At 31.5% G+C, this 128,613-nt stretch overlaps 13 protein-coding genes, 2 non-coding genes and 1 pseudogene across 21 annotated transcripts in view; 8 read left to right on the top strand and 8 right to left on the bottom strand.

The window, feature by feature from the left end:
- Nucleotides 1–3,932: 3,932 nt before the first annotated feature.
- On the bottom strand, nt 3,933–4,586 carry LOC140955105 (uncharacterized). Its single transcript, XM_073406771.1, has one exon. The coding sequence runs from the start codon at nt 4,584–4,586 to the stop codon at nt 3,933–3,935; it is 654 nt and encodes a 217-aa protein (XP_073262872.1).
- A 3,937-nt stretch (nt 4,587–8,523) lies between these two features.
- LOC118028016 (probable serine/threonine-protein kinase PBL9) lies at nt 8,524–12,004 on the bottom strand. 4 transcript variants are annotated; one of them, XM_035031522.2, is made up of 6 exons: nt 11,383–12,004; nt 10,444–10,772; nt 10,037–10,172; nt 9,800–9,942; nt 9,557–9,680; nt 8,524–9,416 (listed from the first exon to the last, which is right to left on the bottom strand). In XM_035031522.2, exons 1-6 carry the CDS (start codon nt 11,432–11,434, stop codon nt 8,980–8,982), a joined length of 1,221 nt encoding a protein of 406 aa, XP_034887413.1. In that variant the 5' UTR covers nt 11,435–12,004; the 3' UTR covers nt 8,524–8,979. The 4 variants fall into 4 exon arrangements, with proteins under 4 accessions (XP_034887413.1, XP_073263327.1, XP_073263326.1 ...); XM_073407226.1 differs by having other exon boundaries at nt 10,444–10,769; XM_073407225.1 differs by having other exon boundaries at nt 10,444–11,180; nt 11,383–12,003.
- An 8,598-nt stretch (nt 12,005–20,602) lies between these two features.
- LOC118028065 (small nucleolar RNA snoR64a) lies at nt 20,603–20,684 on the top strand (annotated as a pseudogene).
- Nucleotides 20,685–20,907: 223 nt separating this feature from the next.
- Nucleotides 20,908–20,997, top strand: LOC118028066 (small nucleolar RNA snoR20a). Its single transcript, XR_004683947.1, has one exon. It is a non-coding gene; the product is annotated as a small nucleolar RNA snoR20a (small nucleolar RNA).
- Nucleotides 20,998–21,855: 858 nt separating this feature from the next.
- LOC118028064 (small nucleolar RNA R38) lies at nt 21,856–21,940 on the top strand. The gene has a single exon (XR_004683946.1). It is a non-coding gene; the product is annotated as a small nucleolar RNA R38 (small nucleolar RNA).
- Nucleotides 21,941–28,806: 6,866 nt separating this feature from the next.
- Nucleotides 28,807–32,741, bottom strand: LOC118028015 (triosephosphate isomerase, cytosolic). The gene is made up of 9 exons (XM_035031516.2): nt 32,543–32,741; nt 32,334–32,409; nt 31,537–31,660; nt 30,994–31,078; nt 30,729–30,861; nt 30,391–30,485; nt 29,965–30,043; nt 29,348–29,430; nt 28,807–29,239 (listed from the first exon to the last, which is right to left on the bottom strand). Exons 1-9 carry the CDS (start codon nt 32,579–32,581, stop codon nt 29,186–29,188), a joined length of 768 nt encoding a protein of 255 aa, XP_034887407.1. The 5' UTR covers nt 32,582–32,741; the 3' UTR covers nt 28,807–29,185.
- A 10,169-nt stretch (nt 32,742–42,910) lies between these two features.
- Nucleotides 42,911–44,461, top strand: LOC118028013 (prefoldin subunit 2). The gene is made up of 3 exons (XM_035031515.2): nt 42,911–43,104; nt 43,207–43,258; nt 43,781–44,461. Exon 3 carries the CDS (start codon nt 43,787–43,789, stop codon nt 44,222–44,224), a length of 438 nt encoding a protein of 145 aa, XP_034887406.1. The 5' UTR covers nt 42,911–43,104; nt 43,207–43,258; nt 43,781–43,786; the 3' UTR covers nt 44,225–44,461.
- On the bottom strand, nt 44,461–47,504 carry LOC118028012 (methyl-CpG-binding domain-containing protein 5). Its single transcript, XM_035031514.2, has 3 exons — nt 47,101–47,504; nt 45,321–45,443; nt 44,461–45,223 (listed from the first exon to the last, which is right to left on the bottom strand). Exons 1-3 carry the CDS (start codon nt 47,386–47,388, stop codon nt 44,990–44,992), a joined length of 645 nt encoding a protein of 214 aa, XP_034887405.1. The 5' UTR covers nt 47,389–47,504; the 3' UTR covers nt 44,461–44,989.
- A 13,554-nt stretch (nt 47,505–61,058) lies between these two features.
- On the top strand, nt 61,059–63,758 carry LOC118028011 (glucan endo-1,3-beta-glucosidase). Its single transcript, XM_035031513.2, has 3 exons — nt 61,059–62,205; nt 63,087–63,387; nt 63,500–63,758. The coding sequence occupies exons 1-3, from the start codon at nt 61,168–61,170 to the stop codon at nt 63,643–63,645; spliced, it is 1,485 nt and encodes a 494-aa protein (XP_034887404.1). The 5' UTR covers nt 61,059–61,167; the 3' UTR covers nt 63,646–63,758.
- A 2,509-nt stretch (nt 63,759–66,267) lies between these two features.
- LOC118028010 (outer envelope pore protein 16, chloroplastic) lies at nt 66,268–68,753 on the top strand. The gene is made up of 6 exons (XM_035031512.2): nt 66,268–66,516; nt 66,611–66,662; nt 66,870–66,901; nt 67,478–67,511; nt 67,653–67,720; nt 68,321–68,753. Exons 1-6 carry the CDS (start codon nt 66,403–66,405, stop codon nt 68,459–68,461), a joined length of 441 nt encoding a protein of 146 aa, XP_034887403.1. The 5' UTR covers nt 66,268–66,402; the 3' UTR covers nt 68,462–68,753.
- Nucleotides 68,754–70,573: 1,820 nt separating this feature from the next.
- Nucleotides 70,574–72,288, bottom strand: LOC118028009 (metallothionein-like protein type 2). The gene is made up of 3 exons (XM_035031511.2): nt 72,128–72,288; nt 71,910–71,990; nt 70,574–70,955 (listed from the first exon to the last, which is right to left on the bottom strand). Exons 1-3 carry the CDS (start codon nt 72,190–72,192, stop codon nt 70,865–70,867), a joined length of 237 nt encoding a protein of 78 aa, XP_034887402.1. The 5' UTR covers nt 72,193–72,288; the 3' UTR covers nt 70,574–70,864.
- A 2,903-nt stretch (nt 72,289–75,191) lies between these two features.
- LOC118028007 (probable GTP-binding protein OBGM, mitochondrial) lies at nt 75,192–78,509 on the bottom strand. 3 transcript variants are annotated; one of them, XM_035031508.2, is made up of 6 exons: nt 78,403–78,509; nt 77,462–77,661; nt 77,224–77,332; nt 76,839–76,921; nt 76,685–76,747; nt 75,192–76,569 (listed from the first exon to the last, which is right to left on the bottom strand). In XM_035031508.2, exons 2-6 carry the CDS (start codon nt 77,594–77,596, stop codon nt 75,511–75,513), a joined length of 1,449 nt encoding a protein of 482 aa, XP_034887399.1. In that variant the 5' UTR covers nt 77,597–77,661; nt 78,403–78,509; the 3' UTR covers nt 75,192–75,510. The 3 variants fall into 3 exon arrangements, with proteins under 3 accessions (XP_034887399.1, XP_034887400.1, XP_073265258.1); XM_035031509.2 differs by having other exon boundaries at nt 77,462–77,689; nt 78,403–78,500; XM_073409157.1 differs by lacking the exon at nt 78,403–78,509 and having other exon boundaries at nt 77,462–78,384.
- Nucleotides 78,510–83,513: 5,004 nt separating this feature from the next.
- On the bottom strand, nt 83,514–88,596 carry LOC118028006 (protein TRM32). Its single transcript, XM_035031507.2, has 5 exons — nt 88,248–88,596; nt 87,461–87,661; nt 86,666–86,751; nt 84,769–86,512; nt 83,514–84,423 (listed from the first exon to the last, which is right to left on the bottom strand). The coding sequence occupies exons 1-5, from the start codon at nt 88,270–88,272 to the stop codon at nt 83,798–83,800; spliced, it is 2,682 nt and encodes an 893-aa protein (XP_034887398.1). The 5' UTR covers nt 88,273–88,596; the 3' UTR covers nt 83,514–83,797.
- Nucleotides 88,597–105,965: 17,369 nt separating this feature from the next.
- LOC118028005 (probable protein phosphatase 2C 23) lies at nt 105,966–109,306 on the top strand. The gene is made up of 4 exons (XM_035031506.2): nt 105,966–107,838; nt 107,963–108,076; nt 108,544–108,808; nt 108,908–109,306. Exons 1-4 carry the CDS (start codon nt 106,141–106,143, stop codon nt 109,021–109,023), a joined length of 2,193 nt encoding a protein of 730 aa, XP_034887397.1. The 5' UTR covers nt 105,966–106,140; the 3' UTR covers nt 109,024–109,306.
- Nucleotides 109,307–123,699: 14,393 nt separating this feature from the next.
- On the top strand, nt 123,700–125,532 carry LOC118028004 (epsin-3). Of its 2 annotated transcripts, XM_035031505.2 has the most exons (5): nt 123,700–123,845; nt 123,974–124,133; nt 124,291–124,413; nt 124,508–124,669; nt 124,791–125,532. In XM_035031505.2, exons 2-5 carry the CDS (start codon nt 123,991–123,993, stop codon nt 125,356–125,358), a joined length of 996 nt encoding a protein of 331 aa, XP_034887396.1. In that variant the 5' UTR covers nt 123,700–123,845; nt 123,974–123,990; the 3' UTR covers nt 125,359–125,532. The 2 variants fall into 2 exon arrangements, with proteins under 2 accessions (XP_034887396.1, XP_073268872.1); XM_073412771.1 differs by lacking the exon at nt 123,700–123,845 and having other exon boundaries at nt 123,853–124,133.
- Nucleotides 125,533–125,710: 178 nt separating this feature from the next.
- Nucleotides 125,711–128,613, bottom strand: part of LOC118028003 (U-box domain-containing protein 33) — a 5,097-nt gene continuing 2,194 nt past the window's right edge. Inside the window, exons 5-7 of the mRNA XM_035031504.2 lie at nt 127,439–127,990; nt 126,416–127,126; nt 125,711–126,112 (exon numbers count right to left, since the gene is read on the bottom strand). Of these exons, the coding sequence (XP_034887395.1) occupies nt 125,930–126,112; nt 126,416–127,126; nt 127,439–127,990 (1,446 nt within the window). The 3' untranslated portion in view covers nt 125,711–125,929. The remainder of the gene's footprint in view (nt 126,113–126,415; nt 127,127–127,438; nt 127,991–128,613) is intronic.

Below are 128,613 nucleotides of genomic sequence, written 5' to 3'. Positions count from 1 at the left end.
GACCTCCACGCTGATCGAAGAAAGGCACCACTGGAGTGGTAGATGTTTGGTTTCTAAGATTTATAGTAAATGATGAAGGCGAAAATGATAAATTTATAGTGATATTTGAGAGTTTTTAAGATTTTGTTATATTAATTTAGAGTTGTTTAAGTATCTATTATCTTATTATCTGAAGATTTAATTTTTTTTCAACTTTGAATAATTTTTTTAAAAGATAGGTTGTTATTAAAAGTCATTCAATTGTTTGAAAAATCTTTTAAATCTCTATTTAGATAACCAGGATTGTTATGCCTAGAGTGTCAAGTATGTTTTGGTGTTTGCTGAAAAATAATATAAGAGAATGGAAGAATGTTTTGTGTGATTTATTAACGTAATTGAAGACCATATATATAGCCTTTTACAGAGATTGAAAACAAAAGCTAAAAATAGAAATCAAAACAGAATAACATAATCCTAAACAATAGGAATTATTCAAGGCTAGAAATCAGCTAAGTCCTAAAGACTTGTTCAACTGGAAACAAACTCTGACATCCTCTCTTAAACTATGTGCTAGTAAAAGCACTTAGTTTACGCTTGGAAATGTGCAGACCCCCATCAGACTTCTTAATTTTATGAACACATCCAGTTTCAAAGGCTTGGTCATTATGTCTGCTATTTGCTTTTGTGTATTACAGTGAACCATCTTAACAACACCATCTTTAGTGAGCTCACGGAGGAAATGAAATCTAATGTCTATATGTTTGCTTCGACTATATAGAACATGATTCTTTGACAGCTCAATAGTTAAACTATTGTCACAGTAAACAGTTGTGCCATCACTTTGAAGTAGACTGAAGCTTCCCATAATTCTTCTCATCCAAACCACTTGACAAGCATATGCAGCAGCAGCAACAAATTCAGCTTCAGTGGTGGACAATGTAACTATTGGTTGCTTCTTGGATGACCAAGATACTGTACTTAAATTGAACATGAATACATAACCTGAAGTACTTTTTCTGTCATTCAAATCCCCGGCATAATCACTGTCGATGTAAGCAATTAATTTGTCTTTTCCTCTCTTACTATAAAATATTCCAAACTCACAAGTTCCCTTCAAATATCTCAACACTCTCTTGGTTGCCTCAAAATGAAGTTCTGTAGGGTGATCCATATATCTACTCAGTAGACTTACTACAAACATAATATCAGGTTAAGTGGTAGTCAAATACATTAAACTCCCCACAATTTGCTTGTAGTGGCTGCGATCTAATTTTACTCTAGTTGTATCTTGCATAAGTTTATAACCAGGTACAATTGGATTAAGCACAGGATTGCACTTATCCATACCAAACCTTTGTAACACCTCATGCGCATACTTTCTTTGATGAATGAAAATGCCCTCCTGTTCTTGCAAAACTTCTATACCCAAAAAATACCTCATTCTTCCTAGATCAGTCATATCACACTTATGTATCATGGATTTCTTAAAATCAGTAAACATGCGTTCATCATTGCCAGTGAAGATTAAATCATCTACGTAGAGACAAACAATTAAAATTTTACCTCCTTCATGCGTTTTGATGAACAGACTATGCTCATATGGACACTTCTCAAAACCTTCCTTCGTGAAATAAGACTCGATATGATTGTACCATGCTCGGGGAGCCTGTTTCAAACTATACAATGCCTTTTTCAATTTGTATACTTTGTGCTCATTACCTTTCTTCTCATAGCCTGGAGGTTGCTCAACAAAAACATCTTCTAAAAGATCTCCATGCAAAAATGCTGACTTAACATCAAGTTGAAAAATCATCCACTGCTTTTAAGCTGCTAAAGATATTACTAAATGAACTATATCCATACGTGCTACCGATGCAAACACTTTTGTATAATCAATTCCATGCTCTTGGGTGTAGCCTTTTGCAATTAACCGGGCTTTGTATTTATCTATCCCACCATTCTCGTTGAACTTTGTCTTATACACCCATTTTACCCCAACCTTTTTGGCATCAGTAGGCAAACATGTTAACTCCCAAATGTCATTGTGTTCAATTGCATCTATTTCTGCATCCATGGTCATTCTCCACTTTGCATCTTTCACAGCTTCATAAAAGAACACATGATCATCGGCAACAGCAAAAATAACCATAAAAGAATCTTCCTCAAATAAGTCTTCCCCATTGACATAGTCCCTCATCCACAAAGGTCTTCTATGTTCCCTTTCGGGTCTGCTACGTGTATTCCCACTGCTGCTTGCTTGGACTGTTGGACTTGAAATTTATTGACTTGCAGAAAATGTATTGCTACGTGTATTTGAGAAATTTATGTGATCAATATTGCTCTCTTCTGGATAATTTCTCTGATCAGTGTTCTCTTTTGGATCAGCATGGTGATCAAACCTGACTTCTGGATTAACATGTTGATCACTGTGTCCATTGTCTACCATGGGTCTGCTACAAAGTCATTATTACTGTCTGCCGCTGTGGTCTGCTGCAAGGTCATTGTTTGCATCATCTGCCCTATCATCAGCTGCAAAAAGTTCTTCATGCTGATCATTGTTTTCCCATTCCAAAGCAATAGTATCAGCAGCAGCTGAACTCTCACTCCAATCCCAACTATTTTTTTCATCAAATACCACATCTCTGCTCACTATAATTTTATGTCAGATGGGATCATATAGGCGATATGCCTTTGATTCTTTGCTAGTGCCAAGTAGTACATATTTTACACTTTTATCATCCAGTTTGCTTCTCTTGCAGTCAGGGACATGAGCATGTGCTGTACAACCAAAAACTCTAAAATGATGAACTGACGATTTAATGCCACTCCAGGCTTCTTCTGGGGTCTTGTTTTTAACTGCAAATGTTGGACTCCTGTTCAAAACATGAACAGTCCAATTTACAACTTCTGGCCAAAATCTCTTTGGTATCTTCTTTGCTGACAGCATGCTGCGAACCATGTTCATGATGGTTTCAATTTTTCCTTTCTGAGACATCGTTCTGCTGAGAAGAGTAGTCAACTGTAAGTTGACGATGTATGCCATGCTCATCATAAAAATCTGTAAATTCTTGTGAGATGAATTTACCTCCATGATCAGTACGAAGACTGTGAATGCATAAACCAATCTCCTTTCCAATGTGATTCTTAAACAGTTTGAAAACAGTAAAGGCTTCAGATTTTGCAACAAGAAAATAGGCCCAAACTTTACGACTATAATCATCAATAAATGTGATTATATATCTCTTGTTGCTATTTGAAATAGGAGTAATAGGACCACAAGTGTCAGAATGTATAAGCTGAAGAACCTGAGTAGCTCTCCATGTAGATTCTTTAGGAAAAGATTTTCTCTGTTGTTTTCCTGTCAAATAGTCTCCACACACCTTTGTTGATGCATTTAAATTTGGCAGTTCGATCACCTCTATGATCAAACCTTTTTCATAATGATATATCTTACATGTTTCCTGTTGAATAAGAATAGCAAGACCTTTCTGAACTAATTGCCCCATGCTTAATAAACTGTTTTGCAAGCCTGGGACGTAGAAAACATTTGTAATGATTTGTACAAAACCATTCACGAACATTCTGATATTTCCTTTTCCAGTAACAAGCATTTTAGAATTATCTCCCAGCTTTACTGTTTCTCTAAAAGTGTCATCAAAATCAGAAAATAGCTTCTTCTTACCACACATGTGGTTGCTGCATCCTGAGTCAAGAAACCATAACTCCTTCATGCTTGTTGCTTTCTCATTTACATACGTCATTAATAGCATTTCTTATCCTCCTTCTGCATAGTTTGCCACCCCTTCACTCTCCTTCCTTGGACACTCATATGCAAAGTGTCCTAGTTTGTGACACTAATAACACTTAATAGTGGATTTGTCAAGATAACGTCTTCCACCTCCTCCTCTGCCTCTGCTTGATCCTCGAGTTCCTCCTCGCCAACCTGATGATTCTCATGTTGTTACCTTCAATGTATGCTCCTCCATGATATGAGCATTCATATGTTGTTCATGAACCACCAAACTACTTTGCAATTCATCTATGGAAATGACATCAAGGTCTTTTGATTCTTCGATAGAACAAACTACGTAATCAAATTTGGACATCATGGAACGCAAGATTTTTTCAATGATTGTTAAATCAGTCAAATTCTTCACACCATTTGACCTTATCTTGTTAACAATAGTCATAGTACGAGCAAAATAAGCAGTTACAGACTTACCTGTCTTTATATTTAACATCTCAAACTCTTTTTGAAGAGCTTGTCTTTGTGCACGTTGCACCCGTGTTATACCTTGATACTTCGTTTTCAAGGAATCCCAAATGCTCTTGGCAGAATCTTTATTCAAAATTGTCTCTAAAATTGATCGATCAATACTTTGGAAGAGATAATTCTTCGCATTAAGATCCTTCAGCTTTGCATCTTCAATTGCCTTCAACTGAGCTGGAGTAGGTTGGACACCTTCAATCACTGTTGGAATCCCATCCTCAATTAGACTCCAGTATTCTTTTGAATGAAGAAAGTTCTCCATAAGCATACACCAATGATCATAGTGTCCGTCCAATCTTGGAATTGAAGGCTGCACAAAACCTCTTTTTGTTGACATCTCTGATGTTATAACCAAGCTCTGATACCAAAATGTCAAGTATGTTTTGGTGTTTGCTGAGAAATAATATAAGAGAATGGAAGAATGTTTTGTGTGATTTATTAACGCAATTGAAGACCATATATATAGCCTTTTACAGAGATTGAAAACAGAAGCTAAAAATAGAAATCAAAACAGAATAACAGAATCCTATACAATAGGAATTATTCAAGGCTAGAAATCAGCTAAGTCCTAAAGACTTGTTCAACTGGAAACAAACTCTAACATAGAGTGCTAACTTTTTATTTTGTAACTTACATAGTTTTTCTGTCTAACAAATAATCCCTCTAAAATAAGAGGAGAAACTTTATATTTATAAGGAATTCTAAAAATCTTATAAATGACAAGATATTTATTTGTCCCTTAAATACTATACATATATTGTTTAAGGATAATTTTAGAAATTTAATCAATCAAGTCCTTTCTTGATTATTTTAAGACTAGAATCATAATCCCTGACTTAAATACATTCTAGTACTTAATTTCTAAAATTATTTTTAATCAAGTCACACTTGATTAATTATCTTAATTTAATTTATGACTAATAATTCTTAATGTGTGTAACCCATTAGATTCCTAATATGTTGGCCTAAATATAAATTATAATTTTAAATAAATAGAATTAAATAAATCAAACAATTTAATTTATTATCAATTCAATAATTGTTTAAATTATATTTGAAGATCAAATGCATAGCGTCATGTCTAGCCCTTAAATATTAAGAAAGTCATAAGTGGTTTGACTTAACTTTTCAATAACCAGTTTTTCAGTGTAATTACTATCCCATTCATCAATAATGTTCTGATTTAGACATTTTAGTATGGATTGTATCTATCATGTCAAATTATATTTTTTTCACAACATTATAGTTATTGATCCTTTAAATAAGATTTGAAATTTTTTTCCAAATCTCATTCCACCTTACACAAAAATTTAACAATCAATAGCATCTAAGAACATATGGAATATTTTTTTCTAATTCACCTAGTATGTAAATCCTCTATTGATCACTTAAATATATTTATATAATTTATGTTATATCCAATGTTTCTCGTTTGTTACCTTTACCAAGATAACGTGTGATAGGATCAAAATATAACACTTTATATATAAGATAATTTAGTGATTTTAAATGTAAAGATCACTTACACAACCGTCACGTAAGCCTTTTCATAGACATAAGTTATATCTTCATATGGAACTCTCATGCGAGTCAGTTCAGTGTATATGTTTTATGACAAGCACCAACATATTAGTTCTCAGTACCTATTATACCTCAGCTTATGAGAATAATCGTTTTTTTTCATAAAGAAAAATACATAACATGTATCAATCTCTACGACTAATAAATATCCAATATTAAAAGAGCATTGACCAAGAATATTTATGAACAATACTTTAATACAATAGGAATCTCATAATTATAACATCTTTATAATATCTTTTATGAAGTATTTTTATTTCATGAACTTTAATTTTACTCTAAATTTATTTATTAATCGGTAAATTCATGAACTAAATATAAATAAATATTAAAAATAAATAATATTTTAATTTAATAAAATTAAATATATTCTACATTCACTTAGGTTAATTTAAAATCTCGAATCAATAAGTTGAAGTATAGGCGCTCCGTCCCTCCTTTATTTGGTGCGCTTCGTTAGGGGTCAAAAACAAGTGTCCCGTGATAACATGAACAGAGTTAACACCACAAGTCCACAGCCTTAACCTTAGTGCTGCTGCTGCTGCTGCACTGTCTGAGATGGACTTTTTGCTCAGGTCGAAACTCAAAAGCTTCATGGACTTTTTGCTATATGGCGGCGATCCTCGCTTTTCAGTCTTCAACCCAACTTTCCCAGTGGAGTCTAAGGTGCGGTTGACATCATTATCCTCAACTTTACACCCTCTCCTTCTTCGACGCTTCCCTGGCCACTTCTATAATGCTTTCCTTTTTTTGCTGAATACTTCCTTCTTTCTTTTTCCGTCCAAAAAATAAGTAAACTCTTGCGCCGGCAGTTCGCTATTCTCTGTTTGCAGCTGTTTTCTTTCTCTTTTTTCTTCGATTGGATTGATTACATGATTCAGGATACTTTGATGTTGATGATAACCAAAATGTTCTATATGTTGATGATAATTACGTAAAAATACTTTGATGTTTTGTTTATGCTGTGCTGCCAAATTAGGTTATTTTTTATAGTAGAATTCCGCAATCCATTTTCTTATGGATGCAATGAATTTGTTTAATAAACTAGTCATATGCCCTTTGTTGCGAGGATGATACAGTTTTATTTAGTCTTATATAATCATTTATTTAGTAATTTGACTATATGAATTCTTCTTAAAACACTATAGAGCTTATTTTATTTTCAATTTAAATATTAAATTCAATTTTGAATTATTTTTTTATTTTTAAATAAATCCTATTTTATTGTATTATTTTTAAATTTTATTAAAAAAATATCTGTTGAAGAATAATAAGGAATCAAATAATTCATAAGTAGACTCCTGTTCTATCATAAAATTATTTTCTTTCAGTTTTTGCTTTTGTTTTAATGATCACATAAATTCATGATTATTTAATTTTTATTAGATACGTTTTTATAAATATTTTTTAAAAGGAGAACTTACACCCCTAGCGCATTTAGGAAAGCATCAATTAGAAAGTTTTTTCTATAATCCGAAATAATAAATTCTAAACCAAAACTTAATTAATACATGATTGTCACGTGTTAATGTTACCAGTTTAAATCACTACAAAACAATTGTAAATTTGAGAGTTTTATAGTTTTTTCTGAAATTTTTAAATCAGACCCATAAAACCACCTCCAAGCAATTAGAAAATTATAACTATCAAGCACTTGAGGTCTTGACCCAACGATTGAAGGGACTTGTTTCCTTTCTCTGTATCCTAAGTTCAAACCTCACCGTGCACATCTGTCATCCTCGCGGTGCTTTACATGCTCACTGGGTTTGCAGGATGTTTTGTGAGCTGTGGGATTAGTCGTGGTACGCGCAAACTGGCCCGGACACCCGCGTAAATAAAAAAAAAATTATAGCTATCAACCACCATCAACAAGTCTAATCACCATGTTATAATTCAATTACAACCACCATAGCTTATTTATTAATATTAATTAACCCAAGATAAATTATTAAGCTCATATAGCCCGAGTCATAAGATTAAAATAACCAAATAAATTAAATAAATTATAAAACTCAATTTACAATAAATTCATTATTCATTGTTAAATAATAAAAATTTTAAAAAAATCAATCTAAAAGAAATATAAAACCATCCAAGTCTATCCAAATTAACTTGCAAAACTCGTAATTCTAAAGTTATGAGACTATAATAATTTTATCTAAAATAAATCAAAACAAGTGACAAAATCAATTCTTAACCAATTCAAATTTAAAAATATTAACCAATTCAAATTTAAAAATATTAAAAGATAAAAATAAAAATAAAATATCAATCAAAAAAGAAAAACAACTCAAATTAACAAGATTATCTCACTAAATCTATAACATAAATCATGAGATTAAATAACCACGTAAAAACAAACTTCAATAAATCATAAAACTTAATTTTTAATGAATTAAATATTAAAAAAAAAACTAGATAAAAAAACCATATAGGTTTAAAAAAAAAAATCATTACAATGAATGACGTGATGTTTTTGAGAGATGGTGCACAACAAAAGCAGTACCTTTTAATTGGTAACTATCTATATTATGAGTATGATATAATTATGATTTCACACTTGCATGAAGCGAAAAGAAGACGAGCAACGGTTTCCCTTCCATGTCAAGGCATTATAGAAGTCGCGAGAAATATAAAGGCGCATTCACAGCTTTTGTGATGGCATATAATAGCACGTAAATGAAGCCCAAACATGAAACATATAGCTCAGCTTCTCTTTCTGGAAAACAGAAACAAAGGACCTACCGCAACAGACTAATGCATCTGAAGGTGTTATTCACAGATCCATATGAAAAGGAAAAAAAGAATATAACATTAAATACAACAAATACAACAAGACAGGCTGGGAGATAAGGACAAGGGAGCTAACTTTAAATGGTCGGTCCCAAAGCTCTTGCATCTCTGATTCTCAGCTCGGGAGCTGTTTCCAAGCGTTACAATCAAAAAGACAACATTGAGAGCACTCCTGTTACAGGCAGACCTGGAAATTTGTCAGGGGTACTTTGAATACCTTAGCCAAAACAATATACTGTACAGTCACTGGACAAATATACTTGAAGTGATGCCAGAGTCCCGCGTGAGTTGCAAAACTGCCAGCATTGTATCAAGTTCGAAAAGATGCAACTGTAGTCAAGTTCCATTATTCTATTTCAAGCATATAGTGGGGATGTGGAGGGCCGAGGATATGCAGCAGTATTCCTTCCACTAATAGTGTCATCTGCACTTCGTCTGCGAATTCGGGGAGCATTGCTTGCATGGCCATTTGCACTACCAGTTTCTTTGGAATCCTGAAGCTGCTCCATTGCTGTCACAACCTCATCCATAGTTGGTCGAAATTTGGTTTCTATGGATAGGCAACGCAGCGCAAGAGTAGAGGCCTTAAAGGCAACATCCATTGAATACTGGCCTTCAAGGCGATTATCTAGGATGCGAAAGATCTTACGTTTGTTAGCTAGATAGGGTTTAGCCCATTCAACGAGATTGTGCTCTCCAGATGGGCGATTATTGTCGATTGCTCTCCTGCCAGATAACATTTCTAGCAAAACAACTCCGAAGCTATAGACATCACTTTTGGCAGTTAGATGACCTGATCAGCAAAGAAGAATGGTCATCACAATTTGTGAGTAAAAAACACAGTTCAACAGTCTAAATCTAATAGGTAGACAGAATGGTGGACAGGAAACTCATAATTAAGCTCTGGGAAAATGCATCTGAACTGATTAATACCGGTAGCTAGATATTCTGGAGCGGCATAACCATAGGTTCCTATAACCCTGGTAGATACATGACTCTTATCACCAGTCGGACCATCCTTGGCCAACCCGAAATCAGAAAGTTTTGCATTGTATTTCTGCAATAATAACGCAAAAGAAATTCTTAGAAGCACTGTTAGAAAGTGAAAAGACTATTGAAACCATCAAACAAAACCATATCATAAAGCATGAAATCTGCTTCATCCATCACACATACCGAATCAAGTAGAATGTTAGAAGTCTTGAAGTCCCTATATATTACTTGTGTTTCAGCACAATGAAGAAATGCAAGACCCTTTGCAGCACCAAGAGCAACCTTCATGCGGAGGTTCCAAGAAAGTGGTTGGAAATAAGAACCTCCTGGTAAGCAACAGTATAAACAGTTTAATTTCAAATTATAAGCAACATCCATTTTGGCTCAACAATTTCAAGAGATGGAACAAGAATAGCTCACTTCGAAATAAATGATTTTCCAAACTGCCTCGAGGCATAAATTCATATACCAATAGTCGGTGTTCATCCTCTAAGCAATAGCCAATCAGCTTCACAAGGTGAGGATGATAGAACTGCCCCAGATAATTTACTTCTGCCTACAGTAGAAGCACAGGATAATTGAGCATATAAATCTCAAGCTAGAGTAAACTTGGATTAAATATGTTATGGTGAACAAGACCAAAAAGGGAAACAAGGTCAACAATTGGAAATGATTTGCTGAAATTTGAAGGTACCAGCACACTGGTTTTTATTGATGTCCATCTCTACTTTTGCTAAATTTTAATAGGTTCGTTAGAAAAACAAATCATCACTCCTGAAAAATTCTCTGCTTATACAGAAGTGGAAAGGAGGAGAAAACGAACTCACCAGCCACTCCTTGTGACCTTGGAAACCGTCTTGGTTAAGCCTTTTCACAGCAATAACAATTCCAGTTCCAGGCTTGGCAGCAGAAAATGACTGCTCATCAATCCATCCCTTAAAAACTGAACCAAAACCACCTTCTCCTACGACACTATCAGGACGGAAATTCCTGGTGGCCATTTTGAGATCAGAAAAACTGAAGCTCTTCAGATTGGTGGACTGCAAGATCTCACCCTCACTCCGAGGAGTTGGAGGCACTGAAACAGACAAGAACTTGCTACCCGTACTGCTCAGATCATTCCCATCTGTGCTAACATACTTTGAACTCAACCCTGCTACTAAAGAAAACATATACCCTCTACATAAATTGATTGCCACCAGCACATTACTAAGGAATTTCCAACACCATTTTTGGCTTTTAAATTTCGTAAAACAATTAAGTGACATTACTTAATTAAGATAATGCCATGATTGAGCCGATCATTTTGCCTGTGCTAAAGGAAACCTGGAAAGGCTTTAAGATTCCTTTTCCTTTTCTATTCCCGGTATTTGCCAGCAACCAAAACAGACCACGGTGACAAAATGGGAACATAAAACTGATTTAATTTCACAGAATTAAATTTCTCAGCAAACTATACCCGCCCAAATAGTAATAACATAGTTATTAAAAAATATATATATCATTAACTTCCAAGCGAAGCATACTACATTTGGATTCAAAATCCAACTTCCTCTTAGCTCACCTTACAGAAGATAAACAACTATATCAGAGTCTAATCAGGTAATGGATAGAAAACCGGCGAGAACCCAATCAGGTAAAAGGCAAGCAATTGGCACAAAAAAATTCAGGGAAATCAACTTAAAAAAAAAGTGATAACCACAGAAGCAAAATACATAAATGAACAAGGGGTTCAATAAAAACCCAATAAAAAATAGAGAGAGTACCTGTGTTGCATGAGCTCTCAGCTTTAATCTGGGCACTCAGGCAAATCCCCATCAAAATTGAATCAAGAACCAACCTAGCTACCCTTTTGAAACTTCTCTTCCTTCTAAAGATCAATCAAATCAAAGACTCGAGCTTGAAAAGCTTAAAAGGAACCATATTTGAACAGTAAAACAAAAGGGATAGATCTATGTGTGAAAACAAAACAAAACAAAACCAGAAAAAATACTCCTTTCTGCAACAAAAGGTTCTTATTTTGGCAACCAAAAAGACAAAAAGTCTAATTTTTAAAAACAACCAATAAATAAAGACACCACCAATCCAGAAAGTAACTTTAGTTTAGAAATAAAAAGAATGAAACGCTAACCCATGAACCAGAAAATCAAGAACTAAGTAACCCACTTCTAATTATCTTATCCCAACAAAGAATCAACCGGTTATTTTAGTGGAGGAAGAAGGAGAGGGTGGGTTGACCAGGTATGAGCTAAGCTCCGGAGTGCTTGATTAGTCGGAAGCAACAGGAAGACAGATATGAATTGAAGAATAGCATTAATGGCGGGCTGGTCCCGCTTTTGAGCACAACGTTTTTATACTATTGTTTTGCGACCTGTCCTCTCTCGCTCTGTCTATATGTAGGAGGTAGAAGTAGAGTAGAGTAGAGTTGAGAGTGAAGTCAGACAAGGTAGATGAAAAAGATAGTTGATGCGACAGATTTGGAAGGAAAATATTTTTCCTTGATTTTTTATTTTTTATTTCAATTTAAAATTTAAAAATATATTTAATAATTTTATTTTTTAATTTATTTAGAATTTTTAATTTTTATTGTTTTTTCTAGATTACCGAAGATGATTTTGGATTTATTCTAAGAGTTGTGAATCTCTTACTAAAGGGAAATTAATTGAAAATAAATATTAAATAATAAAATTATGAATTAGATTTTTATATGATTTGTTTTATTAAAAAATTCATGATGTTGTACTAGTTGTTTTTTTTATGTAATTTCAATTTCTACTAATTGGTATCAAGTCTAATAATTCTTAGTTATTAATTTTTATATGTTGTTAAATAATCTTAGATTAAAATGGTGGTTGTATAACAAAACATATTTATGTAGAAGAACATAAGATGTATTCTCCATTTGAAAAGGAGAAAATACAATATAAAGATAAATTACAAAATTATCTCGTTAGTTGGAGGTGAAAATTGCATAGATAAATTAAAAAATTATCTTATCAATTAACAAAGATAAAAAAAAGAAAACTAGAGGAACATAAGGATAGTAGTCACAAATTCATAGTCATGTTTTTTAATTCATTTAAAAGGCTCGAGCATAACAAATAATTTCATGATCTATGTAGGTATAGTAGAGATTTTGGTGATCCATTTATGATGAGATAAATATGGATTAATATTCTCTATTAATTTATTTTTTTATTTTGATAATGATTATGTTGATAATGATGTAATATATAATAACTATAATGGCAGCCACAATGCCATTAATGGTCTTCTCGTTGATAATTTAAAGGTTAAATGTAAATAAAACATGAAAAATACTAAATAAAAAAAAATTGATTCAAACCATGTTTAATTATTTTGATTACAACTTTATTATCATCATAAAGGTAAGTGCATCCAAGGGTTACATGGATGTAACACATATTGATGAATCAAGTCTAAGGTTTGCAATTTATTACTCTATAAGTCAACACAAATAAAATAATTTGTTACTAGTTGTTCCTTATACAAATTTTAAGATGAATAGGGTGGAGTTAATGTCTAAAAATGTTATACATTGAATTAAAGAAAGAAAAGGAGTTTGAAAGGCTTGATTAAACATCCATAAAAGATCGAGATAAAAGTAATTTAAATTGGAGGATGAGTTTTTTTCAACCTGAAAAGATTAATGCAGAGGTTTTTAAGAAAAATTATTTTTATCTTTTCCTATTTATTTTAGGAAATTAAATAATATGCTTTATAATTTTATTTTTTCTATTTTGTTTAGGGTTTTTATTGCTTTATATATATTTTTTCAAGTTTTCTAATTTATTTAGGTTGATTTTTTGAATTTTATTTAAAGAAATGTGAATCTCTTAAAAAATATATATATATTACTTGAAAAGAAATGTTCCATAATAAGATTGCATATTAGAATTTATGTCTTATCTTCTTCTTTTTAAGTTTTTTGTATTTCTATACTTGCTATATTTTTATTATGGTTCCAATTTACATCCAATAAGCCTGAGTATAAGGAATGAAAAATTAAGATAAAGTGAGCTTTTAGTTAAGTATGTAAATTGTATGTTCATGTATGTGATGGAAAATTATCGTTATTGAATTTTAGGTAGAGATTTTGATGTGTGAATATGTTTAAAAACCAAATGGACTTATGAGTTTGGTTTGAGGAAATGAAATGAGATAGAAGAAATGAAAACAAATTTGAAGGAAGGAACATATAAATTTTGACAATTTTAGGCCAACCATAATTTTTATATGAATTGGCTAAGTGGATTTACTTGTTATATGAGTGTTGGAATAACTATGCTTTGAAATGGCAGTTAGAAAAAATTATAAATTGACTAAAAAGGTTTGTGGTAAGGTTAAAGAGTTTTCAAATAGACTTTGATGCTTATTCAATATATTTTGTCCAAGGTGTTGTAGGTTAATATGTGTAATAAATAAACGTTTAAAGTTAGATGCGTAATGGAAAAATTATGTAAGTTATTCAAAAAGAATTGACATGTGAATTGGTAGTCTGTTTTTTATAAAGCCAAGTATAGGCCATTAAAGAATTAAACTGGATTATCAATGCTTGTGCTAGGAAGAAGAAAATATAACCAATGTTGGTATATCTTAGAGAAGTTGAAGAAATGGAATGGATAAATAATTTTTTGTATGAAGGGGTGGGTGGATGACTTATATAAGAAGAAATGAAATGTTATGATTGTGAAAAGAAACTAAAGTAGAATGTGAAAAATAATTGGGTGGTTAAAAATTTATAAGAATAATTATAATTATGAGATGTTAAGAATGAATGAAGTTTATGGACATAAATGTTTGGTTCGAGACAAAAAAATAACATATTGATTGAGGTATCTTTTTTTTTTTTTATGACCCTGGGTGTCCGGGCCAGTTTACGCGCACCACGGGGGTGACAGACTGGTACTCTTAAGGATCGAACCCAGGACATTCACAAAGACAAGCTTTGCAGTTGACCAATGGGCTAGACCCTCAAGTGTATAATTGATTAAGGTATCTTCTTTTCACAAGAGATACACCTAGAGTTGGATCCCTCGACCGTAATAGCTTCTTTGACAAGAGGATTAAATAGTATTGACACCTCGTTCTCTTTAAATGTTAGTATATTTTTTTAATATTATTTTCTTCAATGTTGTATTATTGTTATTTAGGAATTGAAATGAAAATTGTGGTATTATGTTTCTAAATGGAAATAATATATGACTTAATTGAAACAAAACTATATATATCAATTGTAAAAGAGATATTTTTATATGAATAGAGTAGATTTTTTTTTTTGTTTATATTCATTGATTGTGTTGAACAAGCATAAAAAGATGTTCCACAACTTAGTTAACATTTGTTAATGATTACTAAGAATTTATGATCAATATTAGTTTACCATGTTAACAAAACTCGAGATATGTTTTGATATTTAGTTGACCATATTGATGGCAACTATAAAGATGGTTTTTGATACTTGGTGGGTCACGTAGATGGTGAATGAAGAGAAGAATATGATACTTAATTATTTGTATTGACAATGACTAAGAAAAAATTGATGTAAATATATTAGTTTGGTCATGTTGATAGTGATTTATTTTATAAGTATGGACAAACAAATTATTGATGTTGTGGTGAAAAACTTTGAATCATTATTAATATTAAGTGTGATTGTTTTTGTACGGAAAATGCATTTATGGAGTATCAAATTATTAATTAATAATACTATTAAATGTTATATTCTTTTGCAGATGCAATCCCATTTAGTGAGATCACACTAACTTAGTTTGTTTTTTTATTATATTTGGTTTTGGTATATAAGCTTATGTAATTTCATTTTGAGATATGTTTAATTATGAAACTTTACTTAAATATTAGGTAAATAAAATTGTTTGTCATTTATTATGTCGAGAATATAGTATGCTAATGGAAGAAAAACTAGATTTAATATAATTGATTGTGAATGAACTACAAGAGAATCTAATGGACTAATAAATGAACTAATGATATGCTTGAGGTCTCTATATAAAAGTTATGAGAATGTGTTTTATGCAGGATATAGTGGGATAAAATTTTAGATGGGCCTCATATGGAGGAGACTTTGCTAAGTTTTTGTTTAAAATAAAAAGATTATCAAATGTAAATAATGAATGGATAAGTCGAATTAAAAAGTGTTTGTGATATTTAGTGGATATGATTTATGAAAAGAAAAAAAATGATCTCATTTTCATGAATGTATTGTAAAACATTAGCTAATTTTTCTATTAAAATCAAAGTGTTACACCGTCTCTCGTCGTTGTTTTTTTCAAAAAGAGGTTGTCCATTATTAAAAAAAAAAAACCCAACCCAAGTCCATCGGCTTCTCTTAGGCCCATGCATCTAAACCTTGTTGTGACAGACCCTTTAGGTTTTTTTTTTTTATTGGCCATCCATTTGGGGTTTTTTGCTTCTTTTTTTTATTTTTTTTCTTTTAATTTCATCATTTAATATGTGATTTTTATTTTTTTTAGGTTTTTTAGCCTTTTATTTTATTTTTTTCTAATTCCATCATTTGATATGAAGTTTTTATTTAATTTTATCATTCGTAATGGGTTGATGGTAGATCGGTTTTTATATTTTTTTTATCATATTATTAAAAAAAATTGGCCCTATTTTTTTATTTTTTTTCAATTTCATCCTTTAATATGAAGTTTTTTATTTCTTTTGGGTTTTATTACCCTCTTTTTAAAATATATACTTTTTTTAATTTTATTATTTAATATGAGATTTGTATTTAATTTTATCTTTTGGTATTGGGTTGATAATAAATTATTTTTTGTATTGTTTATCATATAATAAAATAAAATAAAATAAAAATTTAGGTCCAGTGAAATTTATAATTCGAGTCGCAAATTTGACGGATAAACTTAATTCGTTTCTTTTTTTTCTTTTTTCATTTGATATTTGTTCTTTAGACTTGTTCAACCAGCAAGGTAATATTAAGGCAACTATCATTCATAATTTAATTTAAAATTTAAACTAAGAAAAAACAGGGTGAAGAATTTTCAAGTTTAAACTGTTATTTCAAATTTAGTTAAAAAAATTTCTAAAATTTTGACATTGTTATTATTATTTTTGTACATCTCAACCTGCAATGATAACATTAGCAATAAAGTAGTCTACTGTCTAAACCAGAAAGGGAATCAATGAAGTGCGTCATTTCATAAATATATATGGTGATCATGTGACCAGTGATGGCATTGAAGTTGGATCAAGACAGCAGTTATTATCATTCTCAGTCTATTATTAAAATAATCAATTCAAAATTATAATATAAGTTAATTAAAAAAATAAAAAACTTTTAATTTTATTTTTTTAGAAAACTAAATTAATTTAGATTAATTTACCTAATTTATGATCTGATTTATTTTCGGGTTTAATAACTACATATACCTAGTCAAGCATTTTATGCATCGTGTAACCCAAAATTTCACTTTTGCAAGCACAGATTAGTGACGTATGTGTTTGTTTCAGGGCTTACGTATATTAAATTAAATATTATACGGCCAATGACATTCCCTTAACCTTACTTATTCTGTGCTGTAACCTGCATTATCACAAAATTAAAAATAAAATTAAAGAAGGAATCGAGTCAAACTCACTCGTGGACAACTGGAAGCCTCCCATGAAACAGTTTTATAACCAATACAACCTTTAAACATGTTAATAAATAAAATATTAATTAATACAGCAAAATTGTGTACAAAGCTTAGAGTGCTGTGTGATTTCCAAACTTTTTTTTTACTTTTCAGACGACAAAATTGATATATATATATATATATATATATATATATAGTTTTTATAATCTAAATTGATTTTTATTTACATTGAGACTGAATCCTGGCATAATTTTTTCAAATTCTGCCAAACAACCTTAAAAACTCTATCTCTTTTAACTTTTTTTACACCCATAATAGCTTATCCTTAAATTTTACTCTTTTAACATTCCTTCAAATTTTTTCATCTCAGATCAAACATAACCGGAAGAGGTTTGAATCTTTCCCTCTGAGATTGTGAGCAAGGCTCTGGTTTTATACAACAGGTTAATCTCTTGATTTTGATAATTTGATTAATTTTTTTTTTAGCCAAAATATTGGTGGCTAGTGCATGATTCCTGCAAAATATTTATTTGAATGAATTTAAAAACTCTTCAATGTTTAAATAAATATCATTAAAAAAAAATATAATTATATTTTAGAGAAAGAATTACAAGAATAGATGTTCAATAAGAATAAAAAATTGAACTTGCCTTTGAAGGATTTTCGTGTTTCACTTTTATAAATATGGCTTGTCTCTTTTTAAAGGGAATAGGTCAAAGTGCCAGTAAAATATCTCTAACTTATAAAAGTAAAATATCTTTGATCTATCAGGGAATAAAATATCTCTGTCTCATGGTCTAATTATAGAGCTCAAGATTTTCAGAGTCAAAAGGAGCATGGACTCAATGCTTAACTGAGCTTAAAGATGGTAAATCTAATAGCTCATTGAACTCATATATATTGACTCAATGTTTAATTAAGCTCCAAGATATTAAGTTATTATCCTTTCTTTAATTATTTTTTTTTTTTTAAAAAAGAGAATCTAGATAAAAACAAGATACGATGATGCATCCTAATGTGGGAAAACTATAAATTATTTTTAACAATGCCTGTAATAAGATTTTTAAAATAACACTTTCATTTTCTTCAATATTATCCATTAGTTTTTCCATCTATATTTTATTACATCAGTAACTCAATGTGATTGAAATAAGAACAAACTATTAAAAATCAATAAATTATTTTATTATTGAAAACAATGAAAATTGTACTAACAAATACCCACGAGCTATCTCACACAGCTATGAAAGTATTCTCCAAGCATCTCTAAAAGCACACGAGAAGTATTAAATACATGTCTAGGAGTATCGACTTCAAGTATTCATACTTAATAACTATTTGGAGATCGGAAGTGTGTAATAAAACTTAAAAAATGGAGCTTGTTATCTCCGAAGAGATCCTAGCTAATTATTTTGAAAATAGTTATACTTATGTGTTTTTAAAAAATTAATTTTTTTATTAAAAATTAATTTTTATATATATTTTGAATTGTTTTAATACACTGATTTTAAAAATAATTTTTAAAAAAATAAAAAAAATATTATTTGATATAAAAATATTTTAAAAAGTAACCATAACCATATTTTTAAACAGATTAATATGTGAAGTCTTTGTTTAATATAAAATCAATGGAATCACCTTTAAGCAAAAAAAAAGAAGAAAAAAAGATCTTTTTTTATTTGCAAGTTTTTCTTTGGACCGTGATTATAATAATGTGGTGTTAGTGCCACTTGTACAGTATAGTATTGCAGTGGTTTTTTTTGTGTTTTTTTATGTAGTAATATTAATAACAAAAAATATTATTTCAATTATAAAACAATTTTAAAAAAATATCCTGCATCTAGTTACCAAACTCATACTGAAAATAAATCTTCCCTCGTTAGACATCTCTACTAAATACGAATATGCATACAGAAAATTCCATGTGGTATCAGGTCCTGACTTTTGAAGTTATTAATATTAATGATTAATTGAAACTTACCTTATTATTAATTTCATATTTTTTTATGAAATTGATTTTTTTTTAATTTCTTCATCTGATATTAAATTATTATTCCTTAAACTTTATGATTTTTTCTATTTTTTTTTATGTAAGGTTATCATGGGTGAGTGTTAACTTGAGTTTTTTCAACGTTCTTTTATTTTTTTTGCTAAGTTTTTTGTTTAAAAATCTATTTTTTTTATCCTGATCTCACATCATAGGTAGTGAGTTAGTCAAGTTAACTCAAGTTTTTTTTATAGACATTACTTTTTAAAAAATTGATTTTGTTTTAGTTTCATTTTTTAATATAAGATTATTAGACCTTGAATTTTTTGATTTTGATTTTATTTTTATACTGCGAATTATCTTAGATGGTGTTTGGCAATGCTTATGCGGTTGCGGTTGGTTAAAAAGCAATAAAACACCCGTTTGGTTAATCACAAACCACAGTTTAATTTGACGTGGGTCCCATTAAAAATCACGTTTCAATTGAAAAAAGTAAAAAGCAGAATGAATTTGCTTTTCATGCGTCTGTACTCTCTCTCATCACCGACAATTTACATTTGCTTTTGCAATTACTTCCCAACTTCTCTCTGTCGTCCCTCATTAATTTGCTTGTCCCTCATCAATTTGCAAACCATTTTCCAACGGTTACAAACCCACATCACAGATCAATGAAAAACCTCCAAAACTTTCCCCAAACTTCGGTTCCTTACCTTCAGTTCCTTACCTCTCTCTCACCACCAAACTTTCCCCTGTAAACAACCTCCAAAACGGTTGCAGATCTGACGAGCTAAACCCAAATTTCCTTCCCCAAACTATTTCTCCTCTCTCTTCTCCTGCTAACCCCGTTTCTATTTTGCCCCAAAACCAACGCCAGAACACTTCTTCCCCTCTGTCCATCAAACACAAACCGTCACTCGATTGTCCCTCCATTGTTACAATTGTAGAAAAAAAACCAAGAGATACCAGTTAATGTGCGTTCCCCTTGTCAATTTTTGTTTAACGTGTGTCTCAAAATCTAACGGGTTTCTATTGTTTTTGATTTTGCAGAACACAGCTGCTACACCGTTTTGGGTTTGCAAAAGACAGAGACTGAGGTAAGTTCCTCCCTCATCTCCATCTTCATTTTCGATTTTTTTAGATGAAGTATTTCATGTTTGTGCTGCTGCATGCTTGATTCCAAATTTTTTTTTTTGTAAACCTTTATAAACGGCACAGTAATGGCTTTCTGAAAAACTCAGCCCTAAATCGCCGTTCACCTTCTCCAAAAACCCCCTCTAATCTTCCCCTCTTCTGATTTTTGCATTGCTTTAACAATTCCTTGAATTTTTTTTTTGAATCTGGAGAGGCAAATGATGAATCTTTTGAATTGTTGAATGCTCAGACTCTTATTTGGGTTTGGGTTCTTATGATTAGATTCTTGAATAGGAAGATCTGATGCTCTCGGCTTTTGTCTTCAAGTCTCGGCTTCAATGGGTTTTTTTTAATTACTGGCAGCCAATGATGACAATACTATCTTCATGGTTTTTTTTTTCAATCTGGAGAGGCAAATGATGACAATACTATCTTCATGAATCTTTTGAATTGTTGAATGCTCTGCCTCTTATTTGGGTTTCGGTTCTTATGATTTGCTTTCATGGGTTTTTTTTATTATTGTGCTGGCAGCCAATGATGACAATACTATTATTCCCTTGAAAGCATGTCTATGGATCTGCCTAACTGTTGAAATGCATGAAAGTAGGACGGTCTGAGGCTTGAATGGTTTTTAGTTTTTTTTTTTTTGTTTTTCAAGATTTTGTTTTCTATAGCATGATGAGAAAACATAAAAAATAACAGTGTTATTTTGTTTTTCAAGATTTTGCTTTCAGCTGTTTTTTGTATTTCCTATGCTGCTGTAGGTTTGTTTTTTTTTAATTTGTTTGTTGGATGGATGATCGTTGCATTGTAGATGAAAACAGCTGCATTCATGGGTTTAGTGTGTGCATGATGCATATATAAAGATAGGTGTAGATGTAATGGATTTTGTGATTCTGGTCTTTTATAAACTGAGATGAGAATGGCTAAGTTCCTGCAGTATCTGGTCTTCGTACTGTCGGGAGTTAGCAATGCTTTGCTTGTTTACTAGAGCTCTAACTGATGTCTATGAAATCTCAAAGAATAAAATTCAGTAAATGATAAAAGCTATTAGTTTCCAGTTCTGTTACTAGTCTAAAGGAACTGCAAAGTGTTTTTGCTGGAATTACTTGATGCTCATAGTTTCTTGTTTGGTATTTGTAGCTTCAATTTATCCGGCATGTCTCAGGCAACTACAGTTTGAAAAAGAAGCGTTCATTGAAAAAGATTGCTGGGTCAGAATCATAAAAAATGTAAGGATCTGCGCCTGACCATATCTTTGATTTCTTTAGATATTATCATTGTGTCAAGTATTTTGTTTCAGTTTACTTACTAGCTCTCAGTCACAGATAAACATGCTTGTTTGCCAACATAGACAAGTTTGTCATTTCTTAAGCCATGTTGAACTAGTTGGTCTCTCCATTTTACCTTTGCAATTTTGCATAAACAAACACATGTTTTTGTCTTCAAAGGCTAAAAAATGGCTCTGAAGTCTACTGTTTTGTGCATGATGAGAAACATAAAAAATAACAGTTATCCATGGCTGATGCATTAGTGCTGATTATTGTTGAATCTGAAATTGTAGAGTTCTTTACAAGCTTTTTTTATAATTTGTTGTAATCCCATGAGTGGTCTGATTAACTGGGAAAAAAAGTAATTCTATGTGTGTTTGCTTGATTCCTTTACGTTAGCCAGCAGATGAGTTTTTAGCATACTTTCTTTTTCGCAAAACTTCCCATGTAATGCTGAACTTTAGATTTACAGATCTCAATTGTTTTGAATTTTAGCAAAATTTAATTGCTTCTATATACTGCTTTGTCTGTTGTTCTTTGTTTATGTACTTTAGCAAATATATTCTGTTCTATTTTTTTTCCCTCTGTTTTTGTCAAAATAACAGCATGATGGCAATGAAGTGTTGCTTTGATAATTCAAATTTTTTATCATGGCTGAAATTGAGTTTTCTGAGCAGTTTAAAATTAATGTTGCAATTAACATTTCATTACAAATGAACGTGAACATTCCCATTCAAAATACATGTATGTGCTGAACATTTACTGTTATATTATTGTTATAGTCCACGGTTTATGTATGTGCCACTATTTATTTGATATCATTTATTGATTTCAAATTTTTTTTAAATGTGTTAAAAGATATCATGGAAAGGTCTTGAATCTTTTGATAAGGCTGCTTGGACAAAAGACATGTTGCATATATTTTTGTGAATATGCATTAAGGCAATTGATATGGGAATGAGACCTAATACTCATTTCGATAAAACGGGGTGGAAATTTCTTATAACATCATTCAAAGAACAAACTGGGCATTCATTCACTAAAACACAATTGAAAAACAAAATGGGATGGATGCAAAAAGGATTGGAGGATATGGAATAAGCTTGTTTCAGAAAACCGGTGTTGGCTGGAATAGTGAAATAGGCACAATTGCAGCTAGCGATGAGTGGTGGAAACAAAAAATTCAGGTACATTCCTTGTCATCCTAACAATTTCTTTTATTATTGTCAAATTCCATCCCTAAAATTTTACTAGTAATTGATCCTTCATTACTTGATTTAATTTATACGCAGGAAATTAGAGGAGCCAAAAAATTCAGACATGTCGTATTGAGCCATCTTTGAAAGAATAAATTTGACTGAATGTATTCCAACATTGTCGCAACTGGAGCGTTTGCATGGGCTCCTTCATCAGGTGTACCTGTCGGCAGTGGTGTTGATCCTGGTACAAGCAATGCTGACATTGTTGATGATGGTTTGGAAGAGGGCAGCGATGATTCGGAGGAAGATGTCAATCCAGATTTCCAGACTGACATGGCTCGAATGGTTGGAGAGATAAATATGTCAACCAGCAGCAATACAAAAAGCAGCGGCAAAAGAAAAGGACGAGATCATGCCGATGTGCGATGTAGAAAGAAGAAAACATCTGGAATTGGTGTTCAGCTGATGACAAGGTGCAATCATCTTCTTGAGAGTATGTCGACTAAGAGTGATTCGACGTCGATTAATTTGGATCGCGAAGGCTGTAGCATCCCCGAGGTGATAGCTGAGCTGCACTAAATTCCTGGAGTTTCAATTGAAGATGACTTCCACGACTTCGCTACGGAGTTTCTCATTTCAAGAAGGAAAAGAGAAATGTGGGCCAGTATGGGCGATAAGCAACAGAAGTTGAGATGGTTGCAGCGAAATGTATGCACGAACTAAACGTGCTTAGCTGACATGGTATGATTTAAGTAGCTTAAATGTTAATCAATTAAAGTATGTTCAAGTGCTTACGATATTTATACATGTTTATTTTTTTTGTTGTAGAGTTATTGGGATGACGGTTTTTAAAAGAGTAGTTTTCCATTTGCCGAAGTTTGTTCGAGGCATTGTATTATTCCACATTTGATTTTAAGGCATATGAGCATATGCGTTTGCGGGTAATTTATGTACTTTTATATTTATTAAACTGCTTTGCGGGAGTAAACAAACTTGTATGAGAAATTGGTGGTGGTTGTAATGTTGTATTTTATTTACGAATTACAATGTTCAATGGTTAATGTTAAATGGTTGACCCTTTAATGGAATTGGTTGTTAATTTACATGAAATGGTTGTTCAAAATTACCTTAACTGTTTTGTTAACTGTATATTTTTATTTGCTGCCGTGAGGTCTGCTAGGAATAATACTACATGCTGCTGTGTTTCTTTCCTTAGCTGTAATTTTTTCAATTGGTTAGCTACTGTGAGATTGACATGCTGCTGGTCATTCCATCCTTGGCTGTATTTTTTTTTCCATTAGGTAGCTAGCTAGATGCTCATGTATGTCATGTGTGGATTAGGAATACATCTAACTCTGGAAACATTAGGCATGCATGTAGAAACCAGGCGATAAACTTTGTATGAGATGGAGAGAGGGTCGAGATAAGAAGATGACATTCGCTGCATTGTTTATCCAGGTGAATATAGAAGGAGCAGAACTGTTTTAATTATTTTTGCATGATGTCTGGTTTTCATCTTTTAAATTTTGGCAAGATCCTTCTCCAAGTGTCTTGTATATAATCCCTGATTTGTGCAAGTGCTGAATTTTTAACTTGGTGTTAAATATTACCAATCAAGGGCCTCATGTTTCATACAAGTTTAGTGAAAATGATGATGTGCTTGCTTATCTAGTAAGCAATTGCATTTAAGATTCAGTTTATGCATCCCTGGGGAAGTCACTGATAAAATCTTAAATGTTTGTTGGTTAAAATATTTTCTTAACACGTAGGTTTGAACTCATATGGCTGGGAAACAACACAGATGGAATGGCCTTGATTACTTATTTTTGAAGTGCGACTTTTGATCTAGATATTTCTATTCGAGCACCTTTTTGTTGTGCTTTACATACATTATCAGCTTCTGTTGCAGCTGTTTACTTAACCTTGGCATATTCTATAACTAAGAGTTTGATTGGTCAAATGAAAAGTTGCTTACATTGATTAATCACCATTCAGAACAAGTTTTGTGTAATTAGAATCATTGGATGCATACTGTTTTTTTGTCACAGCCTGAAATTCAATTGGTTTCATCTGTATGTCAAAACTCCAAAACATCATTTACCCAGATTGATTTTTCAAGCTATGTGGTGAAATCACAGTACTGTAACGATATCATGCCTCAATTGAAGTTTGTTATGACTAGCTCCAGTGCAAGTTGAAATTCAACTCTCTGTTTTTGTTGCCTTAACTATTCTGTGTTTTCGTATTGATGCCTTGCTTTGATGTTGTTTCTTACTTTTCTTTGTTGCTTGTCATCCTACTGCTTCAGAAACTTGGAACTCTGTTTTTTTTTGGAAATGACATGCTGCTGTGTTTCTTTCATTTACTGGAATTTAGCTACTTGTGAGGTCTGAAAAAGTAAGCTCTTTTGCAGTCACTGTTTGTGTTTTTTCATTGTTGCCGTGAGGTGATGGGACAAATGTTGATGCTGTTTCTTACTTTTCTTTGTTGCTGGTCATCCTACTGCTTCAGAAACTTGGAACTCTGTTTTTATTGGAAATGACATGCTGCTGTGTTTCTTTCATTTACTGGAATTTAGCTACTTGTGAGGTCTGAAAAAGCAAGCTCTTTTGCAGTCACTGTTTGTGTTTTTTTCATTGTTGCTGTGAGGTGATGGGACAAATGTTGATGTTGTTTCATACTTTTCTTGGTTGCTGGTCGTCCTACTGCTTCAGAAACGTGGAACTCAGTTTTTATTGGAAATGAATGGCAGGATGGTGTACATATATGAGATGTGAACTCTGTTTTTGGCAGGATGGTGTACATATATGAGCTGTGAACTTTGTTTTTTGCAGGATGGTGTACATATATGAGCTGTAAAAGTAACATTATATGCTACTTTTACAGCACATGCATACATGTGAATGAATGTACTTGTGTTGAAAGATGAAAAATTGTAAAATAGACGTAAAGAGCATTGAAATTTTCTATATAAAGAGGAATGTTTGCATTATATTTTTCAATGAAATAGCTTTCTTCATAACAAGCTTCAAAAAACCTCTCAATTGCACCAAATACAAGCAAGTAGAATACTTCTTTTTTGTTGGCTTTACAGGTATGGAAAAAACTTATGTTGAAACTAACTTTTTGATAGTTTTTTTATTGAATGATATTTAATTATTTAAAGTTTTTTTTATTAACAACATATAATTTTTTTTTCTTTTTTACATGTAAATGAAGTTATGGCTGATCCACGATTTAATGACATATTGAATGAAGATTTCGATTGTAATTATGATACTATAATGAACCGCATTGTAGATCAAATTAATTATCCTTGTGAAGGTAGTGGTGCCTCAGTTGATGGTGCTGGAGATGACAGTAATGGAAACGATTCCGACGATAGTAGTGGCAGTGGCAGTGACAGTGATGGTGACGATGCATTTATTATAGGGAGGCATCTTGATAGGAAAAAATTAATTATTTGCGTAGCTGGAGCTATAAATTATTATTATAATAATTATATGTTTAAAGAACCATGTATAGTTTCATATAACACAGGGATGCGTTGGTTGACGGATGTTTTAAAAGGGCATTGGAAACGAAGTGTTAACATGTTCAGGATGGACGCAACCACTTTTTTGAGTTTGTGCACCGACTTGGAAACGTGCTATGGCTTAAAACCGTCAAGAAGAATGAGCGTTATTGAAAAGGTAGCAATATTTCTATTTACAATAGCAGTTGGGGCGTCAAATAGACAAGTGCAGGAAAGATTCCAACATTCAGGTGAAACTGTTAGTCGATGTTTTAAAGAAGTGCTTAAATCATTACGTTTGTTTGCTGTGGAAATCATAAAACCAGTAGATCCACAATTTACGAGCACACCAAGAGAAATTGCTATGAATCCAAGATTTATGCCACATTTCAAGGTAAGATTAATTTTTTTATATATATAATTAAGTAGTTTAATTAAGTTGTTCAGAGGAGTATGAAATATATTATAAAAGTTTATATAAGTACTATAAATGTTTTTGTGGCATGTAGAATTGTGTCGGTGCAATTGATGGAACACATGTTCGTGCCTGCGTACCAGCTGCAAATCAAATTCCATTTATTGGAAGAAAAGGTGTACCAACACAAAATGTAATGGCCGCTTGTAGTTTCGACATGCAATTCATGTTCGTGTGGGCAGGATGGGAAGGCAGTGCACACGATACTCGTATTTTTTTGGAGGCTATTGACAATAGCAATATCAACTTTCCAAAACCTCCAGAAGGTTGTGATTTTGACTAAATTGAAGATTGGGTAATTGAAGGAATATAATTATTTTTTTAAGTTTTGTTTAAAATTACAATGTTATTTTTTTCAGGAAAATACTATTTGGTTGATGCTGGATATCCAAACGAGTATGGATATTTGGGTCCCTACAAAGGCGAGAGGTATCACTTCCAAGAATTTAGACGTCGTGGACAACCAAGTGGTCGGAAAGAAGTGTTTAATCGTGCACACTCGTCACTACGTAACGTGATCGAACGTTCTTTTGGGGTATGGAAACAGAGGTGGAAAATTTTGCAAAACATGCCTGCTTATCCATACAAAACACAAGTTGAGATTGTAGTTGCATCAATGGCACTACATAATTATATTAGAAGGAGATCGCAAGATGATGCAGTTTTTTCGGAGTATGATCGCAACCCCAATTTGATTCCAGATGACTTTTTGCCTGATACTGTTCAGGCTTCGGCCGTTCAAGGCTCACAGAGGCCTTCACGTATGGATTTTGTATGCGATGGAATTGCAAATAGTTTGATGGAACAATAAAAGAGTACATTAATGTATAACGATTTTTCATTTTGTTATGTAATCATAATTACAAAACACCTATGTTTTGGAATTATATATATGTGTCTATATATATGTCCTTTTAATTAATTCCAATCAAATATTTAATTTCAATCAAATATAAAACACAAACAATAATAAAATTAATTTATTTTTTTGAACCACAGTTTTTACCAAACAGAAAATTGCTTTTTTTCCACCACAATTGTTGAACCACAGTTTTGTAACCAAACACCAAAAACTGTTTTTTTTAAAACCACAACTTCAACCACAGTTTTAACCAAACACCAACTTTTTTTAAAATCAACCTCACAAAAAGTACTTTTTAAGAAACTACTTTTTACAAACCGCAACCACAAAAGCTACCACAATACCAAACACACAATCTCATATCCAACATTGTGTGATAATGAAGTTAACATGGGTTATCATCACCTGATTTTTTTTATATAAATTTTTTTTTTTTGATGTAATCTACAGTATAATGTTAGCCACCTATCTATTAACTTGACAAAACTGAAAACCAACAATGTAGAAATTCGATTTGCGTTACAACATTCAAAAAGGATTCCCAAAAAATAAAAACTGCTATCCTCACAAATTTTAACATTGGACTGATACCACGAAAACTGGAGCGATGACCTTCCCATAGGATAACCAGCTCAATGTACAAGACAGGGAATTATTCTTATATTTCAAATCAATTTCCACTAATACAAGCAGGCAGTAGCAAGAAAGGGCCACTCCAAGGCATGTAAACCAAAGTTATTAATGCCGGTTTAAAGCTTACCTCATGAGTTAAGCGGATAAAATCAATTACAAAAATGACATTGATTTTTAATCAAGTTAATCAAATTTCAAATTAATTTACTAAATCAACCAAACTTGAAGTTGATATTTTTTTTAATACTCGGGTCGGGCTAAGAGACAGGTTGCATGACCTGCCAGGTCGGGTTAAGTTAAATAATTATAATGTAAAAATACTAATGGCTAATTGTAGATCATAGTTTTGAAACTGGCTTGGTGGATCAATTTGGAACCTGGTCAATCCGAAACTAGAATCGGGCAGGATTAAAAAGAAAATAAGAAAAGAAAAAACCCAGTATAACCTGACGAGTTTATTTAACAAGACTAGGTTAAAAATCCGATTGTAACTTGTTTTTTTATTATTATTAAAACAATATCATTTTAATTAAAAAAAATTAATTCAAATAACCTGATGAAAACTCGAAATCTAAAATTTGGATTTGGCCGGCCCTAAAAAGTATGGTGTAGATATGTCTATATGAAACAGAAAGAACTGCATTTAAAATCAAAATAAAACTCGAAGCCAAAACCAAAAAATCCAAGGAAAACAAATCTCAAAACCACAAAACAGCGCAAATCCTAAGGAGTACAGACCAAGATCTGATAGCAGATTTGATTTATTACGTTTTGGAACAGCGATGGCAGATGTCTCTTTTCCAGAGCGGTCAGAGCGCAGAACTGCTTATTACACCACGCGCATTTAATCTTCTTCACAGTTGACTCTTCTTCACCGTTAAAGATTTGATGATATCAATGAACTCCCGCTGGAAAAAGTAAACGGATGGTTAAAGAGCGAGGCGCCGAAAGTTTTAAAATAAGAAAGCAAGGGAGAAAGAATGGTGACGCTATAAGAAAGCAAGCAAGCAAACTACCTTGAGTGAAGCTCCACCGACTAAAAATCCATCAATATCTGGTTGCGCTGCCAACTCTTTGCAGTTAGCTCCATTTACAGAACCTACAAACATGTTGAAATGATGCATGAAGCCAGTTTTAGCAGAATATTATCTGTCTAAAGTTTACCAATCTAAACGAAGAGTACAAGGAAATAAAATAATAGCAACAAAAATGGATAGCAAAATTCTTTTTTCAAATTTGATAAATTTAAGGGCTAAAATGGATATTTCAAGTCAAGACCAAATTATTATGGAAAAAAAAAAAGACTTAAGTTGACCCGACAAAATTAAGTGTTGAAATTTCAAAGAAACCAAAAGCCTATTAGTTTCAACTTGTCAATATACAAATAATAAAAATCAAGGATGATTAGTCATAAGTATTGATTTTTCTGCTGTCGAGATCTTGTATAAATTTTACCTTAAAATCTTTGAAAATGCTTAGTCTGGGCAATAATTGTTCAGGAAAAGAAGTTAGGCCAAATACCCACGTCAGTGCGTGAGAAACTTTATAGTTCGCGTACAATAACACACCTAACAACAGTGAAAGTTCACATAATAAGTGGAAAAATAGATAATACATAGATAAGTTTAATCACCTCCGTAGATAATTCTAGTTGTTGCAGCAACTTCGGCACCAACATTGTCATGAAGCCATTTCCTCAATTCAAGATGGACCTGGCGTATCCAGTAAATATTGTAAGCAAGAAAACAAGATGATTCAAATGAATTATTTAGCAATAAATAAACGAAACAATAGTTTGTATGTGGGCAAGGAAGAAAATAGATAACAATGAGGATTTATCAGCTTCCATCTATCGCCATGTTGATCACACAAAAGAGTTGGTGTAGATAACAGTTCTGGAATTTTAAGTTGATATAAGTAACAGTTGTTGATATAGCATTCTCACACAAACAGAAATTGTCGATGACACTGTAGAGTTTAAATACAAGAGCTCAAGTATACCAAAAATGGCAGTGTAATGTCCTAGTTATATGATGTTGGCTAGACAATTAAGACTTACTTCTTGAGCCTGATCAGGTGTCGCCACCTTTCCTGTACCGATGGCCCAAACTGGCTCATAAGCCAAAACGACATTGGCCCAATTTGAAGCTTTATCTGCAATGGAAGATGACAAAATAAAAACAAAGAAAGAATGTATAGTTCTTTAAATACGTGAGTAAATGGAACCTAGTTTTGGGGAAAGATTTATTACTTTCCCTCTGTTGAGAAGGATTTGGTTTTCTACTACTGCAAGGCATCATTACAAACTAGCCATGCAATAACTTCTCTGTAATCATGGCCTACAAGAATTCTTGAATCGATATGACTAGCTGTTACCTGAACAGTAAGAATAATTACCTGCAATTGCTTTTGTTTGTGCAGCCACAACAGCCATTGTAGATCCTGATTCTCTCTGCCGAAGTGTCTCACCAATACATGCGATCACTTTCAAGCCTAAGGAAAGTGCATAAGCAACTTTATCTCCAACAAACTGCAGGGATAGACACATGCAATATGGTTTAGAAATACTGCAATCTGCAGATGAAACACCAATATTAAAGAAAAAGCTTAATAGAAGGTATAGTTGTACATGCTAAGCAGAATATGTATAGTCAAAATTTACCTCATTTGACTCATTTAAAAGAGATCTCCGTTCAGAATGGCCAAGAATCACCCAGGGAATGCCCAAATTCACGAGCATCTCAGCACTGTCCATAAAGAGTCATATAAGCTTCCAATAGTTAGACAACAAAGGGAGAGTAGAAGGGTTGGATTATATTGTTAATGATTAAAAGTGATGGCTATCAGAATAAACATTCAAAACACAAAATAAAACCTGTCAAAGATCATCTTAAAATTTAACTTGATAATACAAAGTTGTTATACCATATCTTATAACTATCACATGTCAACCAAATTGGGATTCCTGATTCCCGTCCAAACACAGCAAACTCTTTGTCACAGAAGTAGCATTCACAACTACAAAGATATATAAAAATATTGTTCTGATAATATTGTATATTAACCATTACACTTATGGCAATTGGTAGTCCTTGTCTTTGTCATTTTTACATGATATGTCTGCTTTCCAGACTAAAACCTGCACCCTCATGGTTTGACCCCTCATGATTTGACCCAAGTAAAGATTAAACGAGCATTGGCATACCTAATCTCTCCGGTAAAAGCACCACCTTTGCGAACCCAGCAATTTTGGGCGGCTAATTGGAAATCAGGTCGCTGCAAACTTTTTACCAAAGGAAGAAATACAAATGGAGGGCTCACAACAACCTCTGCAAATAAAAGGAAATATGCCTACCACCGCATCAGAGAAACTAAAACAATGTGAACGAAATTACAGCCCACGAATGGGCCGCTCACCTCAACAAAAATAAAAGGAAATATGCCAGCCACAGCATCAGAGACTAGAACAATGTGAACAAAATTACAGCCCACATATTATGAGTGAGAGAGATAAAATTGTGTTCCTGATGAGGCAGAAGAACAGCAACTTGTTGATATAAAAAGAAATGCATGAATAATATTGCAGTAGAATAAAGGAACTCCAGACTGGTTTAAATTTTGACATATAAAATGAAGCTATGTAATGGCAGCTTAGGAGGCCAGTGCGTGGCTGAATCGCTCGATATGCATGGCTTCAGCGTATAAAATCAAACTGTAACCTTCTTCTTTTTTCCAAAAATTCATAAGATTCAAAGTTTTCTGTTTACTTTTCTTTCAAAATATGGAAAAATAATGAGAAAATTTATGGATTACCAATACATCAAGTTCAATGATCCCAAATCATAGCCTAACTTGCAACAAGTAAAGTGGGGTTCAAACAAGATCACATATCAGAAACAAGTCGAATTAATTCTACTTTCCAAACAAAACCAGAATTCACCAACTGTATGTAACCGATGCAGAGCTAGAAATATGAGTTAAAAAAGAAGAAGAAAAGCTTACCTACAACATCCTTGGATGGAACCTCAGCTTCATTTAGCATGGTGACAATCTTCTTCACCTCCTCAATGGTCCCATTCTGCAGCCCCGTTTTTTTATTAAAAAAAAAAACAAACAAAATCAATCCATGTCGGAAATACAGTATAAATAAAAGAAAAAATATGAGCAATATTAACAAGTAGAAGTAGTTGAGTAAGTAAAAGTGAGCGTACGCATTTCCAGTTTCCGCCGACGAAGAATTTTCTGGCCATAGTTGAGTCGAGTTGAGTTGCTGGTTCTAGCGAGCCAAGAAAACGGGGGAAAAGAAGGAGAGCCGCTGCTTGAAGATCAGCCTGGTTAATGCTAGTGCCTTCCCTTTATATATAGTGCCTGTACCGATGGAGGTGAGTTGGCGGCAAGTTTTGTCAGAGGTTCTATATTTACCCTTGTTTGACTTCTCCACTCTGCAGTTAATGGTAAATCAATCGTCCATACTCTACAGATAAGTTGACATTTTTAATCCCTCTGCTTTGGTAATTACTTATTTTTGTCCTGTATATATATTTTTTTTATCCCTCCTAGGAGACCCAGATGATAGAGATGGACCGCGTGGCAGGGGATGTTGCCTCCCCCGTCCTACCACCTATTTATCGTTTTCTGATGGAGGAGAGAATTATTCGGGTTCAAAGATTTTCTATTAATGAAAAAATTATCGATTATACATGTTATTTCAATATATTTTTTACATATAAAACTTAAAGTGTAAATTGAAAATCCTACACAAATATCTAATTAAATAAATTAATAATCATCTATATATATAAATAAATAAAAAATCATTAACAATTACCAAAAAGAAAATTAATAAAAATAAATAAATATGATCAAGTTATTCAATCATGCAAAATGAGATATTCACCTTACTATATCCATTGAACTTATTTATTTAAATCAATAAAAAATAAATTCATATCATAAAAAACTTGTGATCTAAAAGATAGACACAAATAAAACTGAATAAATAAACTCACATCCTAAAAAAAAACATTATGCAAGGCTGAACATATAAAAAATAATATTTGAAAATGAATATTTTTTATTTTGAAAAATAAAGTTCATTTGTATATATATAAAAAAAATAGATGAAATTAGAATAATATCTTGAAAAATCAAATGGAAACAATTTTTTTTTTAAAAAAAAAAACTTATATTATAAAAAGACATGTAAAAGTCATGATCTAGGTCAAGAGATCATAATAAATTCATAGAAAATAAAATGAAAAAAATCATAAAACAAATATTAAAAAAACTTAATGCAGAACAATAAGATCACACGAAGCTAAATCCTTAGTAAATGAAATGTCAAAAGATGAAATCACGAAAAAGAATCAATCACAATAAAAGAGCTAAGAAAATCAAGGTGAAAAAAAATTAATTAGAGAGCAAACAAAAATTTTTAATTGGAGGGTTAAATTGAATTGAAAAATAACTTTGATAAAAGAAAAACAAATCAATAGAACAACAAAAACTTTGTTTGAATGATGAAATTGAAAGCAAAAAAATCTTTTAAAAAATGGCAAAGGAAAAAAAAATCAAAATCAAAAGAATAAGGACCGAAATGAAAAATAAAACATATGAGAAATAGCAATTGAAAAACTAAATTGAAAAAAAAAACTTCTATAAAATGAATAAGAACGGAATAAGAAATTAAAAATAATAAGGATTGAAATTGAAAAAACAGGAAAAAAAATAATAATCATGTACTTTACCTAGCAAGAGAGAGAGAAAAGGGGGGAGAAATGACCTTCGATGATAATCTGATCACCATACATCATCGCGCGTTGTACTATGTGAAAAAAAAAAAAAACACGATGACACATCCAAAGAGACAATGGAAGGTCAAGTTTAGTCATCGAGTGGTGTCACACGTACCGCCTAAATAGCGTGGACGCAAATAGCTTTTTTTATTTAAAAATTAAAAAAAGACAACATGAAAAATACTAAAACTCCCCCCACAATCCTTGTAATTACCTTAAAAACCAATGTGAAAATACAAAAATACCCCCAAATGCAAACCTTATTTTCTATCTTTTTCAAGGCCAAAAACATACTTTAATTGTACATGAATAGTGAAAAAACCAAAAATACTATTATCCAACAACCTAATATTTTTTTGATCTTGAGGGTAAATAAGTATTTTTAATGTTTAAAAGTTTATGAAAAAGTAAAAAAAAAAAAAAACTATTAGCCCACAACTTTAAGTTTTGTTGACTTTATAGGTAAAATAATATTTTTATTGTGAAAAAAATATAGAAAAGACCTAGGCATTCCTAAAATTTTCTTAATAAAAAATGGGTCAATGGAAAAGAGCAAAGTACCCCACACTCAAGGCTTTTTTTTTCTCCACTTAAAAGCATATAGATAATTTTATTATAGCAATTTATAGTAAAATATATCTGTAGCTACAATAAAAAAAAAATCATGTCCTATAATTTTCTATTTAATATAAATAATTAAAAAATAAATTCATAAAAAAGAGTACTTTAAAGAATTAACTGTTTAATAAATATGTTGAACAAAATAACAAAAACAATATGCATGTTCATACAAAATCGGGATTGGATTCCAATTGACATTTTCTTTGTCTCCATTCTTGTTTATACTTGAAAGGAAAATGCCCTCCGCACTTGCTCTCGTTGGGTCAAATTTTATTATGTATCCATCTAGACTGGTAGTTTTGTCATCTCCATCGAAGGACCCTACCTTCATGATTGAGGATGTTGAAAACTCCAAGATTGATGCCTTGTTTGTTTCAAGAAAACCAAATTCTTGGAATTCATTTTTCTCATTTTCCCATGTTTGACAACCATTCAGAAAGTTAGTCAAAAGAAAGTTTTTTCCGGTCAAAGGAAAAAACCGCTTTTTATCACAGGAAAGTGTTTTCCTTTCCTTGTCAAAAGGAAAACACTTTCCTCTTTTTACATAAAACACATATTTGAAACACTTTGTCAAATCCCCCTTTCTCTATGTCTCTTTCTGAAAACAGAAGCAAGAAGAACAAGAATCATATCCCTAGACACTCTTTATTTCAGGTATTTCCCCCCTCAAATTTCTCTGTTTCTCTATATTATTTCCTTTATATGTTTTTATCTTTTTTGTTTATAGATTTATAAGAATTATAGTAAGAAATCCTTTGATCTTGTTTAATTTGTTGTGTCTGTTCCTAAGAAAACTATTATTTCTCTCAAACGATCCATAATGGTTTATCTTCTGCCTGTAAAATTTTTTCCCATACCCCGTTTTCTTCTTCATCTTACTGTCACGTTCAAACAAATTCACAAAAAAAACCAACCAAATTCATCACAAGCAAGCAATAAAAATGATTGCATTTTTTCTTGCACATTCAGTAGCTTCTTTAGAGAAACCAAACTTCCCCATCCAATCCCTACCCTATTTCCCCATCCCCGGATCCAGCGCAAAGAGAGAGACGCAAAGTAAAAAGGGGGGAATCAGTGAATCTATTGTTTGCTCTCTTTCTTAGCGTTATCAATACATTTAGCCGGGGGGGAGAGGGATGAGAATTGGGAAGGAGGAGCAAGTCCTTAAGGTCTAGCCCTCCTGCACTTGCCCCTTGAATCTGTGATGTTGTCCTGCTTCTTAAGAACAGGGGAATGGCAAGAGAAAGCCAAGAGAAGTTAAGGACCGAGAGAGAACAACCGATAGAGAAAGTTAAGGACTTGGTAGAACGAATAGTAAATGGTGAGAGAGAACAAAGAAAACAGGAGGGGAAACCGAATACCAAATACCCAGGGGAATTAGAGAATGGGGGGAAACCGACAGAGGAAACCAAAGGGATTAGAGAAACCGAATGAGAGAAACCAGGGGAAACCAAAAACCGACAGAGAGGAAACCAGGGGAAACCAACAGAGGGGAAACTAGGGGAAACCAGGGAAATTATAGAAATTGAATGAGAGAAAACAAAGAAACCCATAATGTTGTCTTAATTAAGTTATGGGAGAGAGTTAGAGATTTGCAATGCAAGAGCTAGGGAATGGTGAGTTTTTTTTTTTTTAATATAATTATACTATATATTTGTAATTTCAGTTATAAATTATGTGTTTACTAACATAATGAAATCTAGTGTAATACAACTCTAAGTAAGTATTGTTCCCCTAAAAATAGAGATTAACAATAAAATCTCCCTAATTTGTAACTGATGATTGGGTAGATTAGTTTGTTTATCATCCAAATATTATGGACCAGCCTTGCCTGCCTATTAATGCCTAAACTCAACAATCTCCATGGTTATAATTAGCAAATCAAAATATAATAGAATTGAACCTTATCATGAACTTGATTGTGTGTTGTGTTGCTGCATGCGAGGTGATTTTCGAAACTTATTTTTATTTATTTATTTGTTTATCAGATTATTTTTAAGAATTAAAATGATTGATCTTATTGATCGTTGTGAACTTATGAATTGTATATTGTCAGCTTCTTTGAGCATAATTTATTGTATTGATTGTGTAAGTATTTTATATGCTTTTTTAATATTTAATTCCCTAAATTTTTAGGTTTTGTTATCAGAAAACTTCACTTTCATGTTATAGATAGTAAGATAATTCATGCAGCATGTATGAGAGCAGCTATAATTGTGATAGTTATAGAGGTAGCTATTATTGAACAAGAAAGAAATATAATTTATATACCAAGAGAACCACGTATCAATGCAATTGCTCAACGATAATTCTATATTGATAGCATTTTGAATCGAGGTGATAGACATTGTGTTGAACAAATTCGTATGAAACCTGTTATCTTATATAGATTGTATGATGTTCTCACAAGTCGTGACTTATTATGATAAACTCAAAATGTGTCTATTAGGGAGCAAGTAATTGTGTTCTTACAAATTGTAGGCTAAAACCAAAGATTTCGTGTTATTAGTGGTATATACTATAAGTCTGTTGAAACTATCCATCGTTACTTTAGAATTGTTTTAAAAGCAGTTCTTAAATTATATAAACACCTTATTAAAGATTCAAAGGATACAGTTCCAGCAAAGATAATGAATAATCGAAGATTCTATCCTTATTTTAAGGTATGAAAACAATACCAATATTTTTATACATTAATTAATTACATCCAAAAGAAAAGGTTGTAAATTATGTTTTCATATTTATATAGGATTGTGTGGGAGCAATTGATGGTACCTATGTTTCTACAAATATTCCTGTTGAGATTCAAGAAAAGTTTCGAGGTCAAAAAGAAGGAATAACACAAAATGTTTTAGCAACTATAACTTTTGATTTGAAGTTTATATATGTTTTAGCTGGCTGGGAAGGAAGTGCTCATGATTCACGGGTTTTAGGTGATGTATTATCAAGATCTAATGGTCTAAAAATTCCAGAAGGTATATAATAAAGTATGTATTATATACAATAAACATATAAAATGTCTTATTACATAAAGATAGTAATAGGTTTTTTTTTTTTTAATTTGTAGGGAAATATTATCTTGGTGATGCTTGTTATGGTATTAAAAAAGGAATCATTTCTTCTTTTCGTGGAGTTCAGCATCACTTGAATGAGTTTACAGAACGATCACCAGAAAATGAAAAGGAGCTATTTAATTTTTTAGACTCGTCATTGAGAACCGCTATTGAGCGAGGGTTTGGTATTTTGAAGAGTTGTTTTAGATCAATTGATAGAAAATCTTTTTAGTCTTATGAAACACAAATAGATGTTGTGCTTGCATGTTGTATTATTCGTAATCACATAATGAGAGTTGATCCTAATAACTTTCTTATGGAAAAAATATGTTCGAAAAGCGAACCAATTAGACGAACAATCAACTTAAGTCAACAAGAGGAAAGGGAAAAGAATAGGAAATGGATAACAAAAAGAGAAATGATTGCATCAACCATGTGGAATGATTATAATACTAGAAGAAACTAGTAATTGAGTGTTAATTATATATGTTTGTTTTTATTGTGTCTTGGTTGAATTTGTATTATCTTTGTTATGTATTTAGAGTAGATGTTGACTTTATTATAAGTTCTTATGTATTTTATGTATTCTCTTTTAAATATTAATTGTAGTTTTTATATGAAATTTATTAAATCTATATATTATATGATTTTATTTTGTATAAATTTGTATTTTTTTTTTTGTAGAAATGAGTTTCACACAAAATAAAAAATGCAAGGGCAAGCACTTCATATGGTCTAAACCTATGTCTTACATGTTACTTGAGATATTAGCTGAGGAGGAACTTAAAGGAAGCAAATGTTCTTCCACCTTTAAAGCAGAATCTTTTGTTAAGGTGGCTATATAAATGAGTCAAAAGTTCAATGTGCAATGTGAGCCTAAGCATGTGGACAATCATCTCAAGATTGTGAAAAAAGAATGGGGAATAATAACCAAACTTAAAAATAAAAGTGGCTTTGGCTGGGATGATTGTTTGAAGATGATTACAGTTTCGAAAGATGTATATGATGAAGAAGTAAAGGTATGATAGATATTATACTCTTTGTAATTTTTATATTTACTTTTGTTTCTAAAATGTTATACAATGAACTAAAAAATTGCATATTCTAAACTTTATGAACAGACACATCCTAATCATGACAAGTATTTCAACAAAAAATTTGATATACATGAGGCAATGACAATTGTTGTTGGAAAAGACATGGTAACCGGAAATTATATCAAATCATATATTGATGTAAACTTGGAAGAGAACACTGAAGAGCAAACAATTTCAATTGAAAATGAAGGTGAATATGAAGAAACTTCTAAGGGAAAAGAAACATCTTCCTCTAGTAAACAAAAGAGGCAACATAGGAAGAGAAATCACATGTATGAAGATGATGGTATTGAAAAGTTGTCTAAACAGATTGGAGATGTAACATTTGCAATTCAAAGCCTCAGCAAAAATCAACTTGATGTTAATGCGTTGTATACGGAAGTGATGAAAATTGAAGGCTTTGATGAGATCACTCTTGGGGATGCATTTGATCATTTGGTCCAAAATGAAATGTTGGCAAAATCATTTAGGGCAAAAAATGCTAATTTGAGGAAAATTTGGGTTCAGAATTTTGTGAACCAACACTACTACAGGCCTGATTGCTAAGATGGTTTGACTATGTTCAAAATTTGGGTTCAGACTATTTTTGTTATTTGACAAGTATGTTTAGTTGTTTAATTCGGTATAGCATGTTTATGTTTGTAATTTGAACTAATATGTATGTATATGACATCGAAACTTAACATTTATGCATGACTATGTTTGATGTTAGATATTTATATTTATTTCTTGATGCTTATTTGATATATATTAAAGGGATATTAAAGGGATAATTGCCTTTACCCGTAAAAAAAAATTATTTATCCAAAAACCCCATCAAAATATTTTTGTATGTATTTATCTTTTAAAAATTCTTCATACCAAAAAACAAAAAACCCCAAATATATATCTCTTACCATAAACTAATTTGGCTTTCTTCATATGAAAAAAAAAAACTTATTTTAAGCTTTTAAAATTGAAAAAAAATATATTAATAGGTTTTACTTAAAAAATATTTCGCAAGCTTATTTCTCTATAATATGATATGACATATATAGTTATATTTTATAAAATAAGCTATGTATGAATATAGGATATAATAAAAAAAAATTCATCATTATACTTTTTAGATTTCATTCTTTTATTGTAAGTGATTAAATATATATTAAATATTTTATATATATTAGATAAACTTGAAAAAAAATTAATTCATTAATAAATTATTTTCCAGTTCATTTTCCATAACATAACCAAACACTGAAAAATGTTTTCCAGTTCATTTTCCATAACACTACCAAACATCAAAAAATACTTTTCCAGAATTCACTTTCCCCGAAATACACATTTCAAAAGGAAATAATTTTCCTGCAAACAAATAGAGTCTGCTCGTTAAAATAAATTATTGGATACATAAATGATTAATATCATTGATTATCTTGCATGTGGAAATAACGAGGGTGAGACATTTTCTTTTTTTATTTATTTTATTAAAAAAAGTTAATTGGACTTGAAATATCAATGTAATTTCATATCCATTAGCAATATTTGCTAGAATATTATAATCATGTTTTTGCCATTCCATTTAAAAAACTTAACATTGTTTTCAAGGACATTAAAGTATTTTTACATGTCTTATCTGTTATTTTTAAATATAATCGGGATATATAAATATTTTTTCATTTTAATTGCATAGTAAAACAATCAAAATACTACTTAAAGAAAAAAAAATAATTAAACATGGCATCAAGGGTTTTTTATTTTTATTTTCACAATGATTTTTTGGTTATTATAATTTAAGTTGAAGGGCATTTTGATATTTGTACAAATATAAAAAATAATAAACAATTAAAACGCACAATAAAACAACAAAAATACCCTAAAAAAAATGTAAGCCTAAGGTCAATGGATGTTTTTGGTTTTTCACAAAGTTTTTATTTGTAATTATAAATTTAGCTTAGAAAAATTCTGTATTTGACTAAATAAAAAAACAAACAAAAAGATGGGCGTGCATATAGCACACCCGAGGACGCGTTTATACCCTTCAGGCGGAGCATGTGTTGCTTCTAGTGTCCAAAAATATTCTTTCGCCGTGTTTTTAGAAATGTCATTGTGTCTTTTTTTTTTTTAGTGCAGTGCATGTTAGTGGTGGTGATCCAATTTGATGTCAATGAATTTTTTTTTTATTTATTCTCATTCCCTGAAAGTTACATGTTGACCTCTTGATTGTTGGTGTTTCAATTATAATGCTTATTCTTTTAATTTTTATTTTGTGGTCTTGGCCCTTTTGCAGGAATTTTATCTATTTTTAATTTTATTATTCAATCCCAATTTACTAAATATTATATTCTCCAATGCGGTCCTCATTCTTTGAATTTCTATTTTTTTTTCCTTTAACCTTTTGTAAATGTTTTAATGATTTCAATTTTATCCTTTAATTCAAATTGATGATATTATATTTTTCAATTTGTTCTTTATAGTTTTGGTTTCTAATTTTTTTATTGATCTTTATGTAAAAGTTATTATTCCTTTCAATCTCACCTTTTTATTGCAACATTATTTTTATTTTCTTATGTCAATCTACATCATCTTCTCTCAAAATTTTGTTATTGTCCTTTTACTAAATTGATTTTTTTTTTTCAATTTCACCATTCAATTCAATATAAGATTTATTTTATACTTTTATTTTTACCCTCTTTCTTTTAATTTTATTTTTTAAAAATTATTTTGTATAATTAATTTTTTTAATTTAATTGATTGAAAATTAGACTTTATGTTTTTTTTTTAAGATCGGGTGCTTCAGGTTTAATAACTCATGTCACAAGTTTGAAAAGTTAACATGAATTTTTTTAAAAAAAAATTTAATTCCTTTTATTTTTTATCTAATTATTTTAATCACATAATTTATATCAAGGGTTTGAAAAAAATATTATGGAATGACTTGATTCTAACCAACTTGATTACAAGTTTATAACAATGGTCTTTTATTTTCTTTTTTATCCCATTTTGACAATGAACAACGTTTTTTTACATAAAAATTAGTTTGACCCCTACAGTAAAGCTTGGATATCAAAACTAGTTTTATCATATTTTTATTAGGATGAAAATTCAACATGTATTGAGTTACACCTGAAAATTTTAACATTTATTAAAAAATTTAATACCAGGTTGAAAAAAATACATATAAGAGGAAAGTTTTTCCACTAAATACTTTGAATTATAATTTATTGACATAAGTTTATCATGACTTGTTTTTTTTAATCTAATAGAAAGCTCTTACTATAAGCTTTAATTTATGATGTATATTGAATATATTTTTATAATATATAAAATCTTTAAAATAAAAAAAAGTCATTTTTTTAATGTCATATCAACCCATATTAATGTCATTCAAGTAATTCAAAAGTTTAAATTCTTTATTATTATTTTATTTAATTCTATTTTTTAATAAAATTATAAAATCAAAAGATACTCTAATATTCTTTAAAAAATCAAGAACAATTGCAATTTTAAATTTTATAAGTGTCGAAAAAATTATATATATTATATATTTCTTATAAAAAAATATTATTATTTTTTATTTTATTTTCAGGATATAAATATTCTAATTTTATTTTTAATGAATAAAAATAAATTTAAAAATTACTAACATGTTAGAAAAAAGACGCTATAAAATTATACAAAATTTAGATTAAACATTTTTATAGGTGCAAGATCTATTAATAATTATTTTCAATAAAACATAATTATAATAACTATAATAATACATAAAAGAATTATAATAATATAATCAAATAATTAAAAAATTAATCATATAAAGAATTATTAAATAAACAAAATTGTGCCTCTTCAAAATAAAAGGCATGCAAACTCTATACAACTTGGAAAATAGTAAAAATATCTTTAACTACGTTTTTTTTTTTCATATATGTATTTTTTTAAAAAAATAAAATTTAAAAAATGAGTAGTAAAATAATATTTTCTTGCGCTCTATAAAATTTTGGAATTCAATATCTGTTTTGCTCGAAAAAGAAGAAGAAGAAAATATATTTGGTGGGAAAGATACTCTTATATGAAAAGGGCAGAACAGTGATTTCAAATCTTTCGGCGAGTCCAGGGTTGAGCAAGAGTACGGCGTCTCAAACTCCCAATCTAGTGAAACAGTAGTGCCGTTGGGCTATTTTCTCCTCGCTTCCGCTCTCGCTTCCATTGTCAGGCCAAATTATTGGAGGTTGTTCTCTCTCTCTTAACTTACTTTGATTTCCGTAATTTTTTTTTTTTTAACCTCAAAGCATCAACATCACTTGCTTATTTCTTCTCAATCTGATTTCAGGTAAAATCGGTGATCTGCTTTCATCTTCCACCAGATCGGAGTCCAATACAAAGTAAAAGCTCTAAATCCTTTTCCGTTACTTGAACTTTTTATTTGCAATTAAAGTATTAGCATGTGATTGCTCGCGAGATCAAAATAATACTAGATGTTCATCTATTTGGTGGGCCTAGCTAGCGCTATCCATGGTTTGTTTTGCAATATTTACAGTTGGGATTTGTGTGAAATCATCAATTAAAGCCATGTCTACCCTTCAGTTACAAGGAAACATGTTGTAAAATTGTTGGTTATTTTATGCTCGACTCCTTGAGAAAATTTAGGGATTGAAGTTTTGATTATTTTTTAACTAAATGGAGCGTGTCATTGAATTATTTGCTTGCTTATTAGTAGTATCCATCTCTGGCCCTTTTGTGATATTCTTTTAGACTCAGAGAACAATCCTTAGGTATAGATGGAGATGACCATTATGGATCTGTGGCAAATTTTAGATGGAGCACTTGTCAAATTGTTGGCCAATGATGTTAATGCGACGAGTGGGTTCTGTTTCTTCTGAATCTATATATTTTTTCCTTTGCAGAGAATCATGGCAGAAGTTGATCCAAAGGAACCGATAAATGAGCAAGCAGTTGTGAATATGTACAATGCTATGCGGGCTGAACTAAACCAGATTTACTCAAAAATAACCGAACTTGAGATGGATGCAAGTGAGCATTCATTGGTTATCAATGCGATCCAACCGCTTGATCAATCTAGACGTTGCTACCGGATGATTGGAGGTGTGCTGGTAGAGAGGACCGTGAAAGAGGTCCTGCCTGCTGTCCAGCGCAATAAAGAGGGGATCGAGGAGGTTATTGCGAGGCTTAATGAGGCTGCTGTAAGGAAGAAAAAGGAAATTGCTGATTTTGAAGAGAAGTACAAGATCAGGATAAGAAAGGCTGATAGCGAGGTAAAGGATGATAGTAGCAAGAAGGAGGGTTCTTCTCAGGGAGTCCTTGTGGGTCCTGCAGGTTCAAGTGAATGAGAAATCTTGTACTCTTTCCACACCCTTCAAAGTTTAGCAGACCTGTTTTGATGAAGTTACATTCATCTGTTTTCTTATGGTGTCCTACCTGTTGGGCAAGGCGTTTGTTGATCATAGCTGTAGACTAGTTGATATGAATGAACCTGGGATCGTGTCTGATCCTTTTTGAACGATAGAGCACCTAATTGTGGTCATCGTTTAAACATTAGCTAAAGAAAACGCTTTGATTTTTCTTAAGACTTGCAGTGAGTGATCAGGCATTCGTGACTATTTAGTTCCTTCAGTGTGGTCTCGGTTAAAACTTATAATTAATTGTCATTATTGGTTTTTCCGATTGAATTTGTTGATAAAATAGCGCAGGCTGCTTAAATACCCTGGTAGATGAATTTGTATCTAAATTTAAAATTTTTTTTTTATTTTTTTTATTTGTTAATATTGATATACAAAAGCATTATTTTAATATATTTTTAAATAAAAATTGAAACTTTTATTGTATTGGCAAACAGTATCACATACGGAAGCCCATTTACAAGAAGTAACCTGTGGAAAAATCTCCTAGTTGAATTTCTGTTACATCAAAATTGTCCGGATCAATTTGAGAAGCTATCTGAATTGCTGCGGCACGGAGCTAGACCGGGTGAATTCGATAAACAAAAAGATGTAAAATATGTGGCCAAAAAAAAAAAAGGTGAAAGGAGACAGCTAGTCTCTGTGAAACTGTGCCCTTCATTACATTGCAGGCTGCGTTCTACATGCTATCAAGTTTCAATGCTTTCTGTAACCATGACTGCTAGTCGTCATAGATGCAAATGTAAAATCCCACTGTTCCTTGTCATATAGAGGCACTTTTTTACCATCAATGAAGGGAGTCCAGGTATCTTCGTTTGCTTCTGTAAGAAACCATTCGGTCCGATCAGGAACATTAAAAGAATCAAAGTTCCATGCAAAATTTATGTTTGCACCAGACTTGTTTTTACTACTCTTGGAATTCTCTGCAGACTATCAAAATCATACAAGTTAGTTCAGAGGAAAAAAAGATGTTAAAAGATAAATGGAAGGGCCAATCCTTTTGTCTGAACAGAGATTTCTTTCTCACATTAGTATCAGCACCAACGTTCTCTGTCGCTTTGCCCCTCTTCTTCAAAGTTCCAGTTTCCAAATAATATTGCACTTCTTTCTTAGACCTGAACCGACGACCTGAGACAGGCTCAATGTAGTACTGCATGCAAAAGAGAACATTTACTTAATGCTTGAAATTTTACTATCGAATGATATAATCAATTTCTTAAAATAGTAATTTTGATACAGTTTTTCCTCTCTTTTACCATAAGACTTCTACTCTAAGAAATCACAAACACGGATTAAAACCACAGCATAGCTGTATTTCAGAATTTACATGTCATGTGATGAAATCATAACACTGGATCTAGCCATGCAATAAGAGTAATTAAAACTAAAAGGATCTCATATAATAAAAGACCATAGCAAAATCTAATCACTCTCAAAATGCTTCTTCACCTTAAGAGTAGCATAACTCTGAATTCTTAATTTCGGCCAAGCATGCTTAAGTTCGTTCAAGAAACAGAAACAGATTGATTATTTCAATCATGTCATGTCTACAAGCGTGTAATTCCTCCCCCCCCCCCCCCCAAGTAGGCAGCTTGGGGAACAATTCTAACCATAAACAATTGTTAGAAAAAAACTTTATAAATGGAGTTTTGTTTCTCTTTCTTTCTTTCTTTTGTTTTTTCAGTGTGCAGGAAGGCATCTGAATCTAGCAATATCTTACATTTAGTAGAAGAAGAGCTAAATGATTGGAGATTGTGATTTTTGTACAAGAAAAAAGGACTCGTGGGATGTATATACTTATAGCAGTATTTTGGGGTTTTTAAAAGGAATAAATTCAGAAAGTAATCTGATGAGAAGATAAATTCTCAATTCTTTAACGAGTGTTCGGGTTAAACACAACACTTTTGGCAATTGACACACTGAATAAGACTGCTTTGCTAATGAAGAATTCTAGAGTTTTATAGATCATTAATCTTGTATATTGTTTATTAGTTGTATAGATAGTGCATTTGGTAGTTTCTTTTACTCCCCTGAATATCTGGGAACCCTCATCCCCTATATTAGCACATTCTTTTCCTTTATTTTAGTGGGGGAAAGAGCTAAAAAGCTCAAACATGATACACACATCCCGGATCCTAAACATAGAGGGCTACTGACAGCATTTGATGACTAAGGAAGAAGACCATGTCTCATGTCGAGCACATATTGATAGGCTCAAACAGACATGAATAATACCTATTGTTCCTTAAATACATGAATGTAGCTGTTCAAAGTGGCTATATATCCAACACTAAAATCCCATTTCAATTTGACCCAACCCAGGTTTTGACAAACACTCCATAGCGCCCCTAAACAGCATTACGAAAACCCTTAAATCTACAATACCCATGCATTTGCCTAATCTATGTTTTTATATTAGCTGCAAGCATTGAATGTTCTAACGCCTAACGGATTTAATCCAGTGAATGATGTAGAAAAAATAAAAATCTATAATTGCTTCAATGTTTGAAAATTAAGTTTTACCACAAATTATCCGCTCTAAACTCTACTTGTTAACTATATGTCAATTTTTTTTTTTAAATATATTGCTATAAATTAATGATTTTACTATAATATGATCTGTTCTAAGATATACAATAAACAGTATCAGAACGCAAATATTTGGAAGTTAGCAGCTGAGCCAATAAAAAAAAAAAAATTCATAACCAAAGATTAAGCAAGGATTAATACATTAATCACACCAGAAAAGAGGAACATAATTTTAAAAAGAAAATGTTCAGATTAATTGAGAAGGAATTACAACTAACCTTATCTCTGGTGCCAGCTGTCGCACCAGAGGTCCGAACCCGATCTTCAACAACCCATCCCGGCGGCAACCAGCTCGTAACAACGTCCGTTTCCGATAATCTTCTCTTCTCTCGAACAGGAGTCACCGGTTGTTGATTGCCTTTGTCGTTCGTTCTGTTTAGGGTTTCATCGGCGGTGGAGTGCTTGTTAGGGTCGATAGAGGAGCCGTTTTGAAGAAGGGGATCATCTGATTTGGGTCCAGGCCGGTTCATGCCCGGAACTTGAGCCGAAGTCGCGGTGTCTGACATGGAACAAGCTCGGATTGTTTGAATTTTTGACCTTTTCTACTCGGAACCCTGAAGGAACTAGTTCGTACTATTTCCTGGTATAACTACTTTATTTTGGGTAAAAATTAAAAAAAGCTGAAACTAAAGGTTCACTCCCAGCTAGCTCAAATAATGGGCTTGAGCAAACAATCCGCCACAAGTCTTGATACAAGGCCCGTATCCAGACATGACAGACCCAGCAAAGTCAGCGCAAAATCTTTGAGAATGTTTGGATGTGAGGTACCTTGTGTTTTTTTTAGTAAAAAACATATTTTTATAGCTTTTGAAGGTGTGGTTTGTGTTTAAAATGTATTGTACCTTTTAAAAAAAACCACCACACTTCCAAGCCAAACACCCTCTTTATCATGATTCTATCCACAGCATATGAGATACAAAAGCTGAAAATCACCAACTCTGTAAATCAAATCAATTGAATATATGTCCTTAATATAGTGTTATGGGTTGGATACTGATGGTGACTAACTAGAGGGAATCTAGTTATAAAAATGGTAGGTTAGTTGAAGGGAAGGAATAAGAGTGTTACCCCTTAATGTTCAGCTATTGAAACTGAGCGTGGAGGTAGTAGGATAAATATGTTTGTTAGTTTCCTGAATTCTCAGAGGTCATAATGTTTTCATTTTTATTTTTCTTTGATACCTTCAAGCAGTCTGTTACACATACACAAAGTCACTTTACCTTTTAAAGAGTTCTAGAAACTTTGAGAAGGAATGACCAAAACGGTGCATACAATTGAAAGGAAAGAACCTATTTAGCTAGATAAAACGGTGTGTAAGGAAACAACTATTTTAGTTTGAATTTAAATAACGAGTTTCTTCTTCTTCGTCTTCTTCAGCTGGTAGCAATTGCCCCTTTTGAGTTCGACCTTGTCCTCAAGGTTGAATTGTGGAAACCTCAACTTCAATTCATCGGTGTATTACCAAGTTGCATCAACATGTGGGAGACCACCCAATGAACTAGGACTTGAGTGACCGCCTGGTTCTTATGTCTTGTCATTTGTCTTTCTAATATGGTTCTTGGTTGTAGGTAATGAGTTTGAGGAAATATTAAAGGAGCGCCTTGCACTGTATGATTACCTACATGTTTCTTAAGATGGGATATGTGGAACACGGGGTGGATTAGTGTTGTAAGAGGCAAATCGAGCTTCTAAGCCACTCTTCCTACTTTGGCTATCACTTGGTAAGGCCTGTAATATTTTGCAGCTATTTTTTGTGAGAATTTATGTATAGCTGATTGTTGTTTGTAAGGTTGTAGCTTGAGATAGACGTAGTTTTTAACCTTGAAACTTCTATCACTTCCTTTTCTATTTGCCATCGTGGTTATTCTATTCTGAGTATTTTGGAGATGAGTCCTGATCCTTTTAACCCCTTCTTTCTTAGTAGATAAATATTCATCCATTAAATCCACTGATGAGTCCTTAGGAAAGTTGTGAATGTGTATCGACGGAGGAAACCCGTATAATACTTCATAAGGTGTCATCTTGGTAGCGGAATGATAGTTAGTCTTGTACCACAATTTAACTAAGGGTAGCCATTGTGCCCACTAATTAGGGCAGTCCCCAGTCATACACCTCAAATGGTGTTCTATGCACTTGTTGAATAACTTTTTTCTGGTTGTTAGTTTGTGGGTGATATGCCAATGAGTAGTGTAGATTAACCCCTTGAAAGTTGAACAATTCCTTTCAAAATCTACTTAGAAACACTGGGTGTTTGTCACAAGTTATAGAAGCTAGTAGCCTATGCAGTTTGTATACATTGTTCATGAATAGTTTGGCCATCCCGAAAGCAGAGTAAGGATGGCTTAGGGCTATGTAATGCGTGTATTTGCTAAAGCGATCCACTATTACCATGATGACATCCTTTCTGATTTGGAAGGCCTTCTACAAAATCCATACTGATGTTAATGAATGGGGCAAATGGAATGGCTAATGGTTATAAAAGTCCAGGATTAGCCATATTTTCGTGTTTTTTCCTTTGATAGGTGTTGTATTCTCTGACATATTGTCTAATGTGTTTTTGTTGCTCTTTCTAATAAAATAGACCCCCTACTGTTTTAGAGGTCACTATCATTCCTGAATGTCCGCCTATAGTTGAGTTGTGAAGTATAAAAATAAGCTTGTTTCTCAATTCTGAGTTACTGCCTACAACCACTTTTTTTTTTTTTTAGATGATCATTCACCCAGGTATAGTGAGGATGAGAACTAGATGACAATTGTAGATCCTTAATAATAGCTTGGATAGTAGGATCTCCACATACGACTTCTTAATTTCACCCATTAAATTGGTTCAAATAGTAGAAATGGTTAGGGCATAGATTTCTTTATTGGGAATCCTAAAGATGGCATCCGCTAGTTCATTCTCCCTTCATTATTTGTATTCTATATCGTAGTTATAACCTAACAATTTGACCAGTCATAGATGTTGCGCATGAGTCATCATTTTATAATGTAAGAGGTACTTTATGCTTATGTGATTAAAATGTGAATCTTGAAGTTTTATTCTCATAAATAGTGTTTCCATTTAGTAATAACATGCAAGATTGACCAACATTTCTCTCTCGTAGATCAATATTACTTATTTTTTTGACCCTAAGGACTTGATTATGAAAGCAATGAGATGTCTTTCTTGCATAAGAATTTCTCCTGCCCTTGTCAATGACGCATTTGTCTCCATTATAAATAGTTTGTTAAAGTCTGACAGAGCTAAGAGTTGAGTACTGGTCATTAATTCTTTCAATTAATTGAATGCCTTTGTGGCCTCCTCATTCCACCCCTTAACATCCTTATTTAGTAGTTGAGTTAATGGCATATATATGTTGTCATAACCTTTAACAAACTTGCTGTAATAACCTTTAACAAACTTGCTGTAATAACCTGTTAACCAAAGGAATCCACTTAACTGCTTTAATTTTTTAGGCAAGGGCCAATCTATAATGGCTTGTATCTTGTAAGGATTAGTAGTTACTCCTTACTTCTAGATGATGTGGCATAAATACTCTACTTACTTACTATAAAAGAAGGATTTACTAGTCTTTGCCACTAATTGGTGTCCTCTTAACAATTTAAGGATAGTAGTTAGGTGTTTGTAATGGTCAGTAAGGGTTTGAATATACACCAATATATTATAAAAAAAAATACCAAGATAAACATCCTTAACTGCTCTCTGAAAATTTCATTCATTTGACTCTAAAATATGGTTGAAGCATTTGTTAGCCCGAAAGGCATAACCAACAATTCATAGTGGCCACTATGTGTTCTGAAAGCTATCTTAAATTCTTCCCCTAAGGCCATTTGGATATAATGATAATTAGATCTAAGATCGATCTTGGAAAAAATAGCAGCCCTTATTAATTTTTCTAGCAGCTCCTCAATAATTAGGATAAGGTATTTATCCTTAATGGTAAGCTTGTTCAAAACTCTATAGTTTACACATATTCTCCATGTGGAGTCGTTTTACTTGACAAGGATCACCGGGGAAGCAACCGGGGAAGCAAATGGGTTGTTGTTAGTTCTGATGATTTTAGCCTCCAACATCTTCTTCACCATACTCTCTAGAGTGTTTTTTTATGGGCCTATATATTTGTAGGGTCACAATTTTATTGTCTCATTACCTTTAGTCAAAGGAATCCTGTAATCATGGGTTTTAGGTGGTGGCAACCTTTTTGGTTCCTGAAACAAGTCTTGGTAAACTGTCAAGATACTTTGCAAGTGAACATCCTCACAACCTTGGGACTGAGGTAGAGTAGCCGAGGATCCAGTGACAAAACCATTATCATTCTCTACCATCTGCAGGTTACATAAATGATAGCTAGCTACTTGATTGTGGCTCCCCATTAGAGAACTTAGTTGTTCTAGTTCAATGGTTTGTAACTCGGGTGGATTCTCACCTTTAAATAGTACCTTTTCCTCTTACCAATTGAATGACATCCACAAGTATTTGTAATTACATAATATGTCTCCTAACAAGGATAATCATTGTATAACCAACACCATCTCATAATTACTCAGCTCAATAATAAACACATCTACCATGAAACTTATCCCTTGTATCTTCCACCTGAGTCCCTTGCATATGGACTTATAAATTATCTTTTCATCATTGGTTGTTTACATAATCATTGGCTTAATAGTAGTTAACTGAAACTAGAGTTTAAGGGCCACAACAGAGTTGAGGAAATTATAGGTGCTCCCCGAATCAATCAAAATGCACATTGTCATCCTGTTCACCTTTCTAGTTACCTTTATGGTATTGAGTTCCACTATGCTTTCTAATGCATCTAGTGAGATGTGTGGTGTCAATTATTTTGCCTTAAATCCCTCTTTAGAAACCTTATCCTCTGTGAATCCTTCATCATCTTCCACTGCACTTAGAGAATACAAGCTTTTATTTTGACATTTATGTCCAGGGATGAACTTTTCATTACACCAAAAACTCAACCCTTTCAGCCTTATTTTTTCAAACTCTTGGTTTTTGATAGATTTTGTGGGTTTTATAAGTGTTTTTAGAAGGGGTATTATTCCAGTGGGTAGAGTTTGGTTTTGTTATGGTAGTATAAAGGATTATAAGGTTCTTTATGGGATTTAGTGGAGGAGAGTGGGTAATCTAGTGAGGTTGCTGGGTTTGAAGGTAGAAGATTTCTTAGTGAAGCTAGGAGATGTCCTATAGGCAAGAGTGTTGGCTTGTAACCTGGCTAGATTATAAGCATGTTTAAGGGTTTTGGGTTCTAATATTTTCATTGTGTTTTTTATTTATAATTCCATACCTCCTATAAAGATAACCAAATATTGTTTTTCACTGATCTCTGCTTTATTCCACAGGATATCGAAGTTTTGAATGTATTCCTCTAGGTCCTAAAATTGTTTTTATTCCATTGAACTCCTTAAATGGATCCTATTGCCCTTCAAACCTATAATAGATAGCTTTTACATATTCTTTCCAAGTCGCCCTTTGGTTTCCCAAGCTTCTTAAAAAAAAATTGATGCTAGTAAAGAGTGATACCATCTAAATAATAGGATGTTATTTGTAGTTTTCTAGAGTAAGCAATGTCTTTAATCTTAAAATATTGTGTGCACTTGTATAGCCACTTGTGCACATCTTTGACATTGAATATTGGAAAAAAGTGTTTGGGTTTGTGTACCTTATAGGATGGTATTCTTTCTTCTTGTAAGAACTTGTTTTTAGAATCTATTCCTTCCATGCTCAAGGCTTATTTGTCTTTGCCTTGACTCAAACTATCTGGAATTTGAGAGTCTTTTGCAGAGTGAATTCCATCTGTTGTGCCATGGTACCCATCATGCTTTTAATGTCTTTGATTTGAGCCCTCTAGTTTTCAATGGTTTGATTTAGTTTTGAATTTTGTCCTTTTAATAAGCCCGCCAACATCTTATACTTCTAGCTACTCTCATACTTGACGGTTGCAATGGAGTCCTTGATACGTTTGAAATCTGTTGCTCTTGTGTCTGGTGCCATGATAAACATTCAAGGATTGTCTGCTTTGATACCACTTACTATATGTGGGATATTAATGGTGTCTACCTGGAGTGAATCTAGTGATAAGAATTGTAGGTTAACTGAAGGGAAGGGATTAGAGTATTGCCCCTTAATGTTTAGCCATTGAAACTGAGCGTGAAGGTAGTAGGACGAGTATTTTTTTAGTTTTCTAAATTCTTGGAGGTCATAAGTTTATCATTTTTTTTTCTTGGATACCTTTAGGTAGTTTGGTACACGCTCATATATATAGCCACTCCACTTTTTAAAAAGTTCCAGGAACTTTGAGAATGAATGACCAAAATGGTGAATACAATTGAAAAGAAATATCATATTTAGCTAGATAAAATGGTACACTTTGACTATAATTGAAACGGTGCGTAAAGAGCTTATAATGACTATTTTAGTTTGAATTTAAAGAATAAATTTCTTCTTCTTCAGGTTGTAGCGTATAGTTTTAGTTTTATAGCATATACCAATGACAATGTGTAACATATTGTTTCATTTCTCATTAAAAAAAAAAAGACTAATGTTTATTAAATATAATTTAAAACTTATTAATTCCTAAACAATGTATGAATCATTTTTTCATTATTTTTCTATAAGTATAAATATAACATCCTAAATAACATAGAATAAGTTTTTCAAAAACACTCATAAACTATATGTTACTTTATTCATACTTTATTTTGCTTATTAAAACAAAAAAAAATATAATGTTAATGTTAATGTTACTTTATCAAGCTAAAAATTAGTGGAATCTCCATAAAATATTTTTTCATTCATGCATCTTATCTATTAATGTAATATAAATAGTCTTTTATTTAAAAGCACTATTTTTATTAAATAATTTTGAAATATTAAAATAAAAATAATAGCTATGGTAAAACAATATCCAATTTTCATAATATCAAAGTATAAATATTAGTGTCTAATACCCAATGACTTATCAACTTTTATTTTCCTTTAAAGTTTCAAAAGAGTTTTATGGGAAGTGAAAAAACTTCAAATCAATATAATTGGACTTAGGATTTTTTAGTTAATAATCTTAGACGGTGTTACCTGCAAAAAACACTTCGATAGCCAAGTAAATATAATGTTTTAAAGGTGTTGTTTTCTTGTAGAGAGAAAAGATTATTGCAAGTAGTAAGTGAGAGGAGAATAATTTAAAATCCCTTTTCTTATTACTTTACCTTTTTTTATATAACCCGAGGAGTAGTATTTGAAAATTATAGGAGTAACTTTTTAGGTAACTTTATTAGTTATAGCCACGTTGTACAAACTAAAGGTGAAGTGTAGTGTATAATGTTGACATGAATAATAATGAACTACAAAGAAAAATGATAAAGAGAAGGAGATGATTGTTCAAAAGAACCGAGCTCAAGGTAGGCTCAGTTAAGTTTGGTTTGACTGAGGTTAAACCAAAAAAAAAAATGTTAACCTGAACCTAAAATGAGTTTGGTTGGGTTCGGCTTGATCTGATCAAACTGACCCAAGAGCAAAGAATCAAGCCTAAAAAAAGGCTTGGTTTGGGTTTGACTTGGTCAAATCAACCGAATAGAAGATTTTAGGTTTGGTTTAATCACGGTCAAACCAACTCAACACTATTCAAACCAAGCCTTAATTTGGGCTCAGTTTGACCATGGTCAAACCGATCCATCATTATTTGAACTGCGTCTAAAAATAGGCTCGGTTTGAGTTTGGTTTGATATGGTCAAATCAACTTAATACTATTTGAATTGAGCTAAAAAATATGCTCTGTTTGACTTGATGAAAACAAATATAAGAGGAGATATTGGGTTCAACATAACCTAATCAAGCCTAACTTAAATTTAGGCTTGCTTTAACTGTGGTCAAACCGATCTAATAATATTTAAATCGACCCTAAAAATAGGCTATGTTGTTCTTTATTTGACCTGGTTAAACCAAGCTAATGTATTTTGCACAAATTCATATCATAATTTTTCTTATTCTTTTTAACTTGTATCATCATTTACCTCTCAATTAATTTTTTAACGTTAGATTGAAAAATTAACTTATAAAAAGTAATGTGGGAATCATAAATGATAAAGCAAAGCATACCAAACAAAATGATGGTTGACATGTGATCCTGTAAAAATATTGTTGGTAGATGTTACACGATTCACATGTAAGGTGGAGCCAAACCTAGTCATGAGTGAAGTGGAGAGAAAGCAACATGAGACAATGCCAAGTGATTTGTTAGATGTGAACATTGTTTTATTTATGTGAATAATTTGAATACACTATAAATATCAGTTGTTTTTCAACACAATATAGAACTTACCAATTTTGAAAATCTTCCTAACCTATTTACTTCTTTGTTGACGGTGGTTTCATCTCATGTGAGAAAGACTTTTTCTCTTATTGTTTCTTTTGATTTTAAAAATGTCAAAGAAGGTTACTCGTTAGCTTAAATAAAACTTTGGCAATAGAGATTAAGCTAGTGAAAGTGGTGAGACTAATCCATTTGTTGTTAGTTATGGCGGGGAATAAGGTTCTTCTCAAGGTGGTGGGAAGAATCCTTCTTCTAGATCTCTATCAACTCATACCATTCTCATCAATTACTTGTATGTTAGTGCGATTAACCTTAAATACATTATTAAGATAAACATAAGAATTCCAACCAGTTATAAGGTTAGGGTTCCTCTTTCTAATGATAGAATAAACAAAGTACATGTTGCTCCTAACTGGGAGTTAGAGATAACTTATCCTCTATATATGTTTAAATTTAGGCATTCATTACCTTTATATGGTTTTGTAAAGGAGGTTTTTGAATATTAGAATTTGTGTTTAAGTCAGTTACATCCTAGTGGTTGAATGTTATTGGTAGCCTTTGATAAAGATGTAAGATTTAGGGGTCAGGTTTCTATTATGAGACTGTTTAGGTTTTGTTGTATCTTATCAGATTCCTTTAAGGGTAAGAAATATGTGGCTTGGTTTTATACCTTTTTTATGAGAAGGAACCAAAATCTTTTAAATGATATGTTTAAAGCTAAATCACTTTCAATAAAAAAAAATAAAGATATGAGTGGGTAGAGATTAGTTATAAAGGGTCGACAATCTCTTTAAACAATGTATATGGGTGTTTCTCAGTTTGGAATGTAACTAGTGAAAATGACACAACTTCTGTTCTAAGTCCTTATGAGATGAATTTACTTTAAAAAACTTCTTATTAACCATCAATATCATATCTTTCAGTTAGCTAAATGATTATCTTTAAAGGAAAGTTTATATGGTATGAATACTAACCATTTCTTGTATTTTCAAACTGTTCCAATCTTGTGCTCATGTATTTTGTGTGATATTGTAAGTGGTTCAGGAAACTCACAAAGAGCCCAAAAATATTCTTCACCTCCAAGCTATTCTACATTAACAGGGGAGGAGGAAGCATCAAATGAGAAAGAGTAGGAGAAAAAGGAAGATGCCTAAGAAGAGGTTGAAGATTCTAAGAAGAAGGTTGAAATGGATGTCGAGCCCTCTAGAATAAATAAAGGGAATAATGCTATAATAGATTCAACAATGATTATATATGTTTTTGCAATAAAAGTAGAAAGAGTATTGATTCTTGTACACCTTCTCTAAGTCCTCTTTTTAATCATGTACCATCAGTACAAGCAAGTCCTGTTCTAATTTTTCATGAAGCTGATTTACTTGATTCGAGACAAAGCAACATCATTATTGATATTAGTTCTGGTTTTATGGTGTTTACTAGTGGTAGCTTTGGATTATATCGTTTTCTCCAACTAAGGTAGGGAACCGACCTATTTTTCTATTGAATCTTAACAGCACAAAGAGGGCAGCCAAGAGTGCTTTATTTGGCGAAACCCTCCCAGTTTTGGATCAACAGGATAGAGCAATACACTATTTTGTTAGGATGTCTCAATTTTCACGAGACATAGAGCAAATTAAAGATTGTGGTTTATCCGTTTATATCAACTCCCAACTAAAAAGTGTTTTTTAGAATTTCTAGGCACCATCAAATATTATAAAGAGATGAGAGGAAGAGAGTAATCAAATATGTAGCTTGTTAGGAGTAATCAAATATGTAGCCAACACTCAGGGTGAGATCAATATGCTTAAGGTTAGTTAGTAAAAAGCCAAAAAAAAAAAAAATTAAAAGTTTAAAGACCTTTTACAACCTTGCTTTTAAAGAAAAAGATCAATTTAATACTAATCTTAAATCCATTCATGTATAAGCTATAAAGTATATAGGAGTGGTGGTGGAGTGTAAGAGAAAGATTGTTGAATTAGATAAGATTGTTAGGATAAACACAATGTATTGCTTGATATCCAATAGAGATTTGATAAGACTCGAGCTGAATGTGAACGCTGAAAATCTAAAAATTTAAGCTTTTAAATTCCTTTGGGAAATACTGAAGCCTTTTCAACTATTTATCTTAGGTCACCAAGGTATAATACTTTACTAGGAGATTAACTAATCAATGAAATAGAGAATCTTTATTTTTAGAACATGGTTAAGAACTGTACTGTTGATTTCTCTTATATATTTATGGAGGTCCATGACTTTGAAACTCAACATCCTCACAAGGCTCAAGTTGATTCTCAAGGTCACTATCTTTCTAAATCTCCTCCAATTGATGTGAATGAAAAAAAGACCTTAAGACTTTTTTTTTTTATGATGATATTTTTTTATTAATAAAAAAGAGAACTTATCCACTTTCAACATGTTTATAGTATTAAGAGAAGTAATAAATGATCAATATCAATTATTAAACCAAAGCTAAAACTTGGGTCTTGCCAAACCAAGAAGAATAATAATCATTGAGACAAATTAACTTAGAAAATATTTCAATCAATCGAGCCAAGACTAAACCTAATTAGGTTTGGAAAAATCCAAATTAAGAAAGTATAGAGAAAATGTAAAAAAGTGATAACTTAGAGAAAAATAACATGAACATAAGTTAACTTGGAGAAAATAACCTAGTTTTGGTTAGCCAAAGCAAACCGAGCGTATTTGGTTCGGTTAAACCCAAATTTGAAAAGTATCAAAGAAGTGTGGAGAAAATCCAAACATGTTAATTTGAAAAAATTATATTAAAATGGAGACGTTGAATATACCTTTACCTTGTAGATTTAACTAAAGAAATAATTATTTGGTGAGGAAGACATATATAGCCATTTTCAGCTTTATTAACTAAAAATTCACATATTTGTAAACGTAATCCTGGATCATATTCTAGAGTTGTAATGTCAAATATTTGACCATGATCCGATTTCTTGAGACATCATATTTTCATAACTAGAAGGTTTAGAATTTGTTATCCTTATTTTTTAAAAAAATAAACCAATACCTTTATATTTTTTTTTGGTTTTAATCATTACCAGACATCATAAAGATCTTAAATATAATGAAAGTTATATCTAAATTATAATACAATCATTAATATAATAAAAATTAAAAATATTACAACAATTACCAAACAACAATTTTAATTTTCAACAACCATTTCATGCAATTCATCAAACCAATAAGATTTTAGCAAATTATAAATACTTTAATTTGTTGTTTTCTAAACTAAAATAAACTAAATAGAAAGTTCAATTAAATATTGGAACAAAAGGAGCCTCTCATACCAATATTGTATAGTTAGGAATAAATTGCAAGAAAGACTTGTTAATTAAGTTCACAAAAAATATATTAAAAAGCTAAATTTAATAAATTGTAATTAGCATCTTTCAAAAAATCATTTTTAAATGTGATCAAAGTACTTACTGATCATGTGATTTGAGAATAAAACCCATTTTTGTTTTTGGTATTTTGTTACTATTTTCTAATTCAAGTGGCAGTTAAATGCTTATCACTTTAATTTAACAATGAACAACTACAAGTAATATTCATCATTACTAAAGGAAAAAGATGCAATAAACATTTATCTTGGAATATAATCATACCTCTCATTTTATTCCGTTTATATGTTCCTTCTAATCAGTGTCTAGAGGCAATGAGAGGTGATGAGGGGTTTGCCGATTACTTTGGTTTGTTATTGTCACTCTATTATTGATTGTGGTGGTTAGTGACTTAGTGGTATGATGCTAGTAAAAGGAAGGGACTGGTGAGGGAAGTGCCACGGTGTAAAGATAAAAACTTACCTTTAAAGTTCTTCTTTTTTTTAAATCTACCTGGGCTATAGCTTGAGCGACCCTCTACTTGAATTCTTCTTTGTTGTAGCCACGTTGTATAGGCTAAAGGTAAAGCATAAATGTTGGTATGGTATATAATATCAACATGAATAATAATGAACTACATAAAAAGATAAAAAAATAAATGGAAAAGACTATTCAAAAGAACCAAGCTCAAGGTAGGCTTGATTAAGCTTGGTTTGACTGAGCTTAAATCAAACACAAAAAAGAAGTAAATCCAAACCTAAAATGAGGTCAACTGGATTTAGTTTGATATGATCAAACTAACCTGAAAGTAAAGAACTTAGCTAAAAATAAAAGGCTTGGTTTGGACCTAATTTGATCAGGCCAAATCAACCTAATAAGAGATTTTGGGGTTGGTTTGACCTGGTCATACAAGCTTTGTATCATTTGAACCAAGCCAAAAAATATGTTTAGTTAATTTTAGTTTTACCTAGTTAAATTAAGAAAATATATTTCACATAAATTCATATTATTTTTTTTTTCCTTTTAACCCGCATCATCTATATATAAAAAAATATATAATGAACATTAAGCTCTTATTATTTTTACTTTAATCACTCATGCTAATGACTTGTTTATTTCTCACACCCAAAATACTTTCTATACACAATTCTACAACGTGGTATCCATGAAATGCCTCGTATGATTATTTTGAGACCTTGGGTCTAACTTTTTATATCCATGTTATTTTACAATATAAATCATAAATAAAGATAAGGTCTTGACGTCTTCAAATCTTCAACATATAAACTGTAACCTTATTTTCCATGTTTAAAAGACCCAACTTGATAAAAATGTGCTAATATCGCTCCCATTTAATTTTAACATATGCTAGACACGCGTATCCCAAGTATAATAGTCTAAAATAATAAATTGAAGCAAGTGAAAAATGATAGTCTTTACCAACAAAATCATTTTTCAAATCCACAACACAAGCCTGAAACTTGCATACTAAAAGTCTTGACCTTGAAATAAAGTTAAAAGTCTCGAAAATGTAATTAAAAAGCCTATAAATCTTCAAAATTTGATGAAAAATCTCGAGTCGCTAGTTGAGATAGAGATAATTTCAGATCAACATCTTATTATGAATATTTTTGCCAAATTATCTAGAAAAATAACGCTGTGCACAAGCTAAAGATAGTTGTGAAAAATCCTCGCCTTGGAAATCTTGTCTTGAAAACAGATTTTGATTTTGATTTCAATGTGTAAAACCACAGGCACCAAGTTCGAAGTTTCGCATCTTTGAATTATTGGCTTCTCCGCGTGATAAGGCAGCAACTAGGAACTAATATCCTATTTGTTTTTACATTTAAAAGGTTTTCTAAAAAGTTTAAATTTTTTATTTTAAATTAATTTTTTTTTAGTATTTTTTTTTTTTTTATTATTATAAAAAATAAATTTTAAAATATAAAAAATATTATTTAAATATATTTATAAATAAAAAATATTTTAAACACCGTAAATAGACAATTCCTTAGGGTTTGTTTAGAAGTGTAATTGTAATTGTTTTTTAAAATGTTTTTCACTTAAAAATATATTAAAATAATATTTTATTTTATTTTTAAATTATTTTTATATTAATATATCAAAATAATTTTTAAAAAATAAAAAAAATTGTTTTTTAAAATTTTTAAAATATTTTATGTCTGAGAATTCTGGACCATTTATAATTGAAGTGTTCTGGCTGCATCTGCTCAAGATCAATGCAAAGATTTCCTTGTATTAGAGTCAGTCTACCAGCTTTGTCGATCCTACCCTACAAATGAGTTCCAGACAGGGAGTGATCCATGTCCGTTTACACGCTCGGCGCTTTTTAACGGTTACCACAATTTAAGAGCATGGTCATAAAATTTCTTAAATTTTTTTTTTTAAAATTTTTAAATAATTTATTTTTAAAATTATTTTAATATATTATTAGAAAAAATAAATTTAAAAAACCAATATAAAAAAACAACCTCAGTACACTAACTTCCAGAAACAGCAAAACTGGCTAGTCACTCTACTTTACCAAAGCCAGCTCAACTCTCAATCTCCGCTCACTGAATGCTTCACTTTCTCAGCTCAAAAAAAAATGGCAAAATCTCGCACTCTTTTCCTGCTCTTATTCACTCTCTACTACCACTTCAGCTCCAGCTCCGCCGCCTACACAGTTGGTGTTAACTACGGGACCGTAGCAAACAACCTTCCTTCACCATCCCAAGTAGCCAGCTTCCTTAAAACTCAAACCACCATAGACCGGGTCAAGATCTTTGACACCAACCCGGACATTCTCCGCGCCTTTGCCAACACTGGAATCTCAGTAACTGTCACCGTCGGCAACGGCGACATCCCTTCTCTTGCCAAACTCCCTGCTGCCCAATCTTGGATCGCCGCTAATATCTTACCATTCCATCCTCAAACATCCATCAAATACATTGCAGTAGGAAACGAGGTCCTTGCCACTTCCGACAAAGTTCTAATAGCACACACTTTGCCTGCTATGAAAGCCCTGACATCAGCACTTGAACTTGCTAATATCACTACTATTCACGTCGCGACTCCTCACTCTTTAGGTATATTATCCTCATCTGAACCTCCCAGTACGGGCCGGTTTCGAAAAGGGTACGATCAAAGAATTTTTGCTCCGTTCCTCGATTATCACCGCAAGACAAAGTCTCCTTTCATGGTTAATCCATACCCCTATTTTGGATTCAAGGCAGAGACTTTAAACTACGCGTTGTTTAAGCCAAACAGCGGAGTTTTTGACCCGGCGACGGGAAACAATTACACCAACATGTTCGATGCTCAGCTTGATGCGGTTTATTCGGCGATGAAGAGGTTGGGTTATGGCGATGTTGACATTGTGGTGGCGGAAACGGGTTGGCCGTCCGTGGGTGACCCGAATCAACCTGGTGTCAGCATGGAGAACGCGATCTCGTACAACAAGAACCTCGTGAAGCACGTGAATTCAGGAAAAGGAACGCCTCTGATGCCTAATAGAACTTTCGAGACTTACGTTTTCTCTTTGTTTAACGAGAATCTTAAACCCTCGGTTTCAGAGAGGAATTTCGGGTTGTTCAAGCCGGATCTTACCCCGGTTTATGATGTCGGAGTTTTACGCAATGACAAGGTAATTTCTAAAACTTCATCTTTACTCCTTTTATTTACTGGAAAGTGGAAACAAAACATCAATTGAGGTAATTAATTTCTCTTCGCTGCTCTTTAATGGCTTTAATTAATTACAGCCGGATGATTTCCTCACTTAATTCACCACTAAAAATTCATTATTACTCCTTTAATGGTAGGTTGAGAGTTTTATTTTATTTCTGGGTAATAATAACGTGTAAGAGATTCAGAATGGGATGCGTTTTGGCTAAACGCCACTGGGCTGTCCGTGCTGACGGTTGTTTTTAAAGTATTTTTTATAATATATAAAAATGATATTTTTTAAAATTATTCTTTATATTATTATATAAAACAATTTAAAAATAAAAAAATTAAATTTTATTGAAACTCCAGTAAAAATACACAGCTAGAAACAGGTCTAGGTGGAAGTTGATTTTTTAAGTGAAGATCTGACACTTTGCAGCTTTTGTGCTGTGAGTTGTGAGGACTAGTGTCCTGTGACTTAACTATTCGTTGTTGGGTTTGATAATGGTTCAAGTATTTTCTTTAAAATAAATATATATATATATATATATATATATATATATATATAACTGAGTATTTTCTGGTTCAACTTAATGTCTTGTATTCTAAAAACCTCTGAAATGAGTCTTGGTTTTGAAGTTAACTTCTTTGTTAAGACTTTAAAAGGCAATAATTCATGCCCTTTATGCTTTTTTTATTTTTATTTTTTATGAAAGGAATATATTATTTTGAATTATTTTGGTGAAGCACTTTAGGCAAATATAATATAATATCATATATGCTGCTTAGTGCGCTCAAGATTTTAAATTTTGAATTGGGATTCCATCATGACCGTGTGGTCTGTTCTCTTGCACGTCGCAGGCACTGGCTCCGACACCCGGTACGGCAGCGGATGCCCCGTCATCGTCTAGTCCCGGGAGGGAGAGGCAGTGGTGCGTGCCAAAATCAGACGCCAGTGATGACGCGTTACAGAAGAACATCGATTACGTGTGTAGCAATGGAGTTGATTGCAAGCCCATACAACAAGGGGGGCCTTGCTTTGTCCCTGATACTGTGAAGTCACATGCATCATATGCAATGAATGCCTTCTATCAGGCCTCTGGTCGTCATGACTTCGACTGTGATTTCAACAACACTGGAGTGCTCACCTCCATTGACCCTAGTAAGCTTTCTTGGCCTTTTTCCTCACCTCGTTGAAAATAAAAAATAAAAAATAAACCACTCTGATTTGTGTGGCTGAAAACTGTCTTGTGTGACGTATTTTGTGGTGGAAGGTTACGAGGCGTGTGATTATCCGTTCGATGGGCTAAAGTTGCAGCAAAAGTCGGTCGCGGGAATCTCGAGGAGATTGTACTGCACCGTTGTAGAGATTCTTATGGTGGCTTCTGGCTTGATATTTGTCCACTTTTTTCTTTTTTAGTATGGAGGAGCCGCTTATTTCTTGCCTTGTAGTGGGCTTAAATGGTGGTTGGGCTGTTGGCCTTTCATTTCTTTTTGGGCTTTAATTGGATGGGTGGGTTCACTATTATTTGATCCGGTATGGCGAGACGATATATCTTTTTGCCCTAGTTAAACCAAAACAAAAGAGATCGGTTTAAGTATACGATTCTCTTAAAAAATTTAGTAGATAAAAAATTCATGATATTAAAAAAAATAAAAATCTATGGATTCAATGTTGCTAAAATTTATGATATGTATTGAGTACAGGTTCAAGGAAAACATTCTTCATTAAAAAAATAGAAACCAGTTTCTATGGATTTTAATTAAAAAAAGGAAAAATTCCAAAAATAAAAATTAACTTGGCTTTTTTTTTTTCTTTTAGTATGGGAAGTAAAAAAATTGATTAAACCGATAAAACTAGAAAAAAAATAACTGAAAAAATCAAGCTATGAAAAAAACTGATTAAAAATTAAAAAAAACCAGATTGAATCCTAAACAAAAAAAACTAGAAAAAAATCAAGTCAAACTAAAAAGAAATAGAGTCAAATTGAAACCAGTCTGTTTAAATGAGGTATGTTTAAATCAGTTTTGGTTTGGTTTTAGTTTTTTTTTTAAAAAAATTTAATTTGATTCTTTTTTAATAAATATTAAATCGAATTAAAAATGATTAAAATATACGAGGATGCTTAATTTTGTGACGGAGAGGTAGTATTTTATGGTGTTTGAGTAAAGTATTTAACATAAATGGAAAGAAAATTGAATATATATCAACCTTTGGGATTGGACAAGACTGGTGTGTGATATTATGGATGCTAAACAAAATTTTGAATGATTTTATTTTGTTTTTGTCCCTTGCGTTTTGTTCAGTAACTTTTTTAAAGAAATTGACGTATGTCAATTTCGTTGTAAAGGACCGCATTAAAAACATTGCATGACGAATTAAGATATCTCAATCGAAATATTAGAGGCTCGATCAAAGTAATATTTAAACGAATACAAGAGCTGATGCAGACCAAGTTGGAAAATAAAGAGTATTTAGGAATTGTTAATGGTTATTTTTTAAAAATAATTTTTTTAAAAAATATATTAAAATAATATATATTTTTTAAAATTTATTTTTTGATATTATTATATCAAAATAAACTAAAACTATAAATAATTAATTATTTTTTTATAAAAATAAATAAATTTTAATGCACATCTGTTTGAGCCGCACTTCCAAGCAATTGATTTTTAAATTGATTTGTAGGAGAAATAGTTAAATTAGAAGTTTCTAGGGATGCTTAGGTATGAATTTAAGAATATAATAATTGTTGTTTTTAAAGTATTTTTTGTTTAAAAATATATTAAGATAATATTTTTTTTATTTTTAAAAAATTATTTTTGATATGGGTATAATAATACAATCTGAAAACATAAAAAATAAAAAAAAATTAAATAAATAAATAAAAATTTAAAATTCCGTGGACACCACGTTCCAAAGAGGCACATAATGTTATGTTGCTGTCGTCTCATTCATAGTTGAACATGTGCAGTCCACCTAAGAAACGGAACCCAAAATGTACGATAACCTCCGCTTCCTCCACCACCGCCGGATGCTAAGCTTGTGAAGTTTAGATAAGGAGGAGACCCGGTCATATATATATATATATATATATATATATATATATATATATATATATAATTTACTCGATCCTCAATTCATAAGCGACTGAACAAACACATAATATGTTACATTAAAAATTACAATTACAATTATAATTATGACTAAAATAATAAAACAAAATCCCATTTCATTGTAACTTACTGTAGAAGTGGGCACAATTCACTATAGACGACAAGTTTCAGTTTTTTTTCCCATCAAATTTTATAATTTCATCTTCTCGAATTATATAATCCCATTTTATATGTTTCAATTTGGCTTCTTTTTATATATTATATTTTATTTTTTAATTACTTTTTTATTTTAAATAAAATTCACTATAAATAAATTAATGATATTTAAAATATTATCCACACCTCTCAAAGTTTTCAAAATAAGATTTTGTTATTTTAAGATAATATTAAAAATTACTTTATGAATTATTATATGTGAACCTAATATGTAAAAGTTTATAAAAAAAAAATGTGCTCATAAATATTAAATATTAAATGAGAATAAAATCAAATTATTATTATTTTTATTGTAAAAGTTTTACATAATTTTTCCATATTAAATATAATATATATATATTTTTTTTTTTATCACGCATGTATCATTTTTTTTTATTTTTTTTATTAAGCTTTGCTTTTAACATAATAAATTTTTATTTAAAAGCAATAATTTTCATAAAAAATAATAATAATTGAAGAATGAAAGAGAGTTATGATTGAAAAGATAAATTAATTGATTGAGATTTTTATAAATATTTATTTTAATGGTGTTTAGTTTTTTATTCAAAAATCATGTCATTAATAAAAAAATATTTTTATAAAAACAAAAAAAAACACATGAATTAAAAAACCTACCTGATAAAATATATATATTTTTAAACAGTTACATTGTTACTTTTTAAAAAATATCTATCGTACCTGCATAAGAACAAAAAATAAAAAATAAAAAATAAAAAATCCATCCTACTCTGATTTTGCCGACACACAAGTTACTATCAATTACGAACACAAATATCGTCCAGAGCTAGAAAACTGAGGTCGAAGAATTGAAGCGAAGAAGAAAGAGAAACAAGAAAGAAACAAAATGCCAAGTAGCAGTTTCGGGGCTTCTTTAGCGACTCCAAAACTTAATGTGGCAATCGACACGGGCAATCCCTTCCTCAATGTCACCGTTGATGGTTTCTTGAAGATTGGCACCGTACGTATAGCTCTTTCTTTATATATTTCTCTGTTCTTTAATTTGTTCCTCTCCATTTCATGAACTGCGTACCATTTGCCATGTTTTTTTTCAGGTTGCAGCAACTAAATCACTTGCTGAGGATGCATATTATGTCATCAAAGGAGGTGCTCAATCTGATTCTCTCGTATTTTCTTTCAAATTCACGTGAATTATAAGGTGTCATCATATAATTAAGAAGCCTGTTTTTGGTTATCTACAGGAGTGTATTGCGTTTAGATGATCAGATCATATTGCACACAAAATCAGTTAATCACTACTAATCTTAACTAATTACCAGTTCTAGACTACAGTAACCGGCTGGTTTTTTGCAGGGAATTTCTCAGGTCGCAAGATTGAGCATTCGGTGAGCATACCTATATAGGAAATAATTATGCTTTACGCTCCTCCAATTGTTTTTGGTGATGTTAGTGAGTTATGTCTTGCATACTATGATACAAGTCTGCAATTTGTTCAGATTTCTCAAGTTATATTTGTTGATGAACCGATGCAAATTTGAAATCAGTGGAAGAGCGAGTTGATTTATTAATAATAATATCATCGACTAATGTGTCCTCCATCTATAAATTCCCCGATCCATGATGGATATGTTCATATGCGGCTACATGCTTTACCTGCTCGTAGTTTATTCTTCTTGATATTTGTGAACATCTGCAATTGCCCTAGATATCCAAGAACGATGTAAGACTCTGGTTATTCTAGGAAGAGTCCATTGACCAGCTTTTGTTAATGACATGCACTGGCCAAATGGTAGTCTCACGGGGCAACGCAAACCAAATATGTAGGGAATCGTTGTTGATGGTTGAACAATATTAGCCTAGAAGATTTCTGGTAGCTAGTTTTAGTTGATAGTCAAGGTAGCAACAAGTGAAGAGTGCAAGAAATTCTCTCTTTCATACTAATGTAAGTGCTGTTGTTGCAGTTGAAGAAGATGTGCAAGGAAGGTGCTTATTGGGGTTCGTATGTGCTGCCTTGCATGCTATATTTAGTCAACCTTTTCTGTTGGGGAATCATACATGCTTCTTGGCAAATTCATCTGTTGCCTTGTGTCGGTAAAATTAAACAGCTTTTAAGAATTTCTCATACTGAATGTGCAGGAACTGTTGCTGGCATGTATGTTGGGATGGAATATGGAATGGAGAGAATTCGTGGCACTCATGACTGGGTATGTTGTTTGTACCTTACTATTTGAACTATAGTCTCAATGGGGTCCGAGTATAATCATATGAGAATTCAACAACGAGGTTGCTGGTTCTTTTAACCTTTTCTTTTCCAGTTATAATCCTTCTTTCTCAAGAACACTTAAGAGTTTGCATTTACGGTGATTGTGAGACCGGAAAACAATTTCTGGGGACAGATCATGTTTGCTGCACTAAATGATTGCTACTTTTGCTGGTGTGCATCTTGCCAAAATTAGAAGGATATGTGTGATAAACCAAGTTTTCAAAGACAAAATCCGTGGATTGAATTGTATAAATACGCACCGCTTTTTACTCCATAAAACTATTGCAACTAAGATTATTTTGGTCATTCAATTTCGTTCAGCATAAAACTTTATTTGCTGGTTGATGGTTAACATGATGTTGGAACTTAAAGTTCCAGTGTCAGTCCTTTTCTGATATTACAGAGCATGTGTGTGTGTCTGTGCGCAATGCATGCTGTGTGAGGATCCAATGTTTACTTTCCGAATATATTTATATACTCTCATTTCTATTCTACAGCTTTACTTCTAACGGTATTTGTTTTTCCATTGAATCCATTGCAGAAGAATGTCATGCTTGGAGGTGCTTTGACAGGAGCTCTGATATCTGCTGCCAGTAATAAGAACAAAGACAATATTGTAATTGATGCCATTGCTGGGGGTGCCATTGCAACTGCATCAACATTCCTCAACTATCTCATATGATTGTGGAAATGTATAATTTCTGCTGCCAGCAACAAGAATAAAGACATTACTATGATTGATGCCATTGCTGGGGATGCCATTGCAACTGCATCAACATTCCTCAACAATCTCACATGATCATGGAAATGTATAAGCTTTCCCCCGTCTCACTGAACTGCTGTGAGGAAGCATTAAAAAGCTATGTTGATTTTCATGTTTAAGTAAAAATATGCAAGAGAACTGATGTTGATGCAATGATTTGTTTCCATCTATTTCCTGCAAGTGTTCTTCTCTGAATAAAAAGTCGCCTTTTTCAATGTTGAAAAGTCTTTGGAATGCTTAGATATAAAAATGAAATGTTCATATAAGTAGTTGTTAGCAAGGGAGGAAAAAAACCCTGTGAACGGTGTAACATCACGGTCTAGCAAGTTTACATGGTACCTGCTATTCATCCTCTTCTTTCATTTTCTAATAACTGCTAAGCAATGCCCTTTAATGATCATTTACAGCAACGTTAATTGCTGCTCCCTGTTCACGAGTTGAATCAGATGTGTTATTGCTTTACCATAGAGTTGCTCATGTCTGTGTTTTTTTTTAAAGTGTGGTAGTTGCTGCTCCCTGTTCACGAGTTGAATCAGATTTGTTATTGCTTTACCATAGAGCTGCTCGTGTCAGTTTTTTTTGTTTTTTTTTTTTTTAAGTGTGGTAGCGTATTGGTTTTTATTTTAAAATATATTAAATAATATTTTTTTTATTTTTTAAAAATTATTTTTAATATTAACATAATATAAAAATATCAAAAAAATATTAAATTTTTAAAAAACACCTTATCATCTTTCCAGCAAAAAACTAGAAACAACAATTCAAAATACAAAACACAATATTAAAAAGCACGTCTCTTGGTTTAAGAAAATCAATATTTTTCTGCAACTAGTCCTGCCGGTTTTTTCACAACAATTTAACTCTGTTTTTCTTAAAATGTGCTTTTGAAAGGGGTAATTTCAAAAAGAACCAACAAATTATGTATTTCTTCAAAATACAATCAGCTTTGATCAAGGAACTAAATTATGATTTCAAAACCATAAGGACTAAATTAAAATTTACTCAAAAGTTATTGACAAAAAGAACTAGATATGTCTGCAAGCACTCAATAACCAGACGCGTTTATCTCTCATACCAAACATCATCATAGTATGTGGTAAACAACACTACTCCTAAAACACAACATCTAATTAGCAAATATTACTTCTTCTGTTTCGTTGCTTTGATAATACAAGAAACAAATTATAGTTTTTATTACTGCACTTGAAAAAAGGAATCTGCAGATGAAATACAAGCAGCAGAACTGGATGGAAGATTCCCAGAAGAAATTAGACAAACCATAACATCAAGACATCGACAGTGATTAATGAGCCACTGAAGATGTATTTGGCAGACAGATTACCAGTCGAAGAACTAAAAGTTGATGGAAGTAGCACAACAAACCGGAGAAACTGAAGAATTTGCACCCTAGAGAAAGCAGAAAACAATTATACTTAGCAGTCCAAGCAGATAGGAACCACCCTAAAAGTTGCTTGGAACTATTTTCTTCTTCTTTATTGTTATTAAAATACCAGATTGCTCTTCTCTCTACTTGTTAATAACAAAAAAAAAGCCATGATGAAAGTATAAAAAAAAAACCTCGAAGTCTGGTTAAAGAAATTTGCCTGACCTGAATATTATACAAGCAAGAATTCTTATACGTATTTGGGCCAGACGTAGATCATTGCACGAAGATATAGTGAGTGCGGATTTATTACTCACTCAACATCCAAATAGAAATTATTACATATGTTGCTTTGATTAACTTCAAAACCCGACACTAGTAGAGAAGCAATTTTTCAAGTAAACATAAGACTACTTGTAGTAAAAATTACTATCTAAGATAATCAATGTTATTAATTGCATCATTTTAGATTGCCATCAAGATTTATAGTGTCAAAGCTAATGAAAATTCTTGTTAACAAGTCATTATTAGTATTTCTTTATCTTGAAAGAAGTTTCGGATCTTTTTGTTATGATAAAAAAGAAAAAGAAAAAGAAAACAAGAATTCTAGTGGAGAGGATACGAGCACGCAGCCATAAGAGCAGAGATTAAGCATTAATTAATTGCATTCTGATAATATTGAAGGACTGCACAGCAGTAAGAACTGAAGCTTCCAAACATAAATAAAAACTCCTTGCAGTGAAACCAACAAAGCAGGAGGGAAGCACAAAACACGAACAGATCAGTAGCCATCAGATGAGATCCTACAGAAAGGATTCGAGGAACCCATGGCTAGCTGCACTTTTATTTACACCGAGTACTGTATCAGACGTAACTTCTCTTTTTTTTTTATAAGAGGCCATATGACTGTCTGGTTCGAGCCATGCGGCCACATTTCCTCATTTGCAGGAGCATGGATCACAGGTGCCGTTTGACCCACATTTGCAGTCATTCTCAGCGCCGAAGTTCATCTCGGCCCCCTCACAAAACCTGCAGTACCAGTAGCTGCTAATCATTACTCTATCCCTTTCAAATGGAACTGTGATCCATGAAATTAAGTAATTGAGCTCAGTCAGTTATTGTTCATTCTTTTATTGTGCATCTAGTTATAGATTACTGACAATTAAAATAGTATAATGATAAAATTATTTTTATCAAAAAAAACTTATTAAACATGCATTAGAAGCATTTTTTTTATGAGATATATTTGGTATTAAAAACAAAATAGTCCAAATCTTTCTTTCAAGGTACAAAATTTTAACTTTAAGGTTAGAAGTTTTTTTTTATCTTTCAAAATAAATAAACAATAAAGATACAATCATGCTCTTAAAAGGAGGAATATGTATGTGTTGAGAAGCTTTTTCATTTTTTTTTATATAACAATTAAAATTATAAATATTTGATTATTATACTTAGGCGTATGGTTGTCAGATGACATAATTATCACGACTCTTGGATATAATAGGGTTGTCACATCCAAGATGTTTAAATGTAATAGTTAGCAACATCTACAATAATGCAAGTCTGACCTGACCTAGACCCGATGAGCTAGCAAGTCTAACTAAAATATTAAAACACTAACAAAAGTGCCTTAAAAATATCCAGTTATATTGTTTATGAATTGACCCGCAACAATACACCAGTCATCTATTTAATACTGTATTATATCAACTAAGTCTCGACCCGAGTTCTATCCCGACTCAAGATTAAGGCTATATATTGACCAGTCAACCCATGAATCCGCACCCAAATCCAACTTTTTAACCAATAAAACGACGTGCATTTCTCTCTCTCTTTTTTATGTCTTGATAAAAAAAAGCCCAGCTCAAAACGAGCTCGAAATAAAACCTAGCTGGGCCAGGATCTAGACGGTACCAGGCTGACCCGTCAGGTAGGTTTTATAACTATGGTATCAACTGCGCACTGTGACCGGTAGGCACGTACATTTTAACCGGAGCAACACCAGCGATGATTGTCTGAGTTGTGGAGGTCTCAGAGAAACCCAAGTCTGGGTACATACCGCATCTGCCAAGAGGATGACATTACAAGAACAGAAAAGCTGAGCGTCAGATTCATTTGGAATTTTATGAAGCAATTAATAATAATACTAGCATGTTAACAAGATCAACAAATTAATATTTTCCAAAAGAAGAAAGAAATACCCATTGCAGCCACTGCCGCAGCTGCAGCCAGAGCCACAGCCACATTTTCCTCCGCAGCAAGACATTTTCTGCTGGAAAAGTTAGATAAAATTGAGGGATTTTACTTGGAAACTGAGTGCACTCAACTCAAGCTAGCTTAGGAGGATTTATCAGGTTTCACCCTTGGCTGCCATTTATATAGAGTAGTTTAGGCAAAAGGTAGTCAATATCCACCATACACGTGGTTAAATCTTAGGTCAATAGCGTCTGCGTTAGAGAATATCTGATAAGTGCCTTGTCCTATCTTTTGTTTTTACCTATCCTTTTCTTCAAAATTAGAAAATAACTTTCACATTAATTAAACAGAAGTAGATTAATTTGATGTTTAAAAAACTTTATTCACTTCTTGATTATACAGATTCAAAATCTAGGCTAAATTATTAAAAAAAAAATAAAGTTCTTAATGTGGCTAATTCCTGTGTAATATCGTGTCATTGGATATAAATATGTCAACAAAGTGGATGAAATTTTCTTAATGAAAATGCTTTTTTTTTTTTTTTTTTTTGTAATATATGAAATCGTGTTTTGTATAGACAATAGATTTTCATTAAAGTTTTTATCTCTGTGATTTATGGGTCCGGTTAGTGTAATTCTTTTCCCTAAAAATATGAAAAATAATATCCAAATATATTATGATGTATAATATTTTTTAAGCTTTTTTTCTTGATATCATAAACGAAATTAGTTGAAATTTATTAAAAAAATATTAATTCAATATTTTTTTTTAGTAAAATTTATTTTTGGAGCACATTTGATATTATAATAACACTTGTTTTTTAAAGTGTTTTTCATTTAAAAATATATTAAAAAAAAATTTAAAATTAATTTTAAAAATAAATATTAAAAAAATTTTAAAAACAAAAAAAATTAATTTGAGATAAAAAAAAAATAATTTTTTAAAACACAAAAATAAATAAAATCTAAATATAAAAAAACTAAAAAAACATCTTAACCATAATTGAGCGAGGGGTCTAATCATGGAATGGAGGAGAGATCTTATCCATCCAGCGTGGGAATATCGAATGCCTTAAAGAAACCAAGAAAGCATGATGCATGATAAACCATGCTGCTTTTGTTTTAGACACGAGATCAACTTCGTATTCTTAAATTATGCATCACTATTTTCCTGTTTAATGACATGATACTTTAGTGTGCACAAATAGTCATATTCATCATATTGGTGCTGCAAAAATTGCACCTCGCTCATTTCATACAAGAAATGAAAAAAATTTCCTTCCTGAAATTATTATTTTTTCCCAGTGGTTCAAACGCCTTGCTTGATTAAATACGATCATCACAAGGCTAAGGGATTAAGCTTGTCAGATGTCACAATTGTTGTTTTGTAATGAAGAATTTTTTAAAGTATTTTTTATTTGAAAATACATTAAAATAATATATGTATTTTTTATTTTTTTTAAATTATTTTTTACTTTAAATCATCAAAATGATATGAAAATATCAAAAAATATTAATTTAAAAGAAATAAAAAATAAAAAAATTTATTTTTTTAAAAAATATTTTTAAATCACCAAAACAATTAATCTTTTAATTTGGTGCTGATTAATATTTTGCTATCGGTCACTGCTCGGCTGGATGTCTCCGTTCTGTGTTAGTTGTAATGGATCCTGGTCTTCGTTACAGGGACGTACGTCTTATTCAAACTTGGGTTCGTGCAAAATTATCAAATGGAGTTATGTTTTCTACAGTTTAGATACAGTACTGCAGGGAAGTGTAAGAGGGCTTCTGGTCCGAAAATCCACTAGCTCCTGGATCCCTTTTCACCTATGTTGTAAAAAGACTGCTCTCTGTAATGATATCTGGTCTTGATGTTTCTCTTCGACCACCTCATCTTCAATTCTTAGAACACAGTGAGACTTCTCTTTTTCATGTAGCAATTAACTGGTCTTTTGTTTTCTTTTTCAAGTGAACAGGAAAAGAACAAGCTTTTTTTTTTGTGCAGTCAAGGACTTGTAGATGCTTTGAGCACTGTGTTTCTCAGGTCACATGACAAGGATGATATGGTTCATGATCCCCGTTGTTAGTGTGCAGTGGGGCTTGAATGCGCCGTGTCCTTCGATAGTGGAGCTTGCTTTAGGGAGTGAATTATTCTCTTCAAACTCCAAATTTTGTCTACCATTCTCTCTCTTCTATAAAAGGTCTGATTTGTTTTTCCTTTTTGCGTAATATAATATAATGTTTCAAGGCCAACTTTTGCTAGACGTGACTAGAGGCCATGTTCATATTCCTGATATGAAACGAGTCCATGTGCATAAGATAGAGGTGGGACTATAGACTAGAGTCCGATGATGCTGAAATCCACTACTGATGTTCAATGCTTTTGCATTTGTCGGCATTTCTTTTTGCATTACTTGCCCTGTAAGGACACCACAAAAACAAAGTGCATGACAAGTCCCACAGTTTCCGCCACGCTTTGTACTGGGTCTTCTTTTTTCAGCCATTTAAGAGCTCCTGCAACTCTGTATTCACAAGCATTTGCAATACTAATTATCAATTGATATCCTGTTTCATGCACGGAAGGAGCATCCTGTTTCATGTTGGAGCTGTGCTCCTAAAATCTTTAATGAAAAAAGTACAGAGGAGCAGAAGGGAAACATAGTCAAGCACATACGAGAAATAGATGGATGCTTTAAGAGTTGACTCGCTATGACCTTGGGACGCAGGATTGTCTTTTTTGAATGGAGCTTCCTTTCATACATATAGGGTGGCTCTCACAGCGAACTCTGTTAGACTGTTACTAGCGCATAATACCATTATAACAACAGAAACAAGGGCTCAGGAGACTCAACAAAAACTGAAATCAGACAGAAATTGAGGAACAATTGAAGTCAAATGCCCGCATCCAATGCCAGAAAACCAGAACAAGAAAAAATCACTCGTGGTTCATTCTGCTGCCTTCTCAGTTAAAAGCTATAACTAAACTTCGCAAATGCAAGCACCACAAGTGAAACTTTGTTCCATGCTAATAAAATTATGGAAATATATGTTGGCTATCATGGATGAAGTATACCTCATGTAGAAACCTTGGAGCTAGGAGGTTATATTTAAATCATCGTATCTGAGTTTGATATGAAGAGTGTGAATTAGGCACATAAACTTGACAGGTATTTGAAACAATTACAGTATCAAAGTTTCAACTGATAAACAGTAGAAAGAGAAGCAAAACTTGTTCCAGCAGAAACTTCAATTACCACTTACCAGATGAGTTGCAGCCAAAAAATAGCACTTTTGAAGAAGCCCCGAGCTGTTATTAGTGTGCTATGCTGGGCAAAATTTTTCGATAGTAGCGTGTCATAACTTTAGATTCACTATCTCCATTAAACTTATCAAGAACAATCAATGTTTTCTAAAATCAGTCTCTGTGATTCTCTGCTATCCATGAGCATCCTAAGACCAGCTTTTAGCTCTGGTACCCCCTCCCCCAAGACAGCACACACTGGATACAAAGGAACACCTCTCACCCTTCCTTTCAATTCTTCATACACATCTTCAGCACCTGCCTCGTCAATTTTATTTGCCACTACTAAGGCTGGCCGATTGGACAGACCCTCTTGATGGTGCTCAAGCTCTAACACTAAATCTTTCAACTGTTCCCATGGTGGAAGTCCTTTGTTACCATTCAGTGCAGCAGCCAAGTCAATCACATAAGCCAAAACCTTTGTGCGTTCAATGTGCCGCAAGAAAGCATGTCCAAGTCCACGATTCTCATGAGCACCCTTTATGAGTCCAGGAATGTCAGCCACTGTGATTGAGATGTCCTCAAAATTTACTTTCCCCAAATTTGGTCTGAGAGTTGTGAAGGCATAGTGGCCTACAGCAGGTTTAGCCCTTGATATAGCTCCAAGAAGAGTACTTTTACCAGCATTTGGCATCCCTACGAATCCAACATCAGCAATGCTCTTCAATTCTAATACCAGAACAGCCTCAGAACCTGGTAAACCAGAACTAAGGGTGGATTGAACCTCATCGGGTGTTTCAGGATCTAATGCACTATTTCTACTGATTTCAGGCTTGCAAGGCTTGGCAATCTTTGAAACATTTGCAAGAGACATGTTACCCAAACCCCCCTCCCCCCCATGAGCAACAATTATTTGTTGACCTTGTTTTGTTAATTCTACAACATTATATTGTATATCTTCCACCCCTGTTGACTCATACTGAGCGGCTTGTTTGCTTATTGTCCCTTCACCATGAGGTGATAAGCCACTAGTGCAATCCAACGACACGACATCTTCAGCCAGGTTCACATTCTTATCTGACTGGTCAGTGTCAAGGGTGCCTGGAATGTCCCATGGGTCCAAATCTGTCGTAGAACACTTTTCTACAATAGATGGAACCTCACCCTTTATGAGATGAATCACAGTGCCAACAGGTACCTGAACAACCTACCATAAAAAATTTCTTTTTAAGGAACCACTGCACTGCCATTTTCAAATAAACAGCCAAACAACAGAAAGATCATTAAAAAATCTTGAGGTTAACAAAACATAAAAATAACACCTTATCCTCCCCCCGAGATCCTATCATATTCTTAGAGGCTCCATGACCCCCTTTTGCTGCAATCTGCAGGATAACATGATTAGAAATCAGATCTCTTAATGCCAGAAGACCAAGCTATATGATTGAAAATGTCTGTAATTCAAGGATTGAGTACAATGTGATGTTGCAAACCGCTGAAGTCCCAAACTGCAGAGGAACATTCTAAAATCACATCTCCCCCTCTACCACCATTTCCACCTACATCATTAGATCCGCGCATGAACCAAAAAGTATTGCAATAAGAACCATTTCTTAAATTTCATTTTATTTATTTCTTTGGTCATCAAATAAAAAGAAAAAAGACGTGTCGAGGGAGAGAATTTATAAAACTTTACAACGAGAAAGAAAACTTTGAAAACACTGAATGGTGGATGAATGAAATACGTCTTAATCAACTATTGATTGCAACATCACAATACAAAACATGGTAGGTAGAGTAATAAAACAAACTTACGTTTCCAAATAATGATTATAGACACTGAAATGTTGTAGAAACCTACCATCAGGTCTGCCATGCCTGTCACGTCGGCTACGGCGAAAGCTGGAGCAACCACTGCCCCCATCACCTCCTCTAGCATTTACATTAAATCTGTCTCTCATTCTGGTTTCCTGCATAAAGCCCGAAGTATCCCTCACTAAGATGGCAAGCAGTAAAAGTGAAAAGATTATATACAGAGTTGTTCAGGTACAGAGGAGTAAAAGTGTATAAAAGAAAATGATAAAAGTGGAATGGCAGACCTGTAAAGGGGAAGCCTTTGCTTTTGAGTAAGGGCTGTCTGTGTAAGACAACAAAGATGACAAAATCCATGGAGGTTTTGAGGACTTTTTAAAGGAGTTTAACAAATAAAAGGGTTTTATGGAGCGTAACCACATTTTCCTCTCTGTCGTTAATTTCAATAGACCCACAGTGAATTCAATTTTCAGCTCATGCCAGCAACCTGCAGAAGAAATGGCTCGAATACAAAACTGGTGGCAGAGGATAGAAGAAAATTCAAAAGAAAAGGTTGATGAATGATAAAAATTGATCATACATTAATATCATCAGAATCAACAAGAGCTCTGTGATTCTTTAAAGCCAAAAAAGCAACAGACTTTCATGCATTTCCATTTGTAGAGAAATCCCATAACACTAAAGTCCATGAATTATGATGGTTCCATATAATAATCCCAAAAACAAATTTAATTTCACTATAAACCATGTCGAAATTGCAACTATCACTAGCAATTCAAGATCATGTAATTAAAGCTTCAATCTGTACCAAAATTTGAAAATTCAACTGCAAATGAGAACAAGAATTTAAGATACTACTAAAATTAAAAAGGAAAAATTGATTCCACAGATAGCAATGTAATATAATAACAACAAATTTAAGTAAAACTCATGTCATTACTAATCTTAAAATTTAATTAATTTTTCATCAATAATCATATTTTTAACTCTGGCTTGCCCAACAACTTCAACTGCAATCAGCTTAGTTTCGGACCCCAATTATATAATATATTGAGCAGAAGATTTTTATTTTCTTCACTCGGTAATTTTCGCGAACAGTTTGTACTCTGTACCTGGCATGCTTTCTACAACTTTGATAGACATATAGACGACTGGAAACGAAGAAAATACAAAATATAAATGCAATAAATAAGAGAAGAAAAAGGATCTTAGAGCATAAAGATGGTACCTTGGTGTGTGCTTTGAGAGAGACGATGTTAGCGTAGCCTAGGAAGTGGAGACTGTCCTGAAGCACAGAGAAAGAGGGGGACGGAGGCGGTGGTGAAAATTGAAATATCGAGCACGTCCATATAGATGTTTTTTAAAATATTTAAATTTTTTTATTAAAATAATATTTTTTAAAAAAATTACTAGTATTTCAAAATTATTCAATAATATCAAAAATTTTAATTTAAAAAAAAACATATTTTAAAATTTTCACAAATAATATTTTTACTGCAATATCAAACACCCTCGTGATATAGTAATAATCTTGCGAGTTGGATCAATGGTTTTTTTAACATACAAAATAAAAATATATAGGAATTACTAATATTTTTCTAGTAAAAAAAATTTAAATTGTATGAAGATTGACTTGATGTGACCTGATCAACTTAATAAATTCAAAAACAGCTTGAACAACCAGTAAAAATATAGTTTGATTCATAAAAATTCAAGATATTTTTTTAAAAAAAATACTATTGAAATAGCAACATACTGAATCGATCCGAGCCAACTCAGGCTAATTTTCTAAATTCTCAACCTAGATCATAAGATAATGGTAACTCCATATAAAACAAGTTAAAATAAATTATAAAGTTCAATTCCAATTAAACAAAAGTTAACTAATGAAATTAAAGAAAAATTAATTAAAAGTAAAAAAATATGGCTCGAGTTCACCTACTAAACTCATGACTCGGGTCATGAAATTGGGACAACCTCATATAAAGTAAATAAAAAAATAACATGGGTTAACCAAAGTTAACCTATCAAACTTGCAACCAAAGTCATAAGACTGTGATAAATTTATAGGGAAAAAAAAATACAGAGCTAAATTTTTAATAAACCTGTTATTGAAGGTTGAAAGTTAAAAAAAAATCTAAAAACAAGACACAATAAAATGATCTCAGTCTATCCAGGTTAACCCTCAAAATACATTACCCAAGTTATAAGACTGAGATAACCTTATAGAAAATAAATCAAAATAAATCATGAAACCTAATTCATAGTCAATTTCATGCTGAATGAAATTGAAAAAAAATCAATTAAAAAAAATACAAAAAACTCGAGTCAACTAGGTTAACCCCTTAAACTCGCGAACTAAGTCATGAGACCGAGATAATCTCATAAAAAAAATCAAAATAAATCATGGAGTCTAATTCTCAATCAACCCAAAATTGAAAGATGAAATTGAAAAAAAAATATCAATTAAAAAAGATAAAAAAAAAAATTGAATCAATTGAGTTAACCTACAAAATCCGTAATATGAGTTATAAGACCGACCTAACCACATTTAAAGCAAACTATAATAAATTCTGAAGTCTAGTATCCAATCAACTAAATGTTAAAGTATGAAATTAGAGAGAGAAATGTAAATTTAGAAAAAAAAAAAGGAAAAGAAAAAAAAAACTATAAAACTAATAGTATTTTGTGATGTGGTACACAATAAAAGCATCACCTTTTTCGGTTTATAATATAACTAGATTGGTGCCTTGTGTGATGTCATGGGTTGAACAAAATAAAAATATTTAAACAAAAAACAACTAGGAGATTATTGTGTTTTTAAAGAAGCAAGAAATTCAATAATTGGGTTAAATCTTAATTAATTAGTAATATGATACAAAATGAGGTAATAACAACAAATAAAATAAATATATTGCCAGGGTAAAATTGAGCTAACACGTGAAACCTGAGCCATGAGATAAATCCAGATTGTATGCCTATCGTGCATATGAGGTAATGAATTTAGGATAATTCAATTGAAAAAAAAAATGATGTTAAATAAAAACAAAACTGAAAAAATTAAGAGACAAATATAGACAATACCGATCATTTAATAAATTTGTTTATTAAAATTAATTTGTAACATAAATCAATACACATGAATGTTTTTGTATAAAATAAAAGAATAAAAAAATATTATGCAACGCTGTACATATTAAAAATATTATAAAACATACAATTTTTAAAATAAATTTAATAAAATAAAAAAATTACAAATAAATTATAATAACTTACTAAAAAATTAAATACACTCAATACAATTAAAAACTTGTCGCCATTTAAAAAATGCTAAATAAAAAAAAAATCACAAAGAATAAGTATTTATTAAAACATAAACTTAAAAACCATGAAAAAAAGACATATAAAAACGTATTAATTAAGAAAAATATAAAAGAAAAGAAAAACAAAAGAACGAGGTTAAATATTGTTGAGCATAGTAAGCCAAGCCAAATGTCTGACCCATCAAAAAAAGGCCGTTCGTGAGCCTTTTATTTATTTTTTAAGTTAAGCCCCAATTTATTTTGAAAAAAATAGACAATGAATCACCTGAATCCTCAAATTACGGCCACCATGGTGACCAAAAAAATGAGGTTCATATGCTTTTATCCAAAATCCTTTTCAACCTATTTTTGACCTAAAAATTAAAAAAAAAAATACCATAGAAACCTTGTTAAATCAATTCATGACCCAAAAAAACACAAAAGAAAACGCCTTAAAACTAGAAATAAAAAATCTTCCCTAGCTCAAATATATTTTTTTAGAGGAAAAAAACCCTTAGTTGGAACTCCTCTTATCATATGGAAGTATTTGACACAAAAATTAATTATTTTAATGGTCAAAATCATCGCCAACAACAATTTTCTCTTTCTACGCTGGAGTTCGGTGAATCCCCCTCTCTCCTAAAAAAAAAGACTAAATATGAGGAAAATGAAAATTAGTATCAAAATTAAATTTTTAAAAATTAAAGGGACCAATTGTCTAAGAGTAAATAAGATGGGAGATGAAAATGAACTTTTAAGAAAAATTTCAAAGCTGGCACCTATTTCACTTGTTTGTTTTTCACTTTAATCCTCATCTTTTAATTTAACCCTCTCTCCCTAAAACAATATGCAAATAAGTGCTAATTTAGGCTAAAAAAAGTTAAATTATGCAAAATAAAAAATTTAAGGTTTAAATTATAAATTTTTAAAAAAGCAAAGCTCATACCAACAGTGATATGTGAGATGGTAAATAGTAATCATGTTACAGTAAAAGAAAGAATTCTTTTAGTATATGTTAATAGTTATAATAGTACTATTGTTATAATGATCTCTATACTTATGTGATTTGGTTTAGTTCAATCCCTTTACAATTAAATTGGTTTAATGAGTCCTTTGCTCTAAATCCATTAAGTTAAGTTAGTCTTTCTATGCTTTTTTGCAATCTCTAATTTTTTTCATGCATAATAATATTAATATTGTAAAAAATTAAAGGATAATAAGGGCTTTTGTGTTGTTCTATTTAATAAAAATAGTAAAATTACTTTATTGCCTTTCAAGTAAAAAAAAATTAAATAAAGGGTCAAAGAGTATTCTGATATTTTTATCAATTTTTTTTATGTTATAATCTATTTGAATGATGGACAAATAATTTTTTTAAAAATAAAAATAATAACAAAAAAAGAGTGATTCTCACTTGTTTCAAATGGACGCCACCTGCGTCCTTCGAAGGTGTGTGTGGCATGTCTCAGTAGCCAAAAAGGTCAAACACTCGTATCTTCTAGAGCATCTAGTGACGACGAATATAATAGGGTGATGCATGTAAAGCAATTCGTTGCGGTCCGATAGCAGTGATATTTTTCTCTCCTCCCCTCAAATTTTAGAGTTGTCCTCCTATTTATTTTCTTTCAATTGTGATCCTCCTTTGTTGATTGGTCTTTATTTGTTTTGATTTTATTTATTTTAATATTATTCATTTTCATTTGATTTTATTTAATTTTTTATATTAAATATGGTACTCATTCTTTTGATTGTTGTTTCTCAATTCTTTTATTGATTTGTTCTTTTCAATTTTGTCCCTCAACATTTTATTTCATTTATTTATTTTATTCAATTTTATCCTCATTCTTTCAATTGCTCTTTTTGTTTTTATTATTATTTTTTTAATTTTTCCCCTCAACATTTTATTTAATTTATTTCTTATCCAATTTTAGTCATCATTTTTTAAATCCTTTTTTTTTTTATCATTTTCTTAATTATTGTTTTTTAAAATTTATCCCATAAAATGTTATTTCATTTTTTAAATAAAAATTTGGTTGTCCTTCTTTTAACAACTCTTTTTTCTAATAAATTTTTTATTTTATAGGGTTATCTGGGTTGCTGGCCAATCTAGTTAACTCAGGTTATTTTGGATTTTTTTTTATCTTTTTTAAATTTTATCTTCTAAGATTAAACTATTGAATCATGGACTTTTCTATTTTTTTATAGTTTTTTTTTTCTATGGGGTTATCCTGGGTCACTGAATAGTCAGGTTATTTTAAGTCATGGGTTAATCAAGTTAATCCGGGGTGACTCAAATTTTTTTTAAAAGTTTATTTATTTAACTTTGATCTTTTTTTCTAGGTTATTTTTTCTAAAAATAATTTCCTTGTCTCAATAACGGTTGATGGGTTAGTAGAGTGAATTCAGGTTTACTCGGGTTTTATTTATTTATTTAATTTTATCATTTGATATTATATTATTGAGCATTGAACTTTATATTTTTTTTTCTTTTTATTTTATAAGATATCTTAATTTAATATCTCACATCTTCATTAAGTTAATCTAAATTGATTTAGATTATCATTTCTCAAGTAGTTTTTTTTATATTTTTAAAAAAATTGTCTCGCCGCTCAACTCGAAAAAAGAATCTAGTCTATCACTAATAATGAATGTTATTTTAAATATTTTTTTATTTGATGTTGGAAATACTAGGTGAATTCAAGCTAGTTACTTGTACGGTTGTCTACTATTTATTGATTGTTCAAGGTTAGTCATAGGTTCTATTTCTAAATCAAGTTGTTCCTCAGCGACCTAGCAAGGAAAATTTTCAGAGCTAGATTCCCACAAGTAGAATGGTCTGTATCTTTTATAACTACTCAATGCATTTTTTGTTATAAAAAAGTTTTTGTTATTGTAGTGGAAGTATTTTTTAAATGTAATTTTTATTTAAAAATATATTAAAATAGTTTTTTTTCCTAATTACAACATTAAAATCATAAAAAAACATGAATTTAATATTTTTTTAAATAAAATAAATCCAAAAACAGAGCAGCAGTAAGCTATGCAAAATGCAGTGTGGATGCTACACGACTACAAGTATCATTTCAAAGAATTGCACCAATTATACAGGTCTCTAGTCACATTAACTACATGAATAATTTAATCTAATATTCTCTCTAAATTCTCCAAAAGAAGCATACAGAAAACCCTGAATTTGTAATAAAATTCCTTCTTGTTAATTCTTCTCGTGTAGTTTGGCAATCAAGAAACCATGTTTTTCGAGGCAAAGTAAACATGACTTCCATGTACATTGCCAGCCTCGAAGCAGGAGTCCTCCTTGATTCATCTGGCCTCAACTGTCTGTCGAATATATGAACATAAAACTTCATCTACCAGTTCATCGAAAATCAAATCTTCCAGGTCGAGTGCTACATCCTCAGCATCCAATCGAAGTTTCATCCAACCATCACCTTTTTCCCAGTCTCGAGCTATTATATCTTCTGTTGATTGCTCCATTTCTGATCTTGACTTCCTGTACCAGCTAATTCTTTTCCACACTTCCTCAATAACATGTTTTCCCCTGGGCAATGGACTGACGCGTTGAGTGAAGGAGAAGAGCTTGGGGAAGTAGGCCAATAAGCTGTTATATATCTCAAGTAGTTCCTCGTTAATCAAATCAAACAGAAGCAGGTGATCACAATTGTAGGCAACATCCTCTGAGGAAGATTCAAGTTCTTTGTGCAAATAAGCTTCCAGAGCCTTAAACAATGTTGGACTCAATGGCTGCTCTAATGAATACCATGTTCCAAGGAACTCTGGCCCATTGAAGCCGGACACCTCAAGAACATCTCTCACATAATTGAAATCAGCATCATCTTCTAGCCTATTCAATTCAAAATGAAGGAATCGAGTACCAACCATTGTGCTTGCATTTTCAACATTCTCATGGCTAGGATCCAGATCAGAACCTGATGCAATTTGGGGAAACCAATTAACTACCAATAAAATCATGCTGACAGAAGATTAGCATATATATTTTTTGGGGAGAAAACAGGATGGACATTTTTCTTGAGATCAACCTGTCACATTTGACTATGGTATTTCCAGCACATAAGTTGAATAACAAGAGTGGTCAAATTAGCAAGTCTATAATTTTCTTTCACTAAATCTATGCAATCAAAGCTGTTCATATATCTTGGAAAGCCAATAATGTATGGTATTGGTTCAACACAAAATATCTCCCGAAAAAAGAAAAAGAAAAAAAAACGAGCCTTGCATAAAATTATTTTGTAAGAGGAGATGGTGTGCCATACCTTCTGACATTTGGAACTCTATTTGGCAAGTTCTGTCATCTCGAAAATGAGCCTCGAGAACTGAAACTGGACTTTGTTCTTCATGTTCTCCCATGGTGGTGATCACTGAACCAATCCCCTGATTACTCTGAGGACTCTGCTCTTGCCTTTCAGGCTCCATTGTATCCTGATTTAGTTCACTTGTCATAGCACTTCCTTCATTGATACTGACCATTGAACTGCATGAAAATTCATCATTGTCCGTGCTGCCAGCTCTTTCTACCATGCCTCTCTGAAATTCAGTCTCTTCAACAGTATCTAGTCTTTTGAATTGTTTTCTAACTTCAGGAATGCTTCCTGACTCCAAGTGATTATGAATGTCATTATTAGAATTTGCATCATAGTCCATTCCTGTCATAGTTGACGTCCTTGGACTCAGTGCGTCACCTGAGAACTCATTTGGAATGTGATATATAGACTCAATATCTGGCAAAGAAAGTCTCCTTCTGAATGATTTCAGACCACTTGATTGAAATTTATCTTCGCTCGACAATTTTAAGCTTTTTGATTGATACTGGTGCCACTTGGCTTCTTTACTGAGACTGTACTCAAACAATCGAGTATAACCATCCAGTGACTCCTTTAGAGAGGATCCTCTTCTTATGTGTGGAACTTGACCTTTTCTGAGATCATTATCAAAACCATCTGTCTCCTGAAAACTTGTGGAATTTTCTATACCATCTTCATGAATTGTATTCTCCTTAAGCTTCTTAGACATCTCTTCCTCATCGGTGGAAAGCTTGCAACCAGAATGAACTCTATAGATACTCGCATCTGTGGACACATGGTTACTCTCCCTTTTGCTTTCTGTGAGTGCGCATTTTATTTTTTTCTTAAGACCTTTAAAAAGACTCATAAATAAAAGATTCCACCTGTGTTTATGTAATCCCTGAGATGATTTGAGAGAAGAAATCTGTGTTTCTTGAGCAATAGAAGTGGCACCATGATCGCTAGCCTTTAAATCTATTGATTTCTCATAAAAATCTCTCAAAGACTCGGATGCAGTAGACCTCGGTGCTTGGGTTCCGATGGATGACTTCACCCCCTTTGGAAAGGACCAAATTTCCTTCTGCTTGTGCTCAATTGTACTAGGTCTAACAAATCTAATGTGTGAACAGTCAGCTGCAGGAAATGATCCAGACCTCCTTAATCTTACTTTTGCTTTGGAAGGCAGCTGGACATGGGTGTTCTGAACGTCTTGATCCTTTAGGATTTCCACCAACAGTTTTTCATTTAACTTAAGTATCTCCAGAACATCCACACTCTCCTTAAACCGAGGACATGAAATTTCTCTGTTGAGACGCTTAGCATGTGAAATGGTATGATTTAATGAGTTACCACAGTTCTCCAAGGAAAATGCATCCTCTGCAGAAAGTTGATTTTGTTTTGAGCAGTCCTCAGCATTCACAGTGCCAGGCAGATGATATGCACTACTGTGTGCAACTAATTCTTCAGGTGTCTTAGACACAGATGGAACCTGCAATCTGGAGGCAGCAGTGTCAGCACTTTTGTGGAGGATTATGATTGGATTTGACAAATCACTATCCATTTTAGCAAGGCAATTGTTTGAAGGTCCTAATTGGTGGACTGGATCAGTTTGCTGCAACCGGGTTCTTGCAAGCATCTCCTTAGCAATTAAAGCTTTTATCTGGGCCTTTCTGGTAATTCTGTTTGTTGAGCTAGTCTTTATAGTTTGCTGTTCAACCTGACCAATGTCTCACCAAGTTATTGTCTGTTTCATAGTTTGTCATACAAAAGAAGCAATTTTGAGGAATAAACTAACATGCATTCATCAATGTTAATGTCTATTTATGAAATGCATTCATACACATGCATTCTATCTGTAATGTGGACTTACCAGTAAGGGGACTGCGTTAGCACTCAAATATTCTTGTACGCCATCAGTGTAAAGATCAAAAGAAATTTTTCTTGGATTTTGGCAGCCTGCAAAAAAAGAAATAAGGTTTCTCAGTGCATAAAAGGGGATGAAAAGCACTTTACAGATATTGATAAGGGTATTGATTTCTAATGCTCAGAAAAGAGAGAAAAAGATGTAATTTGCTAGGTGAAAGAACACATCTCTCCCCTGCGCCAAAGTTGAACCAACTGATGATTCCATTAGATCCTCCAAACCTCAGTGGTCGGAAAAACATCATTGAAATGGTTCCGGGAACACTCAGTTATTGAGTTATTAATTGGATCAAGTTGTATCAGTTTCGTGTGGACAATACTGCTTATCAGGCAGAACCAGTACATATCAGGCCAGCATGGCCAATTGAACAAGTTCTACTGATAAAACAGGACTGGACGATTTTTAATACCAAGAAACAGCAGTTTACTGTGTATGTGCGCGCGCGTGCAAGTAAAGCATCTTGTATCCGTCCATGAGCAAATCACATCAAGCAATCTATGCAAAATAATTTCCAAATCTCTTCAAATCTTCAAGATAAAATCATATCCATCTCTGATTACGACAATTTCTTCTACCAATCAACTCTATAGAACCTCATACTATAATACAATAAAAACACAGACCCGATATTTTACACGTTCCTATAAAAAATACACGCTATATTACTCCGGTCAAGAAGACAAATATTAAGAGAAAAAATGGAGACATGATGAGGACATGAACCAAATTCAGATGGCTTACATCTAACATGTTTTCCTCTTCCATGCTTTCTGCGTGGAGGTAACTTTTTAGGACTGTGACAGAGATGGTAGTCAAGAATATGAAGTATGCCCCACATGCAACCTGGACGACAGTCCTCAAATCCAACATCCGAGGCTTTGCGCTCCAAGTGTTTCCCCATGGATGCGAGTCGATCCTCCTCCTGCCGTCTGTACTGATATCCTGAAATAACATCATTAACCACGTAAATTACACAGAGAGATCATGAGTATATTTTATGGAATATTTAGACTCGAACCCCAAGTACAGAAATTGCTGTTCAGGCTAGAACCTATGTCCCAAAAGCCTCTCAAATCCTTTTCTTTGATCATATATAAGCATCAGTAACCAATGGCAGACAAGTTTTCCACACAAATTATTATAAGCAAAAAGATTCAAATAAACAAAAACCCGTGTTTACAGAGCTTATTAACATGATGGAGCATGCCTACTGTGGGGTTCAGCAACGATTCTAAAACTTGAAGATCAACAATGGTGGCTCAACCTAACACATGCATGTCGTTAATTTCCTCATCCTCAACAGGCACAGGGAGATTATTCGAATATCCAAAACAAAAGGAAAAAAAGAAAGAAAGAGAACAGTTTGTGGTAAATAAAAGTTAAGGCAACTGTATTAAAAAAATTAATGAAGTCAGTCTATTATGCTTAAAAACACCAACAAAAGAACTGCTATTCATTAACTCTGACAAGTTAAACAGCAAAAAGAAAGAAGAAGCAGAAACAGTTATGGGAACGCCGACAATCTAACCTTTTAACCGCCGTTTAACCGCCATGCCAGGTCTCCTCTATGTCTCCATCCGTCTTGTTTACCAAAGACTGGTCCAATTTGAGGTACAGTCTAAAAAGACATTCAAGTAAGTTTAGGAGGGTTAAGGATTCGATGGCCAGCCAATTATACACTGGACTCCTTTTGATGATCAGACTTCAGACCCTTCTTTATTTTTTGTTTTTGTATTGCCATGGATAAATCCTACAACCCAGTTGACAGCGATGGATTAACATTAGTAGTTAATAATTAACAGAAAAGGAAAACGCCAGCTTTGATTAGAACGAGAATACGATTGAATTAAGGTTAAATTATATATATAAAAAAAACACTATAAACCAATTTCATGATCATTTTAAAATAATTTTAGCACCATATTGCACTTTTCATGATTCCTTCGGCCATATCAGCCAAATGAGGCTTTAGTGAGTCCAAAATGTTCCTAGAAAGTAGAAAAATTCAAATCAAGATAAAAGCTTGTTGGTAACCAAACCTGACTTTGGTAAATCCAAAATAAATGCTAATTTATTAATTAAGACTAGAAAAAATGAAAATTGAAGTCTGAAATGGCCTCATTTCTCTGTCTGCTTTTCAAGACAAAGACATGGTTTGGTTGATGAGGGGATATTGTCTCATATTATTTTTTTCAAGATTTGAATTTTAAATGGGTTAAAAAAAATTATTTCTTGTAAATGCATTGCCTTGATGTGCATGATTTCCTTAAAATCTCATACAAGGATACAGCTATCCTTAAAAAACAGATGCCTGTAATATTATTTTGTCTTTGTTTTTTGCTTTCCAGCCAATGCCATAATTGAAGTTCCCTGGTTTGCCAACAAATGCTTTTGATTAGTTGGAAAAGCATACAAAAAGCAAGTCAATTTGCTGGAGACATTCTCTAATGCCTTATTCTGTTTTTCACTTTAGGTTGGGATACATTGTTCTTGCTACATGCTAGATGTCAACATGCCATACTTGTACGAAATTTGCTTTGACATCTTAAAAGTAGATCTTCTAGATGCACCTTTGGCAACAACATTATTATTATTATTATTATTATCCAAATCACTAACTCTCTAGGGTTTTGCTGTGTCTCAAGATATTCATTATAAATTTATAATAGTGTTATAACTTTTTTCTTTCTTGGTTATTTTATTTTTTTGCCTTGACTTCGAGAGTATGACAGTCTTTTTACCATGATATAAATTTTTTTGGGGATTACAGGAGGTTGTTTTAGTAATTAGATTTTTAGATACACCATAAAATTATTAATATAACTCTTTAATAAAATAATCTTTTGCAAAAAGGATGTTTTTATATTTTTAAATTTTACTGAATAGTTGAATTTCTATATTATTCTTACAATTTGAATTTCTTAGCCCTGGCTTTAGGGGCTTGGTTATAATTTCACCATAGTTTGTTTGTTAATATTGTTTAGTTTTAAGGGTATTTTTAGTTTTTGTACCAAAAAACAAAAAGCTCACGCATTAGCACATTAGCCATTATGTTGCCTTCTTGCAGCGTGTGTGACTAGCTTTTTAGATACACCATGATTCCACCATATCATTTGATTCATTTCGGTATCATCTTCCTCTATAAGTGGCACATGCATTGTGTTTCAGTGTGATTTGGCCTGGAATTGCTTTTCTTTTCCTTCTCTTTCTTTTTTGAATTATGTGCTAGCCATGCAAAAATTCATACTAGTCTTTTAATTTATTTTTTCTTTTGATTCAATCCTTCTTCTCTTATTTGCAATTGTTTTATTTACATTGATTATTTCTAATTGGATTTTATTTTTGATTTCATCCCTGATTATTTGATTTTTTTAAATTTGTTTTTAAATTTGATCTTCATTCTATTCAATTTCTATTTGTTTTGTTTTGAATCATTTTCTTGATTGAATTGTTTTTTTTTTTTTTCAATTCCACTTCTAAACATTTATTTTTATTTAAGTTTTACGTCAAATTTGGTCATAATTTTTTTTATTATTATTTTTTAATCATTTTCTTAATGGATTTGTTTTGTACAATTCCATCCCTGAACATTTAATTTCATTTTATTTTTCCCCGGACAATTCATTTCATTTATTTTTTTATATTGAATTTAGTTCTAATTCTTTTAATTGCTATTTTTCTGCATTGTTTTTATATTGAATTTTTTTTCTCAATTTCATCCCTTAATGTTTGTTTGATTAAGAATCTTGCTTCTTTGTTTTTTTGAGTTTGACTTTAATAGAGTCACTCCAGTCTTATGACCCGGGTAATAGATTTGAAGAATCAACCTTAGTCGACTTCTGTCTTTTTTTTAAAGTATTTTTTAAATATTTTTTTGCTAGTGTTTTTTTGCTTTCCTATTATTAGGACATCTCAATTTAATTTCGTAGGTCATGTGTTTGATTTGTAGACCCAGGTTGGTTGTTGGGTTCACTCAAGGTTTATAGGTTGCAATTTTTTTAAGATTTGGTCATGTTTAGGATTTGTTATGGGTTCGCTTGGTTTTTATAGATATTTTGAATTTCACCCTCTATGATTTTTTTAATCATTAAAATTTGATCTTTTTTTAATTGATATTTATTTTATTTGGGATTATTATTATTTTTTCATAAAATTGCATCCTCCTGGGTTTTTCCTATTAAATTTTATCATCATTTTTTTTGTTTTCTTTACAGGGTTTTTTTATTAATACTTTTCTACCAATCTCGTCATTCAAAATCAAATTGATTGAGAATCATGCTTCTTAATTGAATCTGGATAAAAAATTTAACAAGATGGAACTTTTAGAGATTAAACCAAATTTAAGAGGTTTGCCCTATTTTTTTCTTTTTCTTTTTTTTCTAAATTAATGCTGTCTTTTTTTTTTATCATTTTCTTAACTTTTGTTTTGTTATTTTTCTTGGTTTAGTTCCTTTTTTTTTTTTAACTTTTGTATTCTTATTTTTTTCGGTTTGATTCTATTGGGTTAGCTCTCGACAATTGTTTTTTATTTCACCCCACCATCTTTTAATTTTATATATATTTGATCATATTACAAATGATTTTTAATTTCACCCCCTATGATTTTTTTAATCTTTCAAGTTTAGTCATAATTTTTTTAATTTGCAATTTTTTTTATTGCAATATTTATTTTTAAAAAAATTTCATCCTCATTGGTTTTTTTTCATGTCAAATTTTAGCCCTATTTTTTGTTGTTCCTTTTCTTTGACAATTTTTTTTTATTAATAGTTTTTTTCAATGATTCCATCCTTCAAAATTAAATTTGACATTTAAGTTTTTTTATTGAACTCAGGTCCATGATTTAACAAGTTATAATTTTTTAGATTGGATTAGGTTTAGGAGGTTCGCCTAATTTTTCCTCCCTTTTTTTTAAGCTGATGTTTTTTTGTTATATATATATATATATATATATATAAGTTTGACTCTTTTTTCCCTTGTTTTCCTATAGTTTGGTTAGCATTGGATTGTTTGATAATTTGAATAGGCTCGGGTGTGGTTCTTCTTCTTTTCATTGTTTTTTTGCCAGTTTATTTACTATTGTTGGATTTTTTTTCATAAATATTTAAATTGTCAATTTAATCAATGACTTGGGGATTGATTTTTTTTTTTTTTACCTATCACTTCTTTTACATTAAAATAAAATTGTTTGGGTCATAGCAACATGTGGACAACATATCTAGTGGTACAATATGGTTGCACCTACATTTCACCAATAAAAACACAAAAAATAATGTTTTTGATGGGGTGCATCATGTTGCTAAATCATAGTATAAACTAAAAGAGAGTTAAGGTTATGTGTTTTTTTTACCTTGAAAGTGCTTAGAAAAATATATATGAGCTCGGAAATATTTTTTATTTCGGGTTAATTATGGTTTTTGGGGTGATTTTTTAAGGCCATAGATTGGTTTAACAAGGTTTCAAGAGTGTATCCTAGGTAGTTTTGGTTGAAAATGGATTTTTGAATGAAAAAAAAACAAGAACCTGTTTTTTTTTTTTTTTTGCAACCACAGTGGTTAGAATCTATGGGGAATTATAGATGACATGTTGTCTTTTTTTTTTTTGTGGTAAAAAAATAAGGCAAACAACATGATATTTACCCCATTAACTTAAAAATACAAAATAAAAGTCCACTCGAATGGGTATAAACTTGCAGGCCAGGTGCTCGACTTAGTTTATTAAGGCCCACATCGCTTGGACTCATTTTTTTAAAGATAATTTTATTTTTAGTACATTTTTTATATGTTTTTTAAATCATTTTTATATTTATGTTTTAATTAATATATCTTCTCTGTGATTTTTTACTTATTTAGCTTTTATTAAATAGCAATTATTTTTTAATTATATTATGTGTGTTTTTAGTTTTTTTAAAATATTAGTATGATTCATTTATAATTTTTTTTATATTTTATATAGATTATATTTTTTTTCTTTATATTTTTAATATGTATAGCTTTGCATAATATTTTTTATTTCTTTTTATTTTCATTTAATAAATTTTACATGTGAGTTGATTTTTATTATAAATTGGTTTTAATTAATAAATTCATTAAATACAATTAGGTCAACCTGTTTTTTAGCTCTTGAATAAATGTGTTTTTTCTCATGTTATTGTAATTGCTTAATATATATATATATATATATATATATAATTTAAATAAAAAATTAGTTTATTTAGCTAATTGAGACTATAATTCGAGTTATTAATTAAAAAAAAAATTAATATGCTTTCTATGCATAAATATCTTACTGGTAAAAGAATGTGACCCTGCAGTATAGCGTCTACACCAGTCTAATATTGACTAAATCAACAAAGGTAAAAAAAAGTACAAGATGTTATTCAACCAGCAAATTTATAAATCCAAGGTTGAAACAAGAGAGGAGGACAAGGCATGCGAATTAAAAACTACAAGCCAATCCAACCAGAATTGATAGAGTGACCAGTTCTCATTCTTACATTGCATGAACTAGTATTTGGTATTTTGGTTAGTTTTTAAAGTATTTTTTTAAATATATTAAAATAATATATATTTTTTATTTTTTAAAATTTATTTTTAATCTTAGCACATCAACACAAATTAATAAATAAAAAAAAAACATAAAAATAATTAAATGCAAATAAAATTTAAAAACAAGATTCAAATTAAAAATACCGCAAAAACAAATTAGATTTTGGAAACATGGTAGGGATTGGGAGGGATTTGTACGGAACAAAAAACAAAAATAAACAGTAGTAGACTAGATTTCTCCCGAAACTATTTCCAGGAAACAAACATGTCTTTATAGAAGCTTGATCTTGCAGCAAGTCATTATTTGGAATATTACCCACGAACTGGAATTAGAACACGATTATTTGTCACTATAAAGATGTCAAACATCACAACTTTGACCAGTTTTTTGTATGATATGGTGACTCATTCAAACCTATTTTCAACTTCTAAGACCGCAAAATGTTGGACCATCGAACAGTCTTCCAAATCTAGTACTGTGATACGATCGAGCTTCCAATTTGAGCTAATCTTTGCCCGTGGAAATATCATGACCTGTCCACTTGGTGTGTGAAAGGTATATCATGAGTGACCAAGAAACCGATCAGATTACAACTCTGACATCAAGCAGGAGCTTTGGAGATAGTGATGTTCATTATTTGATGGCAATATAATTTTTAAAAATTTATTTTTTAGTTTAAATTTATATTTAAAAATATAAAAAATAAAATGATAATTCTATGTATCTAAGTTTGATAGACTATCAAACCCGGATAACATAGGTCAGACTTACTTTCAGATCTAATATCCTTGGGTTTAACTTACATTATGTCCAAGTAGATATAGGCATGAAGAATAGCCAAACCTAACATTCTCGTATTCAATTACGTACTAAGCCTAAGTATATATACATCTTGCGAGATGTTAAATTTAACATCATTGGATTCAGTTACACACTGAACCCAAATAGACATGGGTCTAATAAGTTGTTAGACCCAACGTTATCGGGTTCAACTACACCCTAAGATCAAGTACATATGGGTCTGGCGAGCTGCTAGACTCAACATTTTTAGGATAAGCTACATGTTGAGCTCAACCAGACATAAGTCTGGTGAGCTACTAGACCCAACATCATTGGGTTTAGCTACGTGTTGAGCCCAAATATTTTGACAAGTTGTCAAACCCAGCATTCTTGGATTCGAATATGCTCTAAGCTTAGGTACATATGGTTCTCGTAACCTACCAGACTCAATATCCTTGGGTTCAGCTACATTTTAAGTCAAACAAACACGGGGTTGGCAAGTTGCCAGACCAAACATTATTAGGTTCATTTACGTGGGTTCAGCTATACACTGAGCCCAAATAGACATGGATCTAGCGAGCTGCTAGACCCAACACCGTGGGTTCAGCTATACACTAAGCCCAAATAGACATGGGTCTAGCGAGCTACTAGACCCAATATCCATGGGTTCAACTATACACTGAGCCTAAATAGACATTGATCTAACGAGTTACTAGACCCAACATTCATGGGTTCAGCTGCGTGTTGAGCCCAAGTATACATGAGTTTGGCGAGTTATCAAACCCAATATTCTTGGATTCATTCTCTCATTTATTACAATCTCTTACTACAAGTTACTTTATTGTTGAAAGGTTCTTAAACCTCACCAAAAAAAATTGATTTGCAAGTGCTAAGTCTTTTACCACTAATTATCTATTTTTTGAGCTCTAAAAAAAAAAATATTAACATAATTGTCAAAACATCATAACGGTTGATTAATTTATGTTATAACCTTCTTATTTTTTTTCTTTACTATAAAAATATGTTTGAACCAGCTTTTTGTGCACCAGATTATCCACCTTAAAATTAAAAAAAAAATCACGATGAAGCTATTTTTTGGTTTCTAACTTGCATTGTTATCATAAGTTCACATCAGTTACTCTGAGGTGAAATAATCTCATCAATTTTTTAGTAAACATAACGGTAAACTAAGTTAAGTTCATAAAAATTCATGGTTGTTGCTTTAATGGAATGTGTCAAATTAGAAAAGACAACAACCTAGCATCAAGCGGCCCTAAACTCTAAGTGCCCGTTTTCCATTGAGGTTGCGGCTGAGGTTGACAGTTAGCCATAAATATTAGTGTTTGGTTAAGTTGAAAATTGAGTTTTGTTTTGATGGGACCCATTTAAATTTTGGTTTTTACCACGTTTAACAAAAACAAAATTTATATACTTCTGCTCCACTTTCACATGAACAGTGGAGAGTGAATTATAATTCACTCTCCACACAATGGAGAAGTAGAGAGAATTCACTTTCCACTTCATGACTCGAACGAGTTCCATCCCCAACCTAAACATATTAGACTGGGTCCAACCTAGTAAAATAAAAAAAAAATCCAATAAAATTTCTCAGGCATTATGTTTTATTCGAAAAACTAATGTTTAACATTATTAAATAACACTATACATAATTATATTAGAAAAAGATTCCATGATGACGTAGCATTTGTAAAATTTGATCGCAATCCTAATTTTATTTCTGATGATATTTTACCTGATATTATTGCACACTTAGAAAGCTATGGAAATCATTCAACCAAACACATTAAACTATTTTTTTTATTTAACCTCAAATTCCAACTACAGTTTTAATTAAAAATATTTTTTTTAAAAAAATAACCTTAATTAAAAATATTTTTTTATAAAATAATTTTTTTAAAATTATAACCATAAAAATTATCACAATACCAACTGAAAGATTAGCTAGGGGAATATCGAAGCTGGACTCTCCAACAGCAGCACTAGAAATACTGGTTTCTTCTGTAGGCCCAAAACCTATAGTCTTTTTTTTAATAAAGTCTGGACCGGCCCGATATAGCAATTGGAAACCACTAAAACCAGCAAAAACTCCCTTTTAAAAATAAGACCACTAAATTAATCTTTTTTTCTATTTGTTTTTGTTTGGAAGTTTAACATTTCTTCTAGGTTATATCTGTTTGCAAGAAAACTAATGGTTTTTGTTTTTTTATATATAAAAAATTCATAAAATGGATTCTAAAAAAAAATCATTTCGGAATATATAGCTATGTCATGAAAAATCATTTTCAAAAAACGTTTTTTTGAATTTTTTTTTTTTTATAAAGATCCTCCTCTCTTTTTCTAGATTGATTGGGTCTCCATATTCTATACAAGTTCATGACAAGATCAGTCGACTGGTACTAAGCAACAATGACCTTATAAAGGAGGTAGCTCTAGCAGGATTTAGCTAGGTCCAGAGAGCCTTGTTCTTTACAAGGTTTCAAGTTTGAATTCCATTAGCACTAAATTTTCTAAACCATAAATTATAAAGTTTTTAAAGTGATTTTTATTTATAAATATATTAAAATAATATTTTTTTTATTAAAAAAAAAATTATATTTGATATCATACATCAAAATGATTTAAAAATACCAAAAATATATTAATTTAAAAATAAAAAATTAAAAATAATTTAAACTTTTTAAAAATTATTTTTTAAAATGCTCCGGTATATAAATTTTGGTTGTGGACCATAAAGTCTTAGGAAACATAAAGGAAAAAAAAAAAAGCGTGCATCCTTTCACATTAATTTAGTGTGGACAAAAGATTTTCAGCCTCATTTTCTAAAAAAACAAAAAAATCCTGACTTTCTCGTTTTTATTTAAATTGTAAAATTATTTTTTTTGTAACAAGTTACAAAAAAATTTGTTTTTTTTATTATTTATATATATATATATATTTTTTATTTGCGTGGGTATCCGGGCCAGCTTACGCGCACCACGACTAATTCCACGGCTCACTGGACATCCTGCAAACCCAGTGAGCATGTAAGGCACCGCAAGGGTGACAGACATGTACGGTGAGATTTGAACCCAGGATGCAGAGGAAGGAAACAAGTCACTTCAACCGCTGGGTCAAGACCTCAAGTGCTTATTTATTATATTTTTAACAAGAAGTGATGCATGCCAATTGTTTATTGGGCCAGCTTTGTTGACTGATGACCAACCGACTTTTTATCATAAACGGGAGAACCGCATTCACGATATTGCTTAAAGTAAAGGGATCTAATCAGTCCAGAAAACAATAAAGGGTCTTAATCAAATCATTTTAAAATATAGGGATGAACATGGTAGGTAAAACGAAAACTTGTAGTGAAATAATTAAATAAAATTTTAATTATAAAAAAAAGTCTAAAATTATGTTAAAGAGTTTGGAATCTGGTTCAAGTTGGCTTGCGTAACATCCACTTCAAATTAGATATGCATACATGTAATATCATATTCTATTTGATCCGGAATCCTATCGAATACAGAATTATTGACCTTGTATGTCAACTGGACTTTTAATGTCAATATACATTATAAAATAATATAAATTATTTATTAAAATCTCATCTAAAAATTTAAATTATCAAATTGGTCATTTAAACTTGAAACTTTCACAGACTTATATTACCTTATATTTAATTTTTTATCACATAAATAGAGTTGGTGAGATTCGAACTTATAACCACTTGGTCATTAAAGCTTTGATATCATATCAAAAAACCATCTCAATCTAATAATTTAAGCTTTTAGATAAGATCTCGTAATATAATCTATACTATTCTCTAAAATTTAATTTTTCAGCTTGTAGCTTTTTTGGTCAAATTCATAACTGCAATTCCATTTGTTTTTGTTTGTAATGCATTTTAAAAATATGTTTAGTTTGGAGAAAAAATAAATTGATAATTGTTTTGTGTTTTTTATTGATTTCAAAATACTAATATTAAAAATTAAAAAATAATTTTAATATATTTTAAATAATTTATACCACAATACCAAAAATACCTTAATAAAAAAATAATGTAAGAAAAGGTTTCGCAGCTGTTAAAGAAGAAGACATGGGCAGAGAGGGTTGGTGGGTCAAGCAAAAGGTTTGTGGAGATGGTGGCTTAGGAAGATTTCTCCACTTGCAATACTGAATGATGATGGCTTTGAAATCTCAAATGGGAATATTATTATTATTATCACCGAAGTGGAAACTAAGCTTCTTCTTCTTCTTTTTTTAATATTGTTTAACTTCATAGATAGATCCCAGGTCCTTTCGAGATTGGGTTCATGAACATTCTCAGACGCATCATCGCCCTTTGCCACCCTTTTTTTTTTTATTATTAATATATTGTTCGGGTCAGTTTATGTACGTCTCGATTAATTTCACAGATCCTGAAATTAATGATCATGTAAGTCTTTCAACGATCTTAAAATTTATAAAACTTAAACTAGTAAATTTTAAAAAATAAATTTAAAATTTGACCGGTTAAGTTATACCTTTTAAAATTAACCGTTTATTTTTTTTTGGTTGTGTTTGGGACAATCATCGTAATCTGGACGTAGAAACCATTTTACCTTCTATGCCACACAATTTTACTAATCGGCCATCCTTGAACTTGCCACTTGTAAATTGTAATTGAAGGCTGTATGTCTTCAGGATTTAAAATTTCAGCAAGGAATTTGGTTTATCCTCGATGGCAGGTGAGTTTTCAACCGAAATGAAAAGAAAAGGTTCAATCATCACACACAAATGTTGGACATCCTAGATTAAATAAATCATATTGATCTTAGATTTTCAATTTCAGGAACAATTATCTAATTTTGCATTTCAATTTGTGTTTAATTTTATAAAAATATTATGTGTTTTCAAAGATAAATATATTTTTTAACCGCATAGACAAGCATAACCTTAATTAATTATGTGTACACTAGTTATTAACAATTGTGAGATTAAGTTAATGGAATCCAACCATTACATATTAAAAAAGATGTGATTTTTTTAATATTTAACTTGATATGAATTAAACAATGCTAGCTAGCTATCTAGTTAATTGAATTAATACAATCATTATTATCATCATGTTCACTCGAGCTTAGTATATAGCCGAATCAAAGTATATTGAATTTAACAACTCGTTTAACTCACATCTATTTAAATTATCACATCATCAAGGGTTTAGGTTTTTTTTTTAATAAAGCATTATAAATATTAAGTCAAAAATATTGACTTATATTCCATGCAAAAAAGTTTGAAAACCCTTTGAGACTATTTTTAGAAAGGGCAAGAAGATTATTTCTTTCTATATAATTTCAGTTTCAAACCTGAAACTGAAATAACTCATTAGGGGTTTGTTGCTATTATAATAGACTCTAAAATTAAACATGATCACAATCAAACTTTTTTATTGAAAAAGAAAAAAAGATTTTCCTTATAGAGGTTTCAAACCACAACGAACAACTAAGATTACCTAAGACTCCACGAGACGATAAGCAGAGTATAATATTTTATTAGCAGGTGTCATTGGCTAACTCCAAACAACTAAGGGATTTTACGATATTGTTTAAGTACTCATTTCCTTTGCAAGGGATTTTTTCATTATTTCAACTCAAGTCCGACTTAGCTTCATCGTTAATCATTTTATATTATTTTGATAAGCTGATGAATCATAAGTTAGAATACTTAGACACTGCTACACATTGATCAGCAATGCTGAAAGGGGTTTTTCATCCTTTGGTTTTTTACATTTTTTTTCTAGGCTAGAAGGCTCTATGAAAGACACTTTCTAAAATAAATCCATTTTATGTAAAGAAATGGAGGAGAAGGTGGATTATAGTTAAATTCATTGGTGTGGCTAGACCTCAACTCGTCCACACTGCAATTTGGAGCTGCTTCTATTTTTGAAGAGTGTCCTTGGGTAGTGTGGACGAGGAGAGCCTATAAACAGGCTATATCAACTCTAGATAGAGTAAGAAATAAACTTTATGGTAGTGTGATTGGTACTGTGGTAATTTTTATGATGGTAATTTTTTAAAAAAAATATTTTATAAAAAATATTTTTAATTAAAATTGGTTTGATATTTTATCGGTTTTTTGATAATAATATACCATTTTTTCTATTGTTAATTTTAGTTTAATGTATTATTCATCATTTGAATTTAGTAATTAATAATTATTTTGGATTTGATAACTTATTATACTCACATTTATTTGAATTATCACAATGTTAAGGTTTTTTTTTTACAAAGCATAAGAAATATTGAGTAAAAAAATAGTGACTCATCAGTACCTATAGTTTGTAAAGGAAGAACTTAGTTCATATTTTTTCCTCTAGTTCAAATCTGATTATATATATATATATATATATATATATATATATATATATAAAGGATAGGAGAAGCACAATGACTCATTGTCAATGAGGCAAGGAGCAAGTTTAATTTTCTTTCTTATTATTTTTGGTAAATTCGAAAGGTAAACAAATGTGTTTTTATAACATATAAATCTCACAAATATCTATTTGGACAAAATAAAAAATGAGATACTCAGCAGTAAAAATTATAAAAGTTCGAATAAAATGATTTCATCCCTTTATTATGACAAACTAAATAAATTTAATTATGTTCTATCTTTTTCAAATTTACATACTATTAATATTTATAAATATTACAGTAAAAGTAGCATATTACTTTGCTTAAGCTCTCGCCTTTGCCCCGTGTTTAAGAGTAGATAATAGAAAAATACACAGGATAAATTTTATCTTTAAAATACAAGAATGATTTAAATTTTATTTTCCCTCTATTATGGTTTGCTTTGATGGTAAAAAAATCATAAAATAATTTGAAAAATATTAAATAGTAAATTAGAAAGACTATAAAAGATTAAGATCTTAGAATGAAAAAGCCTATTGCCAAAGAAAATATAACTTCAAAATCTTTGTACCGTTATAATATTATAATCATAAACTAAACATATTCTATAAAATTTGATTGGTCAAAGAAAAAAACATAAAATATTTTATTTTCTTAATCAACTCCATAGTTTAAACCTTTTATTTGCATGTGATTTTTTTTTGTTTGATACATGTTTCACTATTTTTTATGATTTTTGTTTTTATATTTTGATTTTTTAATTAAAAGTGAAGTTTTATCTTGTCAAATTATTTACAAAAGCTTTTATTTTATTAAATTTTAAAATTTTAGAAAAAGTTTGCTAGTCAATTCAATACCGAGACTTCAAGAAGAAAATCGACAAAAACGAAAAAATAATAGGACTAGAAGAAAATTCATTTTGTTGCGCAAGGGAAGGTCAAAGGGAGCTTGCCGAGGACATACCAAGGAAAACCTCGAGTTGACAAAATGAAAAATAGACAGGCCGTAAAAAGATGCCAGGTGTCAGCCAGCCCTTTGCTTCTGTCAATCCTTACAAGTTCCACCCGATCCAACGCACGTTTTTCTAAGCGCGTTTAAGAGCCGTGCCTCTTTGACTTTCGATACACGGCAGAATTTATTGGACCCTTCCAATTTCAATCCATCCTCTTTGCTAGATACGATTCCTACACCCTCTATTAGCGCGTGCGATGCACACCCTTTGCATCAGTACTTTTTAAAACATTTTTGTTTTTAAAAGCATGCAAAATAAATAAAAATTAATTCTCAATTAATAAAAAAATATTTTAATTTCTAAAAAATCAATATTTGAAATATAATTATATATAAGATATAATGCAAAAACACATAAGTTATTTATTTAAACATGACTGAGCAAAAATCAAAAGTTATAACTGTACCAAAAGTTTTTTGAACCATTTTGTGTAAATATATTTTTCTTAGACCATGTTTATTTAATGAAAAGTAGTTTTTTTGAAAGCTATTTTTTAAATTTTTTTATATTTATTTATAATTAGAAAAATTGGTTAACGAAAAATTCTTTCAAGTTAAAGAAAAATTTAGCTTGGTTTTTAGGAAAATATTTTTTTTTTGTGGAAAACACTTTTTAGAAGTTGTAAAAATTTTTTAAAATATCATATTATTTACTGATTATATCAAATTGATTTTCAAAACTTTTGATTACTATATATTTTATTTTGAATATTTTTTTTTTTAATTTTATCCCTCAGAATTTGATTTTTAGATTAACTTTGATCTTTGTTTTTTATGATTGTTATTTGTTTTTCTCTTATTATTTTTTTAATTGAAATTTTTTATCTATCAAATTTGGTATTTTTTTTTATTATTGTTACTTATTTTATTTGAAATAATTTATGAAATTGTAATTATTATTATTTTAATTTCATCGTTTTTTTTTTTTTATATGCTAGATTTGATCTCCATTATTTTGACTGTTATTTATTTTATTTGAGATAATTTATGAAATTAATTTTTTTTTCAATTTCATTCTCATTCAAATTTTTAATTTGTAAGATTTGTTTCTCATTATTTAAATAAATTTTTTTTAAAAAAAAAAACACACATTAAAAGCTATTTTCCATGACATAACCAAATATAGTAGAAAGTGTTTTCTAATTATTTTTCGTGACACTATTAAACATAAAACTTTCACTTTCTAGCAAACAAACGGCGCTTACTCTCTCTTCTAAATTTTATTTAATATACATAGATGATAAATGGATGGGAGACTAAATCGAGTCAACCCTTTTAACAATTATAAAATGATCATAATGTTCATTTTCTTCAATATTTTGTTTAAACTTAAGTTTTGAATTCAAAATGTAACAAGAGATAAAAATGAAATTGTATGTCATAAAATTTTGAATATCATTATCTCTTGTAATTGGATTTGAGGAGAAATTTTTTTTTTTCTATAATCATTGTTTTTTGTTTTAAAATGAATAAGATTCTTTTACAAATATTAAAATTTATTAATTAAATTAACTAATAATCATTGATGATAAATAATTAATTAGTCTATTCTATTGTTATTTAAATATTACTAATCGATGATATTTCAAAATTCAATATGCTTATAAATGAGATTACTTGGTGTTTAGATAATAGTTAATTACATGTTCAGGTCAATATTCTTTTGTCCATAGCTCACGAAGCATATGATTGGTGGTAGAAGACCTGACACTTGTAAAAATAGTCTCTTTTAGTGGGGTTTAGGAATTCTTTTATTATAAATTTAATGACTTTTAATATAAGATTATAACAAATGTTAGAATGAGCTTTGAATTATAAGAGCAAGTATGAATATTTAGAGAATTAAAATTATGAATTATTTACCTGGTTGGTTCGGGAGGCATGTATAACTTATGAACCTTGTCATGTTGCTTGAATTAAAAGGCTAAAGCAATGTTTTTAAACTCAGCCCGATGGTTGACTCGGCCCAAAGCCTGGGTCATCGAGTTTTGATCGGATCACCGGGTCAACCTCATTTTTTTTATAAATCAAAACGAAATCATTTTGGTTAAATAAATAAATAAATAGTCAGTGGTTACAACTAATTTTTTGATCGGGTCTTGCTGGATCAACCAAGTCATCGGAGCACCTGAGTTTTTGACTTCCTATATTTTTTTATAAACTTGGCCCAGTTCCAACCCTAGGTTGACCCACAAGGTCGGGCTAGGTTTTAAAACTATAGGCTAGAGTGTCATTTCCTCTTGATAGCATCAATAAAGTATAATTATTCATTACACAATATTAACGAGGGATAGATATCCCTTATATAATTTTAATATTGATGGAAATATGATAAGTTCTTAAAATACTTTTACACACCTAGAGATGTAGAGAGATGATTATTCTTAACTTTTTATATTTGATGTTAAAAGTTATAAAAATAAAGAAACAAGACCTCGTGACTTAATATAAGGTCTATAACGATCGCCATTTCCGTACCCATTTAGACTTAAAATTATTTCAAGCCATTAGTGATGGGTATGCCAACTTGCCATATTTATATGTACTTGGGCTCAACACGTAGGTGAATTCAAGGATGTTAGGTCTAACAACTCACTAGAGTAACATGTATTTGAGCTTAGCATGTAATTGTTCTCAAGGATATTGGGTTTAGCAGTTAGCCAGATCTATATATACTTAGGCTTAGCACGTAGCTGAACCTAAGGATGCTAGGTCTGCCACCTTGCAAGACTTATCTATATTTGGACTCAGCGTGTAGTTCAATCTAAAGATATTGAGTTTGGTAACTCATTAGAAACATGTGTACTTGAGCTTAGCATATAGCTGAACCCAAGATTACTAGGTTTGGTAACTCATGAGACTTACATGTATTTGTCTTAGCGCACAACTGATCCAAATGATATTGAGTCTGATAGCTTATCTGACTTATATATATTTGGGCTTAATGCATAACTGAACTTAAAGATATTGGGTCTGTCATCTTATGAGACTTATATGTATTTAGGCTCAATACTTAGTTGAACATAAGGATGTCGGGTCTGATAACTTAGTAAATATATGTGTATTTGGGCTCAACATGTGGTTAAATCCGAGAATGTTGGGTTTGGTAACTTGCGAGACCCACATATATTTGTCTTAGCACATAATTGATCCCAAGAATATTGAGTCTGGTAACTTGCTAAATTTATATATATTTAGGCTTAGTGCGTAACTGAACCTAAAAATATTGAGTTTGCCACCTTGCAAGACTTATATGTATTTGGGCTTAACACGCGGCTAAACTTAAGGAAGTTGGGTCTGGTAACTCACCATAGACATGTGTGCTTGAGCTCAGTACGTGGCTGAACTCAATAATGATGGATCTAGTAGCTTGCGAGACCCACATATATTTGGGCTCAACATATAACTAAATCCAGAGATGTTGGGTTTAAAAGCAAACCAAATTCATATCATCTAGGCTTGACCTTTTGCTATGTTTAAGCCTGCTGGTAATCGCTACAAATTTAACCATTTTAAATATGGATTTATGTAAAAAATAAACATATAAAATATATCAATCCATCCCTCATATGAACAATCATTGATTAACAAGTACTTATATTTCAAATACTAAATACTATTCAATAATATCGGTAATTTGGACCAACTATATTCAACATCTATTTGGATTGAAAATCTTTTATTAAGTCTATCAAAGAAAGTCAAATGCAACTAAATTCACACTTAAGCTGCATCCATTATTCAACTCAAATCAGCAAATTCCCACTCCAAACGCGGTCCCCTTGGGAAAAAACAACGAGGAAAACAATGTCTGTGATCCGCGCTCTCTAATCAAGTTGATCATTAATTAATGTCACTAATATACGGAGTTTACTTAACCACGAAACTTTAGTCAACGCCCCACACGCGCTAAAAAATAGAAGAAGATAAACAAAAGCCGAACCCTTTTTATTTTTTATTTTTCTTACAAGTGAGTAATGTTTAAAACAGCTTATGCACACGTATTACAAAAAGTATGAATTTTATTTTACCTGAACAGGGCATCAGAACCCCCCCCTTTTTTTTTTCTTAACAAGTTACTTATATGATTTTTTTTAATTTTAATTTTGACCTAGTTAAAATGAAACTGTATTTAAATAAATTATATATTATTTAAATTATCAAAATCCAAGTTATATTTTAAATAAAACAATTTCCAGTCAACCGGTAAATCAAATTGAGAATACCAACCATGATAACTATTGTTTGACATTTGACGGAGAAGGAGAAACACATGACACGCCCTTAGCTACTATGGTGAGGCCCCATTTTCTTCTTGGAACTTTGTTTATTTTTGTGGTTAAAATTATATTTAGATATATTTTAAAAATGTATTTAATATTTTAAAAATATTAAATTAATATTTTTAATGTATTTTTAAAGATTTTATTATGTTGACATTAAAATAAAAAGAAATATTAAAAAAAAGACTATATACTACAGTACGAAACAGACCTTAAGACAATAAGAAAAAACAAACCATTTCTAATTTCAAACACCCTTTTCTCTAAACGAAAAGTCAACGCCTCTGTCTCTCTCTCAGCTTCCCTTCTTCTTCTCTTCAGCTTCTCTCCCTTTCTCCACCTCTTTGCCAATGAAATACTCCAACTTACAGTGATTTAGTTTATACCAAAAAAAACAAAAATAATGGGAAACGGTTTTGGTAAACTGACGGTCTGTTTCACGGGAGATGGAGAGGCTCGCCGGAGAAAGGTACTCTCGGAACTGATATCCGACCCATTAGATGAAGGTCTAGGCCACTCCTTTTGCTATGTGAGACCCGACCCGACCCGTTTATCCTCCTCCAAAGTCCACTCAGAGGAAACAACCACCTTCCGTACCATATCCGGTGCCTCCGTCAGCGCCAATACATCAACGCCACTCTCCACGGCCTTCATAGACCCTTATGTTTACAACACCATCGATCGAGCTGCTGCTTTTGAGAGCTCAACTTCTTTTGCTTCGATCCCTCTGCAACCAATCCCCAGAAGTCTATTTGGGTCCCTTAATTCTGGCCCCTTAACTGGAAACTCGGCTCTGATGCCCTGTTCAGGTCCGATGGAGAGGGGGTTCTTGTCGGGTCCGATTGAGAGAGGATTCATGTCAGGTCCGTTGGATCGTGGGTTGTTCTCGGGTCCTCTCGAAAAGGGCAGTTCTGATCAGTTTCAAAGAAGCTTTTCCCATGGTGGTTTTGCTTTTAGATCCAGATCGGGTAAAAGGTCGCTGATTCGGGTTTTACAAAGAGCAATATCTAAAACGATAACTCGTGGACGCAACTCAATTGTGGCTCCTATAAAAGGAGGGGTTGGTGTTGTTAAAGAACCTGAGTGGATACTGAGTTCAGAGAAGCAGAATGAGTTGACAGTAAGTAGTGTTAATTTGAGTAGTGATGGTAGTTTAGAGGATGATGATTCTTTAGAGAGTCAAAATCTTCAATGGGCTCAAGGAAAAGCAGGGGAGGATAGGGTCCATGTTGTTGTATCAGAGGAGCATGGTTGGGTTTTTGTTGGGATTTATGATGGATTCAATGGTCCAGATGCGCCTGATTATCTTTTGTCCAATCTCTACTCTGCTGTGCATAAAGAACTTAAAGGTTTGTTGTGGGACGATAAGTTTGAGCCTGATCAAATTTCTTCCCCCGCATCTTCCCCTTTTCAATCCGAAACTAGTAATTCTGTTGAAAGTACTAATTCAAGATTAGAAAATGTGATACATAACAGAGAAACTAATGGAAACTGTAGAAATTATGAGTGTTATCAGTATTTGGATCAAGATAATCATCCGTGTCCGAGTGGTGATGCTGGTTTTGATACGAGTCTGAAAAGAAAAAGGAGTAGGAGTTCCAAAGGTAAATATAGAGGGGCTGCTAAAAAATGGGAGGAAAATCAGAGGAGATGGAAATGTGAATGGGACAGGGAAAGAATGGAACTTGATAAGAGATTAAAGGAGCAACTGAATCGATCTGGATCAGATGCTAGCCCAATAAACCATGCAGATGTGTTGAAAGCTTTGTCTCAGGCTTTGAAGAAAACAGAGGAGTCATATTTGGAGATTGCTGATAAGATGCTTGTGGAGAATCCGGAGCTGTCTTTGATGGGTTCTTGTGTTCTTGTGATGCTGATGAAGGGAGAAGATGTCTACGTGATGAATGTGGGTGATAGTAGAGCAGTATTAGCACAAAAGGCAGAGCCTGATTATTGGCTAGGGAAGATCAGACAGGACTTGGAAAGGATTAACGAGGAAACATTGCATGATCTTGAAGCTTTTGACGCTGAACGATCAAATGCAATGCCTGTTTTGACTGCCTCACAGCTGAGTGTTGATCATAGCACCAGTGTGGAAGAGGTATAATTAGATTACTGTTTGTGGTCAAGAAATCTTGTTCTGATTAATTTAACATGTTTGCTTATGTTCTGTTTTCTTTGCTTGGTGTGAACTGTGTCTGAATGTTGTGTTGCATGCATTTCAGGAAGTGCAAAGAATAAAAAAGGAACATCCAGATGATGCTTGTGCTCTGGTGAATGACCGCGTGAAAGGTTCATTGAAGGTTACTCGGGCATTTGGTGCAGGTTTTCTCAAGCAGGTATGGTCGCCAACTTACCATTTAAACATTGGGACATGGATAAGCTAAGCTTGGAAAAGCACTGAAATTGTTCCTCTTAATTTCATCTTTGAATAGCAAGATATAATGATAATGATAATAATAATGCATTTGAGAAAAAAAGTTAAACATCCGTGTGGTACTACCAATAATGTAATCGTTAAGAAATCAATTTGGTGATACTTGAATAAGTTACACAGAGGATACAGTGATGCGTCTGCCTCATGTTCTCATTTTGAGCAAATAGTAGGGGACCTGGGAAGGGGAGCGTTCAGAGCATTTCGATTATTTAGAGCTACAAAGTGTTAATTGATACTTCTATTATCCATTTTGTGTTGACAAAGTATTGCCACCAGAGCAGGAAATAATATTTTTTGGAATTGTAGTTCTTGGGAGTTTTTGCTTTTGAAGTGTAGTGCCATTTCTCACTCCTGATTTTCCTTCTGCAGCCTAGATGGAACAATGCACTTCTAGAGATGTTCAGAATTGACTACATTGGCAATTCCCCGTACCTAACTTGTTTACCATCTCTCTACCACCATAGACTTGGCCCGAAAGACAGGTTTCTGATATTATCATCTGATGGACTTTATCAATACTTAACAAATGAAGAAGCTGTTTATGAAGTTGAGCTGTTCATCACCTTGCAACCTGAAGGAGATCCAGCTCAACATCTGGTCGAGGAAGTTCTGTTCCGCGCAGCTAAGAAAGCTGGTATATATTGTTTAAGTATTAAATAAAGTTGTGCTGTCTGCATCAAAAATATGTATGGAAACTGAATTTAGTAGTGACTTTGCTTATGGTGAATTGCAGGTATGGACTTCCACGAGTTGCTCGATATACCACAAGGGGATCGACGGCGTTACCATGACGATGTTTCCATCATCGTTATTTCTTTAGAGGGAAGGATATGGAGATCGTGTGTATAATAAAGTAGATAAAAGGTACAGATAGAAGATATAGAGACATCTGCGAAAGATCCAGGCATTTCCCTTTTGCCTTTTCTTCTTCTTTTCTTTTTCCTGGTCACCTTTGTAACATACATGGCAATTAAGATCTGGGGAGTGCATCTTGGGAACTTAGTTGTGTAATGTGCTTGGTGGTGAGGAGTGTAAAGGTGTAGAAGCTGGTTCTTCTTGATTATAAACTGTCATGAAAAGATGTAATTTTCTAAAAATAAATGGCATTCCTTTTGGAAAGGGTTTTGCTCCATTCCATGTTCTTTTTCACTGGTATATGGGATTATTTTGGCTTCCTGAGCATCTGCGCCTTCGATACCCTTGTTTTCGTAAAGCAATAAATATTTTGTTGCACAAAATATTTTAGTATGAGAATAAGTGGTCAGTGGCCTCACAATTATATCTTTCGGGCTTTTCAGTTTAACAAGGATTTATTGGTTACCTAAAAGCTGAGAAGCAGTTTAGAAGGGTGCACAGCAGATTCTAATGGCAACATGCTTTCGATATTTTCCCTCTTTAACAAATAGATAGGTCAATTTGCAGGGTAAGATCTTCAATTTTGTCATAAAAGGATATATAATTTTCCCTCTTTAACAAATTACAGATATGGATAAAAAATTTAGGACTTGGAACTTGTATAGCTTAACACACGGATATGGGAGTAGCTGGGGTTTCTTTGCTTCGTAAATTGCAGGGTAAAATCTTCAATTTTGTCATAAAAGTGTGTATAATTTAGTACTTTCTAGATAGCAGCCAGTCAATTTCTTGCAGTCAATTCCACAGAATTTTCGGTCATTATCAAATGTTCTTTAATTTGCAATGGGTAGTTTCGTGATTGAATTCTAGCCAGAAATCATCCCCTGCTGACCAATTAGAAAGTCAAAGAAACCCATTGCTCTTTGCTTCTTCTTTCTCAACATCAACATGACAACATCCTAGCGGCATTAAAACCCAAGCCAGAAAAGGAAATTCTCTTTGACCATTTTGTATGTCTCTCGCTTATGCCACGCAGCAAGGCAAAACACTAGCCCTGGTGAGATGAGGTGAGAGCCACACAGCCACATGGTCTAGCTCATTTGGTAGAATGAGTCCGAGAGCCCTGAAGTAGCTCCTCTCCATAGGCCGTCAGGCTCCTTGGTAGAGAGGTGTTGCCAGGTAGTTGCCTTCATAATTCCTCTGTTTTCCTCTGTCTTTCTTTTCTTTAAAGCTGGATAGCTGCTGCCTGTCCACTTGCATTGATTCATGCCTTGTTTAGTTGACCTGATCATAAATCTCTCCAGCTGCTAGCCACTTTCATACTGGAGAGTAAATGCACTGCGGCTAGGAGACGGTGAGGTTGGTATCAAACTTAACCAGTCATAAAAACCTGTCACTGTGTCATTCATTTCCAACCAACATTTTCAGTAATGACACAAAGCTGCTATTTGAGCCTCTCCCCTTCATTTCCTTCTGATTTGATAGGAGGAGATGCATGAACTTTGGGAAGTCAGTTGAGTCTTTAATATTTCTGCATGTGACATCAGAAGAGGAGTGTTTACTGATGCGTGGTTTATGCAACAAAATAAAAGAACACCCTGCTACGATAAAAACTAGCAAGCCTCCGTCGCAAACCAGTTGGGATCTGCTATACCGATACCTTCGTGCCATTCTTGACGATTATATATATGGATAAAAGAAAAGAAGAAAGAAAGAAATTGGGTCTTGGTCCAGCAATCAGAAGAACAGGACTGTCTCAGTATTGCGCGATTGATCCACTTATTCTTCTGCATGCAGCTGGGCCTGCAAGCCACTTTACCTCTTTCATATCCAGGAAGCAAACACCTCAAACTCATTTGTGAATTCTTCAGCGTTTCACCCCTCTGTTCATTAAGCAATAAATCGCAGGACTTTCCTTATTATAGCATGCTTTGATTATGGTACTGCATGTATATATGGTGAGATTTGAATATAATATTACAAGTTTCTAATATTTTTAAGATTAATCAGATTAATAAATGAATTGCTTCCTACATCATCATTTAAATTTAAATCTAAAAAGAGGCTGTTATATATATATATATTTAATTTCTTTTTATAGAAGTATGAATATGAATGAAAGTTGAACCTAGTCTTAGTATACATAAATTAATATAAAAATACCTTTATCTAAGAATCCCAAATTAATCTTTAACCATTGGAAAGTTTCAATGCCTTCACTTGTTTCAACATGCGTGTTCCGGTTAAAATATAAACCTAGACTAGATTGTACCATACAAAATTGTATATATATATATCAGCATCATTTGTGTAGGTCTAGCTTTTGATAGGTATTTGCTTCTCCGAAAAAATATCTTCATAAAAAATATCAATAATATATTATTTTTTTTTCTTTCAGAAAACAATTAGGAAGTCGGAACAAATTTTTAAATTTTGGTATAGATGTAGTATAATTTGTATTTTGAAAACTAGAAAAAGGTTATCAGATTTAAGCCTGTTTGTTTCCAGGAATTTACTTTTCTGGAAATCATTTTCCTCACTTTTCCATGTTTGGCAATACATGGAAAGTGAGTCAAAGGAAATATAATTTCGGTCAAAGGAAAATGTTAAGTTTAACATAAGGAAAGTGTTTTCCGCTTTTAATTCTCGGAAAACACTTTCCTGACGTGGGCCAGTGCTGCGTTGTCTTGTTTTTTCTGTAACTGTTCATGTTAATTGCACTGTTCAATGAACAGTGCAATTAACATGAACAGTGTATTGCATACACTGTTCACTGAAGAATAGTGAACAGTGCAGGTTTAGTGCACTGTTCGCTGCCTGCGTGGACTCTTTTTTTTCTCTTTTTTTTTATAAGTGTGTTATTTTTTTTAACATTTAAAAAAAAATAGTTTAGAGTGAATTTTATACCTTAATATTTTATCCAATTTTATTACATGCTAAAAATATTATTAAAACTATAGTTTTTATCGGATGTATTTCGTACGTAATGAAATTATAAATGGTTTCATAGAATAGTAAAAAATATTTCACAAGCTTATTTCTTTATAATATGATATGATATATATAGTTATATTTTATAAAATAAGCTATGTATGAATATAGAATATAATAAAAAAAAATTCATCATTATACATTTTAGATTTTATTTTTTTTTATTGTAAGTGATTAAATATTTTATATATATTAGATAAATTTGAAAAAAATTAATTTATTAATAAATTATTTTCCAATTCATTTTCCATAACACAACCAAACACTGGAAAATGTTTTCCATAACACTACCAAACATCGGAAAATACTTTCCCGGAATTTACTTTCCAGGAATTCACTTTCCTCGGAATTCATTTTCCAAAAAGAATTCACTTTCCTGCAAACAAACGGGGCCTAGATTTTCTAGGAGGATTTGCATATAGGAAATATTGATAATAGAAGGAATTTTGAAAATTCTTCTCAGATTTATTATACTGGAAGAGAAATAGTTTTTTAAGAATTTATAACTTGACTTTGATATTGTGTGTCTATATATATGACCATCACGTGCAACCAGATGATTATTAAATTTATATCAATGTTCAAAGTCGACCTTCCCAACTTTCTATTGAAAAAGAACCGAATAAATGCATTTGCTAATTGCCCTAGCGTTAATTTGACTTTGTAGTTTCTAATCCCTTACTTTAGGTAAGCTTTATTTTATACTCATTGTTTTCATTGCATAATGATGGCAACTTTATAATATAATTAAGAGCAGTCCAATATTATATACTTCTTTTTCTATCTTAAATTAAAAACTTTAAACTCCATTGATGGCCACCTACCAGTAATGGTAACAGTTCAAATATGAAAGAAAGAAGAAGAAGAAGAAAAGAAGAAGAAAGTAATTGTGACAGTCGATGAAGTTAATTTCATTCCAAACTATAAAATAAATTATATCCAAATATATATACCTAAAATGGGTCTTTGTATTTTTGATGTTATACTAATGTCACCTTTGTAAGGTTGGTTTTTGTTTGTAATATAAGAGACAAAACACAACACTAAAACTCGACTCATTACAACGGGTATGATGTGAAAAATTATTTAAATCTGTACTTTTAATTTCAAAGAAAACCAATTTCGGGCAAATTTTCAAACTTTTGATGAAAATTCTAGCTAGTTGGAAAGTTTTGAATTTTGGATGGAAACAATTTTTTGCGAGGGAAATCAATTTTTGAAAAAAATTCTTGGATGACGAATTTTAAATTTTCCAACAAATTTTTGATTAAAAATAAAAAAACTATTTTTCTTAAATTTCATTGGAATATTTTGGATTTTAGAATGAAATCAAGTTTCTTTAAAAATTAAAAAAATAAAAATAAATTATCCTTTTATTTTATTTTTTTTAAATCCATGAGTGGTCCATAAAAAGTCCATCATAAAGTTTTGAATGAAATGCCTAAATAAAAATTGGTAAAATCTATGTATGGAAATAAAAAAAAAAATACACATTTCCAAACTTAAAAAGTTTTGAATAGTGCTATAATCTAATTTTGACCCTCTTTTTCAATTTTTTTTTTCAAAAGAACTACAAAAAAATACCAAAATTCTCAAAACATACATTTTCAATGCAATTTGGCCAATTTCTAGTCATTGTGTAATTTTCAACCATTTCACTTATTGTTCTCGTATTGATAATTTTCTAAAAAAATAAAAAAAAAAAGAGAAAAAAAAAATCAACCAAACAAAAAAGAGATTCTTTTAGTGATTAAAATATAATTAATAATAATAAGAATCAATTTAGAAAAAAAGTTTTGAATTGCATAATATTGTTTCAAAAGAGAGAGACTCTATTAAAGAAATTAGAAGCTAGAAGGTGGTAGAAGATTTTAAAAATTAAATATAAAAAAATATTTTTAAATAATATAAATAAATGGTTATACGCTTATAAAAAAGGAAAGCAATTAGTGAAATTAACCACACAAAAAAAGCCCCACAAAAAAAAAAAAAAAAAAAACCCTTCCTTGTCCTTCTCCGCACACACCAACACCCCATGCACACCAAAAATACTCTCTAAAAGAAATAGTCTCAAAACTTGTGACCTCACTCTTCCAAAAGAGGCACATAGTAAACCCGGTAATATATATATATATATATTTGAGATAATAAAAAATAGTCTTGAAAATTTAGTAAATTAATTGATATGATTTGTACAGGTATGAAATATAAAAATTTGATTTTTTAATGAAAAATTACAAACCGGTTATTTTACATTGTAGAACATAACTTTCAATCTGGTTATCAGATTAAGTTAAAATTTTGCGTGGAGTCTTATAAAATATTATTTTAACTTAGGTTCAAGTTTTAGAATTTTTGGAGTATGATAAGATTTTTTTCAGATAAAAAAACAAATAACACAAATAAGTGTCTAGAAATTTCTTTAGGAATCAAATTGAAAACTTTCCCAGAACAACCCTCTTTACAAGCTGCCATAAATGAAAAAAAAAAAAAAAAAAAAAGGAAAAAGAGGGAGTGTGCAGCCAGCCAAGAGAAGAAAATGTGAAAAGAGAGCTTTTGTCATTTTTTATGGAAATTGCTTGAAATATAAATAAAAAAAAGTATAAGATAGAAAGAGTGTTTAGTAATTAAAGAGAGGGTTTGATACATTAAAGAACCTACAAGGAGTTTAAAGATTTTAAGTGTGTTTTTAGAGTAGAAAAAATTAAGCTTAGAGAGAAGTGTGAAGGAGAACTTGATTCAATTTATTTTGGCTTTTGATTCTTCATTCCTTAAGGATAAAAAAAACTCTCCATGATGATTCATTGTGTTGTTTTCATGTTTGTTCTTGGATCGATTGAGTAGAATTAGTATTATGTGAAGGTGAGTTCTTGATGGTAGGATTGTTTGAATGCATGATTTATGTTGATTATATGTTTGTTGAGGGAATAAATGCTTTGACTTGTCATTAATTAGGTTAATTTGTAAAAAAAACAGAAGAAGAAGAAGAAGAGAAAATAAGATGGAGGGGGGATAAAGAGTGGTTTCCACCTTGGATTTGCTATTGATCTCTTATTATGTTATGAGTAAATATGATTTTATTATGCTGATTAGTGAAATTTTATACATTGATGCTTATATATTATTATAGGTGATTATGGAACTCTTAAATAAATAGAAATGGTGAATGTAATTTATGAAGTTGTGCTAGAGTATTGTATGTTGGAATGAAAAAATAAAATAAAATAAAATAAATGGGTTAAGTTAATTAAGTGAAAAGTTGGAGAATTATCATGTCACTATTTTTATTTGACTTTTCGGCAAGGATAAAGAATTTTAAGAGGTCGGTTGAATTGATGTAATTGAAGATTTTTCATGACTTAAATGGATGAATTGAGTTTGGATGATGGGTTAAAATTTAGAGTAGAAGGGAATTTATCCTCCTCTTAGAAAGGTGAATTTGGCTATGGAAAATATAAGAAATAAAACCTCAAGTTTGAAGAAATTAATGAATTGCATTTAAATAGTGAATAATAACAACAATGAAATGATATCTTGAATTAGGTGTAAAGGAATTAAATTTCCTATAGTTATTGGGAAATTTTTATAATAATATAAGATTCCCTTATAATTGTGGTGAAATAAAACTTCAATTTTAGATGGATGTAACATTGTAAGAATTATTTGTGGAATTATTAAAGAACATGAAAATAATAATAATAATAATAATTTCGGGTATTAAAATTTTATCAATAAAAAATTTATTATGTGGAGAATTTTTAAGTAAATTATTGGATGATGAAGAATTGAAATCATGTGATCTTTTAAATTAAACAAGAGAGGTTGGAGGCTCCAAGCAACAACATAAAGCTACTAGTCGAGCATCACTAGCAGGTAAGTGTCCGTCATCTTGAATTTTTATAGAGAAATTAATTGAAAAACACATGTTAATTTTAATTAGAAATTTTGTAAGTTATGTTTTGATGTCAACGGATGAACTAGCACTCGGTAATTGAGCAAGTGAACATATTTGGGCTGATAAACTAATGCCCAATAATTGAGTGGGTGAACTGATGCTCAGTAATTGGACGGATGAACACATTTGAGAGGATGAACTAATACCCGGTATTTGGATGGGTGAACTAATGCCCCGTAATGAGCAGTAATTGAGCGGATGGATTAGTGTCCCAGATGAGGAAGTAGTACCCCCATGAAATGAAATGGCTAATATTAGAATTAATTGGATGAATATGGAGGTTGAAGATATTAATGATTCATTTTTTATATGGGTGTAGTGAAATGATATATTGCATTTATTGATAATTATGTTGATAAAATATTAATTTTATTTTCAGGACCCTCACAGTAGTAGAATGGATCATGCTTGAATATATAATATTTTTTGTGTATTTATATTGATCAAAATGTATTTTGAGATTAATAAATGATGTAAAAGAGGTTAAATGAACCTTTTTATTTGTAGAACAAAATTGTTATATGTAATTAATGTGAATGCCATTCTTAAAAATATGTTTGTGCTATATTAAGTATTTGCATTTTATCATAGTTGCTTATAGGATTAGAAATGTTAAAATGATATAAAAAAAAAAGAATTTACCCTAAATTTTTATATTTAACTAAGAAATTGTCTTGGATAAAATAGTGGGAGCATTACATTCATAATCTAATTTTTTATTGTTTTTCTTAGAATCAATTAATTTTGCAAGTTATGTAAACCTTATAATTATTTATGTATTTTTTTTTATATTGATTGCATCTTTATTATCGGACAATACATGTCTATTATTTTTATGATGTATTGATTGGGAAACAGGTTCAAGATGATTGGATCATAATTATGATATGAATTGCGTTAGAAATGAAGATATCGATAACTTGGTATGGTTTTGTTATAAGAAAAACTCTGCTGATTTTTTAGAGAAAAAAAATTGCACCGAATAAAAATTAACACTTATAAATAAATATATTGTTTTTTTGTTTGTGACACACACACACAATCTCTTTTATTTTTCTTCACTCATCTAGCACACACTCATATTTTTCACAAAAAAAGGAGTAACAAAATTCTCTCTCTCTTCTAAAAAAAATGGTCATTCCCTCTCCTTTAAAACACAAACAAAAACCACCATATTATAATCTATTTTCCACAATAGATTAGCTTGGCCACCATCAAAGTCCATCGTTACCTCCTATTTTTCCTTGTAAGCAGTCCTCAGGGCTCCAACCATTAGTTAGTTCTTCAACATCTATCAGCGGTGGTTTCTCTTTTATGTCAACTACCACCACAATCTCGAACTCCATCACCATCAACCATAATAGCCACCACTCTTCCCCACTTTAGATACACATAAGACAAACCTCAACCTCTCCTCCTTTCATCCATAATTGATGCCTCATCAATAACCCTCAACAAATTAACCAACAATGTCTTTCTTCCATTTCCAACCAATATAAACCCATCTCACCCTCTTAACTAACTAATAGCTATTAGTAGGCGAAAACTCAACCCAGATTTAACTCAACCCCAAACAACCTTTGATCTATTGGTAATAGCAGGAGAGAAAACAGACAGAGAAGGAAATAGATCTATGAATAAAAAGTATATAAAATTTATTGCTTGATTGTTCCATATCTAGTAGTTTCCTTTTCTTCCATTGATGGCAGCGCGTAAATCCACCACCGACAATGAAGAGGCACATGGGGCCAGTATTCCTATACTTTCAAAGTCTTTTACTATTGTTTCAATGTTTAAAGTAGCCTCTCCAATCTATTACTGACCTTTGGAAAGTCCATTTCAAAATTTGGATGATGTTTAATCCATGTTTTAATTATTATAGTTTGTAAAAATATGATTGGAGGGTGTGGGGGTAAAATAGTGAAAAAGATGATGTGTGGTGTGTCTTTGCATTTTTTTTTCTTTTAGCTTATTCATATGTTAAATAAATGGTTTTTTTAATTAACCAAATGTTTTAGTTGCATATTACCAAGTTTGGCCAATTTTTGGTCATTTTGTAATTTTCAACCATTTCTCTTATTGTTCTTGTATTGATAGATTTATATATATATAAAAAAAAACAATAAAGAAAAATAAAAAGAAAAGAAAGAGAAGACAAAAATCAATCAAACAAAAAGAATTTTTTTAGTGATTAAAATGTAAATAATAATAATAAGGACCAGTTTAGAAAAAAGTTTTGAATTGCACAATGTTATTTTAAAAGAGAAGGATTTAAAAAAAAAACAATTAAAAGCAAGAATGGTTTAGAAGTTCTTAGAGAAATCGAGAAAATATTAGATGATTGTGGAAGATTTTAGAGATTAAATGTAAGAAGATATTTTTGGGTAATATAAATAAGTGGTTATGCTCACAAAAAAAAAATTAATGAGAACATTAGAAAAAAAAAAAAAAAAAAGAAGCCCCGCACTAGAAACACTCTTCCTTGTCTTTCCTCGCACACACCAACACCACATACACACTAAGAACACTATTCGTCATCCTTCCCCACATATACCAACACCCTATACACACTAAAATATTCTTTAAAAATAAAGTCTCAAAACCTCATGACCTTACTCTTCCAAAGAAGAGTAACACAAACCAGAAGGTTTGTTTTAAGAATTGGATGATATTTAAAGTGTGTTTTAATTATTATGGTTTGTAAAAATATGATTGAAGGGTGTGTGAGTTAAATAGTGAAAAAAAAAAGATGGGTAGGTGTCTTTGCTTTTTTCTTTTTTTTTCTTTTAGCTTATTCATGTGTTAAGAAAAGATTAAAAAAATAATTAATTAGCCAAATGTTTTAATTGTATATGTCTAGGTTTTTCAAAAAAAAAAAAAAAATCATGTTTGCTTTTTAAAAAAAAATACAAAAGAGAAAATATATTGTATAATTTAGCATACAAAAAAAAAACAAAAAACTAGTATTTATATTTTGAATACATCATGAACATAATAAGTTTATTAAAGTTCACGAGAACTTGTCTAAATTTTAAAAATATATTAAAAAAAAATTTATTTATTTTAAATATCAATAATGAAGAACTTATACATAATATGTATTCCTGGTATTAAAAGGAAAAAAAATGCAAAAAAAATATGTTTTGGCTCTATAATGACTAGACTTAACTTATAAAGTTATGGTCCACTCTATTAAAGATAAATCTGGTTTAAATAATAGACAAACAAATGATTTTTTTTTTAAAATAGTGCCTTAGTTTTATTCAAATAAATAAGCAATACAATTGATTTTAGGATCTGGTGTATTAAAGGTGATATTATTTTTTTATATATATGACTAGTTTTTTATTGCAGACACTGAAGATCAATCAGGGTTTCTAATAATAAAAATACTATATAGCAATTTTAAAATTTTTTTAATTGATAAAAAACAAGAATTATTTGTTTTTTTCACTCACCTTGAGAATCTTGATGCAGGAGGATAATCATGCGATTCAGTATATAGATTATAAATAAAATAAAATTAAATTTAATGGACAAGGATGGATAAAGAGATAAGAAATTGCAAGGAAGCCATACAAAGAGACAGGAATGAGAAAGAGTATGTTCCAATAAAATAAAAGGGCACTTTCAGTGTTTTAAACACGCAGACTTTTAGGAAAAAATACACGGCAATACTGGTCAAGACACTAACTAATCAAATAATGTAATAAAAATAGAGGATAAAGAAATGCAAAGGATTTACTATTTTTCCAACTAACTTTGTTTTGTGCAACCGTTTCTTTGTTTGTTTTTTTATTATTATTATTATTTTTTATTTGAGTATTCTTATATTTTTTTTAAAGGATGATAAGAGTCCTAGATTTGTAGCTACTCTTTTTAATAAAATACGTTTTGTGAAGAATCAAAATTTGTATTTTTATTTTTGCATAAATATAATAATACTTTAACCGCTAGATCACCACTTTATTAATGTGCAACCATTAAACATTTAAGATTACCAAGATTAATAGTTGACAATTAGCATTAAAACACCAAGAGTTTTTTTAATCCTAAATTAATGTACCAAATTAACACGAGGTTGGTAGATTATTTTTATCAGAACTGCAATCAAATAACAAAATAAATATTAGATGCCAATTAAATATTTTCATAGTTTTATAATGTGAAAAATCATGTTATAAAGCATTCGTGAGATATGCATGTGAGATGTTCTAAGGGTTGACAAGCTCTTTGTATTTAGAGCTGTAATTTTTTTTTTTAAATAAACATTAGATATTTATAAATTAAAAAATTTGGTTGTGATTGTTTTTTAAAATATTTTTTTATTTTAAAATATATTAAAATGATATTTTTTTTATTTTTTAAAAATTATTTTTGAGATCATCATATAAAAAAATTTTAATATATATATAAAAAATTTAATTTTTAGTAAAAAAAAAATTTGTATTAACGCTCTCTAAATATTTTTATAGTTTTAGATGTCATTTATTTTAGGAAAGCTATGCTGTAAGGGATTTGTGTGGCGTACTTCTCGAGAGAATGCTCAGTATTAATCAATGTAATTCTCTATTAAATGTCATTTATTTTAGAAAATTGATGTAGGCCATGTTTGTTTCCTGAAAAAATAGTTTTCGGGAAATCATTTTTTAAATTTTCTTGTGTTTGTTTATTATTAGAAAAGTTGGTCAATAGAAAACACTTTCCGGTCAACGAAAAACACTTTCCGGTCAATTTCAGTCAAAGAAAAATTTAACTTGGTTTTCAGGAAAGTGTTTTTCCTTTAGCTGTGTTTGTTTTCCGAAAAGTGGTTTCCAGGAAATCACTTTCCAAACTTTCTTGTGTTTGTTTGCCAGTAGAAAAGTTGTCAATGAAAAACACTTTTCAGTAAAAGGAAAAATTTGGCTTGGTTTTCAGGAAAGTGTTTTCCTGAAAAATTTAAGGGGAAAACATTTTCTGAAAGTTGTGAAAAATTTAGAAATCATTATTTGCTGATTATATCAAATTTGATCCTCAAACTTTTGATTGCTATATATATTTTGTTTTGAATATTTATTTTTCAATTTCATCTCTTATAAAAATTTATTTTATTTTTATTGAAATTTTTTATCTATCAAATTTGTTCTTTATTATTTTGATTGTTACTTATTTTATTTGAAATAATTTATAAAATGTTGATTATTATTATTTTAATTTCTTCATCTTTCATTTTTTTTTAATTTTTTAGATTTGATCTCTATTATTTTGATTATTATTTATTTTATTTGAGATAATTTATGAAATTATATATTTTTTTTTCAATTTCATTCTCATTCAACTTTTTAATTTGTAAGATTTATTTCTCATTATTTTAATAAACTTGAAAAAAATAAAATATCAATAAGTTATTTTCCAAGCTTATTTTCCATGACATAACCAAACACTGGAAAGTATTTTCCAACTCATTTTTTATTACACACTACCAAACATCGAAAAATACTTTTCCGGAATTCACTTTCCAAAAAGAAACTACTTTAAACAAACGGAGCTATAGATGTTGATTGATGTACTAAGTGTTAGTAAATGCAATTGATGAAACAAAATTCAAGTTTGATACATTGAATGTAAAGATGAGTTTCCTTTAGAATGAATATCCATGTTGATCTTAGTATTTCAACTAATAAAATTACAATATGTAGTTTTTATTCGTTTTAGAAAAAGAAATTGATGGGATTCGAGGGATAAAACTTATATATAAACAATACTTTACTGCTATTTTTTATAATTATTATAAAAATACAAAAATTTTGGTAATAAAATAGTAAAACTTAGGCATAGTTTGTAATTGCGTTCCAATCAACGTTTCATAAATATTTAAAATTATTTATATTTTTGGATTATATTAATATATTAATATAAAAATTATGTTTTATTGATATATTTTTAAACTAAAAAATACTTTATAAAACTATCACTATTACACAATCAAACCTGCAGTCCATAGTGTTTACTGTAGAGAGGTTCTCTTTACCTTCATTATTAAAATTAAAATAAAAACACTAAACCTCATCAGTATTTTATCGTAAAGGAAGACACGTTGCAACGTGGAGTGGAATCCTACAATATAATAACGTTTTATTCATTCATTACACAAAACAAATGCTCTATATACAGGGTATGATGAAAAGGGATTTATTTAGTTTTATGAAATTAATAGGTGGATAATGTTCTCGCAACTTTTTTTGCACAGTTAAATATCATAAATACACTTAAAAAAGGTAAAAGGATAATAGGTGCTTTTGCCTCATTTCATTTTTTTTAAATAAAAAATTACTTCATTTCGCTTCAAGTAAAAAAAATTAAAAGAGGGGTTAAGGAGTATTTTGATATTTTTACTCATGGTTTCTCTATTATAATCTATTTGAATTAGAAGAAAACTCAATCTTTTAACAAATAAAATAAAAATAAAAAATAAATTAGCTGGACATGTGTGGTATCTTCCAGCGATCAAAAAGATTCAACTATTGTATCTTTCGAAATATCTAGTGACGGCACAACTAATAAGGTTGTGCGTGCAATGCAATTTATGGTTGTTCAATGATAATGTGATTTTTTACCCCCTTTTTTTTTTTTTTTTCTCTCTCCTCTCCTTAAAATCAGCATCGGGTTAGCCAAAATTCAAAGTTGTCCTCCTTTGTATTTTTATTTCAATCGTGGTTCTTTGTTTTATTGATCTTTAATTTTTTTTTAATTTAATCTCTTTCCATTTAGTTTTATTTAATTTTTTTTATCAAATATGGTATTTATTTTTTTGATTTTTTAATTTTGTCCCTCAACATTTTAATTCATTTTTTTTTTCTAATTTTGATTTTTATTCTTTTAATTATTCATTTGTAATCCTTTTATTAATTTTTGTTTTTCAATTTGATCACTCAACATTTTATTTTATTTATTTATTTATTATCAAGTTTCGTTCTTATTATTTTAATTGCTCTTTTTTTTATCCTTATCTTATTTTAAAAAAAAAATCCCTTGATTTTTAATTTTATTTTTTTCCAATTTTGGTTCTTGTTCTTTAATTTATTATTATTATTATTATTATTATTATTATTATTATTATCATTTTCTTAGTTTAAAGGTTATCCCAGTTCATGAGTTAGTCAAAGTTAACCTAGGTAGTTTTGGATTTTTTAATTTTTTTTAAATTATTTATTTTTTTTAATTTCATCATTTGACATTAGACTATTAGATCTTAAGCTTTCTGAATTTTTTTTTTATGAGGTTATCCTAGGTTATAGGTTAGTCAGAACCCAAGGTGACTCGATTTTTTTAAATGTTATTTATTTATTTATTTTATTTTAAATTTTTTTTCTTGCTTATTTTTTTTTAAAAAAATTAATCTTGATTTCATGTCACGGGTGACAGGTTAATAGAGTTAACCCGAGTTAACTCATGTTTTTTTTTTTGAAGTTTTTATTTTTAAATTAATTTTTTTAAAATTTTATTTTTAAAGAGTGGGTTATTAAACCCTGAGCTTTTACCATTTTTTCCACTTTTTATTCTGTAGGATATCTTGATATAATATCTTTTATCCACGAGTTATCATCACATGAATATCTTTTTTTATATTAAAAAACTTTAACTTGAACCGCTGCGCATAGCAGACAGAAAAAAATCTATTTTGTATCCCTTATATTTTTACTTTGGAACCATCGCTGTTAACAATGAGAGACCTAATTTTCTTCCCTTTAGATGTCATGTTGAATTTGTCCACTCCAAAAATCAAGTTTTTGTGTCCTCTTTTCTGACTTCTTGTTCTTGTTCTTGATGACAAGTGAAAGTCCCACATTATTTATTATTTTGGATCTGTATTGAAGTAAGGGTTGTATTGGTAACCACAAGTGTTTTTTTCTTTCATCAAGTAATTAATATTATAGGAAGGATAGCCCTAATGTAAAAATAGCTTCCAATTTTCCTCTTCTTAGCTGCTCTGATTTTTTTTCCCCTTCAAATCATCAGACCATCGATTCTGAATCATGTCTATCTTAAGCAAAGGCAATAGCAGCAGCAACATGGGTGCACCATCATTCCATGAACTTAAGAAGCAAGCTTCTTTCTTCTTCAAGGAAAAGATGAAGAGTGCTAGACTAGCTCTCACTGATGTCACACCGGCAGAACTGTAAGGCTTTTGTTAGTTATTTTATAGATTGATCTTTTAAACAGCTAGTAGTCTAGTAGTGATTTATTTCAACAAGGGTCTGATATGACATAGCATGTATGTCTTTTTGATCTGGGTTATATGCGTTTCCTGGCGGTGCTTGAATAATATTTGGAAGGTTGACTGAAGAAGTTACAAGTGGGAATCCATGGGCACCAGACAACCCTACCCTTGCATCCATTTCAAGGGCTGCTTTTGAAGTCGATGATTTTTGGAGAATTGTGGAGATTCTACACAAGAGGTTTTCATTTCTGGTTTCATGATTTGTTTTCCCTCTTGTTATCTCTTTCCTGACTCGGATACTTTTGTATGTTTGAACCTTTCGGCCAAGTCAGATTCTCGAGATTTGAGAGAAAGAACTGGAGGTCCTCTTACAATTGCCTTATTGTACTTGAACACTTGTTGACTCATGGACCAGAGAGTGTGGCAGGGGAGTTTCAGATTGACCAAGATGTTATTAGGGAGATGGAAAGCTTTCAGTGTATAGATGAAAAAGGGTCTGTGATTCTATTTATGCTTGTATTCATATTTATCTTCTTCTCATGGACTTGACATGTCTATATAAGCTACCAGCATTTTTTTGTCTCTGTCGTCACTAGTAACAAAAAGTATGTGCAGATTCAACTGGGGTCTCGCTGTTCGAAAGAAATCAGAGAGTATCTTGAAGCTGCTTGAAGAAGGACCTCTTCTCAAAGAAGAGAGAGAGCGAGCTAGAAAGGTGACCAGAGAGATTCAGGGATTTGGGAGCTTCAGCCACAGTTCTTCATCAGCGCAAGGAATTCTACAGGAATCATATAACGGAACATTTGCAAGAAGTAATTCTCAGTTCAACGATTCTTGGGAAAATCAATTCTTATCCCCGAAAGAAGAAATTTTGATCCAAACAGTGCAACACAAGGACGCAAATTCCGAATCTGCCAAGAAAAGGGCGAATCTGGATTCTTGGGAAAGTACCGTCAATGTTTGCCAAATGCCCGAGAAAACTGGAACAAGTCTCAAAGAAAACTTGGCTCCTAAGAAGGAAGAATTACATCGATGGAATGGCACAGGGGAGGGAAATCCCCTTTTGGCGGGCAGGAGAGATGAACCGGCGATTATAGAGGAAAGCCACCCCTTTAGTGACGCCGAGAACCAAACCACTGCTTCCCTCGTTTCAGCAAGAGATGAAATCCTGCAAGGATTTTAGGATTTCAATCTAGCAGACATAGCGTCTGCAAATTTCTTTGTGCATTAGTCAGTGGCCAAGGTTTGTTCCTGTTATACATGTTGCGGGTTGTACAGTTCTGTAACCCACGGAAAAGACGGTGAGCATTGAATTTCTATTATGCTAATATATACTGAGATGAGATGTGTTTGTTTAGCACTTTGTGAAACGCTTATGAACGGTTTTGCTTTTGATCAAGACTTCGATACTTGTTAGAGATGTATTAATTTTAACAGTCTCCTAGCACAATGGCTAGATATGTTTGCCTCGAAAGACTAGCATTTCTAGTTCGAAGCTTCAAATTTCTCAGACATCCATACATATCCATCTCGAATGACACATGGTTTTCAGGGTTCATTCACTTGGCTGAAACAATTTTGTACAAATAATCAAAACACAGCCGAATTTAACTCAACCAATGCAGCATCTAAAACACTACCCGCTATCTGTCATGCAGCTATTTCTATCATATATACACGGTGAAGCAAGGATAGCCTAGAATGCAATCTCTACGAACATGATTAACACGCAATATAACTGAATGCATGGGATTCTAATATTTACAAAGCCAGTCTTGAATGGCAAGACGCAATGCATGGTTGGGAGTGAGACGCAAGTGATCTAATCTCAGATTGGTCATTGGAGATGTTTCACGGCCATTTGCCAGCCATCCACGCAAGGCTTCTCCTTCATACGTGAACCCATCAGCTGCCACCTGAGGGTCGTGCATTATTTCCTGAAAGAAAACCATTTGATATGTTAGACAAATTGAGCAAAATACAACGCCTGAACCCTGCTCTGTGGTAATCAGAATGCTTGCTAAAAGCTGCACTTTGGAGGACTGCTTTTTCAACTTCAAAATGACCAAGAGCTTGTAAGCGCTAATAAAACCAAGCCACTGCATGTGAATATCTAGAAAATGAAATAATTGCTGGAAAAAGAATATGGCGCAGGGGGAGAAAGGGTGTGTCTCTGTAGTGTAAAACATGGTGTACAATCATGTTATTCTCAGTTTCATTATAAATGCGTGTCATCTTACCTGAAGAATAGGGCACAAGAAGAAAGATGGCACTGGTCTCTCCTCTGAAACATGCAGCTGTTCCAATTCCCTTACCAGTGTAGGTGTTAGGTCTGGTCTACCCCTACTGCTCAATTCACAGAACTGCAAGGCCAAATCCACCAATCGCCTTGCCACAATCATTGGCCATTCAGCTGATGGATCCAAAATTGAGGCTAATTTCCTTGTTCTACGCACCTCACCTACCAATCCAGCAGGAGGCTTACCGGTGAGTAGCTGTAGAATGATTACTCCAAAGGCATAGATGTCAGACTTCGGTGTCAAGACTCCAATTCTTTGGAACTCTGGATCTGTATATGGAAAGGAACCCTTTGGAATAGTGCTCCAACGAAAACTTGGCTGATAAAGACTATCCTCTGTTACCAACCTGCAAATTCCAAACTCACATATCTTGCAGCTAAGTTCAGAATTTAGCAGGATGTTTTGTGGTTTCAGATCACCATGGACAATCTTTTCAGGTTTGGAAGAGTGCAAGAAGCAAAGGGCACTTGAGATTTCAGCAATAATACGTGTTCGAATCTTCCATGTCAAGGGGGCAATGTTGCTTTTCTGGAAAAGGCGGTCTTGGAGGCTCCCATTGGGCAAGTACTCATACACAAGAGACCATGCTTCTGGACACGCACCAAGCAGAGTCACCAGATGAGGATGCTGTAGTTTGCCAAGAACTTGGACCTGCTCAAATAAATACTAAAGGTTATTTCAGATATATTGTGGGAGATAAATGGTGCTGGGAAATTCTAGATTCCAAGTCAGATGGTTTAATGTGTCTCGTTAAATACTGCATATTGTTGGCCAATCATACAAAACATCAAAGTATGAAGATCATATTGACCAGTGAATCATCCAAAATAATTTTCAAATACCCACGGACACTCAAGGCATGAGTAAGGCATTGAAAGGATTAGTAGTGATACATCCAAATAACTATATGGGATATCTCTCTCTGCACAGACAGAAAGAGAGAGAGTTACAAAGAGCTCTAACCTCTTTTTGAAACTCTGATTGCCCTTGCATGTTATTTGGATGCAGCCTCTTTATAGCAACAGTTCTACCCAACATTTCACCCTTGTAAACTTGACCACAACCTCCCTGACCAAGCTTGAAGCTCTCAGAGAAGTTGCACGTAGCAGTTTGCAAATCAGACAAAGAAAATTCTGCTAATTCAGGCAACTCTTCAGTGATTCCAAGAAACCCATTGCAGTTTGCAGTTCCTGCTTGCCCAGGGCTTCTCCACCGCTCAAGCCAATGCACAGCTTCCATTTTCTGCCGTCGGATCCTCTGCTCTTCGTGCCGCAGAGACAAAATGGATGTTTGAATGAGTTTTAATTCTCCAGAAGCTTCCTCACACCTGCGATTTGCTTCCTGTGCACGAATGTCTAGAAGAGAAACATTTCTCATGGTTCTCTCTAGCTTTCTAGCTACTTCATCTTTCTCTGTCAATAGCTTTTCTTGATCCTGTATTGTATTATTGAGTGCATCTTCAGCTTCTTTTCTAAGTTTAACTTCATATACAAGAGCAGATTCATAGATCTTGACCTGATAAGAAGAGTGTAATTAGATTCTCTCCAATGAAGAACCAATACAGCATGTAACAAAGTTAGCCACAGGGAAATGACCAGGAGTACCTATTTTTTATTGCAATCATACGTTGCTTAAATCTTCAAATAGCTAGCACACTCCCCTCACTTGGAAGTCCAAATAAACATCTCGAGGAAAAAAAATGTGGGTACTAAGATTTTTCAATGATAGGGCGAGAAAATATATTTGGGACAACTTGCCAGATTCCATGATGTGAATTTGTATAAAATTACAAGAAGTAATTTGAAAAGGAAAGCTATAGGAACACATTAAAAAAGAACATGAAACATTCCTGTCTATTTCTTAAGCAATTTTTCATCTGTTCACCTGATTAAAAAAAAAATTGAAACTTCACAACAAATAAAAGTGAAAAAAGTGTGACGGGCATCCCAAATTTTCTTTGCTTGCTGACTAATTGACCTTATTTCCTTACAATTGATTCAGACCCTCTGGTGTGAGGTGCACAAGAATGTTGAAGTTTCTACCCAGAAGATTCAGAACATGCTGCGCACAAAGTGAGTTGACCACTAATTTACAGTCTCCTCCAGAGTTTACACTCTGAGGAGTCAGAAAACAGCCAC

The sequence above is a fragment of the Populus alba genome, chromosome 1, assembly GCF_005239225.2.
Source record: "Populus alba chromosome 1, ASM523922v2, whole genome shotgun sequence".
NCBI classification, from domain to species: domain Eukaryota; kingdom Viridiplantae; phylum Streptophyta; class Magnoliopsida; order Malpighiales; family Salicaceae; genus Populus; species Populus alba.
The sequence above is the reverse complement of the archived record's forward strand: the minus strand, read 5'-3'. Positions and strand labels throughout refer to the sequence as shown.

Excerpts from the sequence above, each read along its gene's own strand:
- LOC118028006 (XM_035031507.2), bottom strand. The coding sequence starts at position 88,272 with ATGGCGGTTAAACGGCGGTTAAAAG. Across the intron at positions 86,752-87,460 it reads AAGAGGAAAACATGTTAGAT|GCTGCCAAAATCCAAGAAAA; the intron begins GTAAGCCATCTG and ends CTTTTTTTGCAG. Across the intron at positions 84,424-84,768 it reads AGAGTTCCAAATGTCAGAAG|GTTCTGATCTGGATCCTAGC; the intron begins GTATGGCACACC and ends AAATTGCATCAG.
- LOC118028004 (XM_035031505.2), top strand. The coding sequence starts at position 123,991 with ATGTCTATCTTAAGCAAAGGCAATAGCAGCAGCAACATGGGTGCACCA. Across the intron at positions 124,414-124,507 it reads GTGGAGATTCTACACAAGAG|ATTCTCGAGATTTGAGAGAA; the intron begins GTTTTCATTTCT and ends CGGCCAAGTCAG. Across the intron at positions 124,670-124,790 it reads CAGTGTATAGATGAAAAAGG|ATTCAACTGGGGTCTCGCTG; the intron begins GTCTGTGATTCT and ends AAGTATGTGCAG.
- LOC118028009 (XM_035031511.2), bottom strand. The coding sequence starts at position 72,192 with ATGTCTTGCTGCGGAGGAAAATGTGGCTGTGGCTCTGGCTGCAGCTGC. Across the intron at positions 71,991-72,127 it reads TGCGGCAGTGGCTGCAATGG|ATGCGGTATGTACCCAGACT; the intron begins GTATTTCTTTCT and ends TCCTCTTGGCAG. Across the intron at positions 70,956-71,909 it reads GGTGTTGCTCCGGTTAAAAT|GTTTTGTGAGGGGGCCGAGA; the intron begins GTACGTGCCTAC and ends CTGGTACTGCAG.
- LOC140955105 (XM_073406771.1), bottom strand. The coding sequence starts at position 4,586 with ATGTCAACAAAAAGAGGTTTTGTGCAGCCTTCAATTCCAAGATTGGAC.
- LOC118028012 (XM_035031514.2), bottom strand. The coding sequence starts at position 47,388 with ATGTCAGACACCGCGACTTCGGCTCAAGTTCCGGGCATGAACCGGCCT. Across the intron at positions 45,444-47,100 it reads CAGCTGGCACCAGAGATAAG|TACTACATTGAGCCTGTCTC; the intron begins GTTAGTTGTAAT and ends TTTTGCATGCAG. Across the intron at positions 45,224-45,320 it reads ACGTTGGTGCTGATACTAAT|TCTGCAGAGAATTCCAAGAG; the intron begins GTGAGAAAGAAA and ends TGATTTTGATAG.
- LOC118028013 (XM_035031515.2), top strand. The coding sequence starts at position 43,787 with ATGGCAGAAGTTGATCCAAAGGAACCGATAAATGAGCAAGCAGTTGTG.
- LOC118028010 (XM_035031512.2), top strand. The coding sequence starts at position 66,403 with ATGCCAAGTAGCAGTTTCGGGGCTTCTTTAGCGACTCCAAAACTTAAT. Across the intron at positions 66,517-66,610 it reads GTTTCTTGAAGATTGGCACC|GTTGCAGCAACTAAATCACT; the intron begins GTACGTATAGCT and ends GTTTTTTTTCAG. Across the intron at positions 67,512-67,652 it reads CAAGGAAGGTGCTTATTGGG|GAACTGTTGCTGGCATGTAT; the intron begins GTTCGTATGTGC and ends CTGAATGTGCAG.
- LOC118028015 (XM_035031516.2), bottom strand. The coding sequence starts at position 32,581 with ATGGCCAGAAAATTCTTCGTCGGCGGAAACTGGAAATGC. Across the intron at positions 30,486-30,728 it reads ACAAACAAAAGCAATTGCAG|ATAAAGCTTCAAATTGGGCC; the intron begins GTAATTATTCTT and ends CTTCCATTGCAG. Across the intron at positions 30,044-30,390 it reads CACCTGATCAGGCTCAAGAA|GTCCATCTTGAATTGAGGAA; the intron begins GTAAGTCTTAAT and ends TGGATACGCCAG.
- LOC118028005 (XM_035031506.2), top strand. The coding sequence starts at position 106,141 with ATGGGAAACGGTTTTGGTAAACTGACGGTCTGTTTCACGGGAGATGGA. Across the intron at positions 107,839-107,962 it reads ATAGCACCAGTGTGGAAGAG|GAAGTGCAAAGAATAAAAAA; the intron begins GTATAATTAGAT and ends CATGCATTTCAG. Across the intron at positions 108,077-108,543 it reads GTGCAGGTTTTCTCAAGCAG|CCTAGATGGAACAATGCACT; the intron begins GTATGGTCGCCA and ends TTCCTTCTGCAG.
- LOC118028016 (XM_073407225.1), bottom strand. The coding sequence starts at position 10,884 with ATGTCACTTAATTGTTTTACGAAATTTAAAAGCCAAAAATGGTGTTGG. Across the intron at positions 9,943-10,036 it reads GGAAAATCATTTATTTCGAA|GAGGTTCTTATTTCCAACCA; the intron begins GTGAGCTATTCT and ends GTTGCTTACCAG. Across the intron at positions 9,681-9,799 it reads CTAACATTCTACTTGATTCG|AAATACAATGCAAAACTTTC; the intron begins GTATGTGTGATG and ends TTATTATTGCAG.
- LOC118028011 (XM_035031513.2), top strand. The coding sequence starts at position 61,168 with ATGGCAAAATCTCGCACTCTTTTCCTGCTCTTATTCACTCTCTACTAC. Across the intron at positions 62,206-63,086 it reads GAGTTTTACGCAATGACAAG|GCACTGGCTCCGACACCCGG; the intron begins GTAATTTCTAAA and ends TGCACGTCGCAG. Across the intron at positions 63,388-63,499 it reads GCTCACCTCCATTGACCCTA|GTTACGAGGCGTGTGATTAT; the intron begins GTAAGCTTTCTT and ends TTGTGGTGGAAG.
- LOC118028007 (XM_073409157.1), bottom strand. The coding sequence starts at position 77,752 with ATGATCAATTTTTATCATTCATCAACCTTTTCTTTTGAATTTTCTTCT. Across the intron at positions 76,748-76,838 it reads GCGGTTTGCAACATCACATT|ATTGCAGCAAAAGGGGGTCA; the intron begins GTACTCAATCCT and ends GTTATCCTGCAG. Across the intron at positions 76,570-76,684 it reads GATCTCGGGGGGAGGATAAG|GTTGTTCAGGTACCTGTTGG; the intron begins GTGTTATTTTTA and ends TTTTTATGGTAG.